The 142,689-nt window shown below is 47.4% G+C and overlaps 3 protein-coding genes and 1 non-coding gene across 5 annotated transcripts; 1 reads left to right on the top strand and 3 right to left on the bottom strand.

The window, feature by feature from the left end:
* Positions 1 to 26,488: 26,488 nt before the first annotated feature.
* On the top strand, positions 26,489 to 61,903 carry OTUD3 (OTU deubiquitinase 3). 2 transcript variants are annotated; one of them, XM_052661065.1, is made up of 8 exons: positions 26,489 to 26,709; positions 36,684 to 36,832; positions 42,029 to 42,141; positions 48,196 to 48,318; positions 52,999 to 53,130; positions 53,811 to 53,907; positions 55,906 to 56,090; positions 56,973 to 61,903. In XM_052661065.1, the coding sequence occupies exons 1-8, from the start codon at positions 26,489 to 26,491 to the stop codon at positions 57,144 to 57,146; spliced, it is 1,194 nt and encodes a 397-aa protein (XP_052517025.1). In that variant the 3' UTR covers positions 57,147 to 61,903. The 2 variants fall into 2 exon arrangements, with proteins under 2 accessions (XP_052517025.1, XP_052517018.1); XM_052661058.1 differs by having other exon boundaries at positions 56,960 to 61,903.
* Positions 61,904 to 68,043: 6,140 nt separating this feature from the next.
* PLA2G2E (phospholipase A2 group IIE) lies at positions 68,044 to 71,326 on the bottom strand. The gene is made up of 4 exons (XM_052636271.1): positions 71,287 to 71,326; positions 70,279 to 70,417; positions 69,979 to 70,085; positions 68,044 to 68,186 (listed from the first exon to the last, which is right to left on the bottom strand). The coding sequence occupies exons 1-4, from the start codon at positions 71,324 to 71,326 to the stop codon at positions 68,044 to 68,046; spliced, it is 429 nt and encodes a 142-aa protein (XP_052492231.1).
* Positions 71,327 to 106,062: 34,736 nt separating this feature from the next.
* LOC128044109 (U6 spliceosomal RNA) lies at positions 106,063 to 106,169 on the bottom strand. The gene has a single exon (XR_008199077.1). It is a non-coding gene; the product is annotated as a U6 spliceosomal RNA (small nuclear RNA).
* A 9,940-nt stretch (positions 106,170 to 116,109) lies between these two features.
* On the bottom strand, positions 116,110 to 119,066 carry LOC128064814 (phospholipase A2, membrane associated-like). Its single transcript, XM_052657775.1, has 4 exons — positions 119,027 to 119,066; positions 118,695 to 118,839; positions 118,342 to 118,448; positions 116,110 to 116,252 (listed from the first exon to the last, which is right to left on the bottom strand). Exons 1-4 carry the CDS (start codon positions 119,064 to 119,066, stop codon positions 116,110 to 116,112), a joined length of 435 nt encoding a protein of 144 aa, XP_052513735.1.
* Between the last annotated feature and the right edge of the window lie 23,623 nt (positions 119,067 to 142,689).

Genomic DNA, 142,689 nt, shown 5'->3' with positions numbered 1-142,689 from the left:
GCTTGTGAAATCAGGAGGTGGAGGTCACCAAGGGGGCCCCCACCGGGGGACTGTTAGGTAAAACTTGGTTTATGCATTCAATGAAATACCACGTAAAATGCAGAACTAATGATCCAGATGTATATATGGCAACATGGGTAGATCTCAAGAAGAAAGTGTTAAGGAAACAAGTAGGAACAGAATGAGATTTATAAACATTTCCATTTGTGTGGATTTAACACATTAATAGGATACAGCTTCAAATTTATGTATATATCCAAACAAAACAAATGGAAGGTAAATTATATGGACTTCTTAAATAAAATCAACATAGGTGCTTATAGTGGAAAGACTAGAAGAGGAAATAGAAGATGAAGGGGAAAAGAAAAAATAAACTTTGAAAGAAGAACTTTCATTAGTGTTGCCATATTTCACAAATAAAAATACAGAACATCCAGTTTAGGGACTTCCCTGGTGGCCTAGTGGCTGGGAATTTGCCTTCCAATGCAGGGGACGTGGGTTCAATCCCTAGTCAGAGAACTAAGATCCCACATGTTCCAGGGCAACTGAGCCCATGTGTGGCAACTACTGAGCCCTCGGGCTCTGAAGCCTGCAAGCCACAACTAGAAAGACGCTGCAACTAGAGAAACCCCTGTACCACAGCGAAAGGTCTCACATGCCAGAACCAAGACATGATTCACCCAAATAAATAAATATTAAAAAAAAGAGCATCCAGTTTAATCTGAATTTCAGACACATAATAATTTTCAGCATAAGTATGTTTCAAATATGCCCAGTTAAAACTTAATTTCAGATAAAGAATAGAAAATATTTTAACATAAGCATATCTCCATAATTAAATATATGAATATGTCTATAGTGCTGACAGTGGTTAAATAGATGGCTAAATTCGAGCTCAACAGAACATTCCTCGATTTCATCTGTCAATTCTAGATTCAGGACATCAGAAAGGTCTCTCCTGTACCTGGCTGAACTGTCCCCGCAGACATGAAAGTATGTTGATGAGATTAGAGCTCTTGGAATCTTGGTCTCTGCTTCCCACAGTGGAAACACCGGATGGGCCCTGGCACTACCCATAACTTGCTGGTTGGATCACTGGATATCACGAGGCTATCTCTTTGGCAGAAAGCTGGTATGAATCAAGGGTCTATTGAGCCATTTATGACAATAAACACAGCTTTCCCGTGTTTAGCCCTTATGCTATGTTGATAGCCTGCCTTAAGACCTCCTGGGGACATTCAGGTCACCACTCCCCAGTCACATCTTACAGTAAAGAAAGAGGGACAGAAACAGACAGAGAGAAAGCAAATGATGGATGATGTCATCGGCATTACTGCCAGCCCAACCTTGGTTCAAATCCTGGGCCTGACGTTTACCAGCCCTGTGATCTAAGGTAACGCACTTCTTAAGCCTCAGTGATTCCATCTGTAAAATGGGAGGGAAAAAACAGGTTATCTCACAAGTTTGCTGTGAGGATTGAAATAATAGTGGAAGGAGTGATCATAAGAAAACATATACAAAGGGCTTAGCACAACTGTTGGAAATACTTATGTTATCATGCGCAGAAAAAAATGTAGGAACTTCCCTGGTGATCCAGTTGTCAAGAATCTGCCTAACAGTGCAGGAAACTTGGGTTCATTCCCGGTTGGGGAACTAATATCCCATATGTTGTGGGGTAACTAAGCACCACACTGCAACTGCTGAGCCCATGCACAACTCGAGGGACTGTGCACTGCAACGAAAAATCCTGCATACCACGAGTCAGAGCCGGCACGGCCAAATGAATATTAAATATTTTAAGAAAGAAAAAAATGGAAGGAAATTGGACATGTGCACAGTGGTTAAGTAAATGACTAGATGAGGAAGATCCTGAAAGATGCTTATCACATAATAGTCACTCAGAGAAATATAGGTATCATTTTCTATTAGTGTTTATTGGTGATGATCTCATGAATGATGCTCATTTTTTCCTTTATACTCTTTGGTCTTTTCTCCCATATTTTATAAAGTGAAAGCATAATAATATTTGAGACAACAATTACTTCTCGGGCACCCACCAGATCCTGGGACTGTGTTGGTTGCTTGGCATGAATTCAGAACAGACGAGGTCTTTGTGGAAAATTCAGGCCGAGACGACAGTTTGGTATTTTTCCTGCTTTGGTGTGTTGTACTATCTGTAGACTAGATACCACGCGTGGGATATGCAGTCGTCATGTATGGATGTGAGAGCGGGACCACAAAGGAGGCTGAGCACCAAAGAATTGATGCTTTTTTTTTTTTTAGTTTTTTATTTTTTTAATTTTAAAATCTTTAATTCTTACATGTGTTCCCAAAGATGAAGAATTGATGCTTTTGAACTGTGGTGTTGGAGAAGAATCTTGAGAGTCCCTTGGACAGCAAGGAGATCAAACCAGTCGATCCTAAGGGAAATCAACTCTGAATACCATTGGAAGGACTGATGGTAAAGCTCCGCTACTTTGGCCACCTGCTGTGAAGAGCTGACTGCTTTGAAAAGACCCTGATGCTGGGAAAGATTGAAGGCAAAAGGAGAAGGGGGCATCAGAGGATGAGATGCTTAGATAGCATCACTGACTCAATGGACATGAATTTGAGCAAACTCAGGAGACAGTGGAGGACACGGGAGCCTGGCATGCCGCAATCCACGAGGTCACAAAGAGGTGGACATGACTTGGTGACTGAACAGTGGGATAAGCAACATAGCCCTCAAGGGCTCAGCACTATCTTTTAGGTTTTTGGATCATTCTTCACCATCACATACCCTCTTTCTGCTTCCCTCACCCTATCTTCACTACTTTCCCATCATAAAGTACTAGAAAGGGACATTAAAACTCATCCACATCGTCCATCAGCTTTACAGATGGAGCATCGACCTGCGGTTTCTCTCTTCTCCCACCACGTTTTCTATTTTTTCTGTTCTGTTTTCTTGTCTTCCCCTGACACCCCACTGCTGCTTTTCTCCTAATTGTCCACAGTCTTGATGAACCGGCGGTGGTAGGAGGTTTCTGGTTGATGCTTTTTCTCCTGCTGGCCTGCCGTGTGCCCTGTGTCCTCAGGCTGCAGGGAACATTTATACCCCTCCATCGGTGGAGGTGTTTACTACCTCTCTGTCAGTGTTCTTGACCTTTAAGAGACAGAGTTGGGTAATATTAAAATACTCTAGACTGGATGTTAAGAGTCTCTGAGTTCAAGTCCCCAAATACCAGTGATACCAGTTGTAATATAGTCTCGGCTTACTGTATCCCAGGCTCTGTACTGAGAACTTTTGACAGCTTTTCTTGCTGATGCTGAGATACCCAGAAAGATGATTGGTGAAAGACAGCTTCACAGGGTAGTGTATTCTAAAGAATGGATGAATGCTAGCAAGGCCAGTCAGCTGAATCCAGTGGTTTTAAAAATTTCTCAGGTGCTGAGAATCCCCTGATGACCCAGTAATTAGGATTTGGGGCTTTCACTGCTGTGGCTTGGCTACAATACCTGTTCGGGGAACTGAGATCCTACAAGTCCCATGATGCGGCCAAAAAAAAAAAAAACCTTAAAAAAAGAAAAATGGTTCAGTTGAATGTAAAGCATCTTTAGTTACAGTGGGCTTCCTAGGTGGCGCTGGTGGTAAAGAACCTGCCTGTCAATGCAGGAGATGCAGAGATGTGGGTTCAGCCCCTGGGTTGGGAAGATCGCCCGGAGGAGGGCATGGCAACCCACTCCAGTATTCTTGCCTGGAGAATCCCATGGACAGAGGAGCCTGGTGGGCTACGGTCTGTAGGGTAGCAAAGAGTTGGGCACGACTGAAGCGACTTGGCACACACACGCCTGCACTTTGTGCTCTTTGTGGAACATTATAAAACTTATATAGCTGTATCTCTATCTCTATCTTTATCTTTATATACTTCCCTCAAAGAACAAATTAATACAACTAAGCTATATGATCACTTCATTAAAAAAAAAGAAAAGAGAGAGTGGTTGAAACATGGCTTCCCTTGAGTTTTCTCTCTAACTTTAGACTGTGACTTCTTTATTTGAGTACTAATTTTTGATCACTTATCGGATCATAAACAAATACTATACTTATCGGGGGAGCCTTTACGGGTCAGATTCTCAGCAGATGGAAGTTTGGAGGGGAAAGCATTTTTATGTGAGAAAAAATTAAAATTGGCAAAATTTAGAACCCTCCTGGCAATGCTTACATTTTGAAAGAAGTTTCCCTTCTTTTTTACCCAAAAAGGACAGATTTAATTGTGGAATTTAAGCTAGTGGTGGTCCCAGTGGTTAAGAATCGCCTTCCAATGCTGGGTACATGGGTTCAATCCCTGGTCAGGGAACTAAGATCCAACATGCTGAGGGGAACCTGCTCAGCCCAAGCACTCTAAAGCCCTCCTACTGCAACTACAGAAGCCTGCGGGCCACCGTGAAGAACCACCGCAGCCAATTAAAAAAAAAAAGTTAATTAATTAATTAAAAAAACACTCAGCTAGTGTAACATGTCAGTACAGAAGGTCTTGTCTGGAGGCACAAACACCCTTCCAAAGTCATGCAATTGAGGTGGCACTTACCTTGTCCTGGAGAAGCCTTTCTAGTGCGTGGGCCTCAGTGGCTAAACATTCTCCAAGCTTCTTGCTCAGATAAGGTGGGAACAGGCATCCTCAGGAGCCCCCCCTCATGGGACGTGACCTTTGTACAACTCTGAAGAAATGAGAACACAATAACAGTTGAAAGAGCCTGACCCAAGTGGCATTGGCCCCATCTGGGTGGTGGAGCAGGCGTGTCCAGGTGTGTCCAGGTTGCCACTTGGACAAGCACACACCACCTGCTACTTTCAGGGACACCCTCTCCCCTTCCCAGTGCCATCTGCTCTGGGTTTTCGCTTCCTCAGATGACTGAGGGAGCCTGGGCCCCAGGGAAGCCGTCTGTCCCACTCTGTCTTTTAATATCTGGGAGCACATCTGTACGTGGGGAGGGAAAGGCAATGGAAGGTCACTGACTTCAGAGTGTTGGACCAAAGTCCTGCTGCTTCCTGACTAGATGGCTACGGCGAGGGCCTTAACCTCCCCAGGCCTCAGTTTTCCAATCTGAAAGTGAGGGTCATGATAGAATCCTCATTACAAGGTTATGTGAGAATTAAAGAAAAAATACATGAAGGGGTTTTTAACACAGCGGGGAATGCTCAGTTAATAGTAACTTGGAGAGTCACTGATGCCCTGAAAATTCAAGATGCGGGATCGCCCAATCCCTAGGGAGACTCATGGGCCTGGCGTGCATCTGTCTCCCATCACCCTCTTCCTGGCAGTCCAGTGTCTACTCTGCATGTTTCTTAGAAGACAAGTGGGTTTCTCTCCACTGGGGTAAAGACCCCCACTGCTGTAGGGAATTCAGGGGTGAGCGGAATGGAATGGGCGTTGGATTCTGATCTCTGTGAATGACTCACCTGCTTTGGCTTGAAACCTGCCTTTGCAAAATGGGGACAATAAAACATTTTCCCATGCACTGCCCCGCCCATGTCTCCCAATTTATGAGGCTGGCAGAGCACTGATTAGCCTGTAAACTGTCCCGGTCTCCCTTGGAGAACAACATCTAACAGAAGCGATGAGGATAGTTGCAGCTTAAGAACTGAAGATTTGTTTTCAGAGCCACACTTCCTGTTCCCTGCAACTGAAGACTTTGTTCTGTACAGACTCGGGCAGGTATAGGTGGAAATAGCGTGGCGCTCCGTCTTGGAGAACCAAGAGTCCTTGGATTGACATTTGTGCCTGAATCTTTGTGGTAAGATAAGCGACTCTGAGACCCTTGACGACACAAAAGTTCTGTTTAAAACTTTCTGTTTAGGAGCACAGACTCTAGAGTGGACTCTCAGGTCTGAATTCTCACAGCTCAACTCTTGCTGCTTGTGTGGCTTTGGGCTAATTTATTAATATCTCTGTGCCTGGATTTCCTCATCTGTAAAACAGGAATAATGCTAGTCCTTCAGGATTGTTGTGAAAATTGAATGAGTTAAAAAAATCTAGTTTTTAGAACAGAGTGCCTGACGTAGCAGGGTCTTGATACATGTTAAGTTTCTATCTGTCTGTATCTATCTGTCTATCCATCTATTGATCTATCTTTATCTAACTATCTATTATCTATCAGTCTTCTGTCAATTGATTTCATTATCTAGACTGAGCAGTGCAATGTAGAAGACAGAATCTAGGGTTTGAAACAGATATATCTCTTACCCCAATCCCGCCTGTACTATTTAAAAGTTTTGTGATCTCTGAGTGCACCTATTCTTAAGTTTTTGCATCCAGTAATAGCTAGAAGCTGGAGATGTTACCTGAGTCCAAGCTTGCTCTACTCATCATGTGACAGGCCAATAAATCCAAGAGACAACACATTGAGGGAAGGCATACAACTCTATTTGGAAAGCTGGCCCCAAGAAAATGGCAGACTAATGTCTCAAAATAACCATCTTGTCTGGGTCTGGAAGCCAGGTTCTTTCATAGCACAGGGGTGAGAAGCGAGAGGTGAGGAAGCAAAGTAAAAAGGCCATTAATCTTGCAAATACATCCTAGAATGGCAAGCTTCTGCGAGGGGTGTGTGTGTGTGTTAATTTCTTCCTTCCTGTAGCCATCCATAGGTGGACAGGGTCCTGAGCAAAGGAGCCTTAATATTCAGGCAGAGGGGTAGGGTTCCCCAAGGCAGGCCATTATGTATAAACAGTGTCCTTTCAGCGAACAACGCAACAGCAAGCAAAGGTTAATGTAAAAGAAACAGATCCAGAGTGGAGTCAGTTCTCCCTTGTAACAGAGATACTTAGCTGAGCTGTATAACATGCAAAAACATCCTAGAAGTGTCAAATAGCTAACAAGATAGTGAGCAGTATTGGTTGAGATCTGAGAAAAGACAGGACCCAAAAAAGCTGAGCCCTACACGCAGGGTCACTTGGATTGTTCCACACATTTGCTGATATCAATAAGTAGCTCTCTCAGAGCTAGTGGAACTAAGGTAGAATTTTGAACCCCATCAAGGGTAAGGATCCTGGCAAACCATTCCCACTTTTAGCTGAGACTCAAAAGGGCTATACTGTAGGAGATGGGGCAAGATAGAAATAAGCAAGCTTTAGCTCAGACTGTGGCCAGCCTTTGAGCCATCAGGGTGGTCCTGATGGAAAATGCATACAATAATACCAATATCATGCATTCTGTATAGGGTTGTAAGAATTAAATTTAGATAAAACATATACCAGGCCTTTAGTGATACAATAATGCTATACATTTGAACTCTTTGAGCCTCTGTTTTCACATTTGTCCAGTGGGGAAAATCACTCCAGAAGAGCTGTTTTTAGTTTTGGCTGAGACGACGATATGTCATTGCTGAATTCCTACCCTGTGCCATTTGCTGCGCTAGGAGCATGATATTAATTACCTCATTTTCAGGTGGATGGAAACATGAGACATATAGTTGTCTTCTTCCCTCTTAGATGTCTGAGAACCAAAAGCCTTGCAGGGGTCTCATCACAGGAGTGTCCTGAAGGAGGAGGAGGAGGAGGAAGAGAGAAGAGACATTTTAGATCTTGGGAGATGCTCTTGATCTTCAAGTTCTACTGCTAATTCTGAGCTCAAGGAGGAAAGAGATTACTCGGTTAAGCAAGCTTCTCTCCTCCTGTACCCCAAGAAATTTTAAAAAATTGACAACACAAGTCAGAAAGGGTCCCAGTATTTCTCACCCTATAGTCACTAACCTTTTAAGAAATAAGTATCTATTATAGTAAAATCCGTTTCCTTTGGGTAAGGTCAAGGGGGTTCAGTTCAGTTCAGTTCAGTTCAGTCGCTCAGTCGTGTCTGACTCTTTTCGACCCCATGAATCGCAGCACACCAGGCCTCCCTGTCCATCACCAACTCCTGGAGTTAGGGGGTCAAAAATCTCATGAGGCTGATTTCAGAGGATTCAAAGCCCTGTATTTATTTATTTAATTTCTATTTACTGGGGGTATAGTTGCTTTATAATGTTGTATTAGTTTCTGCTTTACAACAAAGACAATCAGCTTTACAACAAAGACAATCAGCTATATGGATCCATACATCTCCTCCCTATCGAGCCTCCCTTCCTACTCTCCCACCCCTCTGGGCCATCCCGGAACACTGCTCTGGGCGCCCAGTGCTATACGGCAGGTTCAACTCACGCGGTGTATGCATATCAATCCCAGTCTCCCGACTCTTCCTACCCCCAGCCCCAAGTGCTCACAGCCGCTCTCCACGTTTGTGTCTCTCTTCTTGTCCGGCAAATAGCTTCATCTGTACCATTTTTCTAGATTCCACATATATGCATTAATATACAATATTTGTTTTTCTCTCTCTGACTTTCTTCACTCTGTATGACGGACTCGAGATCCACTCACTTCTCTACAAATGACTCAACTCGTTCCTTTTTATGGCAAACCGCTGTATTTAGTTATGGCCATCCAGCAAGCACTTTGAGTAGGCACTGCATGACACACTCATTCAATTTTCACAGCTCTTTTAAGGTTGTATTAGTTAGTGTTATAATACTGGATGCTATATAACAAATACAACCTAACATTTCAGAGGTTTAACACAATCACCTTTAACAGTCCACTGCGGGTGTTCCTGCTCACTGGGTGGTGTTCCTCTTTGCGGCGGTTCAGGGACCCTGGTCTGGAAGTGACACATTTCTCAGTGGTAAAAATTTGTCTTTGCATCTGGATACAAAAGGGGCTGGAAAACAGAGACCATGGTCGGGCAGTTCACACTATGGAAGAGGAAGCATGGGCTTTTGGTGGACAGCTAGTTATCTATTTGTAAATATCATCATCACCATCATCATCCCCATTTCTGGATGGGGAAACGGAGGCTCCTGTACTTAAATAACTTACCTAAGGTCCATAGCTGATAAGTGATAGAGCCTGGCCTTGGACCTGGGTAGTCCATTTTCAAATCCCATGTGCTTGCCATTGTATCTGCTATGTCACAGTGATGAATAGCATGCAGTACCCACTGTGAAGAAAAAGGAAATATCAGACATGCTCTTGAAATTTTATTTTCACAAATAAAGCTTTTGGGACTTCCCTGACAATGCAGTGGTTAAGACTGCATTTCCACACCAGGGGGTGAGGGTTTGATCCATGATTGGGGAACTAAGATCCCGCATGCCCTGCAGCACTGCCAAAAAGCAAGAAGAAAGCTTTTGAAATGAGCTGAACAAGCACTTGAGAACAAGTGCCACACAGTCATCCAGAGCTCAAACGCCACCTTCTCGGGGAGGCCTTCCCCGCTCCCCTTACCTTCCAACACCTCTGCTCCCCCAGATACTCTGTCTCCTGTAAAACTGTGTATTTTCTCCATAGCACTCTCGTTATCTGAAATCAGGGACGTATTTGTTTCTTGTGGATGGACTATTTCCCTGATTAGAATAGAAGCTTCCTGTAAGCAGGGAGCTGGTCTGTCTTGCTCTCTTTGTACCCCAGTGCCCGTCATGGAGCCTGGCGCACAGGAAACCCTCCACAGATGTTTGTAAAATGGGCAGGTCTCTCTGCGAGGTACAGACGCACTCACTTATTCGTTCTCACATTCCCACCATCTATCAGTCATTCATTCATTCACTCATTCACCCTTTCTCAAATGCCTGGGCCTAATCTGAGGATTAGAATCTGATGCGTAGAGCCTGCTCATTGGAAAAGACCTTGCTGTTGGGAAATATTGAAGGCAAAAGGAGAAGGCAGCAGAGGATGAGATGGTTAGATATCATCGTTGGCTCAGTTGACGTAAATTTTAACAAACTCTGGGAAGCAGTGGAGGATAGGGAAGCCTGGTGGGCTACAGTTCACGGAGTCACAAACAGTCAGACATGACTTATTGACTGAACAACAGCCACAATAATCTGAGGATAGAGAGATGGTAGTCCTTGGTCTACGGCTAACTTGTGAAACCTTGGAAGGCTTCCTGTAGGAGGTGATATTAGAGCTGGAGGGAATATTTAATTGTGAATCAGAGAAAGGGCTGCGTCATATTACTTCTCTTGATGCTTTCACATCTTCACTTGGTCTGTAACCAAATACACTGCTCCCCTGGGCTTTGTAAATTACCACTGTTCAGCATGGAGACCAGCCTGGCTACCACTTTATGATGGCAAAGCTGAACCCCTTCTGAAAGGTCAGGGCAAGGCCAGGATGAAAGGTCAGGGCGAGGTCAGGACGAAAGGTCAGGGAAAGGTCAGGCGTGCTGAGGCATGCCCAGGCATGTCGGGACATGCCCCGGCAGAGGGCGCTGCAGACACACCCCGGAGACGGGCTGGCAACCAAGCCGACCAATCAGGAACCGACACGGAGCCCTTGAACACCAATCACCGCTGAGCCCGCGTTTTCTTCCTTATATGGGAGCCCCGGCCCGGGCTATAAAACCCCTTCCCCACCCCTCACACCTCGCAGACTCCACAGATTCCCTTTAGCCCGCAGACCCCCTTTGCTTCGCAGACTCCCCCTCCCCTCGCTTTCCTGCTTACCCGCCCCCGGGAGTTCTGCCCGAGAGAGAGCGACCGCCCAATAAAAGGCCCTGTTCAACGGTCCATAGGGGTGGTTCCTTCTTCCCGCGGCGTTTCTTACACCTTATACAATATAAAGGATAGAAAATGGACTCACAATGGGGCAAGGTGGGCTTGTCCTTTCTGTGCCTCATAGAGGGGACAGGGCAGGTTCTAGGTTGACAGCAAAGGGTTGGTAGCTTTCTTTAGCGTATAAATAAAAACGACCCAGTTATCCTTATGATGGCCTGCTGCTGCTGCTGCTGCTGCTGCTGCTAAGTTGCTTCAGTCATGTCCGACTCTGTGCGACCTCACAGACAGCAGCCCACCTTATGATGGCCAGCCCACCTCAAATCCCTGACGTCACGGCAATGCCAGCGTCACAGCTCTAAGCATGCGTCCCTAAGGAGAGGTCTTGTTTAGTCACTTCAATCTGCGGCTCCACGGATTATGGCGCACCAGGCTCCTCTGTCCATAGGATTTCCCAGGGATGAATACTGGAGCGGGTTGCCATTTCCTTCTCCAGGGGATCTTTCTTATTCAGGCATCAAAGCCATGTTTCTCGCGTCTTCTGCATTGGGATGCTGATTCTTTACCCCTGAGCCACCAGGGAAACCCAAGAACAGATACTCAATGCTTTTCTTAGAAATCCGAGTGGCTACTCCCCAATTTTCTTTTTGGGTAAATCAAGGCAGTGGATATGACAGCTACTCGTTATCTGATAAAATGAATATGGCTAGATAATGTCACAAGGGACACGCCTGCAGGAATCAAAGGGCCAGGGTCAGCTGCTGGAGAATGAACCATTTGACCTTTCCCAGTAAGAGGCTGCTCCATGGTGAGTTCTGAGGCTAGCAGGAAGCTTTAGAACAGGATAAGAGCAAGGAACCCGGTGTCCTAAAGACATGTTTTTGGGAATGTTTTTCTTATTACCGTTGTAATAAAGTTTCAATGTCTGAAACTCAGAAAGATACAAACATGCAGCAAGGCAAACAAAAGGAAAGTGAAAATCACCCCCATTTTCAAGAGCCCGGAGATAACCAGCTTAGCATTTTGGTATCTACTCTTTCATTCTTTGCGCACGTATATGTGTGTCTTCTTTGACAAACAGAGATGGGATCTTTGCGTGTGCTTGGTCACTCAGTCCCGTCCGACTCTGCAGCCCCATGGACTGTGGCCCACCAGGCTCCTCCTCTGCCCATGGGGATTCTCCAGGGAAGAATCCTGGAGTGGGTTGCCACGCCCTCCTCCAGGGGATCTTCCCAACCCAGGGACTGAACCCAGATCTCCCGCATTGCAGGCAGATTCTTTACTGTCTGAGCTACCAGGGGAGCTTTCTCTCTTTGCAAACTGCCTTTTTCATGTAATAACACACTACATATACACCATCCCATTCCATTTCATTTGATTGGTCGTCTTTGATGAGACTCTTTGGAACGTCTACAGATATTCTGTGGTCTGACAACATTACAGTTCATTTGACAGATCTACTCTTGGTGGACATTTAGGTTGTTTATCATTGTTTTCCCATGATAACAAAGGCTGTAATGATTATTTTCGAAGCTCAGCATCGGGTCAAGTGGTGTGCATATTTTAAAAGCATAACTTGTTCTTTACCAGCAAAGTGAAGTCCTAGCGGCTCTAGCTGAACAAATTAAAATAAAGGCTAATTTAAATAAAGTGTGTGTCTGCATATAATGGTAAATACAAAGATTAAATGCTCATTTCTTTGAATAGATCTACTCCATAGGGATCATTTTGACCCCGATTCCTTTTTCATCTAACTGGAAAAAAGGAGATGTTTGCCTGGGGAAGAGTAGGTAGGTGGAACCACCAGATTTTACCTCCTTTTGATATTGACTAGGGTTTTTGGCCTCCTTAATCGAGAGAAATTGACCAAAGGCCAGACAAGAAATTCAGGCAAGGCTTTATTGGGGCCCCTCCTGCAGCAGGGTGGACCGAGAACAGTTTCCCTTGCTGGCCCGCTCCCCAGGGAGGCGCAAGCTGGTTCCTTATGCGCGGCGTCCAGGGGTGGAGCCAGAGGCGGGGCTCGGGTGGTGTGCCCACCCCTTTGGTGACGTGTGTGCAGGGGGTGTGCTCAGCACCCTGCTGTTGTTCCCAGATTTTCAGGAGTGGCTGTTGGACTTTTTCGTCTCTTTGTTGTTTGAATTTGCCCCATCTGTGCCTGCACCTAGTTATTTTCAGTCGCTTATAGTTTCTTTCTATTTCGAGTTCCAGGTAGAGACGTTTATCCAGGTGCAAAGCATTGCAGGACTGCAGCAAAAGGTCGAAGGCCCCAACAAGTCTCATTTTCAGGAGGCTTTTGCACCTGGAGATTTCACATAGGATTCTTAGGTGAGCTTGGGCACATTCTTTTTCTTTCTTTTTTTTTTTTTTAAGATTCGCTGATACACACCCTTTCCCCCTTCCATCTTCTCTAAGAAGAGAAAGGGACGCAGACCAAAAGGCATCTTCCTGGGATGTCAGAGATGTACCTTCCTCAAGGGACAGACACGTTCTAGGAGAGGGTTGATGACAGCCGTTTCCAGGGCCAGCAGCTGGCAGCAGCTGGCACCATGAGATTCTGGGTTTCTGTAACTGTGAGGAGTTTTCTTTCTCTCTCAGTGAGCAGGTCCAGCTTCAAGTGTCAGAAATAGTTTCTTGCCAAACCAGCCTGCCAATAAAAGCGGCTCCCTTTTATAGGATAATCAGTATAGATTAGGCAGTTTACATCCATCAGCTTGCAAAGTGGGCATCGGTATTTATTTTGCAGATGAAGAGACAGAAATTAAATGGTTAGCTAACTTACCCAGCATCACATGTTCAAGAAGTGGAAAGTTCAGGATTCTAACTCTACTCTGATTCCAGAGCCCCTAAACTCTTGTCTCTATGCCTCGTTGCTACTCTGGTTTATTGTCATCCTTGCGTTTTTCAGTTCATTTTACAGATAATATAAGCTCCTCGGAGTTAAGAAGACTTTAGCTACTAAAGGAATTGAGTTTTTTTTTTTTTTTTTTTTGGTTGGTTGTGTTTGAAGGTTCCAGCAATGCCATTTCCTACCAATCATATATTTTAATTGTCAATAAAACTGGAGATAAATTCTCAGAGAATTCTGAGACATGTTGACATATTCTCAATGTGTCATATCTAAAAATGTGGGCTTTTGCTTGCCATGGTGAAAGGGACCCACCACCTTTCAGGAATGGCCTCAGGATCCTCTGGTAGCTTTTCCTGATGTTCCTGCTCTGCCCTTCTGGATGGCAGGTTCCAGCACCCTAAGTCTGGCACTAGAGATGTGATGTCACCATGAAATGTGCAGTCTTGATGTATACCTCTCCCAGACACGAGAGCCTTCTTATCACCAGTGCGCTCTGCCTTGGGTACCCAGCAGAGGAATCCAGGCTTAATTTTCTAGAACAGTGGTCCTTACTCATTCACTTCCTGCATTTGTCCATTCCACTCAACACCCATTAATGGGGCCTCTAAGGCCACAGATGGTTAATACAGAGTTCCAGCATGGAAGAGCCCAGTCTAGTGGAGAGCAGCTGATAGCAACCCTGAATATTTAATAGCAAAAATTTGAGAATGAATCAACAAAAGTGACAAGTATCAACATGGATAAAGTTAATAAAATATAACGTTCACACAGATAACAAATAGGCACATGAAAAGATGCTCAATATCGCTGTTAGAGAAATGCAAATCAGAGCTATCATGAGGTACCACCTCACACTGGTCAGAATGGCCATCATTAAAAAGTCTGCAAGTAACAAATGCTGGAGAGGGTGTGGAGCAAAGGGGCCTCTCCTACCCTGTTGGTGGGAGTGTAAATTGGTGTAGCCAATATGGAAAACATTAGGGTAGTTCCTTAAAAAACTGAAAATAGAGCTGCCGTGTGACCCAACAAACCCACTCCTGAGCTTGTCTATGGCGAGAACTGTAATTTGAAAAGAAACATGCGCCGCAGTGTTTGGTGCAGCACTGTTTACAGCAGTGAAGACGTGGAGACGGCCTAGCGTCCACTGACAGACGGACGGGCACAGATGCGGTGTGTGTGCGCATGGATACATATAACGAAATGCTACTCAGCCAAAAAAAGAACGAAATAGTGCTGTTTGCAGAACATGGATCAACCTAGAGTTTATCACACCGAGTTAAGTAAGTCAGAAAGAGAAAGCCAAATACCATACGATACCACTTATATGCGGAATCTAAAAATGGCACAAATGAACTTATTTACAAAACAGAAACAGACTCTCAGACGCAGAAAAGAAGCTTACGGTTACCAAAAGGAGAAGGAGACGGGGAGGGATAAATTGGGAGTTTGGGATTGGCAGATACAAACTAACAGATAAATAGATACATATTATATAAAATATATTAAATTACATATAAATTATTATATATAAACAAGGTCTTACTGCATAACACAGGAAACTATATTCAGCATCCTGTAATAAACCATAATAAAAAATAATGTGAAAAAGAATAAATATATGTATAACTGAATCACTTTGCTATACACTGGAAGCACAATGTTGTAAATCAACTACTTCAATAAAAATGATATATTGAAAGCATAAAGTTCAGTAAGCAAGTCATAGAATGATGCATTCACTTTGGTATCATTTATGTAGTTAAAAATGCTAAACCATTCTGCATATTGTGTAGTGACGTAAACTTATGCATGATAAACAACAAATTTATGAGTGTGGTTACCCCAAGGAACTGGGGAGGGAGCAGGTTTGGGGGAGCAGTGGGTGTGGGCTTCAGTTGTATGTGACATTTTATTTCCCAAGAGAGGAGGGTCAGGCATGTTAGTGTACATTGCATTATTCTTAATCCATGTTTGTAATCGTCAATATTTCATTTTAAAAGGCAGTTTTTAAAAATGCACACACCTGCACATACAGTCTCATCTCAATTTTGTATTTAAAAACGCATTTTGTTCATCATAGAGAAAAGATGGGAGGAAATGTTAGGTTAAACCACATGAAACTCTTATTTTTGCAGGTTATAAAATGGTCAATTGTCGGCGATTTCATATGAGTCAACCTAATACACTGAAACTGCAACAATCACTATCTCTGAGAGCGGGATTATGGATGAGTAAAAAAAATTCTTTAACGTCTTTTCAGGTTTTCTCCCATTATAGGTTATATTTTTCCTATCAGAAAAACATCCCCGCGGATTGTCTGGAAAGAGAGAGAAAGATGTCTCTCTGCTGCCCCCTTGTGGGCCCTGCAGCACAGGGCTCCTCTGCCCAGCGCCTGCCAGCGAGTTAATCGGCGCCGCAGGGTGAGGTCCTGGCACAGGCGGGGATGAGGTGGCTTCAGGTGGTTTGCCAAGGTGTCTGATGATAACCATGGACACTGCGGGCAATTAGGATCGTTGGCACAGGGACACCAAACAGAGAAATTGTTCTGGAGCCGTACAGATAAGTCCTGCAGCTCAAGGGCTTAGCAGAGTCATTTTGAAGGAGTATGAGCATCTCCTCCAGGAATGGGGGCTCCCATTCCCACACCCATCACCTTTCATCACCTTCAAGGGGCACTGATAAAATGGAGAAATCAAGTGAGGGGCGCGTGGAAATAAAAACTTTTCTCTGTTAAAATTCTTTATTTTTAGAATATCGCTTTATTATTAAGGGAATGTTCTTTTCAAAGAAATTGGGACAATTTGGTCTACATTATAATAGTGAAATACTGTTTAAGAGTCAGTATTACTTCCTCTAAAATTTTTTAAATTTTATATCAGAGTATAGCTGATTAACGGGCTTCCCTGGTGACTCAGACGGTAAAGAGTCTGCCTGCAGTGCGGGAGACCCGGGTTCGATGCCCGGGTTGGGAAGATCCCCTGGAGAAGGGGATGGCAACCCATTTCAGTATTCGTGCCTGGAGGATTCCATGGACAGAGGAGCCTGGTGGGATACAGTCCAGGGGGTCGCAAAGAGTCGGACATGACTGAGTGACTGACAATACACATAGCCAGTTAACAATGTGATAGTTTCAGGCGGACAGCAAAGGTGTTCAGTCATACATATACATATATCCGTTCTCACCCCAATTCCCCTCCCATTCAGGCTGAAAAACCTGTGTCCTTTAATCCCCTCGAGGCCCAGGCAAAATATTCTGTTTAGTTGCCAGAACAATTAACAATGTAGGATACTGAACTATTTACTTTTCATGTAAATGTAATTTGGTATTGCAGCCATGAAATTAAAAGACGCTTATTCCTTGGAAGGAAAGTTATGACCAAACTAGACAGCATATTAAAAAGCAGAGACATTACTTTGTCAACAAAGGTCTGTCTAGTCAAGGCTATGGTTTTTCCTGTGGTCATGTATGGATGTGAGAGTTGGACTGTGAAGAAAGCTGAGCGCCAAAGAATTGATGCTTTTGAACTGTGGTGTTGGAGAAGACTCTTGAGAGTCCCTTGGACAGCAAGGAGATCCAACCAGTCCACCCTAAAGGAGATCAGTCCTGGGTGTTCACTGGAAGGACTGATGTCGAAGCTGAAACTCCAATACTTTGGCCACCTGATGCGAAGAGCTGACTCATTTGAAAAGACCCTGATGCTGGGAAAGATCGAGGGCAGGAGGAGAAGGGGACGACAGAGGGTGTGATGGTTGATGGCATCACCGACTCAATGGACATAGGTTTGGGTGGACTCCGGCAGTTGGTGATGGACAGGGAGGCCTGGCGTGTTGCGGTTCATGGGGTGACAAAGAGTTGGACACGACTGAGCGACTGAACTGAACTGAATATATTTTTATATAAAAATTTATATATATAATTTATATATGTATTTATATATTTATATCAGTTTTATAGCCATTTAAGGGAAAGTGGAGAGAGTCAGCAGTGGTGAGGTGGAAAAAAAGGAGAAGTAAGGGAGAGAGGAGGCAGGAAGCTAATATTTAATTGATCGGGAACTTTCTTAGGGTTGTGATATTACCATCTCAGACAAACTCAGAGAAGGAGCCAGCACTGCCCTCATTTCTGGGATGAGGAAACCGCAGCTTGGGAAGATGATGGAAAGCAGGGCTGGTCACACAGGCAGCTGGCAGCAGACACGGGATCGGGACTTAATTCAGCCTGACCACTCTGAAAGTCTTTTCTTCTTCATCTACCCTGTGCTGAGGGAGTGAGACAAAGGAGGCGCTGGAGATTCAGAGGAAGATGACGAGAGAGGAAAACAAGAAGGGCTGGAGGCACCTAAGGGGAGCAGCCACCACCAAGAACAGGGGCCACAATGGAAAAGAGGCAGAGGGGTGACAAGGCTTCACGCATGTGTGCACACACGCTCACCACCACCACCACCAACAGACACAGAGGACGCCCAAAAGAGACAGAGAGAAAAAAAGACAAAACATTGATTTGACTGTATCATGCAGGCTCTTGGTTGTGGTGTGTGGGATCCAGTTCCCTGACCAGAGATCGAACCCAGGCCCCCTGCATTGGGAGCGCAGAGTCTTAGCCACGAGACTGTTGCTGCTGCTGCTAAGTCGCTTCAGTCATGTCCGACTCTGCGTGACCCATAGACGACAGCCCACCAGGCTCCCGTGTCCCTGGGATTCTCCAGGCAAGAACACTGGAGTGGGGCTGTTAGGGACGTTCTAAGACTTTTGCTGAATAACATTCTTCCCTGTGGCCTGCTAAGAGACGGAACAGAAGGCAGTCAAACCGTGCTGCATTGCGACATCAAGCACGAAGGATGAAATGAAAGACGTGGCCTTGGTGCTCCCTTCCCTGAACTTGTCCTCTGAGACTCTGCCAACCAGCCAACTGCACAGAGCAGCCACCTTGCCCAGGTGAACATGCAGAGTGGTTCCGGGGGGCGGGGCGAGGGGACGTTCTTTGTCTTGGGTATTCGATGTCTACATATCCGCTGCATGCCCATCAAGTGGAATGACGTGTCATTAAATTTAATGCTAAAAAAAATCTGTGATAGTCTGGACATGGCTGAGTTGACACGATTTTGCTTAGAAAGCCATGTCCTGGGACTTCCGTGGTGGTCCTCTGGTCAAGACTCTGCCCTTTCTACACAAGGGGCATGGCTTCTATCCCTGGTTGGGGAACTAAGATGCTGCACGCTATTGAGAGGCCAAAAATTAAAAACAAACAAACAAAAAAGCCAGGTCCTCACAGGAAGAGCAAATCAACAATACAATGAGATTGATCTGAGGGTGGTACAATGGGAAAGGCAAGAAACCAAGATGCTAAGAACGCTTAAAAGACTTAGGGAAACGCAATATGCTTATCACCAATTCATCTTACCTGATAGAGCAGGTCCCCCAAAACTCTACTGAGCTTCAATGTGAAGGAAAGAATAGATTCTATTAGTTCAGTAAAAACAATTTTGTTATATACAAAATATGCATCCATATTGCACTCATTAAAAAAATAACATATCAAGATAAGTACACTACCACTCTTTCCTCCCTCCTCATTCCTGTCAATTTGGTCTTTATCTTTCCAGACCTTTTTTTCACATATTTAAGAATAGCCAGCATGGACTTCCCTGGCGGTGCAGTGGTTAAGAATCCTCCTGCCAATGCAGGGACACGGGTTCCATCCCTGGTCGAGGAGCTAAGGTCCCACACATGTCATGGGGCGACTAAGCCTGTGCGCCTCACTCCCGAGCCCATGCTCTCGGGGCTGCGTGCAGTACCTACTGAAGCCTGTGTTCAGGCTTCTAGAGTAACTACGCTCGAGCCCACGTTCCGTATGAAGAGAAGCTACCACCAGGAGAAGCAACGAGGGACAGCCCAAGGACAGCAGTAAAGACCCAGCAGAGCCCAAAGTAAATAAATGTAAATAAATAAAATAAAGAAAGAACAGCCTCTGTATCTGGGAGTTTCCCACCCATGAATTCAGCCAACGGTGGATCCAAGGCTGGTTGAATCTGCGAGTGGGGAGTCCGCGGTTACACGGGAAGGACCGCGTTACCGTCACGTGATATGATGGATTCGAGCGCCTGTGGGTTTGGCGCCACGAGGGTCCTGGAGCTGTCCTCCCCATATTCTGAGGAGTGACGTACGCACGTAGAGTAGAAACCATTTAGTTCTTCTGTTTCATTGTTTTCCGCAAAGATTAGTGGAACGGATTGCTTTGCCACACGCCTTTTCGTTCTACCAACACTCAGGAAAGCCACCCATGTGAGCTCATCTAGACCTGCTTCATTTTCCCTTCGCTGTTCTTTTACATGGTTGCCTAGTATTTCACAAATGACTACTTCATAGCTGCAGAAGCTCTTTGCCTACTGATGGGTTTTACTCTATTTCTGATTACTTTCTTTTACTCACTGCTATGCAACCTCCTAGTGCTTGTGTGCGAGATTTGTTCTAGAACAGTTAACGAGACGGGATATTTCTTAGTCACCAGGCATTTAAATGTTACCAGAGACTGCCCAAATTGCCCTCCCAGTGGCCAGACTAGTTTACCTCCCAAGAGTAGTGTGTGAGATTTCTCATTTCCCCATACTCTCAGTGTATATTCTTGCAAGTCTTAAAACTGCATTTCTTCACTAAAATTCTACTTTCTTATTGTTAAGTCATTAAGTCATGTCTGACTCTCTGTGACCCCATGGACTGCAGTACACCAGGCTTCCCTGCCCTTCCCCATCTCATGGAGTTTGCTCAAACTCATGTCCATCGAGTCAGTGATGCCATCCAACCATCTCATCCTGTCGGCGCCTTCTCCTCTTGCCCTCAATCTTTCCTGGCATCAGGGGCTTTTCCTGTGAGTCAGCTCTTCGCATCAGGTGACCAAAGTATTGGCGCTTCAGCTTCAGCATCAGTCCTTCCAGTGAATATTCAGGGTTGATTTCCTTCAGGACGGACTAGTCACACTAAAATTTTTTTCACAATTAATTTTATTTCGCTGTGCTGGGTCTTAGTTGTAGCACATGGGTTCTTCAATCTTCCTTGTGGCATGAGGGATATTTTCAGTTGCAGGATATGGGATCTAGTTCCCTGACCAGGGATCAAACCTGGGGCCCCTGCATTGAGAGCATGGAGGCTTAGCCACAGGACCACCAGGGAAGTCCCTAGTCACACTTAAAAAAAAAACTAATTTGGACCAAATGCCAGTCAATGAGGTTCAATGATTCTTTTAATTAATTCTGGAGAAGCTAGAATTAGAACATTCATTTTAATTCACTAGTCCTCCCTTCTTTGGCCTTTAGATATAATTGATAAGCAGTATTGACTTTCACTCAAAGGGAGACATTGTTAAACACAGGCCTGTGATGACAGAGGAAAGACAAGCTCGTTCAAAATTCTAGGCATGGCCTGATAGGTCAAGGGCTTCTGCAAGAAAAGATTTTACAAGAAGGGCTGTAATAGGGAAGAACTAACCTGACTGCATATTAGATCTGCTTTTTACTTTAACCTTTGATTCAATTGCTTTTGCTTCCAGTTAAGAATATTGCCTATAGCCTGAAATACACAAGACAGCCCATTCTCAAGGCTCTGACATTTAAGGGTATAACACTTTTCTACTCATACAGAGAAAAAAAGTCGCAGAACAGAGAATAAGATTTGTCATATTGATGGTTTACAGGAATATTGTGACCTGACCTGTGTGGATAGCCGCAAGAACAAAGGATTTCTACACTAAGAAGTCTGGAAAAACCAACTAAGACCCTCTCTCACCTTGTCTTTGAAAATGGCTTGCTGAAACCCTTCTTAGGAGTTTGGAGTTTTGGGGGCTCAAATCACCCATCTCCTTGGGGCTTCCCAGGTGGCATTAGTGGCAAAGAACCTGCCTACCAAAGCAGGAGAGGCAAGAGACACTGGGAAGATCCCCTGGAATAGGAAGTGGCAATCTGCTCCAGCATTCTTGCCTGGACAATTCCGGGGACAGAAGAGCCTGGTGGGCTCTAGTCCATGGGGGTGCAGAGAGCGGGACACGACAGAGTGAGTGTACACGTGCGCGCACGCGCACTCGCATCTCCCTGCATGGCCCTCAATAAAGCTTTCTCTGCTCCAGACTCTGATGCCTTGGTTTGTTTGGCCTCACGATGCATTGGGCGCAGGAACTTGTGCTCGACGCGCAAGTCTTTGCAACTGCCAGTATTTCCATAGGTTCTGCCTTCCCGCGTGTTTGGTGGAACTCTTCATTTGTGGAAATTCTTCTTTCCTGGTTTCTGAGGTTTGCAGTGTCACTCTTTGCCTTGAGCCCAGGAGTTTTGCACAAACAGAGGGGCGATTCAAACAGCTTAACTATGCTGGTACCTACTGCTGACCTGGGGCTTTACATTTTTATGTCATTTTTACAGCGCTTCCTCCCATTCTAACGTTATCTTAGTCGTTTTGCAGAATAGAAAGCTGAGGTTCAGAAGTTAAATAACTCATCTAAAATGAAACCAGGATAGAAACCCAGGCCTACCAGGCCCTAAATCTTTATGCTGCATTTTAATGCAGAGAAAGTACAGATAGTAGCCATATCTGACAACAGATACAGTAGAAAGCCTGTATCGACAACAATTATGGGCGGGGTAAGGGAGTTAATAATGAAAGAAATTCAGGTGTTTTGTAGAGGGCTCTCCATAGTTCAAGAAAAAGTTATATGTGTGGTATAACACCGTGGTTAAGAGCATATACTCTGGAGCTAGGTGGCCTGGCTTCAAATCCTATCTCTGCCACTTCCTGGCTGTGTGACTTTGGGCAAGTTACTCGACCTCTCTGTGCCTCAGTTTTCTCACCTACAAGGTGGGGATTAAAAATAACACACGTTTCAGTAGGTCAGACAGAGAAAGATAAATATCAGATGATATCACTTACACGTGGAATCTAAAAAAAGGGTACGAATGAATTTCTCTACAAAACAGAAACAGAGTTACAGATGGAGAAAACACATTTATAGTATCAGGGAGTAAGGCAGGAGAGGGATAGACTGGAAGGCTGCGGTTGGCACATACGCACTATAAAATATAAAGTGGACAACACAAGGACGTATGGCACACCACATGGAACTCTACTCCACGCTAACGGCCTATACGGGCAAAGAACCTAAGAAAGAGTGCACATACAAATATGGGTAACAGACTCACTGTGCTGTGTACCTGAAACTAACACGACATCGTAAATCAGCTCTCAGTTCAGTTCACTTCAGTCGCTCAGTCCTGTTCTGACCTTATGAAACCCCATGGACTGCAGCCCGCCAGCCTGCTCTCTCCATGGGGATTCTCCAGGCAAGAATACTGGAGTGGGTTGCCATGCCCTCCTCCAGATGAGGAATATTCGGTCGGTTCAGTCTAGTCGCTCAGTTGTGTCTGACTCTTTGCGACCTTAGGGACTGCAGCACACCAGGCTTTACTGTCCATCACCAACTCTTGGAACTTCCTCAGACTCATGTCCATCGAGTCGCTGATGCCATCCGACCATCTCATCCTCTGTCGTCCCCTACTCTTCCTGCCTGCAGTCTTGCCCAGCATCGGGGTCTTTTCCAGTGAGTCAGTTCTTCACATCAGGTGGCCAAAGTATTGCTTTTTCAGCTTCAGCATCAGCCCTTCCAATGAATATTGGTGTATGTACTGCTTTCCCAATTTGGAACCAGTCTGTTGTTCCACATCCGGCTCTAACTGTTGCTTCTTGACCTGCATACAGATTTCTCAGGAGGCAGGTCAGGTGGTCTGGTATTCCCATCTCTTGATGAATTTTCCACAGTTTGCTGTGATCCACACAGTCAAAGACTTTAGTGTAATCAATGAAGCAGAAGTAGATGTTTTTCTGGAATTCTTTTGCTTTTTCTGTGATTCAGCAGATGTTGGCAATTGGATCTCTGGTTCCTCTGCTTTTCCTAAATCCAGCTTGAACATCTGGGAGTTCTTGGTTCATGTCCTGTTGAAGCCTAGCTTGGAGAATTTTGAGCATTAGATTGCTCGTGTGTGAAATTAGCTATACTCCAATAAAATTTTTTTTAAAAAGTCCAGTTTCAAAAAACCCTCCACAAATTTCACTGGGTTGTTGTCATGATTAAATAAGGTAGTATTTGGAAAGCAATAGAATAATGCCTTATATGTGGTAAACACTATAAAAGTTTATCATTACTATCATTATGATTTTATGTGGTCTTCACTGTTACTCCCGTTTTATAGGTGAGGAAAAGGGTAAGCAACTCACCCACTGTCATGGAGTGAGTCAGTGATAGACTTGGACCACAACCTGGGTCTCTACCATCCTGTCCAGGGGTTTCCAGCTCCTGGCACTGCCTCCCAACCTAACTAAATGTAAGCAGAGGGGTTGCTGCAGGCCTTGGAATGTCTGTTGCAATTAAAGACAGGGCCAGGCATAATTCACGTTCTCTCTGAGAATAAAAGGGGGATCCGTAGAGGAGGAATTTCAGGAACTTCAGAGAAGCATGTGAAACATCCCGCAACAGTTCAGTCCCACTCTGTTTCACGAGCTTTTTCCAGCACGTGAATCCGTCTTCCCAGGCTACCACTCCTCTTTCTCTCCATCCCAGGCTCAGCATCACATCACCACCACCTGTCTTTGCGCAGCCACAGGAACTTTCTGCCTGGCATCCTACCTTCAACACATTCTCCTAACTAAAGCCAAAGATGTATTTTAAAGGTAAGCCCGCTCATGTCAGTTCTGGATGAAGATGCTTCAGCGTCTCCCCACGGCTCTAAGGACTTGGACTAACCCCTTTCCTCTAGCCTGCAAGACTGGGCTCAGAACGGACCCTTCCTTTCATTTCCTATCTCATAACTCAAGTTCTGGGCTCCTTGGTCAAATTGAACTTCCCTCAGTTCCTCAAAATAGAGCTCTGGTGTTGGACACACAATCCTCTCTCTTTTAACCGTCTTAGTCTGGCCAAGTCCTACTGATCCTCTGAGCTTCAGCCCAGAACGCAGCTCTTCTGGGAAAACTTTTTGCATTTTTCACTCCACTTTTTGCACTCTTGATAACATATGTCATGCAGCATGGAAACTGCTGTATCCTTGCCTATATATCTCACTGGAATCTGGGCTCCTGGAGGACAATAGCCGTGCCTCTTTGATTCAATGCTATACCTGCATCTAACACAAGAGCTGAAGATAAATATGCTAGTTGAAACTGAGGAAATGGAGGCTATTCCCAAAGGGGAACTTGTAGGTAGAGTGCGAAAATAAAATTATTAAGGCCAGAAACTTTAGGAACATTTCCAGAAATGGTGAAAGAGGCTGTTTGGAGGGTCAAGAGGTAGACAACACCGTGGCAACACCTGTGGGAAGAGACAGCATTAAGAAAGAGAGCTCGGAACGATGCAGAAGAGGGGATCTGCAGAGGAGAGAGAGTGTTAAGAAAGAGGGCCCAGAATGAGGCAGAAGAGAGGTTCTGCAGGGGAGAGGCGATTACTGATGGAGTTAGCTTTTAGGGGAGCTTGGAAAATCCCATGGATGAGGGAGCCTGGTAGGCTGTAGTCCATGGTGTCGCTAAGAGTTGGACATGACTGAGCAACTTCACTTTTCACTTTCATGCATTGGAGAAGGAAATGGCAACCCACTCCAGTGTTCTTGCCTGGAGAATCCCAGGGACGGGGGAGCCTGGTGGGCTGCTGTCTATGGGGTTGCACAGAGTCGGACACGACTGAAGCGACTTAGCAGCAGCAGCAGCAGCAGATGTGGATTAGGGTTACCCAGCTATTTTGGTTTGCCTGGTGCTGTCCCCGTTTTAAAATCGAAAGTCCTGTGTCCAGTGAAAACCCTTGGTTCAGGCAAACCTAGGTTGGTGGTGTTAAGGTGGAATCCAGATTATTAGAGGAGCTAGTGGTTCTGGACAAAGGCTACTTCTCTCTGAGTTATGAGAGAAGGCAGAGAAGGAGAGAAGGGCAGGATTAAATCAAGGGTGTGGGCTGAGCCATCAGGCTTCCCTGGTGGCTCAGATAGCAAAGAGTTCAGTCGCTCAGTCGTGTCCAACTCTTTGGGACCCCATGGATTGCAGCATGCCAGGCCTCCCTGTCCATCACCAAATCCCAGAGTTTACGCAAACTCATGTCAATTGAGTCGGTGATGCCATCCAACCATCTCATCCTCTGTCGTCCCCTTCTCCTCCCTCCTTCGATCTTTCCCAGCATCAGGGTCTTTTCAAATGAGTCAGTTTTTCCCATCAGGTGGCCAAAGTATTGGAGTTCAGCTTCAACATCAGCCCTTTCAATGAACACCCAGGACTGATCTCCTTTAGGATGGACTGGTTGGATCTCCTTGCAGTCCAAGGGACTCTCAAGAGTCTTCTCCAACACCACAGCTCAAAAGCATCAATTCTTTGGCATTCAGCTTTAAGATGATAGTAAAAAAGCAAATATTCACTATAATTTCCAAGTCAGATTATGTGGTAGCAAATGTCTGTTTTTTTTTTTTGAGACATGAATTATGTTCACAGAAATAAAATATCATTAACGATGCAAAAAAAAAAAAAAAGTAAAGAATCTGCCTGCAATGTGGGAGACCCAGGTTCCCTCTCTGGGTTGGGAAGATCCCCCTGGAGAAAGGAACGGCAACCCACTCCAGTACTCTTGCCTGGAGAATCCCACGGACGGAGGAGCCGGGTAGACTACAGTCCATGAAGTCGCAAAGAGTCGGACACGGCTGAGCAACTCCTCATCGGCTTCGGAACCTTTCCCTGTTCTGTTCTCTCCGGTCCTAGCGGCGCCGCAGTTGGGAGGACCGCTCACCGCTAGGGGGAGGAGCGGCGCAAACGACACGGCTGCCCCTCTAGCTCTCCCCGACGAGCTCTCTATGGCGCTCGTCAGCCCGGCCAGGCCGAGGGGGGCGGGGTCCCGCCACGTGACCGAGGCGCCTCCCCCCCCCCCCCCCAGCCGCCCGCCCTCAGGCCGGCGCAGGCGCGGTGGCCGCGTCGCCGTCGCGGGGCTCCGTAGCCCGCGCCGCTTCGCCTCCTTCGGCCCCTGAGGCGGCCGCTCGGGCGGTCCTGCGGCTCTTCCTCCTGCGGCTGCGGGCCGCGAGGGCCGAGGCCATGTCCCGGAAGCAGGCCGCCAAGGGCCGGCCGGGCAGCGGCAGCCGCAAAGCCGAGGCCGAGCGCAAGCGGGACGAGCGGGCGGCGCGCCGGGCCCTGGCCAAGGAGCGGCGGAACCGGCCGGAGTCCGGCGGCGGCGGGGGCTGCGAGGAGGAGTTCGTCAGCTTCGCCAACCAGCTGCAGGCCCTGGGGCTGAAGCTGCGGGAGGTGCCGGGGGACGGGTGAGGCGCGCCCGGGAGCGCGGGGGCGGGGGCGGCGCCGCGGTTCGCGCCGGGGCTTGGCGGCCGTCTCCGGGCGCCGGCGGAGCGCGGGGCGACCGCGAGCCCGCCGGCGCCCCCTCTCGAGGCGCGCGCGGCCTCCCCCGTGGCCCTCGTCCTGGCGAACTGCAGGGGGTCCTGACGGAAGGTCTCCCTGAGATCGGTGCCCGGGAAGCACCTCCTCCCCGGGCCAAAGTAAGGTGACTCTTAAGCCGAGACCTGAGGGGATGAGACGGAGCCGGTCCCGCGCCCCCCCCCCCCCCCCCAAAAAAAAGGTGACTTTAAGCCAAGACCTGAGGGGATGAGATGGAGCCGGCCCCCCCCCAACAAAAGGTGACTTTAAGCCGAGACCTGAGGGGATGAGATGGAGCCGGCCCCCCCCCAACAAAAGGTGACTTTAAGCCAAGACCTGAGGGGATGAGATGGAGCCGGCCCCCCCCCAACAAAAGGTGACTTTAAGCCAAGACCTGAGGGGATGAGATGGAGCCGGCCCCCCCCCAACAAAAGGTGACTTTAAGCCAAGACCTGAGGGGATGAGATGGAGCCGGTCCCGCCCCGCCCCCCCCCCAAAAAGTGACTTTAAGCCAAGACCTGAGGGGATGAGATGGAGCCGCCCCCCCCCCGCAAAAAAAAGGTGACTTTAAGCCAAGACCTGAGGGAATGAGATGGAGCCGGCCCCCCCCCCCCAACAAAAGGTGACTTTAAGCCAAGACCTGAGGGGATGAGATGGAGCCGGCCCCCCCCCAACAAAAGGTGACTTTAAGCCAAGACCTGAGGGGATGAGATGGAGCCGGTCCCGCCCCCCCCCCCCAAAAAGTGACTTTAAGCCAAGACCTGAGGGGATGAGATGGAGCCGCCCCCCCCCCCGCAAAAAAGAGGTGACTTTAAGCCAAGACCTGAGGGAATGAGATGGAGCCGGCCCCCCCCCCCCCAACAAAAGGTGACTTTAAGCCAAGACCTGAGGGGATGAGATGGAGCCGGCCCCCCCCCCCCAACAAAAGGTGACTTTAAGCCAAGACCTGAGGGGATGAGATGGAGCCGGCCCCCCCCCAACAAAAGGTGACTTTAAGCCAAGACCTGAGGGGATGAGATGGAGCCGGTCCCGCCCCCCCCCCCCCAAAAAGTGACTTTAAGCCAAGACCTGAGGGGATGAGATGGAGCCGCCCCCCCCCCCGCAAAAAAAAGGTGACTTTAAGCCAAGACCTGAGGGAATGAGATGGAGCCGGCCCCCCCCCCCCCCAACAAAAGGTGACTTTAAGCCAAGACCTGAGGGGATGAGATGGAGCCGGCCCCCCCCCAACAAAAGGTGACTTTAAGCCAAGACCTGAGGGGATGAGATGGAGCCGGCCCCCCCCCAACAAAAGGTGACTTTAAGCCAAGACCTGAGGGGATGAGATGGAGCCGGTCCCGCCCCCCCCCCCCCCCCCCCCAAAAAGTGACTTTAAGCCAAGACCTGAGGGGATGAGATGGAGCCGCCCCCCCCCCGCAAAAAAAAGGTGACTTTAAGCCAAGACCTGAGGGAATGAGATGGAGCCGGCCCCCCCCCCCCCCAACAAAAGGTGACTTTAAGCCAAGACCTGAGGGGATGAGATGGAGCCGGCCCCCCCCCAACAAAAGGTGACTTTAAGCCAAGACCTGAGGGGATGAGATGGAGCCGGCCCCCCCCCAACAAAAGGTGACTTTAAGCCAAGACCTGAGGGGATGAGATGGAGCCGGTCCCGCCCCCCCCCCCCCAAAAAGTGACTTTAAGCCAAGACCTGAGGGGATGAGATGGAGCCGCCCCCCCCCCGCAAAAAAGAGGTGACTTTAAGCCAAGACCTGAGGGAATGAGATGGAGCCGGCCCCCCCCCCCCAACAAAAGGTGACTTTAAGCCAAGACCTGAGGGGATGAGATGGAGCCGGCCCCCCCCCCCCCAACAAAAGGTGACTTTAAGCCAAGACCTGAGGGGATGAGATGGAGCCGGCCCCCCCCCAACAAAAGGTGACTTTAAGCCAAGACCTGAGGGGATGAGATGGAGCCGGTCCCGCCCCCCCCCCCCCCAAAAAGTGACTTTAAGCCAAGACCTGAGGGGATGAGATGGAGCCGCCCCCCCCCCCCGCAAAAAAAAGGTGACTTTAAGCCAAGACCTGAGGGAATGAGATGGAGCCGGCCCCCCCCCCCCCAACAAAAGGTGACTTTAAGCCAAGACCTGAGGGGATGAGATGGAGCCGGCCCCCCCCCAACAAAAGGTGACTTTAAGCCAAGACCTGAGGGGATGAGATGGAGCCAGTCCCACCCCCCCCCCCCCCAAAAGATGACTAAGCCAAGACCTGAGGGGATGAGATGGAGCCAGTCCCGCCGCCCCCCCCCCCCAAAGGTGACTTTAAGCCAAGACCTGAGGGGATGAGATGGAGCCAGTCCCGCCCCCCCCCAAAAAAAAGGTGACTTTAAGCCAAGACCTGAGGGGATGAGATGGAGCCAGTCGCCCCCCCCCAAAAAAGGTGACTTTAAGCCAAGACCTGAGGGGATGAGATGGAGCCAGTCACCCCCCACCCCACCCCCCAAAAAAGAAAGGTGACTCTTAAGCCAAGACCTGAGGGAATGAGACGGAGCCAGTCACCCGCCCCCCCAAAAAAGGTGACTTTAAGCCAAGACCTGAAGGAATGAGATGGAGCCAGTCACCTCCCCCCCTCCCCCGAAAAAAAGGTGACTTTAAGCCAAGACCTGAGGAAATGAGATGGAGCCAGTCAGTCAGAGAGCAGGGCCATATGAAGAGCAGTCAGACAGGCGCAAGGAGGTGTAAGCCCCACTTGACAGGATGCTTGGACTCCTTTGATCCCTTACTGTTGGGTATTGCCCTCCTGCCACACTCGGGAAATTAGGCCTGCGAGGGCCTGTCGTTTGCTAAGTTGAAGGCAGTTTCTCTTTAATTCTTCCTTGCATGGACTTCAGTTTCTCCACTGTAAGCAGTGGCGCTTACCCAGCATTGCTTGGGGGGTTTAGACAGGAATCTAAGTCCAGCTTTGTAGGTCCAGCTTTTTGAAAGAACACGCGGTAAACACTTGGGATAGTAGGAGGGAGAGAGTGGATGATGGGAAGGAAAAATGACCCCAGGAAGAGGGATATGGATCCAGGAGTGTGGAGGAAAGAATAAAAAGGGTAGGGAGAGGCGAGGAGATCAGTTAGCATCCCCATTGTGGGGGTAGGTAAAAGGGAGTCTGGTTGCAAGAGTGTGGCACTGTGGAAGAGGCAGTATTAATAACAGCCTGGCTATTGTTTCTTCCTTCATTTGGGGGCTCAGCTAGGCAAAGAGGCAAGAATAAGATGAAGCTGAAGACCATACAGAATTGCCTTAGCCTTAACTGTGGAAGAGGGGCAAGAAAATGTTGTTTGGTTTCCATTATGTTGCGCCTTATTAATCAAGACTGTGTATGACCTGGCCTTGATTTACCTTTCCCCGTTTTCCTGCATATGTGCAGTGTTTTAGGCAGATTGGATTTAGAGCTTGATTGCAATTTGTCCGCCACCACCTAACACTGTGCCTGGTACATTAAAGGCATTCAGTGCATTTTTGTTGAATAAATGATGATAAGAATATCATAGAGGAAGGCTACCTAGGCCCTTAGCAGGTCCCCTCAAAGACGTGTTTTCTTAGTGGAGTCGCTACAGTTCAAAGGTTGCTTTGCTGGGTCTTGCTTTTAGCCTAATACTTGATTTTTTGTCAAATATAGTTTATTAAATATTCTGGGCATTAGCCACTCGTAAGCACAAGCCATTGGTTTATAAACCGAAGTATCAGTTGAATTTGGTGGGTCTGAGCTGGTGTCTGATTCTTCCTTGCAAATGATTGGATTGCTTCTGTCTGCTATACTGGGATTGGTATTCCCACTGTCAGTGTGTCCAGGAAACTGACATACTCAACAGAAGGTTGCTTATGCACAGGGAGCTGCGAAGTCTTGAGCGAGTTTTCATAATGCCCTGGGAAACTTTGGGAGTGCTGCTTCTGCTCCCCTGCCCCTGAAGAGAGCGTATTTCTTTAGTTAATTCAGGAAACATTGGTTGAGGAAGGTGCTGGAAATACATTGCCTAGTAAGAAAGAAACAGGACAGCAGGTCTCACACATTCTGGTCTTAGGATCCCTTTACCCTCTTAAAAATGAATGAGGGCTCCAAAGAGCTTTGGCTTATGTGGATTATGGTTATCAGTGTTTACTATATGAGAAAGTAAAGTAAAAACATGGTACGCAAACACATTATATTAGCTTTCAGAGTGATAACAGATATCGTATATCAAGTAGCCTCTAGAAAACTCCATTGTACACTTGTGAGAGAATTAGCGTGAAAAGGATAACTAACATTAGTTTCGGAGTCAGAACTCTGAAAAGGTCTCAGAGACACCCTCTTCCCAAACTGGGTCATACTCTAAGAATGAATGGTATAAATACTTAAAATACAAGTTGATAGATTCTTTACAGTGACTGATTATAGCATACTGTTGAGAAGAAAGCACTCCCTGAAGTGGCCAGGGAACCCGTGTTCATTCAGCACATGTTCATCGAAACCTACTCTGTGCTGGGTGCCTCTCAGAGAAGGTCATTCTCAGACTGGGCCATGAAGGGCCAATAAAAATATGCTAAGAGAGCATTCTGGACTGAGGAGTAATATGTGTAAAGGCACAGGAGCACTTTATTTTTGAGAGATCTGCAAATTGTTGAGTCTGACAAGGCCGGAGGCCAGCTTGACTGCAGTGCTTATGTCGCTCCCTTCTGACGTCCCTGTTCTTTGGACAGTGTTAGGTCAAATGGTAATGGTAATTCCTACTCTGTGGGCTCCATGAAGCGAACCCCTTTCTGTTCACAAGTTCTTCCCATGGGTGCCATGCAGTGGGCTGTTTAGTCCTCTTTAGTATTGTGTCACTTTCGGATATGGTGAAGACAGGCTTTATCACTGTGCAGTGGATGGTGCTTCCTGTTTGTTACGGGTTAGTAGATATCAATGGATTATTTTGTTTGTTGATATTTCTTGAGTACTCTTGGTGAAATGTGAAGTTAGGTAATGAAAAAATAATCAAGTCTCCACTCTTCTGACTTTCCATTCTGGTCTGATAAGAATATTGAATAGCCTGAGATAGCATCTCGCTATATAAATGTATTCATTGTTGGCAGTGTGGCATTTGTAGCATGCTAGAGCCTTTGGGTGCTTGGGAATAAACCAGCTGGTATTCTGTAACGTAGCCTTTATGTGAGCTGGATCAGTGTAGCAGGGGTTAATCAGGGAGCCGCTTATAGGGTGTTGTAATGCTTCATGGGCCACCTTCATATTTATTGTGTTGTCCGGAGGGTGAAAAGTGAAAGTGAAGTCGCTCAGTCGTGTTCGACTCTTTGCTACCCATGAACTGTAGCCCACCAAGCTCCTTCATCCATGGGATTCTCCAGGCAAGAATACTGGAGTGGGTTGCCATTTCCTTCTCCAGGGGATGGACCCACATAAATTGGATTCAGTTTCAAAACAGGAAATATTTTAACCTTGATGTGGTCCTTAAAAACATGATTGAATGTAGCATGATTAGAATCTCTAATTGGATTAGGCAGTACAATATTAACATTTCTCTGAACTCTATCCGGTTGTGTCTTCCAAATGTAGCCTCAAATTACAGGACTAACTAGTAGTGTTCTAATATTAAAGCATTGAAGAATCATTAATTTTAGCTACTTATTTCTGTCTCAGACAAGTTGTTTTTTTTTTTAAAGTTTTACCTTGTTTTTATAATTGTAGGATTTTAATGACAGAAGGGTATCTACAATATCCATTAGTTCCTGCATCACGTGTGTAGCAGCCTCATCTTTTGGGTCTTGCTCATTGGTTTTCCACCTTGGTGGCACAGTAGAATCACCTGGGGAGCTTTGGAAAAAAATACAGTGAATGGGCTCTGCCCCAGATCAGCCGCACCAGAACCTTGGGCCGTGGGGCTTGGTTGTGAATAATTGAAAAAAAAAAAAAAAGTCTGCATGGATTCTAAAGTGCAGTTTTGTTGAGTACTGCTGATTTAGAGTCTAGATCCTAGTGTTGCTCAAACTTTACCATAAAACAGAATCACCTGGAGGGCTAATTAAATCCTTAGTGAGACTAGATTGCTGGGTCCCAACCCCAGAGAGTTTGACTCAGCAGGCCTGGGGTGGAAGGCTCAGAATTTTCATTTTGAACAAGTTCTCAGGTGATGCTCAAGTTGCTAGTCAGAGATCACACTTTTGAGGGTCAGTGATTGAGCCCATCGCTGCCTGGTCGAAGTCAGAACCACATGTAGAATTTGAAAATTTTTCAGTAGCCATATTAAAAACGTAAAATGAAACAGATGAAATTAATTTTAGTATATACAGCAAGCCACTGTATCTAAAATGTCATTTCAGCATATAGTCAATGTAACAAATTTTAATAAGATACTTTACATTTAAAAAATACTGTTCAAAATCCAGTATTCAACACTTAAACACACATGAATTTGGATTAACCACATTTCAAGTGGTTAGTAATCACCTGTGGATAGTGGCAACCATATTGTATAGCACATAGGTGGACAGTTCCTGAGGCTTGACAATAGAAATGTACAGAATCCTTAGTCTGTGCAGTCTGTCTGTGTAAAACTAACACAAAGTTGCCTTTTGTTTGTCCTTGTCTCTGTAGCTTCCTTGTTTTGGTTTTAGTTTTATTGTACAAGGATAATGTCCCTTTCACCATAACAGTTGGAGGCAGCGTTCATGTCCCCTGGAGCCTTCTTCAGGCTGAAGGTCACCAGGTTTAAAGCCACATCACCTCACTTGAACATACCTTAAAATGTACTGATCAGAATTACATCTAGTACTCTAGCAGTGGTCTGACCTCAAAAGTGAAAGTCACTCAGTCGTGTCCAACTTTTTGCAACCTCATAGACTATAAAGTCCATGAAATTCTTCAGGCCGGAATACTGGAGTGGGTAGCCATTCCCTTTTCCAAGGGATCTTTCCAGACCAGGGATTGAACCCAGGTCTCCCACATTGCAGGCAGATTCTTTACCAGCTGAGCCACCATGGAAGCCCAAGAATACTGGAGTGGGTAGCCTATCCCTTCTCCAGCGGATCTTCCCGCCCCAGGAATTGGACCAGGGTTTCCTGCATTGGAGGTGGATTCTTTACCAGCTGAGCTACAAGGGAACAAAACCTGACCCGCTGCCCATTTTTCTGCGTATTGTACTATTACTGCCCCCTGTTTGTGTTTTAAGTCGCTTCAGTCATGTCCAACTCTTCGACCCTATAGACGGTAGCCCACCAGGCTCCTCTGTCCTTGGGATTCTCCAGGCAAGAACACTGGAGTGGGCTGCCATTGCCTCCTCCAGGGGCTCTTCCCAACCTGGGGAAGGAACCCAGGCCTCTTCTGTCTCCTGCATTGGCAGGCGGGTTCTTTGCCACTAGCGCCACTTGGGAAGCCCAACTGCACCCTAAGAGCCCGTCAATTATTTTCATGTCTGTGTTGCAGTATTGTCTCATGCTAAATTATTGAGCAGCCAAAGCCCCTTGGGTGCTACTTGTGTGATTGATGACTTTTGTATGTGCATCTGGGGGGATAGTGGCGTGGCTCTGCAGTGGGGAGGACAGCGGCTGGACATGTTTTTGGCCGTCACAGCTGGCAGGGAGAGCAGTGGCAGTGCTGCTACCGGCCTCTAGTCGGCCGAGGCCAGAGATGCTGCTGAACGCCATCCCGTGCGTGGGACAGAGGATTGTCCAGAGTTATCAGCAGTGTGAGGGTGGAGAGGCGCTGCTCTAGCGTAGTAGGCGAGGTGTGGGCCCAGAAAGCAGTGGGGGTGGGGGGGGGAGGGGTCTCCTCGAGGCCCTCGGGCACTGGCCGCACTGTTCTCATGAGGATGGTGAGCACTCTTCCTGGGCTCCCTGAGGGAACCCAGGTCATTTGCAGTGTTGTTCACATTTCCTGTGTCATTGCCTTATCACTGTTAGAAAAGGAAGCGATTCATCTATCTTGATTTTTCATTTTGACTATTTTTAGTGAGCTCAAGGAAGTTTTTTTTAAATATAGAAAAGTATATTTAACATTTTAAGTAAGTTTGACACATACTCCTAACTACCCAGGGATAACTTCACTAACATTTTGGTGCCTGACATTGAATCCTGGATGCACCACCTACTGATTTTGTGACCTTGGGCACTTTACCATAGAGGGATAGTAACTGTGTCTGTCTCATAGAGTTAACTGTAAGGACTAAATGCTTTTAATACGAATAAAGTGTTTGGAGCAGCCCCTGGCACATTGTCAGAGCTGCTTAAGTGACGCTTTCAGTGCTTTTTCTTTGCATACGTTTGTGTGTGTTTCTCCATCTGTGTACATAGTGTGCAGGTGAAGGTGGTGGAGCTTATGCAGTGTACAGAGTTTCATGCCTACTTTTTTGACTTGTGTGTGGAATATCTGCCCCTGTTACTGAAAGTTCTTAGAAAACATGTTACTTTCTGTAGAATACCATGAATTTTGAGATATCAAATGTAAAATAACTTAGTATGTAATTTTTTGCCAAATCGTACCTCTTAAATGGAATTTAGGAGTAAACTAGTGGTAGCAGTTGGTAAAGGTTTAAGAAAAGTTTGAGAGAGAAGCTTAAAATTGAGAACATGTTATCCATTGGCTTCCTGTCCCCCCCCCCCCCTCCCGCGTTGAAAAAAGACCGCCATTGTTACATTTTAGCAACAGACCCCTCATTCTAGTGTATAGAACTCTTCTGTTCTAGTTCCTTCTAGAATGTTGCCCTAGATAGATGCAGAGTTTCTTGGATTCTTTTGTTTATAGAATCTGTTGCCTTTTAAGTCACCCTTCTTACCTGCCAAAAAAAAGAAAAGTATAAATCCTTATACGTTTGAAGAGATTCCTGCCTCTCCAACTTTCTGTCGAAAATTCACTTTTCTAAGTTGAAAATAAAAAAAACCTCTGTCACCAAACACTTAGGTCTAAAGTCCTTTGAGAAGTGATGAGTTTATATTTTGGAATTAGAATGTCATAGATTTTCATTTGGAAGAGTGAACAGTCTGATGTGAAAGTGGGCAACTGTCTGGCTTCAGAAGGGCTCTTTCCTTAGTTTTGAGGATGCCAGGTTGTGTTTCAGTCTCTGTGTATCTGGGCTCTGTGTTTGTGATGTAGTTTGGAATTTTAGAAGCCGTTAAGGGGTGTGAAAGTAAACTCTTAAGATTTATTACCAGCATTTTAATTTTAGGAAGAAAACAAAAGGAAAGCTAGGAGAATTTTCATTTGGCAGAAGTAGAAACATCACTGTGGCTCCTTGAGTGAGAGGAGAGGCACCGGGAGGGAGAGTGAGCTGTGAGCTGCACCTGTGGGCGGCCCCAGTGCTTTCCTTCCCACGCCTTTCTCCACTGTGTCCTCAGGACTCAAAACAGGATGGGAAGTTTGATTGCTTCTATCGGGAGCTTGACAAATTGCTGTGTTTGTGATACTTGTTAGGTGAATGATTAGTTAGCTGTGCAGCCATAGTGGAAGGGCTTTCAGAAAAGAGATAGTAGATACGATTTACCATTTTGGAAGGAGATCTGGGCATCATAGAGAGCCCTTAGATGTGGAGTGGCCGTGGTGTCTGGGCCCTGTCTTCAGGTGGTTAGTAAATCACCAACTCCACTTGTTGAGGCAGTGGAGGCTCAGAGAAGTTCAGTATCTTTCCTGAGTCAGCCAGCTCGTAAATGGGGAGTAGGATTCTCGTTTGTTGCCTCTCGAAAAGGGAAGGTGGTTGAATATCTTCCCTGGTGCTCTCCTGCCCCTGGTATCTGGGAAGAATCCTGGACAGTCAGAGAGCTGAAGCTTTATCTCTTCTCTGTGTGAAAGATTACCTTGGATGGCCTGCCATGAAGCATCATTGTTTTAGATGAACTAAGTTCATTTTTAAAAGGTCTTGACCAGCATTTTTGTTTTGATAGCAACTGCTTATTCAGAGCTCTTGGTGATCAGTTGGAAGGACACTCACGAAATCATCTCAAGCACCGACAGGAGACAGTGGACTACATGATAAAGCAGCGAGAAGATTTTGAACCCTTTGTGGAAGATGACATTCCTTTTGAGAAACATGGTAGGTTCACCGTGGAACACTGGATCCTCCAGGAATGATGCATTGGGTAATCCGTTAGCATCCCCGACCCTCCCAGCTAGGGGTTTGATTACGTAAATCATGACATTTTTTTGTTCAAAAAATATTTGTTTGTCTGCTCTGTAACAGGCAGCATGTTAGGCTGTTAAGAATCAGTACGTTTAGATGTAGGTGCCATTAGTAAAAATCATGATAATTAACTTAAAAAGTGACTTTTTATTTGGGGTGGAGGGGAAGGGAGAAGGGGGGAAGCAGGTTATAAAACAGTGTGTTTAGATTGATTCTATTTTTTAAAAAGTTTTATTTTTGGCTGTGCCTTGTCTTCATTGCTGCACACAGGCTTTCTCTGGTTTCAGTGAGGGGGCTACTCCTCACTGCAGCACGTGGCTTTCTCACTGCAGGGCCTTCTCTTGTTGCGGAGAGCGGGCTCTGGACGCACAGGCTTCAGTGGCCGCAGCATGCAGGCTTGGTAGTTGCGGCTCGAGGGCTTTGGAGTGCAGGCTCAGTAGTTCGGATGCACGGACTTAGTTGCCCCGCAGTATGTGGGATCTTCCCAGAATAGGGATTGAACCTCTGTCCCCTGCATTGGCAGGTGGATTCCCATCTACTGTGCCACTGGCGCAGTCCAAGACTGACCCTATTTTTAAAAGGTGTCTTTATACAAAACAAATTAGGAAAGGTCTGTCGTTGTTGTCTGACTCTTTGCGACCCCATGGACTGCAGCATGCCAGGCTTCCCTGTCTTTCACTACCTCGCAGAACTTACTCAGCCTCATGTCCATTGAGTCGATGTTGCCCTCCAACCATCTCATCCCCTGTCGTCCCCTTCTCCTCCCACTTTCAGTCTTTCCCACCATCAGGGTCTTTTCCAGTGAGTTGGCTCTTCGTATCAGGTGGCCAAAATATTGGAGCTTCAGCATCAGTCCTTCCAATGAATATTCAGGGTTGATTTCCTTTAGGTTTGACTGGTTTGATTTTGTAGTCCAAGGGACTCTCAAGAGTCTTCTCCAGCATCACGGTTTGACAGCCTCAATTCTTTGGTGCTCAGCCTTCTTTATGGTCCACCTCTCACATCCATACATGACTACTGGAAAAACCATAGCTTTGACTATAAGGACCTTTGTCGGCAAAGGGATGTCTTTGCTTTTTAATACGCTGTCTACATTTGTCATAGTGTTTCTTCTAGGAAGCAAGTATCTTTGAATTTCATGGCTGCAGTTTCATGGCTTAATTTCATGGCTGCAGTCACCACCTGCAGTGATTTTGGAGCCCAGGAAAATACAATCTGTCACTATTTCCCCTTTCATACCCTTCTATTTGCCTCAAAATAATGGGACCGGTTGCCATGATCTTAGTTTTTTGAATGTTGAGTTTTAAGCAGGTTTTTCACTCTCCTCTTTCACCGTCATCAAGAGGTTCTTTAGTTTCTCTTTGCTTTCTGCCATTAGAGTGATATCATCTGCAAGTCTGGAAAGATGCTCACAGTTTATGGTTGTTCAGTTCAGTTCAGTTGCTCAGTCGTGTCCGACTCTTTGCGACCCCATGAATCGCAGCATGCCAGGCCTCCCTGTCCATCACCAACTCCCGGAGTTCACTCAGACTCATGTCCATCGAGTTAGTGATGCCATCCAGCCATCAGTTGTTAGTTATGGTTTATAACTCTTGGCTCCAGTTATTTTTCAGAAACCAGTCTCTGTCTTTCAAAAACTTCTATTAAGGGGAGATAATAGGACCTAATTTCTAGGGAGTTTTGGTAAAGAGTAAACTAGATTATGCAATTAAAATAAGTTCTTAGTGCCAGCCATCTGGGGATCCTGGGACTATTGAGTATTTAAATTATCTTCTGTAGATTTTCTGATTTTTAAGTGATCATGAATTACTTTTATAATCAGAAAAATCAATAAGGTCATTTCAGTTTCTCCCCCAAACCCAAACACAATCTGATTTCTTTGAGGCAAGTCAGGGATTTAAATTAGTACTTTAATAGGCTCAAATCTAGTAAGAAAATACTTATGAATTTTAAGCTTTGATTCTGACAATTATTTACTGAGACTGCTGTGCTAGGTGCTAATATATTTATGTTTTCATCACAGGGCTCAGTCTTATCTGTCTCAGGAAAGAGAATCATTCTGTGTTTTGGAGCACTGACTCTGGGAACCAGTCAGGAGTGGGTGGGGGAGAGACTGTGAAGGGGCTGAGGTGGAGGGCTCTGCACATTGGTGAAGGGATGAGCACGTTTCCACCAGGGCTGTTCTGGGGATGATGAGTGAGTCCAGACCAGCCCCCAGTTTGGTAGTGTAATTGACAGGCCTCACTGGAGGTGGTGGGGGCCGGGGCCAGTGTTGATAGAGACAAAGATGATTTTGAAGTTGTGCTTGAGGAATGGCTAGCATAGCTGTGCTTTAATAAAGTAAAAGGCAGCAGGAGGAATACATTGAGCAGGGAGCTTTTCCCATTCATCACTGAGAAAGCACTCATTCATTAGGCACAAGCAGCAAGAGAGACACAGCAGTGAGACTCCACTGAGTCGTTTAGTCTACTCACCGAGTTCTCACGGTCCTCTTCCCGGATCATTTTTTGTCCGGCAGGCACCAGTTAATTAGATGGTCACCAGTTTATAGATTAAATATGGATATATGGAGCGAGTTTTGTTGTTTAATGATATATAAAATGAGTTGAGTCATTGATTCAATAAATGTTTTATGTGAAGAGAATCTTTGGTTTGTGAGTAGGAATTCTGCTTTGACCCTCTTCAGTGAAGACCACGTGGTAGGTTTAGGGGTGTGGCAGGACCTTAGATGTGCAGGTGCTGTGTCACGGTTTGAGTGTCCCAGTGGGTAATGGCTCTGATTGCCACAGCAGACAGAAATGACACCTGGAATTCTGCACGTTCTCCTTGTGTGTCACTGGAAGCCTAGGCGTGTTACATTTCCTGCTCTTACAGTTATGTTTTTAATGTCTCCCTCGTTACACTGTGAGATTCTTGAGGGCAGGGACTGTGTCTGTTCCCCACTGTGGCAATGGCTGGCACATAGTCGACACGAATATTTGTTGATAGGATAGTTGAGTGCTCACTTAACTTTTCAGGACCTGGTTATCCTTGCCTCTGACTGTGTCTTTTCTTTGGTCTATGGCTTTGGAGAATCAGCATCATCTTTTCCCTAACTAAACAGATACCCGCCAGAAACCTCAATGTTCTCAATGCCTTCTCATACTACTTACTTGTGAAGTCTTGTCACTTTTCCTCCAGTGTATTTTTCCTCATTTCTACCGCCTCATAGAATCAGGCCTCTTTGACCGTTTGTCTAGATTTCTTCAGTACTTTGGATTGGTCTTATTGCCTCCTGACCCCTTCACTTTGCTTTCCGTGTGGAAGCCAGAGAGGTGATCTGAACATATATCAGATAGGTCTTCCCCTGTCTAACACTTGTAGGCAGCTCCCCATTGACCTCAAGAACGTTCCAACTCTTCAGCCTTTACGATCTGTGATTTTCTTGTTTGCCTGGCTTCTTGCTATTTCCCAGTATATTTTCTTGCTCCCCCGCCCTGCCATCTCAGCATTCTAAGTTCCTGCCAATACTCTGCAGTCTGTAAACTCACCGTGTTCTGTTTCTTGCTTCTGCTTGGAACATCATCCATTCCTCTTCTGTTTGTCTTTTACCTGCCCTTTGGGAAGCACTGTAGTTGTCTCAGCTGAGAAGCTTATCTGGTACATCTCCCCTCCCCTCCCCTCCCCATTGTTCAGACTGGCTTATGTTCCCCACCTGGAGTTAGCCAAGCTGCAAGGTTTGAAGACACAGTCTTACTTAAGACTCCCCTGACTTCTGACACGAGCTGCAAATTTGTGGTTTCTCAGAACCATTCTCAGGTTTGATAATTTGCTAAAAGGACTCACAGAGCTCATTGAAGTCTGTTATACTCACAGTTACATAGTGTATTACAAGGAAAAGATCCAGGTCAAGTTAGCCAAAGGGTAGAATCGTTGGAGAAGACTCTTGAGAGTCCCTTGGACTGCAAGGAGATCCAACCAGTCCATCCTAAAGGAGATCAGTCCTGGGTGTTCTTTGAAAGGACTGATATTGAAGCTGAAACTCCAAACTTTGGCCACCTGATGTGAAGAGCTGACTCATTTGAAAAGACCCTGATAACTGGGAAAGATTAAGGGCAGGAGGAGAAGGGGACGACAGGGGATGAAATGGTTGGATGGCATCACCGACTCAATGGACACGGGTTTGGGTGGACTCCGGGAGTTGGTGATGGACAGGGAGGCCTGGCGTGCTACGATTCATGGGGTCGGGAAGAGTCGGACATGACTGAGCGACTGCACTGAGAATCTTGGAAGGTTATACAATGGTAAAATATCGGAAGGTTACACAAAACACGGTATTGTCAACCAGGGAACCTCACCCAAACATCAGTGTCCAGAATTTTTATTAGGGTGTCATCATGTAGATGTTATTGATTGATGGCCTAAGTGGTTGAAGTCATTCTCTAGTCCCTGAGGTCTTTCTAGGGTCACTTGACCAGAGAGGTCCACCGAAAGTCACCTCATGCATAAACTTAGCATGAACAGTTAGATGTGGCTGAGGGGCCCACTGTGAATAAGAGAGACACCCCTGTCACTTGGGAAATGCCAGGGTTTTAGAGGTTCTCTCCCAGGAGCCAGGGGCAAAGGTCAGACTTCTCTATGTGTAAGGCCAGATGCTTTACTACGTGTTTCTTTCCTGAAGTGCCTGCATATCAGCAGTGTCTGTTTTCTTGTTGTTTGTCCCCCACTGGTTGTAAACTCCTTGAGGGCAAATTGTGACAGGCTGTATAATGGAGTGGCCAAGAGCCAAGATCTTGGAGTCAGGATGCCTGGGATAAAACTGAGCTCTGCTGTGTACTGACTTGTGACCTAGGACACAGTTACAAACTGCCCTCTGCTTTAGTTTCCTCATCTATAAGATGGTGTGTGTGATAATACCTCTTTCACTTCTTTCAGATGGCTGTTTTGAGGGTTAAAAGTGATTTATGAGATAGACTTAGAGAACGAGCTATGGACATGTACAGACTGCTAGACTCTGACAAAGCTATTGGACTTTTCCAGGCATATACCCTGATTTCTCATTTTTGGAACTAAATAAATACCAAAGCATTATAAAGACTTTGTTTTTCTTTCCTATTTCCTTCCCTACAGTGGCCAGTTTGGCAAAGCCTGGAACATTTGCTGGCAATGATGCAATTGTAGCATTTGCAAGAAATCATCAGTTGAATGTGGTGATTCATCAACTTAATGCCCCTTTGTGGCAGGTAGGTCATCTGCTGAGGAATTTATGTGAAGCCTTTATTTAAAAATTATCTTTGGGGATATCCTAAGATAATGGGGCTTGACTGATGATATTGAACTATGCAGGGTAGCTTGGACTGTGAACCTCACCAAGCTTGTGGTGGCTTGGAATTAAACCCTGCATTACAAATGGAGTCTGAAGTATAATTCAGAGACTTAAAATGCCAGAAATATTACTCAACAGTTAGTTAATTGGGTGATTTGGGGCCGAGAGCCTAATGTGGAAATAGCATAGAAAATTTTGTAAAAAATCTCTGAATGAGAATTCAGAGGATTTGCATATAGATTCTAGTTTGAATATACCTGTTCCATGTGTATATTTTTGTTTTTTAGATGGAGAGAAACAAAGACCAAATTAACTATAATAAACTGTTGCTAAAAAAGAACTTTTGAACAACAAAATTTCATGGCCTAGGGTGTCAAGCTCTATGTCTGTGCTCTCCCCAGCTAGCCATAGCATTCTGATGGTGTTTCTACAGCAAGTAAGACTTCTCAAGTGTTCAGTTTGTGCTGTGGGATGGCAGAGCATGATGTTGAGCCGCTTAGGCCTCCCTTCCCCTCCTCATACCCCTTCGCCCTTGCCTTTGGTATTCTAAGTTACCGTTGCTGTTCTAAATTAACCCGATCTCCCAAACAGTCCATCAAACCAAACATTCTGGAGCATGGAAGGTCAAAGGTCAGGATGAAAATGTACACAGACCACCCCTTGCTTGCCCTCCTTGCACTTTTCATCCTGTGGCTCAGCTCTTGGAGACTGGTCAGGTGGTTCCTATCAGACCTCCTCCTTCCCCTTCTCTCCTACTTCACCATTTCTAGCTTTTTTTACATTAGAAAGTAAAACATAATGATTATGGAACAATTTGAAAATTCAGAAAAGCCCATAAAGGCAAATAAAAATCACCCAGTCACACTTCCTAGAGATAATTGTTGTTAACACTTTAGTGTGTATCTGTTATTCACACACACTCTTCAATATAAAAACATTCGTATGTAACTGCAAAGAGACACATAACGGTGTCACATTTTAAGAACTGGTTCAGTGGTAAAGAATATGCCTGCAACATGGGAGCTACAGGAGACTCTGGTTCTATCCCTCGGTCACGAAGATCCCTTGGAGGAGGAAATGGCAGCGCACTCCAGTACTCTTACCTGGGAAATCCCATGGACAGAGGAGCCTGACGGCTACAGTCCATGGAGTTGGAAAGAGTCAGACACGCCTGAGCGACTGAGCATGCACACACACATAGATAGATACATCGTACATATATACCTACACACACTACATATCCCTGTATATCATATTATTACACAGGTAACAGTGACCTTTTTTCCTTCATTGTTTTCCTGTGAAAAGTGAAAGTTTTAGTTGCTCAGTCATGGCCGACTCTTTGGGACCCCATGGACTATAGCCCGTCAGGCTTCTCTGTCCAAGGGATTCTCCAGGCAAGAATAGTGGAGTGGGTTGCCATTTCCTTCTCCAAGGGTACTTCCCAACCCAGGGATCAAACCTGTGTCTCCTGCATTGCAGGCAAATTCTTTTTTGCCTGAGCCACCAGGGAACCCCATTTTCCTGTACCACCTGCATATATATGCCTTTGTAAATTGCTTATTCCTTTGCTTAGCTGTTGCTCTTTAAAAATAAAGTCAATTATAGAGATATAACTTACATATATCAAAATTCACCCTTCTCTGGTATATAGTTTGTTTTTTGGACATAGTCATGTGAATGTTACACTACCTCAGTTCAGTTCAGTTCAGTCGCTCAGTTGTGTCCGACTCTTTGCGACCCCATGAACCACAGCACACCAGGCCTCCCTGTTGATTACCAACGCCTGGAGTTCACCCAAACTCATGTCCATTGAGTTGGTGATGCCACCCAACCATCTAATCCTCTTGTCATCCCTTTCTCCTCCCACCTTCAATCTTTCCCAGCATCAGGGTCTTTTCAAATGAGTCAGCTCTTCACATCAGGTGGCCAAAGTATTGGAGTTTCAGCTTCAACATCAGTCCTTCCAATGAACACCCAGGACTGATCTACTTTAGGATGGACTAGTTGGATCTCCTTGCAGTCCATGGGACTCTCAAGAGCCTTCTCCAACACCATAGTTCAAAAGCATCAATTCTTTGGCGCTCAGCTTTCTTCACAGTCCAACTCTCACATCCATACATGACTACTGGAAAAACCATAGCCTTGACTAGATGGACCTTTGTCAACAAAGTAACAGCTCTGCTTTTTAATATGCTATCTAGGTTGGTCGTAACTTTCCTTCCAAGGAGTAAGCGTCTTTTAATTTCATGGCTGCAATCACCATCTGCAGTGATTCTGGAGCCCCCAAAAATAAAGTCAGCCACTGTTTCCCCATCTATTTGCCATGAAGTGTTGGGACCAGATGCCATGATCTTAGTTTTCTGAATGTTGAGCTTTAAGCCAACTTTGTCACTGTCCTCTTTCACTTTCATCAAGAGGCTTTTTAGTTCCTCTTCACTTTCTGCCATAAGGGTGGTGTCATCTGCACATCTGAGGTTATTGATATTTCTCCCAGCAATCTTGATTCCAGCTTGTGCTTCTTCCAGCCCAGTATTTCTCATGATGTACTCTGCATATAAGTTAAATAAGCACAGTGACAATATACAGCCTTGACGTACTCCTTTTCCTATTTGGAACCAGTCTGTTGTTCCATGTCCAGTTTTAACTGTTGCTTCCTGACCTGCATATAGGTTTCTCAAGAGGCAGGTCAGGTGGTCTGGTATTCCCATCTCTTGCAGAATTTTCCACAGTTTATTTTGATCCACACAGTCAAAGGCTTTGGCATAGTCAATAAAGCAGAAATAGATGTTTTTCTGGAACTCTATTGCTTTTTCGATGATCCAGCAGATGTTGATCTCTGGTTCCTCTGCCTTTTCTAAAACCAACTTGAACATCTGGAAATTCACAGTTCATATATTGCTGAAGCCTGGCTTGGAGAATTTTGAGCATTAGTTTACTAGTGTGTGAGATGAGTGCAATTGTGCGGTAGTTTGAGCATTTTTTGGCATTGCCTTTCTTTGGGATTGGAATGAAAACTGACCTTTTCCAGTCCTGTGGCCACTGCTGAGTTTTGCAAATTTGCTGGCATATTGAGTGCAGTACTTTCATAGCATCATCTTTTAGGATTTGAAATAGCTCCACTGGAATTCCATCACCTCCACTAGCTTTGTTCATAGTGATGCTTCCTAAGGCCCACTTGACTTCGCATTCCAGGATGTCTGCTACCTACATATAGAATATACCACTACTTATATATTGAATATTTCCACTGCCCCATGAAGTTGCCTCATGCCTCTTTGTAGTCACTGGTCCCTTCTCTTCTTCCCCAGATTCTTATAACCACTAATCTCATTTGTCTCTTGTAGTTTTGCCTCTGGGTTTTCCCTGGTAGCTCAGCTAGTAAAGAATCCGCCTGTAATTCAGGAGACCCTGGTTTGATTCCTGGGTCTGGAAGATCCCCTGGAGAACGGGTAGGCTACCCACTCCAGTCTTCTTGGGCTTCCCTGGTGGCTTGGACAGTAAAGAATCCACCTGCAATGCGGGAGTCCTGGGTTCGATCCCTGGGTTGGGAAGATCTGCTGGAGGAGGGAATGGCAGCCCACTCCAGTATTCTTGTCTGGAGAATCCCCAGGAGAAAGGAACCTGGCGGGCTAACGTCCATGGTGTTGCAGAGCTGGACACGACTGAGCAGCTAAGCACAGCATGGCACGGTTTTGCCTTTTCAGAATGCCATATAAGCAGAAATATATCACTGCTTGTGTCTGGCCTAGTGTCCTTCTGACAGTCGCACTATAACAGGGTAAAGTAGCTACTGCCTGACAGGTGAGGACTCTCACTTCCCAGGGACGCAGCGAGCCGGAGGGGACGGGATCTGCGCGTGCTGCTTGCTCCCTGGGGCGGTGTCGTCGCGCGCCCTCCCGGAGAGCCATCGTGTTTACTGAGGCGCGCTCTTCCTCCGGATGCCTTTGAGTGAGGAAGACTGGTTACCTCCTTCATTGTCCCAGTTTTTTGTCCTTAAATCTTTGCTGCTTAGCAGAAGTCATCAAAATCATTTGAATATACAGCATAACGATCCTGTTCTTGAAGGAGTATACTCTGTGCCGACTTAGTAGCTACAGCTTGCCTATTGCTCCATCAGTAGCTTTTTTAAAGTTTCTTAATTTTCTAGGTAGTTGTGGAAGATATTCTTCATAGTTAGACTTTTTTTTCTCTTAAATCCATGTATTTCTATAGTATTCCCTGTTATGAATTGCTTAATAGTCAAAGTATGTGTTTTCAAAATAAATACATTTTCTGTATACTGGAACTATCCACTAGGTTTCCCCCATCACCCCATACCCCTGTGAAGCATCTTATAAAATTTGAGAGTTAAAACTGAATTGGTTGCTACTCTCATGAGTAGGCAGCTTCCCTGATGGCCCAGAGGGTAAAGCGTCTGCCTGCAATGCGGGAGACGGGGGTTCGATTCCTGGATCAGGAAGATCCCCTGGAGAAGGAAATGGCACCCCACTCCAGTACTCTTGCCTGGAAAATGCCATAGACTGAGCAGCCTGGTAGGCTACAGTCCATGGGGTGGCAAAGAGTTGGACATGACTGAGCGACTTCACCTCATAAAGTCATGAGTAGGAGCTCTTATATCAATAATGAGGAGGTTTATACTCAGCCTACTTTTTCCTTTTTTTGGCTGCAGATAGAATATATGCTTCTGTAAACAGTATAGACACGTGTAAGGTAGAAAATGAAAGTCCTCTGTGATCTTCCGCACCTTGAGCAGCACAGTTAACAATTTGGTGACTGGTGCTCAAGTTATTTTTTCCTCTGGATAGTACATAGTGTGTTGTTATTATTTAAATATGTAAGTGCTGTAGGGATGATGTCACTCACAGATTCTGTTGGCTAATTTCCTTTCCAGTAGTCTTCCCGGGAGATGAGCAGTGCTCTCTATTTTGTATGTGTCAAAACCAGACACTCTGCACTTTGAGACCTAGATACTCTACCTGGAGAAAACTTCTGTGATTCTGACTTCTAGACCTGTGTGGTTCCTGTTTGTTCCATGGTTTTGCTCTGTTTTTAGACCACAGATACTATTTAGTAATAATGTCTTAACTGCCTATGACTTTGCACAAAGATAAGGAGGTGCTGATATTTGGGGGATTTAACAGACAGTCTCAGCTTTCTGTCCTCACTCAGGACAGAGTGAGGATTACTGTGGAGTTTCTGTGGAGGTGGTGGTCTGGGGGAAGTGCCCAGGCTCCATCGCTGGGCGTGTGTTTCGCATGACTCCTGGGAGCACTGTTCCGGCCAGGTTGTGCTCCAGGGGCACGGTCACACAGCACTCTGTGAGCAGTACCTCTGGGGTGTGCAGTGCAGTAGTGCTGCTCGACTGTACGTAGTTTTGTTTTGAAATTGATCCAGATGGGACGTTTGTGTGTTTCTCAGTATGTGTTTGGTGAAAAATCCTGTTTTTGTTTTAAAGACAGGGTGGATTTTCTGTGAAGCCTAAGTATCAGGTCCTTCAATTTTATGGCCCCCTTTCAAGGTCTTGGGAAGGGTGATAGCAGTTTTACGTTTGTAATTTTTTATTTTTTTTCCCTCAAAGAGGCCCCCAGTTGTCTGAGATGCAAGGCTCACACATCTGCATCTGCCTTTGGGCCTTCCTTCTTGGAAGGAACCTGAGCATTTGAGGGGCTGAGGGGTCCTGACGCTCCTGAAACTTACACTTAACTTTGTGGTGAATTTGCCCCTGGTGTTTGAACATGCCTTTTCAAATGGCTTTATTTCCATTTAGTTGCATATTAAGTACATGCAGTCATACACACATGAGTGGGAGAAAGATAATTCAGAACTGGCTTAGGATGCATCACAGTGATGCTCCCAGTCGCTGTTACAGAGAGCCTGTGGACTGGGCGTCCTGGGAGCCAGGTGGCCTTGCTCTTCCAACGTGGACACTGCAGATCCTCGCTGGCATCTCCTCTCCCTCTGCCTGCAGATCCGAGGAACAGACAAAAGCAACGGGCGGGAGCTGCACATCGCTTACCGACACGGCGAGCACTACGACAGCGTGCGCAGGATCAACGACGACTCGGAGGCGCCCGCACGCCTGCGCACGGAGGTGGGCGGGGCCGGCGCCCTCTGCTCCCAGCCCCGCAGGGACCCGGCCGGGGCTCTGCCCTGGAGCCAGAGCCAGTCAGGTTTCCATAGAAAGTGGCCGCTAAGAATCTGTGGGCTTGGTTTTTATTTTTAAACTTTGTTCATTTGGGGGAAGGCAGCGGATAAAATTGTCATTCTTCTGCTTTCCCTCACAGTGATGGCTGTGATTGCATGAATATAATTTATATAAACATTTAAAGTAACTTCATGTTTTGAAATTGATTCATGCTTCATATCTAAAATTTGGAAACTATAGAAAAAGTAAAGAAGAAAATAAACCATAACACAGAATCAACATTTTGTTACTGTTTTCGTATTTGTATAGCTTTTTGCTATTGTCTCATGTGTCTTTCCTCACATGATTAGACACTTTCTTTGTAATTTAAAAAAGTAAAGTGAAAGTCACTCTGTCACCCTTGTTTTCCTCTCTGGTAAACTGGATGCACCCACTGTTATTAGTCTATCATAAAACTACCTAGAGATGTTTACGTATCAAGCATTGTGTGGGTTTGTGCGTGTAGTCTAGCTTTGCTGGAATGCACTCTCCTCATCCGCAGTTGCAGCATCCTCTGCATAGCATTCTGCACTGCAACAGTGGAACATATCTCAAGAGTTTAATTCATAGCAGGACATAAGAAACTTCCTACATCTTTTTAAACGGCTCCATAGTTATTTAGTGTGTGGATGCATTATAATGTGCTTAAACAGGCCCTTCGATGGACTTTTAAATGACTTTCAAACTTTGTTTTTACAAGCAACATACAGTGCCTTACATGCATGTCTTTTTCACACATGCGCGGGTGTATTTGTGGAATAAGTTCCTGGAAGAGTCTTGCCGCATCAGGGGCTGTGTGCATCTGTAACTTGGTAGGTGTCGCCAGGTTGTTCTCTGTAGCAGTCTTGCCAGTTCACACTCCCACTTGCAATGTGTCTCTTCTGTACCTTTGCCAGCACAGTGTGTTATCAAGTTTTTAAATCTGTGTCACTTAGGGAAAAAATCTTAACATAATTTTAATTTCTATGTTTCTTATTAATGAGCTTATATATCTTTTCTTGTGTTTAAAACCAGTTTGTACTTTGTTGTGTGTGAACTGTATGCATGTTCTTTATTTTTTTTCTGTTCAGTCTTCTTAATGATTTTTGGGAAATCCTTTATGTACTAGGGAAATTAGCCTCTATTTGTGGTATGAGTTGCAAAATTTTTTCAGTCTGTTATCTGTCTTTTTATTCTTTCTCATATTGTCTTTCCTATGAAGGAATTTTAGATTTTTATGTGGTTAAATTTATCTCATTTTCAAGACATCAGGTAAATATCTTCTGGGTTTTGGGTCATAATTAGGAAGCTCTTTCCCATTCTGAGTTTAAAAGAATTCTCGCATAGTTTATTTTAGTACTTCTGTATGTTCATTTTTTAAAAGAAAATTAGGTCATGTCTCTATTTGGTACTTAAATTGATATACAGATGTGAGTGTATGGATTCAACTATATTTTTCCTTGTTACTTGAACCGAAACTGTTTATTTTTATAATTATACATCTTTTTCTCATTGATTTAGCTTGCTGCTTTTTTCATATACTAAATTCCTGTATGTAGTTGGGTCTATTTCTAGACATTGATTCTAGTCCACTGTTTTTTTCTGTTCAGATGTTCATGTGTTCATTGTTTTAATTAAGAAAGTATATTTTAAAAAATCTAGTAGAATTTTTCACCCATCATTACTTTCTTTTTTTATGGTTGCCTGTATATTTTTGCTTTTTTGTTTTATATATGAATGTTAGAATAAGTTTGCGTAGCTAAAAAGTCCTGGTAATATTTCCTTTTATTGTAATCTCATTAAATTAATAAGCAAAAATTGACATCTGTATGATGTTGAATCTTGCTAGCCAGGAACCTGCTAATCTTTTTGTTTGTTTAATTGACTGTTTTCGGTCATCTGCAGGAGCGTTTTTTCATATAGTTCTATCCCATTGTTTGCTGACTTTATTCTTAGATGTTTTGTGTTTTCTGTTCCTTTTGTAAGGAAAGGGTCTTTTTTTCCCTTTACATTTGTATGTATGAAATTTGATCACAAAATTATGTTATGTGTATTCTCAGCTATCCTACAGAGTTTTCTTTCTTTTTAATTGAGGTAAAGTTCACATAATGTAAAATTCACCATTTTCAAGTGTACGATTCAGTGGCACTGAATACACCCGCAAAGCTGAGTAAACACTTCCTCCATCCAGTTCCAAATAATTTTCAACACCCTGAAAGAAAGCCGGGTGCCCATTAAGCAGTTACTGCCCATTCCTCTTCAGCCCCAGCCCCAACCAGTCTACTTTCTGTCTCTCTGGATTTACTTTCTCTGGACTTTTTTTATAAAGGGAGTCACACACTGTGTGGCTTTTCATGTCTGGCTTTCCTTAGCGTGATGTTTTTAGGTGCATCCACGTTGTAGCACATACCATTTCTTAGTTCCTTTGCGGGGTCGAGCAGTACTCCATTTTACTGATACACCGCATTTTGTTTATCCTTTCATTTGGTGGGCCTTTGAATTGTTTCTATTCTTTGGCTGTTGTGAATAGTGCTGCTGTGATTATTTGGGTGTAGTATTTGTTTGAGTACCTGTTCTCAACGTTTTGGGTGTACAGTTGACCTGTGAGCAAGGGGTCAGGGGTACCAGTGATGCACAGCTGAAACTCTGCGTGTAACTTACAGTCCACTTGCAGATCTGAGCTCCTGTATCTACAGTTCTGTGTCCTTAGGTTTGGCCAGTCGTGAATCATGTAGTGCTAAGGCATTACTCCCGGGAGCGTCTGTGTCAGTGGGCCTGCGCAGTCCCGGTCTGTCAGCTGTGTATGGGAGGTGCTGGGTCCTGTGGTGACTCTGTCTTTAGCTTTTTGAGAAACTACGGCACTGTTTTCCACAGTGTGTAGCTGTTTGGTTTCATGTTCCCACTAACGGTGTATGGAGGACTTCACTTTCTCTCCATCCTCACCAGCACTTGTTATTTTTCCTTCTTTCTTTTTAAAATCACAGCCAACCTACAAGATGTGAAGTGGCATCTTGTAGTTTTGATTTTCATTCCATAATGATTAATGATGTTTAGCATCTTTTCATGTGCTCATTTGCCATTTGTTTATCTTAGAAGAGATGTCTATTCAAGTCCTTTGCACGTGTTTTAATTGGACTTTTTGTGATTTGGTTATTGAGTTCTAAAAAGCTCTTTATTCTGGACACTAGATTCTTACATGGGTTTCCAGAATTATTCTTGTTTGAAGTAGTTTTTTTTTTGTTTTCTCTCTCTCTTAAAGGTGTAGAATTATCTGCAAATAGTGATAACTTTTCTTCCTTTCCAGTTTTGTACTTCTAATTTTTCTTTATTGGCGGGCTAATTGCATTGCTGTTCTCCAAGACATTGTTAAATAATCATGGTGGTAGTGAAAATCCTTGTTGTGTTCCTTACTTGAGTGGGAATGAAGCTCTGTTCTGTAGGTAATTTAACTACACCCACACTCAGAAACCTGTAGTTGTTTCCAGTTATTCACCACCCTTCATGGCAGTAGAATGAGCACTTTTACATAAATTCTTTCTATCTGTGACATTATTTCCTTTGGATAAATTTCAAAGAATCTTGATACACATAGCCAAACTGTTAGGGTAAAATTTTAGAATAGGTTTTGCTTTTTATTACACGTTCTATGGAATATACTGCACGTTGCTGGCTTCCACTTGCTCTTTTATAGACAGAAAGCAAAAGTGTCCTTGCTTATGTTCCACTCGCTGCATTAATAATAGCAAGCAGAGGGAGAAAGTGATTGGAAGCCATGGACGGATGACTTTAGCTTTTCTGAAATGGGCTTACGTCATACAGTCCTGTGGATACCAAGTGAGCAGCTCTTGGTGGCTTTAGAATTGGGCCTACAGGCTCCCGGGAGTGTGGTGGTAGCATGGGAAGTTTCCGGAGTCATGCTCATCTGTGATGATCTGGTCCGGACGGGAGCTCCAGCACGCCACAGCTTGCTGGTGAACAGACAGGGCCTCGGGAATCAGGTGAGAGTCGGGCGTGTGTCTCTGCAAGGTGAGCTGTCCTGCTGGAAGAGCTCTTTGGGTGCTCCTGTAGGAGACTGATTCTGTTACTAGGCTCACAGCTCTGGAATCCAGCTGAGACAGGTGTGTGCTGCCCGAGTCAGCACTCATTGCCAAAATGTTGGTCTTTAATGCCATACTGAACAGTTTATCCCATATCCTGGGCCTTCTTTTAAAAAAACAGATTTATTTGTGCAGGTCTTCGCTGTGGCACGTGGGATGTTTGATCTTCACCGCGCCTTGCAGGATCTTCAGTTGTGGCTGTGAACTCTTGAGCTGTGGCATGTGGGATCTAGTTCTCTGACCAGGGGTCAGACCTGGGCCTGCTGCATTTAGAGTGCGGGGTCTTAGCCACAGGACCAATAAGGAAGTCCCTGGGCCTTTCTTCTTAAATACTTGAAGTTGTGGCCTGGAGTCTCTGTGTGAATGAAATTTAGCTGTTCCTTTAAGATTGTTTCTGAATGTGTTTTCGTATATCTGCATGTTTTGAGATGATGGAGTGTTTCCCTGTATTCAAGATTCTGAAGATAGTGTGCCAGAGTTCCATGATTATCACTCTTTCTGCGTCCTTCAGTTTCAGATGCTTCATCAAGATGAATCAAATAAGAGAGAGAAGAGCAAGGCAAAGGGAGTCGACTTTGAAGATGACCTGCGAGATGAAGTAGAAGATGCTGTCCAGAAAGTTTGCAACGCAACTGGGTGTTCCGTTAGTATTTGTCGTGTGGTAACCGTGCTTTAGCAGCGGTCCCTGACCTTTTTGGCACCAGGAAGTGGTTTCGTGGAAGACGGTTTTTCCACAGATCCAGGGGACCTGGGGGATGGTGGTTTTGGGATGATTCAAGTTCATTACATTTATTGTGCACTTTACTTCTAATCTGACACCACCGCCGATCTGATAGGAGGGACTGGTCCGTGGCCTGGAGGTTGGGGATCCCAGGTTTATAGACAGACATTGTTGAAAACCCGTCTGTACAGGTTTAACTTTTTGAGAAACTGCCACACTATCATGGCCTCACTCTAGCATGCCAACACCCGCTGAACCAAAGCAGGCCCATGATATTTGTAGTTTGATTTAGTTATGTAGTGTAACTTACTGAGAGCTGTTTATTCATTTCTCTCTTGTTTTCTCCACTTTACCCAGTATTGTTCAAAATCCTAAGAAAGTGTGTGGATTTATTATTTTCTGACTAGTGCAGTTTTGTATGAATTCACTTTATTAAACAATTATTTCAGGTGTTCACCTTACTGAGAATATTAAGACATTTTCTAGATGGAAAGTCTTGAAACCTTGCCTCAGTTACATTGTTTTGTGTATCAAATTGTTGATGTAGAGATGGACAGGAAAGTATACCCAGATTCTGATGTGTTCCTTTGTTTCCTTCATAGGATTTTAATTTGATAGTTCAGAACCTGGAAGCTGAAAATTATAATATTGAATCTGCGATAATTGCCATGCTGCAGATGAACCAGGGGAGAAGAAATAGTAAGTCTGTGATGGATATTCTTAAGCTTTCAAGATGATTATGTTGGTGATTTTTCAAATATTTAATTTTAATATTTTTATCAATAATTGGAGAATAACTGCCTTACAGTGTTGTGCTGGTTTCTGCTGCCCAGCAGCACGACTAAACTGCGAGTATGCATATGTCCTTCCCTTGTGGGGCCTCTCCTCCGCAGCCCCACCCCTCTAGGCCATGGGCCACCATAGGCCACCAGGCCGAGCTCGCTGTGCTGTGCGGCAGCTTCCCGCTAGCCGTCTCTTTACACAGCTAGTGTGTACATATCAGTGTCACTCTCTGTTTGCCCCACCGCCCTTCCACAAGTCGATTCTCTGTGTCTGTGTCTCGATTCCTGCCCTGCAACTAGGTCGTCAGTGCCATTTTTCTAGATTCCATGCACATGCATTAATAGATGGTATCGAGTTTTCATCTTTAATCAGCTGGCAGGGAGTTAACTGTATTGTCATTTACTCATTTAGCAGTTGCTTACTGAGCACCTTGTGTTTGCAGGTGGGTTTTACTGGGTGCCAGCTCTGCATCAGGGAGCGTGTAGTCTGGGGGTGGAGGGGCATGGTGGAGGCAGGTGAGTAGATTGGCGTAATCATATGTGATGAAGTTGGGGTACAGGGTGCTAGGGGGTGCATGGGAAGGCCACTTAGCCAGTTTTGGAGGAGTGGACAGTGTCAGGGAAGACCTATCCTTCTAGAAAGAAGATTCCATTATAATGCCAAAATGATAACTGAAATGGAGAGAAAAATTACTTTTCTAGTGGAAATATTTACATTACTAGCATCAGTCAACTGGTGATAATTCAGAATTTTTCTTTGCTTAGTTCAGTTCAGTTCAGTCACTCAGTCGTGTCCCACTCTTTTGACCCCATGAATCGCAGCACGCCAGGCCTCCCTGTCCATCACCAACTCCCGGACTTCACTCAGACTCGCGTCCATCGAGTCCGTGATGCTATCCTGCCATCTCATCCTCTGTTGTCCCCTTCTCCTCCTGCCCCGATTCCCTCCCAACATCAGAGTCTTTTCCAATGAGTCAGCTCTTTTCATGAGGTGGCCAAAGTACTGGAGTTTCAGCTTTAGCATCATTCCTTCCAAAGAACACCTAAGGCTGATCTCCTTTAGAATGGACTGGTTGGATCTCCTTGCAGTCCAAGGGACTCTCAAGAGTCTTCTCCAACACCACAGTTCAAAAGCATCAATTCTTCGGCGCTCAGCTTTCTTCACAGTCCAACTCTCGCATCCATACATGATCTTAAACTGAGTTTTAATTCTGTGATTCAGAGGAAGGAAAAAAAAAATGTTAATATCTGTTTTTGCAAGTTATTTATTTTGAATGATTTCAGTACTCATTGCCAGACATTTTATGCCAGATACTGTTCCTGGCATTATATTAATAGTTTTCTGATTGGGTATTTTATTATCTTCCTTATATGTATGTTGTACCTTCTTAGAAAGCTAATCCATGTGATTTTAAAGCTGTGCTATATAGAGTCTGTGCTATTCTGTATGGAATATACTTGACAGGTGGCTAAGTGAGACTGAGGAACTAAATTTAAAATTTTATTTAACTTTATTTTTAATTTAAACAGCCACATGTGGCTAGTAGCCACTGTATTGGAGAGCACAGTTTTAGAGCTTATTTCCTTTCTGTTTTAGGGGCACAAATGAAAGATTTCCCCCTGAAAATTAATGTTAAAAAGTGGCTTAAACTGATGAATCAAAGCACTCAGCTGGTAGGAAGCTGATGAGAGGACTGGTCAACGGGTTATTTTAAAATTTATCTTCCAAATTTTACCAGTAATTTTTTCCTTATGTTCCCCACTGTATTGACTTGATACTGGAATTTTGCCTCAAGGAAACTTGCTCTCTGAATGACAATGATACAGGGAGCCAGGTACTTTGAGTCTTTTAACACTTGTCACAGTGTGTAACTATCTTAGGTTTCCAGTTTAACAAACCGTCTTTCTTTGAAAGGTGCAGAGGAGAACCTTGAGTCCAGTGGTGGAGTGCTGACGCAGTGTGGTCCTTTATGGGAAGAGGGTGGCAGTGGCACCAGAATCTTCGGAAATCAGGGTGTAAATGAAGGCAGGACTGAGAACAGTAAGGCGCGGGCCAGCCCTACTGAGGAAAACAGAGCAAATAAAAACCAGCTCCCAAAGGTAGGCATGATGGGATTGCCAGGGTAAAGGGGGAACGAGTGAGTGAGTGAGTGAGTGAGTGAAGTGGGGGCTCTGTGATTTGGCAGCAGTGGCGGGAACTTGGAGCTCGTGTTCGTATGTGACTTTATTTTGATTTTATAAAGTGGTTATTGTAGGAAATATGGGGAGTGGATGGGAGTATATGATGAAGTGGAATGAAGACCCCACTTGTCCCGTTTGGACTTTGCAGTGACCCTTGGAAGGAAGTATACTCAGTCCCTGCTCTGTACACACAGATCGGCTCCTCCTCCTGCCTGATGTCGGAGCATGTGGGTGGCTTTCTTGGCTGACCGTGTGACTGCGTCCCATTTGTTGTAAATGCCGTCACCTTCAGTGAACACCTTGTGTATAAATCTTTGTCTTGCATTATTTGCTTGGCTAGAGTCCCAGAAGGAGAATTAACAGGGTAAAGGGCATGGGTATGTGGATCTTTTTAAGATCTTCTGGAAAGTTGTAAGATGCTTCCAAGAAAGGTTGTGCTTCTCCCTTCCCAGCCCAACTCTCACAAGCAATATATGACACCATGACTTTTACTGAACTTGGGACTTCTTGCTAAGATTTTTACCAGGAAGTTCTGAGCTCAGAATGTAACGTAATGTAAAAAGTCACAGGCAGAGGGTGAGATGCAGTAAGCTTGTAAGGATTCTGTTAGGATTCCCTGGGGCATTACGCACAGAAAGGCATCCTGTGGCATTTTTGAGCATTATATCCAGCTGGCCTAGGGTTCATGTTTCTTTAGGTTATTTTGAATTACTTTATGAGGAGAATGGAATTGACTTTATTTGCTAGCCTAGCACGGGGATATACATTTTTACTGACTCACACGGCAGTCTCCTTTCTCAGGTCACAAACAAACAGAGGCGAGAACAGCAGCGACTAGAGAAGAAGAAACGACAGGAGGAGAGGCACCGGCACAAAGCCCTGGAGAGCAGGGGCCACAGGGACAGCAGCAGGAGCGATGCGGACGCGAGCGCCCAGGTCACCTTGGTGAAGACCTTCGCGGCTCTCAGCATCTGAGTCTGGCCTCCTGGGAGCTGCGAGCAGCGAATGGGAAGTGCAGGGCTGTGTGCCAGGCTTCCCAGTGAGGCCGTCCTTTACAGAACAGAACCCAACCCACAGAGTCACTCACTGAGTTAGTTTCCTTCGGCTGCCTCTTTTTTGTTCAAAGTTTTGTCCAGTGATGTGTTTTATTTAATGAAAGTGCAGTGAAGCCGTTCATGTTCTGTGTTTAAAATACCGAGTTTGAGGGGTGGATAGTTAGGTAAAAAACAAAAACCTTTTAAGTGTGGTTTTATTTGCCCTGAAAATTTAGAGTTTGGTGACCCTGGGATCTTTCCTTAACACTTGGGGTGAGTTTTGCTATAATTGCAGATGAGATAGTTTAGATTAATTGCTAGACAGTCAGAGGACAAGTTTCCTTTGTTTCTGTTTCATTTTCAAACAGACATTAATATGCAGGATAGTTTATAAATGATCTCCAACTCAGGTACATGTTTAGAATTAACTTTCTTCTACTCCAGGTTAATCAGAGAATAATTCAGGAATTGTTTTTCCAAAGTAATGTGATAGGGAGGTTGTGGCCTGTAGTCAGGGTGGCAATTAAACAACCACATTTCTCTTCCTGATCATGATGTTCAGATGGGATTGCAGGCACTGCTGGTTCATTTGTCCTCAAGCCATATGATAAGTAGGCCTGACTGTTAATTAGGCCTGGGCCTTGCTGGAAAATTGGTAGTGTTGCTGAGTGTTTGACACTTGTTTCTTGATGGCAAGAAGGTGTTGCCTGACTGCTTATGATTCAGGTCTGGGATTCTGAAAGCATGCAGTCCAGAATCCGTAGTTGTGAAGGGAAAGATCACGAGAGTCTGAGGTTTTGCACAGGAGGAGTCTGAAGAGTTCTTCTGTTTTGTACGGAGAGAGTGGAAGACTTGCTAAGGTTTTTCATGTTCACATTTTAAGTGAGTGTCTTTCTTTCTTGCTATTCTAGATTTAGAGAGATTCCTTCAGAGGAAAAGTATCTTGAGCTGTTGCTTAATTTGTTAGTATTTTGAAAATGAAATCCCATAAAATGCTGCACTTTCTTCTTTCTAGTTAAGCCCTGTTTGGGATTTTGCTCTTGGAAAAACTCTCCAGCACCCTCTAGAAGTCGTCAGGGACTTAGGTTAGACCAGCTGGGCCGAGAAAGCACTGTGGCTGAGGTCCTGCAGTGGCTGCACAGTGCTGAAATAGTCAGGTTTGGGCAGTGGGAGGCATCATTCCTCAGACTGAGTTAGATGGATGTGAACTTTAAAGTTAACCCTCGAAGTGGCCAATCTTGGACCGTTTTTGCCTTTTGAGGACCTAATATTGGAAGAAATAATATATGCTGAACTGAAAGGTGAACTACTGGTTTTCTCCTCCATCTCAGATTTCAAAATTACAAGAGTTCCAAGGCATAAAGAAAACAATAAGAAGGTTTTGACATGTGTAGACACAGCATTGTGTGGGCTGCCTTTGGATTCAGTGGGTTGTCTTTATCAGCAGGTGGTTTGCTTTCTTCGGTTTTGATTATGTATTTTAATTCTCTGTCTGTTGGCTTTGGTAACTTTTCGTGCTTGGAGCCTCAGTAGCCTCTTGGAGATGCCCCCAGAACATGCTGGTATAGTACATCAACGAAGCAGGTTTAGAAACGGCATAGCATTTTTTCTTTGCATGCCGCAGGGTCCTGAGTTAGAGCTTCTGGCGCTCGGTATGAGAAGGTGAGCCGTCTCTGTTGCCTCGCTGTCTCCAAGGGAGCGCGGGCCAATGCTTCAGGCTCTGTTCTCCTGGCTTTCCACTGTGGCCGAGCATCTGAGTGAGCACTGTTTCTTGAATGTTTGTACTGTGAGGATTCAGGAGACCAGATCCTCTCACACGATTAAGCAGTTAGGAGTCTGAAATAGCTGAGGGAGACCCATGGTCAGGAGTGGTAGGATTGCTTTAGTTCACATGGTTAAAGAACGTGGCCTTGGGCTCTGTTGGGTTTTAGAAGTTGCTAAAGAGTTACTATAGAATATTGGGTGCATTTATTTATGAATTACATAATTCTGAGAATGGGCTTCACCTTTTCTTGGGTAAAGTAACTGGTTTTAAAAACTAATCTAGTGGCTTCAGTAATTTTCTTTTATTACTATTTCACAGTTTTTCAGTTACAATTGGTCTGTGTTCAGTATGTTAATTATTAGGGATGGGGTACATGTATCCAGCTTTAGTGATATCTTCTAAGGGTTTAAATTTAAACTTCACTGCCTCCATCCCACCAAAGTATGAGGTAGATGGAATCCATGTGTTAGTTGGTTCCGTGAGAGGCTCTGGAGAACCACATTATTGGCAGCCAGGTGGGGGCCTGGCGTGTTGATTGGTCCTGGCCGCCTGGTTGGTGGTTACCTGGTGCCGTTGCTCAGGGCACTGCATAGTAAGGAGTGAAGCGTTCTTAGCCTCTGCGGCTGTTAGGTGTTTGTTCTGTGGGATTATCTCGGTAGCTTTGGTCAGGAGAAAGGGGATGGGGTGGTGGTCCATAGCTGCTTACTTGTCTTAGAAGCTGTACATAAAAGTTGTATGGACTTTTTTTAAAGGTCAAAATAAGAAATAAAATTTTAGTGGCAACAGCTTTGTACTCGAGAGGTAGATGTATTCGAACAGCATAGAGCCACAACTTCTAAATTAGCACAGTTGCCACCAGGAGATGTTAGAAGTTGTGTGTGTATATTTGATTTTTCAATAATAGCATATGCTTTTAGGAGTGAAGTCTGGCTGAAGAATTGTGGCAGAAAGGAGTCTCAAGGGTCGAGCTTGTCTGTGGTTCCCCCTATAAGCTCTGAACACACTTCCACACCCCGTGTGATTCCGAGGGCTGGTGAAGTGGGAGCTCTGCTGTGGGGCAGCTGGGGCCGGGCTCCGAGGGGGTGCTTTCTGATGCGGCGCCGCCTCGCCCAGGGAGCTCTGCTGGCAGGAGATGCTGACTGGGGGAGCCGCGCCTGTGTTCCATAGGTGGGGATCAGGCAGACTTGGCGTGAGGCCGTGCTCGCCTCGTAGGAGTCCCTGTCGTCAGTGTGCAGTTTCTCTCTTTTTGAGAAACTCTCAGACCGCCTGGGTTTTACCGGGTCCACGTGGAACGCTGTCAGTTTACCTCTGAGACGTTCGGCCCAGAACGCGCAGTCGGTTGACGGAAACTCGGCTTCCTCGTCAGGGCTGACTCACTCAGCCTGCCAGAAGGGCCGGTGTGGGCAGCGTGACGGTGGAGCTTGGTTTCGGTGCCGTGGCCGTGGGCCTCTGACTCCGCTTGGGGTAGACGCGTAGCTCTTCACCTTTTTACCTCAAGGCTCTGTCTCTCTGTGGCAAACCTTTAGACTCAGAGTCTGATGCAGTTTGTTTATTTTTGTTTGTTTTGATGTTTTCATTGTTCACTGTTTCGTTCATCTCAGCTTTCAGAACAAGTGTTGCTCAAACTCTGGGGCCTTCTGACAGTTGTTCTGAGGTGATTTGATAATGGCACTTTCTACAAGGTGTGTCTTTCTGACTCTAAAGCAAATTGTATGTTTCGTTAAGTTGAAGATCTCGATTTTAAATGATAGCCAGTCTTCTGCCGTCACCTACGAGAGAGGGGACGGACAGTTGGTTTGCAGCAGAGACACTGACACCAGTCACAAAGTGCGTGCCCAGTACTGAACTCAGAAGGTGCCCCAGAACCCGGCCCTGGGCAGGATTGGGGCCCTGTCCACTGCCTGGCCCCGTGTGTCCAGGGTAACGTGCCCTGTGAAAACCTCAGGCTCTTACCATTTCCTCGGAGGGATTACCTTCTAGAGTCCTGCTCTCGTAGTGCAGACTACTTTGTAACTCGATTAAAGTGTTCAGCATCCTTGCAAAGTTACTCAAGACGGAGCTGATACCAGTGAAGAATAATTTCTGTGAAAGCATGAACGGGTGTGTGGTGACCTTGCTGTAAGCAGGGCGTCCCCCGGTCCAGAACCGCTGGTGCTCACTGTGCCGCAGCGCTGGGCGGTCATGACCGCTGGGCGAAAGCTCGGCGGCCCACCCTGCCCCTCCCAGCTCGGCATCCACCGGGGCACCGTTGCCGGTCGTCTGTGATGGGGTTTGCGTGTGGCCCCAGACCTCGGCCTGCGTGCCGACCCCTCGGCCGCAGTGGAGGAGTGCGGCTGTGGGCTCCTCCCGTGGTTCATCTTCTGGGGGGAACGGCGCTCGGCCTCCCCGGAGCGACCCTTCCAGCATCCACCAGCAGCGAGCTCCGTGAGGAGGAGGGAGGGGCTGGGAGCCTAACAGCAGACCTCTGTGCTCCCCGTGCCAACGGGGAGGCGCTGGTGGGCGTTAGTCCCTTGACGAGGGAGGGCAGGTGGGTCTGTGGAGAATACTGGAGCCCCTGTGGCTCAGCCACCTTCCCTTTTCCCCCTAATTGCACTATACTTGCTCTCGCTGCAGTCCGGAGATACCCAAGACCTCCGTGGGGTCATGACCCAGAGACTTAGCAAGTCTCGCCTTATCCGTGGAGCTTGACAGGGAGAAGTGTGACCGTTGTCTGGCGTCCGTAGTTCATTTCTTCCTTCTTTCCTCGCGTTGTGTTACTCTGAACCGTTCTGTTTTTTATTTACCAAAGTACTGTACGTGGCTATTTGCAGTGTTTCCAAAACCAAATGTTTTCTTTTGTTGTGTCTTTAACCTTCAATACTTGGTGCAATAGAAGCTGCAGAGATGTGCCACTTTATCTATGAACTGGAGTTTTGTATACCAATAAATTCTAGTTTAAAGACAGTTTCGAGTCGTCTTTGTCACTGTCTGACTGCCGTTTGATGGCATGAGATGGAGAGCCTGCCCGTCCTTCTCAGAGACTTTGCAGGAAACTGGGCCTGTTCTGCCCAGGGACAGTTGTTTGGGGTCTCACTGAGCTCCAGTAGCTGATTGCAGCTTCTGTCCAGGTGAGTGTCGCCGCACACCCGGGAGGCCTCCTCCACTTTCTACCTGGTGTCTTAAGAACATCTCTCGTAGTTAGCAGTTGTCTAAATACAGAGCAGCTGTCTTTTGGCAGCCCTGAGGGTTTCTCTAGAGCTCTGGGGCTTGGTTTGACCCCATTCCAGGAGGGATTGCCTTCCCGCAGACACACGTGGGCAGCAGTGACTGCACAGGTTACCTGGAAGAGGTGCTCGGGACGGGGAGGGGCAGATGGCCACAGAGCGCCAGAGGGATGGGCCCTGGGCGAGACCAGCAGGGCTGGTCCCGAGGCCAAGGCTGCGGCCGTGTGGCCAGTGGTTTTGGCCTCTGGGTTCCCGCCTGATCTTGTCCTGTGTGCTCATCCAGCAGCCTGTGGATGGGCCCCACGGTACTTTGACTCCGAAAGGGCTCTGCTGCCACCCTGGGTGGGTGAAGACTGCAGCAGCTGGCGAACCGTCCCTTCCCTCTCGGTCACTGTCCTCCCTGTGTGATGTTTGCCTCATCCCATGACCCGGGGACCTTGGGGTACACAGATGCTATCCAGTTCCTGAGCCCGCGAGGCCCAGACGCCGGACCCTGCTCACCCGACTGAGAATCTCTCTGAAAGATCTAGGACTGGAGTGCTGCCCCAGTGTAGGGTTCTGCCCCCCCAACCCTGGGCGGAGAACGTCCATGGCCTCCTTGGTGTTGTCCTGTGGTTCTCCGGGGGCCGGGGGCCGCCTGCTGGGCTGCATGGTGGTCCTGGGGCTTCCTGCCTGGGTCTTGGTGACCTGTGAGGTCGGGTGAGTCTGCAAGGGCGGAAGTGTCCTCAGGCCTCAGAGGGGACAATTAAAGGGATACAGTTTGCTGTTTGTGTTTTCCTCCAGGCTATTGCTTACTCCGCATGAGGGACAGTGTATGGTGCCAAAGGCTGAGATGCCATAAGGGGAAAGTGGCTGTTCCCCTGTCCCCTCTTGGCAACTGGTCATGGTTGTCTAGAGGAGAGCAGGGTTGAAAAACCCAGCATTAAAGTTACCTGTTCCCCAGATAGGCAGAAAGTGTGTGTCAACCTTGAGATACAGCTGCAATTTGTCATAAATGCTCTGCTCCAGTATGGGTTTAGCTAGACTGCTGGACAGAGCGGGCACTCAGACCGCAGTGTTGCAGTGATTTAGAACTTTGTACATTAAATAGGATCGAGACCAATCCTGCTGATTCATGGATTCTGGTTTGGCAGCAGAAAAACTTTTCTGTCTTGGCGAAACTTGTCTGAAATTCCCTATGTAGAGGGACTTAGATATATCAAGATATTCGGTTTTTGTTCAATTTATTCACCAATCCAAACATCCAGGAATTTATCGTTTACTGAACCTGTGCTGTGTTGGAATCTTTATTTCTGGGCATTGAATCAGACATAGACCTTGTCCTCAAAAACCTTTCAGCCCAGCAGTGAAAGTGGACACAACTATGACCCAAGAGAAGACAGGCCATAACAGGAGGTACTGATAGGAAAAGGCTGCAAGTTCAGAAGGGATGGGAGGAAGTGTCATTTAGATGAGGGATGAAAAGGGAAATAGGAGGTATAAATGGGGAGTGAGGTTTTTGGGATCGAAGGGCCAGCATCATCAAAGCCCTCGAGTGGGAGAGTGGGATGTCCCATGAGTTTGGGACAGAGTTTACTAAGGAGGGACAATTCATCTGGAGGCAGACTGGGGACTCCTTTCTTCAAACGCTTGTCACATGTCTTTTGCTACCAGAAAACTATTGCTGCGCTTGCTGAATGACTTCCAAACATCAGGCATTCCCAATGCCTCCTGACCACGTGCAATCGGTGTTCCAAGTCCGCCTCCGTGTGCGTTTTTGACCTTGGCACACATCATAGGTAGCGGCCCTCCAGGAAGAGGCTGCGCACCACCTCTCGAGCCAATTTTGCCTCACTGCCTCTGTAGGACATACGTTCAGGGCACGAAAGGTTAATGATTTCTAAACACATGTCCACTGAAGATAAATGAGCACTCAAGAGTAGTGAGCCAAGGGGCTGTTCAAATAAATTAGTACAGTGTTTATCTTGTGTATGACGCCACTTCTGTAAAATCACCGTGATCATGTATCTGTGGATTCAGTTGAACAGATACTTACTTAGCATCCGTCGTGTGATGGATTAAATAGGGGAGAAAAAAATGCAAAGTGACCTAGCACAGATGGCACTCTCTGAGGCTCCAGGCACTTCGGATAAGTTGTCTCATTTGAACCTTAAGACCACCCGGTGAGGTTGATGGTCACGTCCCCGTCTTACACAGGAGGGAATAAATGATGGGTCCAAGATCACAGATTTGAATTCAGGGCAGTCTGCCCGCAGCATGGAGGAACCCAAAGTGAGAGCCCAAATAACGGGTGAGTATCCCTAGGAAAGGTAAGAATGCATTGCTTGGTCCTTCAGAGGAGGGCGAGACCTCCTCCAAGTGGAAAAAGATGGAAGAGGCAGCATTTGAGATGTGCCTACAAGCATGCGGATGTGAACGTGGCAATAAGGAATCTGTGAAGAGGGAGCCTTCTAGGTTGAAGGAAGCTATTGCGGAGCCGCAGAGGGAGGTGGGCCTGTTCTGGCAGTGGTGAGGAGCATAGAGAAATACATGTGGCTGGATAAAGCTCCTGAAACCAAGCTTGAATGCCAGAGGTTGGTGGACAATGGGGAGCCATAGATGGTTCAGGGCGGAAGAGTGATGTGATAGAAATCAAACCGGGAAATGAAGCTGGGGTTGGTGGACTGGATGGGAAATGAAGGGCTGAGGAACATGGGGTTCTGAGAGCCCGATTTTGGCTCCACTGCAACACTCGCCAGTGAAGAGTGACTGGTGGTGTCTGTCTGGAGGTTGGCCACGGCAGACTTGTCTCTGCCTCCGGCATTCAGTGCGGGGCCAGGGGCATAGTTTGTATGAAAGTGTATTGAGGGAGAGAATGAAATTTAATACAGTATTCAGTTCTCCAGACACTACAAGGAACCCTAAGGAAGCAGACAAATGTCCATGAAGTCATAATTGGACTCTTAACTCAGAAATTCCAATGTGATTTGATTTCTAACCACTTATTCAGCAAGTTATTTGATTGAACACTTGGTTCATAGCTTATGCTAGGGGCTCCCTTACGGCAGAAAGTGAAGAGGAACTAAAAAGCCTCTTGATGAAAGTGAAAGAAGAGAGTGAAAAAGTTGGCTTAAAGCTCAACATTCAGAAAACTAAGATCATGGCATCTGGTCCTATCACTTCATGGCAAATAGATGGGGAAACAGTGGAAACAGTGTCAGACTTTATTTTTTTGGGCTCCAAAATCACTGCAGATGGTGATTGCAGCCATGAAATTAAAAGACGCTTACTCCTTGGAAGGAAAGTTATGACCAACCTAGATAGCATATTCAAAAGCAGAGACATTACTTTGCCAACAAAGGTCTGTCTAGTCGAGGCTATGGTTTTTCCAGTGGTCATGTATGGATGTGAGAGTTGGGCTGTGAAGAAAGCTGAGAGCCGAAGAATTGATGCTTTTGAACTGTGGTGTTGGAAAAGACACTTGAGAGTCCCTTGGACTGCAAGGAGATCCAACCAGTCCATTCTGAAGGAGACCAGTCCTGGGTGTTCATTGGAAGGACTGATGCTGAGGCTGAAACTCCAGTACTTTGGCCACCTCACGTGAAGAGTTGACTCATTGGAAAAGGCTCTGATGCTGGGAGGGATTGGGGGCAGGAGGAGAAGGGGACGACAGAGGATGAGATGGCTGGATGGCATCACTGATGCTATGGATGTGAGTCTGAGTGAACTCCGGGAGTTGGTGATGGACAGGCAGGCCTGGCGTGCTGCGATTCATGGGGTCGCCAAGAGTCAGACACGACTGAGGGACTGAACTGAACTGAACTGATGAACCACCTGGGGGTCTTGTTAACCAGCAGGTCTGGGATCAGGTCCACGATTCTGCATTTCTAATAAGCTTCCTGAGCGGTGAGGTCTTGAATGACACGCTGCTGCTAACTGGCAAAGCAGAGGGCTCTACCTAGAACCTCCAACAACATCAAGTTCAGGGTTCTGCTTTCCTCTTTTCAGTCCTTCCTACCAAGTCCAAACCTGGAAATCAAGGGTATGGGCTATAGAGGCACACGAACAGGATTTAGATGGAATCATCGACTTGTTCACCAAGTAGTTATTGATTCCTGGGAAAACGGGCTGCGCCGAGGCTAGTTCTCAAGTTCTAATTTCCACCCCGTCAGATGGTTAAACAACTGTGACGTCACCGGGGCCTCCTGCCAGCGATACGTCCCGCCCAGAGCACCGCCTTGTCTTCATCTCTCCCGAGTCAGATCCTGCTTCCTGCGCTCGTGTGTGCAGTGGCACCGTCATTCTGAGATGTCTTTAAGGGCTTAGTATTTCTCAGCTTGTTTATTACTGAAAATATGGGAGGACTGATTTCACCAGCCCTGAAGCACACTTTGCCCTCCCTGACAAAGGGAAATCCAGGTTTAAACCAAATTTGTTTCCTCCCGGCAGCCTGAACCAAATGGACACCAGAGGGCGCCTCAGGACCACGCTGCCTAACAAACGCGGTCCTCTCTTCCCCACCCACCCGCGTTGCACTTGAAGACCTCATCTCCTGGTGGTTTTTCACACAGGGTTTGAGTCAGTCACAGCAGCAAAGCACAGACATCTGGTCCTCTCTTGTTTGGCCAGCTCAGAACTTCTTCACCTTTTAAAATTTATGATGATCATCCTTTCGATGGCATCAGGCTCTTTCCTGCCCTCAAAGCCCTGGGTGTTGCACACACGCCAAGAAATGGAGAGAGGGAGTGAACGTATATTCCCTGTCCGCCGTGAGCTTTGCCTGTGCAGTGCATTTTTACATGCTTTATCTCATTGAGTAGGCTTATCCCAACCCTGGAAGATTTTATCAGCATCTTACAGTGGAGTATCATGTCTATATTTAGCAGTAGAATCTGCTGAAGTTTATTTCTTCCCAGGGAGGCTGCATTCCAATTTGATGGGAATCCTTTGGTGCATTGAATTGGCTCCAAAGTCAGCCTCAGGATGCCAGATGTAGGATGTAGAAATCTTTCCTCTTCCCCTCCCCGTATCTGGAGCCGAGCCTGGCATGGGTATCCTCACAGCTGACCTTCCCTGGGCACTCTGGGTTGTTCATGCTGACAAGCAGAGGGGCAGAGGGGCAGTGACTGATACCGACTCTTGAAGAAGAAGGTCCACTGGCTTGGGAGTGAGGACACCCCTCCAGGTAGAACCTTCCCTCTCTGACCTCTGGGGTGCCCCTCTGCCAAGGGAGGGCTTTGAATAAGCTAATTTGAAAGCCTCTTTTCCCCCTAAGCCAGAATTCTAATGGGAGGGATTTGAAGCCTGATGACATGGTGGGGACAATATTTTTAGGCTGGTATTTTGCGTGCTTTTCACATTACGCCATATGGCCAGAAATATTTCTGCTAGAGACTGCCATTATTATCTTGGATAAGACAGTAACACGTTAGAAAAAAAGAGAATCACAGAAACTCACTGTAATGGAAAACTCAAAGGACAGAGTGTTGGAACTGCCTGCAGGGGCCACCCGAGCCAGACCCATGCTGTGTCCCTCAGGAAACACCGGCGCCAATGAAGCTGGAGACTGGTGAAACCCTAGGACAGAATCTGAGGGCCAGTGTTAGGATCCTGGGCAAACATTATCCACATGTTCAGAAGAGGGGACTGAGATCCCAGGGGATGGGTTGTAGAATCTTCTGGGTGTTCCAGGGGCCTCTCTGCCCCCGGTGTGGCTCTTTTTGAGGGCACTGTGGCCAGGAAGGCCAGGGATGGTCCAGGGCTGAGTCTTGGGCCTCTCAGGGAAGGATGGGCTTACGGGAAAGGAGTTTTCTGGTGGGGAGAGCCTTTGGTGCTACCCCTCCCGAGGCCTGAGGGCCCTGGCAGGCTTCAGTGGGAGGCAGACCGCACCCTTAGCAGGGGGGGGTGGGCCCGGTGCACAGCTTGTTGGGGTAATGGGCGTATTTGCGGTCGTAGGTGCCCAGGTTGCGGCGAAAGCAGAGCGCAGCCTTCTTGTCACACTCGCAGGTCCATCGCTGGCAGCTGGTTCTGCCGGCTGGATGGGATGTGGGCAGTCAGGGCCCGGGAACTTTGGGCCCGCCACTCCCAGCCACGTGCAGGGGAGCGCGCTGGGGTCCACATTCTCCACCTGGAAGCCCACGCTCCCTGGGGGGATGCTCCAGGGTTGGGTGAGGGAACGGGCAGGGTGCTGAGGCCCTTCTGGGGCCAGGGACGCTAGAAGCCTGGAGATTTATCTTTGCTGTTCCTTTCCCAAACCCACTCCACTGCCCTAAGCCCCTTCCGCACGGGGAGACCACCTGTCCCAGCCCCGGGACGGCTGTGTTTCTGGGCCACCCTTCTCCCACGTAATGGACTGCGTATGGTACCGGCAGCCGTGAACCAGAGAGGAAAACTACTGAACGGCAGCAGCCCGATCCCAGGTGACCTGGGCGTGCCCAGAGGGCCTGGAGCTGGGGCCTGCACCTGCTGCCCTCAGTGGGGACGGAGCCCGCTTTCCCAGCATGTATCTCAGGGCGCCCCCTCCACGCGCGCCCACACCCAGCCTGGGGAGTGGCGCGGACATCAGCTCTGTGGGCTCCAGGGGCCCCAAAGCCTCCTCTTGCCTCTACCACCTCTGTCTGCCCTCAGGGGCTCTGGTTCCTTTTTGTCCCCACGAAGACGTCCCCCAGCTCAGACATGTCCAGCTTCCTCAGGGTCTCTCGCGAAGGTCAGCCTCATTTCCCATCCAGGTTCTCCTCTCACCTGCTCTTTCAGCAGAACTCAGATTTGGCAGGGGCTTAACAGCTATGTCAGCTCCCAGGAGCTGGGCTAAGCTGGCAAGTGCGAGGTTAGGTCTCCCTTTTACAGATGAAGAAATAGGAGCTTTTGAGGGGCTCTATCGCTTGCCCAGAGCCACACGGCGGGAGGGGGCTCCCCAAACCTGTGTCCCATTCACCTGACCCCTCCCTTCACTCACCCTCTCAGTGCGGTCCCTAACAGGTGGCTTCCCAGCCTTGCATGAGCTCCCTGTGACTGGGAGCTCATTACCTACCAAAGCCGCTTTGCTGAGTGGACGGCGGTGGGAACAGGAAACTGGGAGCCCCGCCTGCCTCCCGCAGCTCTGCTTCTGGTCCCGCCCCGCCCCCAGGACAGACCCCAGAGATCTGAGTCCTCGCTGGCCCTCCCAGCCCCCTGTGCTGTGTGCCCCCAGCTCCGGGCCTGCCCTCTGCCTTCCAGGCTACTCCTGGCTTTGCGGCAGGAAGAAGGAGGTTTGGTTCTCCGATGTGAGTTCTCTCCATGGGGCTGGGCTGCGTGGAGCCCTTGACACTCTGATTCGGGTCCAGCTGTTTCCCCAGGCCAGGGAGCAGAGGAGAAGGCTAACTGGTCCAAGTGGGCATGGGGTCTGGCAAGGAGGCGCCCTGGTGCGGTGGGTCAGCCTTTGGGAGCGGGGTCTGTGGCCCCGCGTCCGAGCACCAGCCTCTGAGTCTGGGGACCTGTCCCTAGCGGCTGCCCAGGCCCTGGGGAGGGCTGTCTGGGCACAGCTTCTCTGGGTGGGGCTCAGTGCTGGCCCTTTGCTCCTCCCCTCAGAGGCTGAAGCTGGCGGGGGTGGGGCGCCTCTGAATGGGGGGGTTGTTCCTGGGGTCCCAGGGCAGGAGCTGATGGGTCCCGGGCTCTCCAGACCGGGTGCCATGGGAGCAGGGACACGCCTCTCCCTAGCGCGGTGATGATGGAAGACCCGCCTCTCCCGCCCAGGTGACCAGGCTCAAGGGTCTCCGTCAGGAGAGGGGTTCCTGGCTGATCCCTTCCCTCTCCAGGGGCCTGGGGGAGCCCCAGGTCCGCTCACTCACCGCAGAAGATGCTGTGCCTGGTGGCGGAGAAGAGGTACCTTTCCATTTTGGGTTCGCAGCCAAGCTTCTCCAGGCGCCCGTAGCAGCAGTCGTGGGCGTGGCAGCACCTGTGAAGATCGAGGTCGGCCTGAAGGGGCCAGCTGGGCTGGACGGGGGGCCGCTTGGAGGGGCTCAGGGCCCAAAGGGGCTCGCAAGTGTGGTGGTCACGCCTCAGCTTCCTAGGTACCCCCAGCTCCCCGCAGGATGCTCCCCCGGCGCCTCCATCCTCCAGGCAGGACCCCAGCTGGGCCGCCTGCTCACCAGTCTGTCTCGTCCACCGGCCAGTGGGCGCCGCCGACCCCGCAGTAGCAGCCGTAGTCATTGTACTGCAGCGCGGGCTTCCCCGTCATCCTCTCAATCATCACCCCGAACTGGACCAGGTTCCCGCCAGCCAGGGCCACTGCGGGGACCGAGCGGGAGGGCATCAGCTCCCTCAGGGCCCCACCCTCTGCGGCCAACTGCAGTCCCCACATCTGAGCGCAAGCGTCTCTCGGATCGTCTCGGGAACCTCCACCTCCCCGAGCACCTCACTGCCGATGGTAACAGTGCTAATGGGTAATACGACAGACGACAGAGATGGGTGGATGGCATCACACACTCAACGGACATGAGTGTGAGCGAGCTCCGGGAGTTGGTGATGGACAGGGAGGCCTGGCGCGCTGCGGTCCACGGGGTCGCAAAGACTGAGCGACTGAGTGCCAGCGCCAGTCAGTAGTGACGTCCCCGTGACGCCGCTGCACCTGGGTCTCCTGGTCCTCACCCGCATCGTGTCCCCACCTGACCTTCCACCCCGCTCTCCTTCCAAACCACCCCCTCACTCATCCTCTAGGCTCCCATCCCGGTTTCCTGATCCTCTCCCCTGGTGTCAGCCCCCACCTCCGCCCCCAGGAGCACTCTGTCCCCATCGAGTCCCATCAGATGTCGCTGGATAAACCTCCTGACCACCCGGACTTCCCCGAGTTCCTCCAGGTCCTGCTGCTGCAGCAGTGGGGGCCCGCCCGCCTGGCAGGTTAAAGGCAGAAATGGACACTCAGGTGGGCGGTGGAGCGCGGGCGGCAGCAGCTGTTGGGGGGCCCCTGCCGCTTCCTCCCCCCCTGCCCCCCAGGCCGTCCAGGCTGCAGCCGTGCCCCCTTTCCACTGGCCAGTTCTTCCTGGGCCAGTGCTGGTCTCAGGGTGACCGATGACACCCTCCCTGGGGGCTGGCTCAGGAGCCCCCCGGAGTGTTCCCAGCTGGGGCAGAGCAGGAGCGCAGGCATGAAGGTCACTTACCCAGGAGGCATAGGAAGGTCAGAAGAGGGGGCCGCTTCATCCTGGGGGGCGGGGAGGGGAGCAGGGGGCAGAGAAACTGGGCTGCAGGAGACGGAAGCCAGCAGGGGCACCTCTGATCTCCAGACACCTCCCCGATTAGTTAAATACCCGGGTACTGTCCACTCCCCATCATTAACCCCCGAGCACCCAGTGATGCAACGATGCTTCCAGCTCTGACACTCTGGCCAAGTCCCCAGGGGAGGGGCCAGGCTGGGGCCCGCGGCTCTGCTTCCAGAGCCAGGTGGTGGGGCCAGCCTCTGGGCCTTCTCCTCCCCGCCCTTCCCATCACTGCCCTCTGCCCCAGAATCCCTGCGCTCGCCCCCAGCGCAGAGCTGGGAGCCTGGGGCATGCCAGGGGCTTTTCCTTCGTGGGGTCTTTTTCTCACCCTCATTTTATGGACGCTGCTCCTGAGACTCAGAGAGGCTGAACTCAGACGTCCTGGGAGCAGCAAGGGCGAGCCTGTCCTGTGTCCACGCCACTGGCTAGTTCAGCTTGGCTCGGGCTCCCCGCCCTGCCCCTCAACCAGCCCCCGTTGGACCCAGACAGGGACTGTAGCTTGGCTAAATGACAAGGCTCTGGGCACCTGGGGGCCATGTGTCCAAGAACCTAGAGTCCAAAGGCTGGGAGCTGAGCCAGCTGGGCTCGGGGATTTATCTTTATTGTTCTTTCTTAGGACTACTCCTGCTTGCTTGATGGGTAGTGAAAATCCTCCCAGTTGTGAACTCTGTCTCCCCAAAACCCTTGAGCGGTGGTGTAGCGTGGCTCCTGTAGAAACAGGCTCCGTCTGAGTCAGCTGGAAAACCCACATTCCAGCAGGGACTGGAAGCTTCCATCCTTTTGATGTCATCTTGGGGCCCGCATGGCGGAGACAGCAGCTTCCTACTGTGGCTTGGCTCTGAGAGAGACTGCTGTCCCTGGAGTCAGGTCAGCACATGGAGGCTGGGCTTCAGAGCGTGGCTGGAAGTCAGCAGGACAGAGGAGGGGACCCGGCTCTGCTGTGATCAGAAATGTCGGAGTCCCACCAGCCTCAGCCTCACCATGGGCTCGTTTGCTGGCTGGAGTCCACTCAGGCAGAACCGGAAGCAAGATGCCGGGACCTGGCCTGCGACATCCCCCTGCCTTCCGTGTTCCTGGTCTGCTGGGATAACCAGATCGGCCACTTCCATCAACGTCTGGGGCCTGGGAGTTGCTTGGTCTGTGCCCCTGGAGTCCCGCTTCCACTATTTGTTACGTTTCCTTGTGAGGAATCTCGGTTTTTCCTGTTTCTATTATGGGGATAGAAGCCATCTCCTTCATGGGAAAGAAGGAAGGCTCACAGCCAGCTCAGCAGTCCCCGCACCACTGTTTACTCTGCGGCAGGACCATGCCAAGCTCTTCTCCAGCAGGATCTCCAGGAACCTTCAAACAGCCTCATAACTCGATCACAGTGATCATCCCCATTTTACAGAGGAGCAAACTGAGACCCACGCCTAAGTAGCTGGCGAGCCAGAATGGGGGCCCCAGACAGTTCAAAGGGCTTACAGGAGGCAATACCAACAGCAGGCAGGCCGCCGGGCACCCGTGATATCTTTGAAAAAAATGAAAGTGTTAGTTGCTCAGTCGTGTCCAACTCCTTCATGACCCCATGGACTGTAGCCCACCAGGCTCCTCTGTCCACGGAATTCTCCAGGCAAAAATAATAGAATGTGTTGCCCTTTCCTTCTCCAGGGGATCTTCCCCATCCAGGGACTGAACCCGGCTTTCCTGCATTGCAAGCGGATTCTTTACCATCTGAACCACCAGGGAAAGGGGCCCTCAAAATCTTCTCCCTTCTTAAAAGTCAGAGTGACTATAATCCAGGTTGGGTTATATTTAGCTTCATACCATTGTAGTTGCAGCATTTACTTTCCAATTTTTTTTTTTTTTAGTGAGGAGAGGGTCCATGAAAGGGAGAGTAGCCAGGGTCCACAGTAAAAATCGTCCTGTAGCCTCAAGCTGAGCCACCTGGTGTAGGGCCTCCTCTTCAGGAGCTGATTGGGGGTCTGGCTTCAGCATCCTTTCCAGGGGAGGAGGCTGGGCCTCAGCCCGCAGATGAGGAGGACTCCCAACTCGAATTCCCTGGCCCAACTCGATATTCCCTATCCTGTCAGGGATAGAGTCCCTGGGGAGGTGTCACCTTGGGGTAGGGTGGGGAGGGCTGGTAGCAGGGATCTCAGGCAGTGATTTGGGATTAAAGGTTTTTTGACCCTGGACAGTAAAGCTGGGTAAACACTGACATACATTCTGCTGCGGCCCTGCCTCCGGCCCCTCCCATTTCCTGCTCAGGACTTCTCCTGGAACCCTTTCCATGCTGGGCTGTGCTCACCCCCTGGGAGACTTGGGGGGAAAGAAGCCAGAGAGGTGAGTGCCCTTGGCCAGTGTCACCTAGCTGTGCTGAGTCGCTGTCTCCGGGGGGAGGGGGCATCCCCTTCTCACTTTTGCCTTTTGATTTTAACGAGGGTGCTCCTGGCAGCCCCGGGCTCCTGGCCTGGGTCATTATATCCCAAACAGTGACTCACAGGGGAGCTACCTCCTAAATAACTGAAAATTAGCTTTGATTCCTGGGGAGGTTTGCCCCACAGCCCTTCCTCCAGCAGCATAAAGGGTGTTTCTCAGGAAGGGCTGGGTTTCTGAGACAGTCCCTTTATTGAGCCATTTTGAGTCCTGGCCTGACCAGGACTGGGGCCCCTGGGAGCTCTGCCAGAGTGCACCTGCGGCAGAAACCTAAGGACTGTGGGGCCAGAGTCAGGCAGGGAAATCTAGGCAGGCTTCCAGGAGGCAGTGTCCCCAGTTGAGGTGTGAAGTGGGGACATTTGGGAGGAGACGTTTAGGCATCCAGGAAATGTGATTGGTTTTATGGTTTTCTCACTAGTAGCGCAAAGTAGTTGAAAGCTCTGCATCACAAAGACAGGGACTTGAGTGTTCACCTAAGCCCCACCGCTTACAGGCTGCGTGACCTTGGCCGGTTCCATCACCACCCGAGCTCAGTTTCATCATCTGTGTTGTTGTTCAGTCGCCAAATTGTGTCCAGCTCTGTGCGGCCCCATGGACTGCAGCACGCCAGGCTTCTCTGCTTTTCACTGTCTTCCGGGGTTCGCTCAGATTCATGTCCACTGAGTCGGTGATACTATCTAACCATCCCATCCTCCGCTGCATCATCACTAATGGGGGATAATTAGGCCTCCTTTTCAGAGTTTGGGGCCAGATGAAAAGGAAATGAAATGTGGCAAGCTCTTTGCAGGGTGCCATGCCCACTGGAGGAATCCATAAACACTGGGTCCCTCCTTAACCTGGTCACAGGGGAGGCAGCTACTGGCCTAGGAGCTCAAAGCCCTCATCCCGGCTGGAGGCCAGCATGCAGCTGGGCCGGGTCTCCCCGCATTTCAGTGGGGTTATTGCCCTCACTTGCAGATCCTAACTTCCATGATGGGGGAACAGGAAACAGTCCCATCTCTCAGCAATGGCTTCTTTCTTTTGGTGTAAAGCTGTCCCTGTAGTGAGAAGTCACCATCCTCCTCCTTCTTGACATTGTCATCCTCATCGCAATAAAAAAAGGCAAAACAACCGCCATTTACTAAGTTCCTCCAGTGCTGCAAGCACTTTGCAGAGAGCTCGCCATCTGCTCAATCTCTTCACTTCCATGCTTACCCCGGAGCCCGAAGGATCCTACAGCCTCTCCCAGCAAAGTGCAGTCCCCTTCATCCGAAAGAATTCATTGCTCTTCAGTCAATAAACTAGACTGAGGATCTCCTAGGTGCTGGGGCTCCATGGGAGAGCAAAGCCAGACCTGGTCTCTGCCCCCATGGGGCTGGCAGTGCAGCAGGGAGACTGACATTATTCATCATGTACTGAATGGAAGCTTTCAAATAGGAATAAGCAGCCCAACCAAATGTTCCTTGGGTTTATGAGAGCATTTAGTGGGGATGTCTGATCTGGGCAGGGCTCCCTGTGGAAGAAATGATTTAGCAGGGATCTCAAGATGTTCATAAGGAAGTGGGGAGAGTTTAAATGGAAGGATAGTCTGTGCAAAGGCCCTGTAGTCTGAAGGACGTGGCCCCTGGGGGGCTGAAAGGAGCCTGGGGAGTTGGGCTGGTGGTGCGTGGGTCTTGAAGGGCATGATTCACTGGGAAGCTGATCCCGGGATCTTGACCTCCCGTTCACCTCACAGCTTGAGTCTGATGGACACGCTGCCTAGAGCTTGCGTGATGCAGGAGAAGGCCTGAGGTCCCCCGTGAGAATAAGGCCCCTCTCTGCAAGACCTCAGCCTGGACAATCCCGTGGGTGGAGAAGCCTGGTAGGCTTCAATCCATGGGGTCACAAAGAGGCGGACGCTACTGAGCGACTTCACTTTATTTCTTTCTGAAAGACCTGGTGATATTTTCATCCCAACGAGAAACCTCCCTCTGGTGGGAACGGGCTTTGTACAACTGTCATCACAGAGTTGGGTCCTCCCATTTGTGATGGAGGGTAAAAAACAAGAATCCTTGGCCTGGGCCGGTTGTCTATAAGGTCGCCAGCATCCTTGTAAAGTGGCTCTGCTGAGCCTTGCTGAGCTCTGTCCAGGGAACGGTGGAATGGCATAAGGGTTTGAAACAAGTGACTTGCTTGTGTGTTTGCACAAGGTGACTTTGGCTGCTGAGAAGTGAATGAATGGGAGAGACAGCAGCCAGGAAGAGAAGCAGGCAGGAGAGCGGGGTACCGTGGACTCCAGGGCGGGCCCACGCTTCAGGGGACACCTGGTTCAGCGCAGGTGGGTCGTGGAGCCAAGGAGGAAGGGTGATGAATGCGCCGAGCGCCACCCCTTGCCGGACAGGTGCAGGGCCACGGGAGGGAGCGGAGGCCGAGAATCTCCGTCCCAGACGGCTTTACTGCCCCCGCTGGTCCAAGAAGGGCACAGGGAGCAGGGACGCCCACACAGGAACGGGCCGGGGTGCTGCATGAGCTCCTGTGTGATGCTGGCGGAGGGTGTCTGTAAGTGCCTGTACATGGTGGTGGGGGGTGGGGACGTTCAGGCCCGCCCGCTGGGAGGGGCCCCTTTGCTCCAGGTGCCATAGGGTCCTGGTTCAGATGATGCTGTGGGCTTCGCGGTCAGGCTGCCTGGTGTTACCGCTGGCTGACTGGGTGTCCTCGGGCAAATGACCTCACTTCCCACACTGTTCCTCATCTGCACAGTAAGGACGTGAGTAGCGTCCATCTCATAGCATTGTTGGGAGAGTTAACGAAATAGTACCTGCAGGGGCGTCCCTGGTGGCCGAGTGGTTAAGAATCCGCCTAGCAATGCAAGGGTCACCAGTTCAATCTGTGGTCCAGGAAGATCCGACTAAGCCTGGGGGCCTCACCTACTGAGCCCAGGCGCTGCAAATACTGAAGCCGTGTGCCCAGAGCCTGCGCTGCAGAACAAGAGGAGCCACCTAATTGAGAAGCCCTCACACCAAAATGGAGAGCAGCCCCTGCTCGCTGACTCCCACCCCGTCCTGGTTGGTGGTGGTCAGTCTTACTCCTAAAATTTTAACATTTTTTGGGACTGATGAGTCCTTATACCGTGTGTGTAAATATTTAAAAGTTATCAATCAAGCCAACAGACTGGGAAATAAAGCATGTTTTATGTTTCCATCTAAATATACTTTCCCAACAATAAATTGAAGAAACTATGGAAAGCCACAGTTTTTATAATATTGAAAATCAGAAATATGTCCAAATCGATTGAGTTTGATTATTCTCGTGTGCTCTGTTGATGGGCTGGTGATGTTTGAATGACTTATAAAGACAGACACACTTCACAAATTATTATACATTTATTCCATAAAATATATTTCTCTTGCTTTCATTTCAGTGAAATCAACTATGCTATATTCAAAATGTTCTCTAGTTTGTGTTCCTCTGACAGTGATGATCTAAAAGATTTTTTAAAGATGTAATTATATTCAAAGTGTATGAAATCGAACTATGTTTCCTAAAAAAGTAAATCTAAAGACAAAAAAATATCAAATATGCAGGTGACACCACCCTTATGGCAGACAGTGAAGAGGAACTAAAAAGCCTCTGAAAGATGAGAGTGAAAAGCCTAAGATCATGGCATCTGGTCCTGTCACTTCATGGCAAATAGATGGGGAAACAGTGGAAATATAGATAGATTTTATTTTCTTGGGCTCCAAAAATCACTGCAGAAGGTGACTGCAGCCATGAAATTAAAAAAGACACTTGCTCCTTGGAAGAAAGGCTATGACAAACCTAGACAGCATATTAAAAAGCTAAGACATTGCTGCCAAAGGTCTGTATAGTTGAAGCTACGGTTTTTCCAGTGGTCATGTATGAATGTGAGAGTTGGACCATAAAGAAGGCTGAGCACCAAAGAACTAATGCTTTTGAACTGTGGTGTTGGAGAAGACTCTTGAGAGTCCCTTGGACTACAAGGAGATCCAACCAGTCCATCCTAAAGGAAATCAGTGCTTAATATTCATTGGAAGGACTGATGCTGAAGCTGAAGCTCCAATACTTTGGCCACCTGCTGTGAAGAGCTGACTCATTGGAAAAGACCCTGATGCTGGGAAAGATGGAGGGCAAGAGGAGAAGCGAGCAGCAAAGAATGAGATGGTTAGATAGCATCACCAACTCAATGAATATGAATTTGAGTAAACTCTGGGAGACAGTGAAGGACAGAGGAGCCTGGTGTGCTGCAGTCCATGGTATCACAAAGAATCAGACATGACTTAGCAACGGAACAACAAAACAATTTTTTAAACAGGCTTTTCCTCTAAAGTACTCTGAATTCTCTATGAAAATTAAAATGCACAATATCAGTTATAGCACATGGTACACAAAATTTTCAATGAAATTATTTGAATAAGTTGACTTTCTGAAAGTTTTTGGTGAAAATTTAATCACACATGCCAAATATTTTAATAAGAATAAAACCATTCCCAGTTCTAGCGTTCAATGTCATTCAGTTGCCAATATAAGAAGCTGCTCTCACGACACAGTGATATGCCCTGCTGGTGCTCAGTTGTGTCTGACTCTTTGCGACCCCACGGACTGCAGTAAGCCAGGCTTCCCTGTCTTTCACCATCTCTCAGAGTTTGCTCAAACTCATGTCCATTGAGTCGGTGATGCCATCCAACAATCACCTCCATTTATATAAATGTACAAGTAGTACGTATTGTTTGATCTCATCAAACAGTCCTTGGAGGGTACCTCACTAGTTCATGAGCACCTCCAGACCTGTGGTTTGAACAGACACCGGCAAAGGGTATTTGGAACTCATGGGAGGTGGCACTTTGTTAGGCAAGAACTTCCCAGGTAGGCCAGTGGTTAAGACTCTGTGCTTCTGACGCAGGGGGTGTGAGTTCGATCCCTCGTCTGGAGGATCCCACATGCCATGGGGCATCTAAGCCCGTGAACTGCACCTCCCGAAGCCCGCATGCCTACAGCCCATGCTCGGCAATGAAGAGCAGCCCCTGGTCGCTGCAACTAGAGAACACCCTCGGGCAGCCATGAAGACCCCGTGAAGCCAAAAATTAAAAAAAGAAAGAGGAAGAAGAACTAGTGCTTCCGTCCCCTCCGAGAGGAGAGTCTGATGAGGTCGTTCAGCCCCCAGCTCCTGCAGCTCGTGGCCTCCCTGGGAAGAAGTGTCCATTGATGACGTGGCTGCAGCACCGCCCACAGGGCAGAGGATGCTTGCTGGGGCCGGAATGATGCTGGATGTGAGGAGGATGCTGAGGGCTGGGTGCTTGTCAGGGTGCAGACACCCCTGGGCCTCCCAACACATTCAGCATGTGTGTCTGTGTGCCCCTCTGCCAGCGTGCATGCAGGCATGGACACGTGTGTCTGTGTGCCTATGTGTCTCTGTGTGTGTCCCTCTGTGTCCATGAGTTTGTGTACATCTGATCACATGTGTGTGTGTGACACGTGGAGCCCTCTAGAGTGTGGGGCCCTGGGCAGGGCCTCCTTGGTCTGTCTGTCCGGGTAGTCAGGGCTGATGGTGATGCCACGTCCGTTCAGCACCTCCTATGTCATTCCAGGGGCTTTACATTTGACCTTCACCACAGCCCTGTGGCATGGGTCTTGGGCTTCCTGTTTCACAGATGGTGGAACTTAGGCTCAGTCTCCTGCCAAGGTAGTAATCAGCCAAGGCTACCCGTTCACAGGCTGGCTCAGATGACAGGCAGCTCTGACATTGTTGCTCCATGCTGCCTCCCCATGGTGAGTTTAGGAACAGGGCTGATGTCCCCAAGGCTCAGGGTCTCAGGAGTCGGTGGGAGCAATGCACTGAAGCTGACCTCAGCGGCTTCCTCTGACCCTTTGTGCGTTGGTCTTCCAGAGCCTGCTATTCTGCCCTCCTTGGAGATACCCAGGTACCCAAAACCTAACACTTGGGGCTTCTTGGTTTGTGATCTGCAGAAACACAGAGCCTGTTGCGTTCACCACTATGCTTCCATGGGTATTTCCAGAACCACACAGAGTAAATTCAGAAATCCTGTTTAATTGGAAGTGGGTAGAGAGAAGGGCCCATTATCGTGCGGGTGGGGGAAAATACTAAATCCAAACTGATTCAATAAAATTGTGGAGCTGAAACTACTCTTAGAGAAAAATCCAGAAGAACCCCAGCTGGATTTGGGTAATTCTGGAGATATCTGCCCTAAGCCCTAGAGTCTAAATGTAAAGATATAAATTCTGCTGTTCTAATTGGTTGGGAAGATGCACAAGTTCTATCCAGGAAGTCAGCATCCTAAGGACCACCCAGGTGCCTCCCTGTCAGCCAGAAGACAAAACAATTCGATGCCCTTAGACAAAGAGAAATTACAACCTTAGGAAGAAAAACTGGAAAGGTAAGACGCAGGAACAAAGCACATCTCAAAGGCAAAGCAAAGCGGCTCTGATGTGCTCAGCAAGTCTCAAGACCCAGATGAAGGAGCTGCCAGAAGTCAGACAGAAGCTGCCAGAGCAGCAGAACACGCCCCATCTTGCCTGGAGATACTCAAAATAGGCGCAAATGAATGGTTCCCAAGTCCCTACAAAGAGAGAGAAGGAATCCAACACATTCAGTTTAGCAAACATTTAGGTTCTAACACTGTTGATTGCCATGATGAAAAGATTCATGCTGATCCCACGGGACAGGTAAGCAGATGTGTGAGCGGCTGTAACAGTGTGGAATGGAGCCGAGGAGTCACAGGGGACGATCCATTCTGCCAGCCTGGCCTTTAAGCAGAGCTGCAGAGAGGGGCTGGCTGCTGAGCTGGGGCCTTAAAGAGTGAGCAGGGCTCTGCTGGGAGAGCCCGGAGGAGCTGCGGCTACAGAGGCTCGGAGGCTCGGAAGTCCGGTGGGCATCTTTGCTTCCTTCTGCTCAGAATCCCCTCTCCTCTCCTTTCCCTTCTCTCATTCAACACGCTCCTGGTGGAACTGCCAATCACAATGAGGCTCCACCCCCAAAGGCAAGCACATGACACAAGCCAGCCAATCAGACCCTCTCCTGAGATGCTATATCTTCCGCAGAACAGGGCACTGGCTTAAAGCTGATGGAGCAGAGCCGTGCTGTCTTTAGTGTCCAAAAGAGACCGTTCATGAGGTCTTGGTAGTAGGCGTTCTGTGTGTTTATGTGACCAGGTGTGTGTATATATATATATACACATACATACTTACATACATACATATGTAATACTTTGGCCACCTGATGGGAAGAACTGACTCCTTGGAAAAGACCCTGATGCTGGGAGGGATTGGGGGCAGGAGGATGAGATGGCTGGATGGCATCACCGACTCAATGGACGTGAGTTTGAGGGAACTCCGGGAGTTGGGGATGGACAGGGAGGCCTGGCGTGCTGCAGTCCATGGGGTCACAGAGAGTCGGACACGACCCTGAGTCAGTGGAACTGAGCAGGGTGTAGTGGGGAGCGTTTGTGTTAACATGTCTCCATTTGGTAATAAACACTTTCCACTTTGAAAAACCATCTCCCCTCCATTCCAATGGCCCTGTACAATCGTTTGCCATGGTGTCCTGCGTTTTCTACCACTAAAGTGGACTTATGACCCAGGACGTCCAAACACAGCAATGTTTCCAGGAGTAGGCACCCAAACTGGACCAATCAGAATCTTTCCTTAGGTTTGATTTATGGGTCTCCCCTTTCTCTGGGGCCTTGAGCTATAAAGACCTGGCAGTGACCTTGTTTCTTGACTTCGCGGGAGAAGCTGTGTGTAGAATTAAGCCAGTATGCTTAATGGTGGCTGGTGGAGGAAGTGGAGAGAGACAGAGAGTGATTGAAAGAGACAGAGAGAGCTATGCTGAGATTCTTGTATCCAACATTCTTTGATTTCCGGTCTGAACCTTCAAATTATGTGAGTCAACCAATTCTCTTTAAGACTTATGCTGCTTTGACTTCAGTTTCTCATTTGAAACTGAGAAACATCTAGACTAACCCAGAAAGTTCCCATGGGTAGCAGAAATCTGGCCCTACTTGTACTCAGGAGACACCAGGGTGAGTATCTGGGTGGTACATGGAGGTGACATTGAACACCAGGTGCAGAGGTTAGAAACCTCAAGAAAGATGTGTGGGCTCAACCATGGCTTGGAGAGCCAAGCCTCAGCTTTTCATATGGGCCAAGTGACCACGAAGAAGTACAGCTGTGGTGTACCAAGGTTCTTTCCCAAATGTTCTGGCCTGAATAAATCCTGAGGACTATGGGACAAATCCAAGGGAGGTGGAAGAGATTCCTCCAATACATGACTTAAATTGCCCACCAACCTGGCTCAGGTGAGCTGTATTGATTTGATTTGGAAAGTTAAAGCAATGTGACATTTCATGGACTTAAGTGCCACGGGAAAGATCGTGTTAATGACCTGCCTCCTTCCTCCTTATCTTCATCATCGTCATCATCCATCTTTACCATCCCCATCATCACACCTCCTGAGTGTATGCCGCTCCATGTTAAATGACACCACGTGGGAAACACCAACAGCCAAGCTCAGGCCCATCCCTTTCTCATTTGTCCTCACTAAGGGTTAAAACATCTTCAAGTCTTTTCCTACCCAGGATCACCTTGTTACACTTTGATGTTAGACCCAAAACATCTTCAGATTGAGATCTGAAAATAATTTGTCCATCAAGACCTTAACTGCTGAGATAACAGAACAAAGGTGATCTAAGAACAGATGAAAGCAGATAAGATAAGTGTATTCAGATAGTAACGAAAGGCCAGAACGAGACAAGGAAAAGTCTGTCACTGAATTAGACCACATAACATAACATAAAATGTGCCAGACATAGTGTCGGAGAAGGCGATGGCGCCCCACTCCAGTCCTCTTGCCTGGAGAATCCCAGGGATGGGGGAGCCTGGTGGGCTGCAGTCCATGGGGTCGCTAGGAGTCGGACACGACTGAGTGACTTCACTTTCACTTTTCACTTTCATGCATTGGAGAAGGCGATGGCACCCCACTCCAGCACTCTTGCCTGGAGAATCCCAGGGATGGGGGAGCCTGGTGGGCTGCAGTCCATGGGGTCACACAGAGTCAGACACGATTGAAGCGACTTAGCAGACATAGTTTCAGAGTTCTGTATGTGGAAGAGGGTCTGATCAGGGTAGTATACCCCATAGAAGCAGGCTCTATGTCATGTCCAGAAGGAGCTGAATAATTACTGAACTCATAAAAAACAGACTAAGGGGGCACAACAGTCATGATCACCCATTAAATAAGTGTTTATTGAGCATCTTTTATGTGCAAGGTTATAGCCAGAGGAAGAACAAATCAGATCTGTAGTCTATCCTGCAGGTCCGTCATCCCAAAGAGGAGACAACTAGGTGCAGAAATATCTTTGACCCAGTAGAAAGTAATACATGGCATCAGTTCAGTTCATTTCAGTCCTTCAGTCATGTCTGACTCTTTGCGACCCCATGAATTGCAGCACGCAAGGCCTCCCTGTCCATCACCAACTCCCGGAGTTCACTCAGACTCATGTCCATAGAATACGTGGCATAGAAACCATAAATTTAGAGATAAAATTCTACAGTATTTGTGTTAAAATGTTTCAAAATGTTAAAAAAAAATGAGTCAGGTGAAATAAGATGTTCATCTGGATCTGGGTTAATAAGAGATAGAATTTAAAGTTCACTACAAAAACCACCTACATGGGAAGGGAAAAATACTGTTTAATGACCTTCCTTCAAAATCCATATCTGATCTTCATTAGGAACATAAGAAATAAAGAATAGAACTAGGAAGCAAAGTACAGATGGCATTTGAGGCAAGCTCCTGTTCACTTTCTGGTGGAGCTTCAGGTGACAGAAACGGGCAGGTACATGAGAAGGGACTTAGCAAAAGCGTGAACCACATAACTTACCTTGACCTTGAATTTGGAGCCAGCCTTAGCACAGGCACTTGGGATAGCAGAGGTCTTTAGCAGGTGCTGGAGAGCTGTGGAATCTTTAGGCTGTATTCACAACTGAAACAAGGATTCATGATGATTCACGGTGAGAGAATGAGGCTTCCTGTAGGCACGTCCTAAAGTCCCTAGGGGTGGGACTTGCGTTTCCTGTGTTTCTTCAGCCAGCTCTGCAGAGCAGCACTTAAGCTTCAGCTAAATTTGCGTGTGTTTTTACAGGTAGTCCTTCTCGAACTTAACATGCATATGAGTCCTCTGGGGATTTTCTTAAAAGGCAGATTCTGATCCACTGAGTTGGGCTGGACTTCAAGTACGCAGGTAGGTTCCACCCCAGAATCAGGATCTGCATTTTAAAAAATTAAAACTGATTTTGTACTTTAAATCAAAGTATAGTTGACTTACAGTACTATGTGAGTTTCAGGTGTACACATAGTGATTCAATATTTTTATAGATTATATTCCATTTAAAGTTTTAAAAAAATATTCGCTGTCTCCCCTGTGCTGCGCAGTATGTGCGCGTGGCTTGGGTACTTTATGCAGAGTAGTCTGCAGCTCTTAATCTCCCACCCCACCTTTCCCTCTTTCCTCTGCTGACTAGTAACTGTGAGTTTATTGTATATCTGTGAGTCTGTTTCTTTTTTGCTATAGTCACTGGTTGGTTCTATTTTTTAGATTCCACCTGTAAGTGAAATCACGCGGTATTTGTTTCTGTCTGACGCGTCTCACGAAGCCTAACGCCCTCCAAGTATGTCCATGTTGCTGCAAACGGCTCGGCTGTCATCCTCTTCTATGGTTGAGCAGTAGGCCAGTGTACGTGTCTGTCTCCACTGTGTGTATACATCTCACATCTTCTTTGTCCTCCCTCTGTTGATAGACACTCAGGTTATTTCCGTATCTTGGCTATTATAAACAATGTTGCTACGAACATCGAGGTGTAGGTATCTTTTTGAATTATTTTTGTTTTCTGCAGATTTTTACCCAGTTTGGGGATTGCTGGATTATATGGTAGTTCTCTTTTTAGTGTTTTGAGGAGCCTCCACACTATTTTCCACAGGGGCCCTAAATGTGAGACCAGAAACCAGAGTCTGCCTTTTAACAAGAGTCCCTGGGAGACTCTCACACACAGCGCATTGTGAGCATTGTGGCTTTAGCTTTTAGCATTAAAGGGTGAAGTGGTCAGTATAGGTGGATCATCAAAATTCCTTCCCTCTAGGTTACTTTGAATGGCCTCAAAGCCAAGGCACTAAACTGTAGAGGACTGTTCTCAGCGTCCCCCGGGGGACACCTGGAGGGGTATTTGGGTGGCAACTGGCAGGATGCTACTGGAATCCAGTGGGTGCGGGTCAGGGACACTGCTAAGCATCCTACGCTACCCAGGACAGCCCCCACACCAGAGGAGTATCCAGTCCCAAATGCCAATAGTGTTGAGGTTAAAAACCCTGCTGTGGAGGGACCAGCCTTGAATTTGCAGGGCTCGTCTAGTGTGGTCAGTCCTACATAAAGTCTCAGGTTAGCTCTGGATTTATCCATGCCAGAAGTCAGGCCACAGTCAGATTCTAGATCCACCCATGAAAAGGTGGTAGGTTTTATAACAGGAAAAATAAAAAAGGAAAGAACAATTTTACTCTAAATACAACACGCCATCTGCCTGTAGTAAGGTACAGAAACGATGCAATTGAATTATCGTCAACTTGAAGGTTAAGGCAGGTAAGCTGGGCTGCACTTGCGACGCTCTGTCTCCACGGGTCCAGTTGCTTGGGAAATTAAAAGAGGAGCCAGAATAATTTGAGAAGTATGCCTCAGGGTTTGAGTTGGTTTGTTTTTTGTTTTTAGTCTGAACAGAAGCAGTAGAAGAAGGAGAACAGAATCAAGGAAGTCAGGCAGGTGCATTTAGGGGAGAGAGTTCCTGAGAATAGGGATTCGCAGACTGTGGTCTCTCTTGTGGACACAGTGGGGGGAAGGGTGGGATGGATGGAGAGACGATGGAAGCAAATACACTGTCACATGTGAAATAGATAGCCAGTGGGAATTTGCCTTGTGACTCAGGGAGCTCAAACTGGTGCTCTGTGACCCCCTAGAGGCGTGGGGTGGGAGGGAGGGAACGTGTGGGTATCTGTGGCTGACTCATGTTGATGTATGGCGGAAACAAGCACAGCGCTGTAAAGCAATTATCCTTCAATTAAAATAAATAACTTTAAAAAAAATGTGGTCTCTTGACCATCCCTGGTGGCCTAGTGGTTAAGAACCCGCGCCTGGTCTGGGAAGACTGCATGTGTCTCGGAGCAAAGTCCATGCATCACAGCTCCTGAGCACACACTCCTGAGCCCACGCTCCGCCCAGCAAGAAGCCAGGGCAGGGAGAAGCCCGCTTACTGCAGTGAAGAGCAGCCCCGACTCGCCGCAACTATAAAGTCCACGTGCAGCAGTGAAGACCCAGCACAGCCACTAAATAAACAGGTAGATACATCTGAAAAGAAAAAAAATAAAAACGAGATACCAGCAGCATCAGCAGCATCCGGGACCTTGCTAGAAAGGCGAATTCCCAGACCCCACTGCGGGCCTTCTAAGCCAGAAACCCTAGGGGTCGGGCTCTGGAACTTGTTTTTACAAGCTCTGCAGGTAATTCTGATGCTCACTGCGGTTGCAGAACCGCTGCTTTGAGAGAAAGCCTGAGATATTGGGAGATGGCCTAGAAACATAAAAGGGAAAATGAGATCCGGAAGCCTCTAGCTGAGACTGAGCCAGCGAAAAATAATAGCCACAATCCCCTTAGAGTTTAGCTTGCAAGGTGAGTCTTCTGTCTAATCTAATATGCTTTCATGCTGGTTCTTCTTATCTGAGTGGTCAATGGAAAGTTTTACACAACTAGGTCAAGGATCCCACCTGTCAGAGAATTGTAAAATGCTGCTGATTTTAAGATGTATCTCGTTATTGTTGTTCAGTCCATGGGGTCGTGAAGAGTCGGACACGACTGAGCGACTGAACTGACTGAAAAAATATCTGGAAGCTTTTTTTAAAGTAATTATATAGTATGTTAGAAGGTGACAAATGCTACGAAAATAGAAAAAGTGTACTGCAGGTTAAGAGGAATGGGATGGGGAGAGACATTGGAATTGTAATTAGGTTTGCAGGGGGCGCTCACTGAGAAAGTGACATTTGAGGCAAATTGAAGGACAAGAGAGCATCAACCACACGGACATCTGGGAGAGGAGCCTAGCAGGCGGGGGGAACAGCCAGGGCAGAAGCCCCAAGCTGAGGGGTGCCTGGCCTGTGGGAGGGCCAGTCAGGAGAGCAGGGTGTTTGGAGCAGACTGAGCAAGAGAGCATTGCACGTGGGACTGTGTGGGACCCTGTCGCCCGCGGTGAGACTTTGTCTTTTATTCCGAGGCCAAGAGAGATGATGTGACTCGCACATGAAGCGATTGCTCCAACCAAAGTGCTGAGAAGCGGCTGTAGGAGGCAAAGCCGGAAGCAGGTGAGGGATGGCGGAGGTTCAGACAAGGCAGGCACCATGGAGGCAGTGGGCAGGGCTCAGTTTCTGAACATAATTTGAAAGGAGAAACAATCGGATGAAGGATAGGAGGAGCCAAGGACGACTCCAGGGTTTTCCGCCTGAGCCCCTGGAAGTGGAAATTGCCATCTACTGAGATAGAAAGATCAGTCCTGGGTATTCATGGGCAGGACTGATGTTGAAGCTGAAACTCCAATACTTTGGCCACCTGATGCGAAGAGCTGACTCATTTGAAAAGATCCTGATGCTGGGAAAGATTCAAGGCGGGAAGAGAAGGGGACGACAGAGGATGAGATGGTTGGATGGCATCACTGACTCAATGGACATGGGTTTGGGTGAACTCTGGGAGTTGGTGATGGACAGGGAGGCCTGGCGTGCTGCAGTCTATGAGGCTGCAAAGAGTCGGACACGACAGAGCGACTGAACTGAACTGAACTGAACTGAGATGGGAAGATGGAGTGAAGCAGTTCTCTGGGGGCAGGTCAGGAGTTCACTCTTGGCTGTGTTGACTTTGAAATGCCTACTAGACATCCACGTGCTGAGTAGGCAGCTGAATAAAGGCATCTCCGTTTATAGAAATGCAGGCATGAACTTGAGAGTCGTTAGTCAACAGACGATACTGAAAAGCCGAGGGAGCTGATGGCGTCACCGACGGAGTGAGTACGGAGGCGGAGAGAGGTCCAAAGTTACCCTGGGGCAGCCGTGGAGGAGGCTGGGAGGAAGATGAGAAGGCGTCCCTGGGAGGGAAGCCAGGAGCGAGTGGCAGGAGCCAAGTAAAGAAAGCGGGCCGGGGAGACTAAGGGTTAGCGTGTGAAACGCTGTGATAAGCCCCCTAAAATGAGCCCTGGGGATTCACCATCGGACCAGCAACATGGTCATTGCTGGTGACCTCAGGAAGAGCTGTGTGGTGAAGCTCTGGGAGTGAGGCTGGGTGATCGGAATGTGTATCACAGTCCCAGTGGAAAAGAGGTGGCCCCGTCAAATTGTAACCCAAGGAGACTTTAATAAAGGGACTTTGGGCAAACAAGTGGGCAGGTGTAGGGAAATTTGGTATGGTGGGGTAATTGTTACCATGGCCGCATCTGAAAAGTCAAAGTCAAAGTTACTGGGCCACCAGAGAGGGTGACGGTCAGAGCAGGGGGTGTGGGCTTCAGTGGCGGGGCACACCCAGCCCACAGAGAGGGCCCCAGGGGAGTAGACACCTTGACCTCACTCTCCTCCCCCCTCTGATTCTCCTGCTGGGCCTCCCAGGGGCCAAATCCAACAGGAAGCAAGCCATAGAGTTCAGCCTCCCAGGATGCAGGCAGGACAGGGACCAGAACTGGAAAGGCAAACAGAACATTTCCAGGACTGAGCAGTTTTGAGGAAACAAGATTTGCTGTGTTTGTGTTTTCCCAGCATTTTTAATTCCCTCGTGCCTGATATTTTCAATAGCTGTTAAGAGAAAGAATACACTATGATTTAAATTAAAGGGAAGAGCTTTTCAACGATGACCACCAAGTCTGTGGCGCTGCCCCAGGAATCAGACCTGCGGTATTCCCTCTTCCACTTCCTGTTGCAAACAATAAAGCTATTGGTACCATAAAAAATAAATAAATGAAAGGAAAGAGACTTTTTAAAGTTAAAAGTGATGAAATCATGAGAAATGTTACATGTTTCTGTAGAGTAAATCTTTCAACAGAATGTTTTTTGAGAACAGAAAGCGAATCAGGCAACAAGAGAAGGACACAGCAGCCCTGAACAGAAACAGATTATCATCTTCCTTGAAACTCTTTCCTCCCGTTTCTGTCCTGGTTTTTCCTCATCTCACTGGCCATTCCTCCATATCCATTGCAGGCCTCCTCCTCGACTTGATAAGAGTTCCCCCAGGCTTGGTCTTAGGCTCTGTACATGGAACCTGGACACAATGGCTGGCACTCAAGCAACCATATTTAACCATGAGATACTAAAGTTAGAATACCGGAGCAGCAAGACATAGGAGGCCCAGTGCCCCATGACTGTGGGCTCACTTTTACACTGAGGACTGCTTACTTCTGAACTTCTTTTCTGTGAGAGAAAAGTAAACTTCCATCTTGTTTAAGACACCATTATTTCACAGCTGAACCTGGTTCTGATACATCACCCCAAAACCAAAGCTGAAAATCCATTTCACATTCTGCTTCCCATTCCATGTTTAGCTTCTTTATCTAGCATAGACTATGAGAGGTTCTGAAGTGAGCTCAAATGACATCAGAAAGATATTCCAATAACAAATTCCAACCATAAGATGCTCCTCATTTGAATATAAATCCTCTCCCATGATCAAATTACCAAGAAGAAAGTAAAATCTGAAAACTACCTAATTCTAAATTTATTCTAAAATGCACATTTCCCCCTTCATTTAAATGCATCTGGATTCAAGGCAATTCAGATACACCTTAAGCACAAGCTGGAATCAAGATTGCCAGGAGAAATATCAGTAACCTCAGATATGCAGATGACACCATCCTTTTGGGAGAAAGAAAAGAACTAAACAGCCTCTTGATGAAGGTGAAAGAGAAGAGTGGAAAAGCTGGCTTAAAACTCAACATTCAAGAATGAAAGTCATGGCATTCAGTTCCATCACTTCATGCAAATAGATGGGGGTGGGGGCAATGGAGACAATGACAGACTTGGTTTACTTGGGCTTCCGAATCTCATGACCACGGGAAAAACCATCGCTTTGACCATATGACCTTTGTCGGTAAAGTAACGTCTCTGCTTTTTAACATGCTGTCTAGGTTGGTCATAGCTTTCCTTCCAAGGAGAAGCATCTTTTAATTTCATGGCTGCAGTCACCATCTGCAGTGATTTTAGAGCCCCCCTAAATAAAGTCTGTCACTGTTTCCATCGTTTCCCCATCTATTTGCCATGGAGTGATGGGACCAGATGCCATGGTCTTAGTTTTTTGAGTGTTGAGTTTTCAGCCAGCTTTTTCACTCTCCTCTTTCACTTTCATCAAGAGGCTCTTTAGTTCCTCTTTGATTTCTGCCATAAGGGTGGTGTCATCTGCATATTAGTGGTAAAAACTTCCAACTGCATAGCTCTTATTTATCATCAGCATCTTTTCCATCTTCTCTTCCTTCTATATAATTTACTTTTAATTATATTTATTCATTCACTGTCTCCTCCCTCCTACCCATCCCCTCATCCCAGAGCAGGAAGCTTGGCCAGACATCTCTTTTATCGGTGTGAGCTGAGCACGCGAACAGTGCTGGAACATAGCAAATGCTTAAGAAATGTTCACTGAATGACTGTCTCAAGAATCTAATAGATCTAATTCTATGCCCAATAAACAGAGGTTATTCTTCCTAGTCCAGCATGTGTGGAACGCAAACAAAAACTGATCATATGTTGGGTGCCAAAGAAAACATCAATTAGGGACTTCCCTGGTGGTGCAGTGGATAAAAATCCACCTGCTGCTGCCGGGGGCAGGGTCTGATGTCTGGTCCAGGAAGACTCCACAGGCTGTGGAGCAACGAAGCCTGTGTGCCGCAGCTACTGAGCTTACCCGTGCTGTAACTACTGAAGCCCATGGGCCCAGAGCCCGTGCTCCACAGCAAGAGACGTCACTACAATGAGAAGCCCATGCACCGCAGCAAAGAGCAGCCCCTGCTCGCCAACTAGAGAGAGCCCTTGCAAAGCAAGGAAGACCCAGCACAGCCATAAATAAATGGACAAAGTTTAAAGAATCAATCATTTTTTTTAAAAAAAGTAGAAATAGCCTAGACTTAGTCTACAACACAATAGGAAGCAGAAAAACTAACAAAAGAAGAAAGAAAAGCCTCCAGTCACTGGAAAAGGGAATTCTTCTAAATAACTCTCATATATATGAAGATATTCGTAATATTGCAGAATACTGGAAATAATAATGAAAACAGCATTTCACAGCTACAGGTTACAGATTAAACTGTACACAGAAAATTGATAGCCTTAAATGCATTCATAAGTGAGGAAGAATGAAATGAATAAATTAAGCATTCTGTGCAAGAAGTTAGAAAAAGACAAATGGAAAGACGTGTAGGAAGGATACAACAGAGATAGACTGTAATAAGTGAAAAGGAAAAACAGTAGAACTGACAGGTCAAAGAGCTGATTTAAGAGGGGGAAATATCTAATAATAAAATCTGTGCATTTAATAAAGACAAAGGGTGTGTGGGCTTAGTCACTCAGTTGTGTCCAACTCTGTGTGACCCCGTGGGCTGTAGCCCCCCAGGCTCCTCTGTCCATGGGATTCTCCAGGCAAGAATACTTGAGTGGGTAGCCATCCCCTTCTCCAGGGGATCTTCCCAACCCAGGGATTAGACCGAGGTCTCCTGCGTGGCAGGCAGATCCTTTACCACTGAGCCACCAGGGAAGCCCAAGGGGACAAAGACAAAGCAGGGCAGAACAAATGTACAAAATCCGAAGCGCAAAGAAGGAGTAACCATGGGCAGAGCAGCGAGAGGCCACCTTTCCTTCCCTTCTCCTAGTGCTGGAGGCTGGGCACCATTGGCCCAAAGACCAGTCACCACTGACCCACGGCTGAACCACTGAGATGAGGTTGTCCAGCTTCTCAGGGGTCACTTGCAACACTCCTCCCAGGAAATCCTGGGAGGATTCCCCGTTGTCCCCTGCAGGCAGCTGCGCGTGGCTTCCCCACGTTGAACAGCAAACCCACGCCCTGCTTTGTCGTTTCTTCAATGATCAGCCGCGGTCTCATTCTGGTCTTAAACAAGGGCTCGGGCCTGAAGTCTTCTCTTTAAGGTCTGAGGGAGGCTTCCTGATTCCCAGGACAACGAGCAGATGCCACTGGGTTTCTACCGTGGGTGTTGCCTCTCCCTTATGACCAGACAGGATCCGTCCACCCACCACTGCCTCCTGTCCTTGAGTCGGGGGCAGGTAGGGGTCCTCTCTAGCCTGGCTGGGGGTTTGCCTGCTGCCCAGCCCTGGCTGTTTCTGTCTTGGGACTGGGTAGATTCTCCTTAGTTCTTTGGCTGGGTGATGGAGGATGCTGAATTGGTCTGTGTGGCGGGGAGGAGATGTAACAGCTAGGGTGCAGAATGCGGCAAAATTCACCGCCGCCAGCCTTGGGTGTTGTGGAGTCTGCTTAGTAGCCCTGGGAGTCAGGAAGTCCTTCCCCAGCCATTAAGGCAGAGGAGTCAGAATTTGAGCCCATCCAAGACCTGAAGCCAGTGGTGACAGAGGAAGAGGAGGCAGGGCAGAGGTGGGGTCAGCGTCCAGGTGAACCTAGAACAGTGGCAAGAGGATTGGTCAGTCTACCACCAGCCATGGTGATGCTGTTTCCCCAGTTCTCTGCAAGGCCCAGTCTCTGGACTGCCCATCCAGGAAGCTGCCCAGGTGCCAAGAGCACCTCCTCTCATGCCTGCCCTTCTGGGTGGCAGTCAGCAGGCTCTGAACCATTGGGAACTGGCCTTCTGTTCAACCGTCCAAGGCCTGCCATAACACCAGCTGCCAGACAAGCACAGGGACCTCCCATCTCCTTCTCGCTCCTTGGGAGCTCTCTGCTATCTGCCTCCGTTTATCACTCTCTGTATTTGCTTTCATTTCCTATGCCTGCTTGAATATTACCACAAACTTGGTGGCTTGAAGACGCCACTTTTTGTGGCCTAAGATGGCGGATAAGGAGGACGTGCACTCATCTTCTCCTGCGAGAACTCTAAAACCACAACTACTGCTGAGCAACCGTCCACTGGAGAATGTTGGATCCCACGAATAAGGATACCCCATGTCCAAGGGCAAAGGAGAAGCCCCAGCAAGATGGTAGGAGGGGCAAAATTGCATTTAGAACAAACCCCATACCCACCAGAGACGCTTAGAGGGCTCAAACAAACCTTGTGTGCACCAGGACCCCACAGAGACTGAGCCAGAACTGAGTGTGAGTGTCTCCTGAGGAGGTGCGGGTCAGCAGTGGCCTGCTGCAGGGGCAGGGGCCCTGGGCACAGCAGACCTGGGCGTGGCATAAGCCCTCTTGGAGGAGGTCGCCAGTAACCCCACCATAGAGCTGCCAGAACATACCCAGGACTGGGAAATAGACTCTTGGAGAGCTCAAACAGAACCTTGTGTGCACTAGGACCTAAGAGAAAGGAGCAGTGACCCCACAAGTGACCCAGACTTGCCCAGGAGTGTCCAGGAGTCCCCGGCGGAGGCATGGGTCGATGGTGGTTGCTGCAGGCTGGGGGCACTGAGCGCAGCAGTGCATGCGTGGGACCTTCTGAAGGAGTCGCCTTTATCTTCATTACCTCCCCCGTAGTTTGGCTTCAAATCAAACAACAGGGAGGGAAACAGCCCTGCCCATCAACAGAAAATTGGTTTAAAGATTTACTAAGCATGGCCCCACCCATCAGAACAAGACCCAGTTTCCTCCTCAGTCAGTCTTTCCCATCAGGAAGCTTCCATGAGCCTCTTATCCTTCTCCATCAGAGGGCAGACAGACTGAAAACCACAATCACAGAAAACTAACCAAACTGATCACATGGACCACAGCCATGACTAACTCAGTGAAACTACGAGCCATGCCGTGAATACTTCAGTATTCGTGCCTCAAGAACCCCATGAACAGTTGAAAAGGCGAACAGATAGGACACTGAAAGATGAACTCCCCAGGTCAGTAGGTGCCCAATATACTATGGGAGATCAGTGGAGAAGTAACTTCAGAAAGAATGAAGAGACAGAGCAAAAGCAAAAACACCATCCAGTTGTGGATGTGATTGGTGATGGAAGTAAAGTCCGATGCTGTAAAGAGCAATGTTGCATAGGAATCTGGAATGTCAGGTCCATGAATCAAGGCAAACTGGAAGTGGTCAAACAGGAGATGGAAAGAGTAAACGTCAACATTCTAGGAATCAGCTAACTAAAATGGACTGGAATGGGTGAATTTAACTCAGATGACCATTACATCTACTACTGTGGGCAGAAATCCCTCAGAAGAAGTTGAGTAGCCATCATGGTCAACAAAAGAGTCTGAAATGTGGTACTCGGATGCAATCTCAAAAACGACAGAATGATCTCTGTTCATTTCCAAGATAAACCATTCAACATCATGGTAATCCAAGCCTATGCCCCAGCCAGTAATCCTGAAGGAGCTAAAGTTGAACGGATCTATGAAGACCTACAAGACCTTTTAGAACTAACACCAGAAAAAGATGTCTTTTTCATTATAGGGGACTAAAATGCAAAAGTAAGGAGTCGAGAGATACCTGGAGTAACAGGCAAATTTGGCCCTGAAGTACAAAATGAAGCAGGTCAAAGGCTAACAGAGTTTTGCCAAGAGAACACGCTGGTCATAGCAAACACCCTCTTCCAACAACACAAGAGAAGACTCTACACATGGACATCACCAGGTGGTCAACACCAAAATCAGACCTAATATTCTTTGCAGCCAAAGATGGAGAAGCTCTATACAGTCAGCAAGAACAAGACTGGGAGCTGACTGTGGCTCAGATCATGAACTCCTTATTACCAAATTCAGACTTAAATGGAAGAAAGTAGGGAAAACCACTAGACAATTCAGATGTGACCTAAATCAAATCCCTTATGATTATATAGTGGAAGTGAGAAATAAATTTAAGGGCCTAGATCTGATAGATAGAGTGCCTGATGAACTATGGAATGAGGTTCGTGACATTTTACAGGAGACAGGGATCAAGACCATCCCCATGGAAAAGGAATGTAAAAAAGCAAAATGGCTGTCTGGGGAGGCCTTATTAATAGCTGTGAAAAGAAGAGAAGTGAAAAGCAAAGGAGAAAAGGAAAGATATAAGCATCTGAATGCAGAGTTCCAAAGAAAAGCAAGAAGAGATAAGAAAGCCTTCTTCAGTGATCAATGCAAAGAAATAGAGGAAAAGAACAGAATGGGAAAGACTAGAGATCTCTTCAAGAAAATTAGAGATACCAAGGGAACATTTGATGCAAAGATGGGCTCGATAAAGGACAGAAATGGTATGGACCTAACAGAAGCAGAAGATATTAAGAAGAGGTGGCAAGAATACATGGAAGAACTGTACGAAAAAGATCTTCACGACCCAGATAATCATGATGATGTGATCACTAATCTAGAGCCAGACATCTTGGAAAGTGAAGTCAAGTGGGCCTTAGGAAGCATCACTATGAACAAAGCTAGTGGAGGTGATGGCATTCCAGTTGAGCTGTTTCAAATTCTGAAAGATGATGCTGTGAAGGTGCTGCACTCAATATGCCAGCAAATTTGGAAAACTCAGCAGTGGCCACAGGACTGGAAAAGGTCAGTTTTCATTCCAATTCCAAAAAAAGGCAATGCCAAAGAATGCTCAAACTACCGCACAATTGCACTCATCTCACACGCTAGTAAAGTAATGCTCAAAATTATCCAAGCCAGACTTCAGCAATACGTGAACCGTGAACTCCCTGATGTTCAATCTGGTTTTAGAAAAGGCAGAGGAACCAGAGATCAAATTGCCAATATCTGCTGGATCATGGAAAAATCAAGAGAGCTCCAGAAAAACATCTACTTCTGCTTTATTGACTATGCCAAAGCCTTTGACTTTGTGGATCACAATAAACTGTGGAAAATTCTGAAAGAGAAGGGAATACCAGACCACCTAACCTGTCTCTTGAGAAATCTGTATGCAGGTCAGGAAGCAACAGTTAAAACTGGACATGGAACAACAGACTGGTTCCAAATAGGAAAAGGAGTACGTCAAGGCTGTATATTGTCACCCTGCTTATTTAACTTATATGCAGTGTACATCATGAAAAACGCTGGACTGGAAGAAACACAAGCTGGAATCAAGTTTGCCAGGAGAAATATCAATAACCTCAGATATGCAGATGACACCACCCTTATGGCAGAAAGTGAAGAGCAACTAAAAAGCCTCTTGATGAAAGTGAAAGAGGAGAGTGAAAAAGTTGGCTTAAAGCTCAACATTCAGAAAACAAAGATCATGGCATCCGGTCCCATCACTTCATGGGAAATAGATGGGGAAACAATGGAAACAGTGTCAGACTTTTTTTTTTTTGGGCTCCAAAATCATTGCAGATGGTGATTGCAGCCATGAAATTAAAAGACACTTACTCCTTGGAAGAAAAGTTATGACCAACCTAGATAGCATATTCAAAAGCAGAGACATTACTTTGCCGACTAAGGTCCGTCTAGTCAAGGCTATGGTTTTTCCTGTGGTCATGTATGGATGTGAGAGTTGGACTGTGAAGAAGGCTGAGCACCAAAGAATTGCTGCTTTTGAACTGTGGTGTTGGAGAAGACTCTTGAGAGTCCCTTGGACTGCAAGGAGATCCAACCAGTCCATTCTAAAGGAGATCAACCCTGGGATTTCTTTGGAAGGAATGATGCTAAAGCTGAAACTCCAGTACTTTGGCCACCTCATGCGAAGAGTTGACTCATTGGAAAAGACTCCATTGCTGGGAGGGATTGGGGGCAGGAGGAGAAGGGGATGACCGAGGATGAGATGGCTGGATGGCATCACTGACTCGATGGACGCAAGTCTGAGTGAACTCCGGGAGATGGTGATGGACAGGGAGGCCTGGCGTCCTGCGATTCATGGGGTCGCAAAGAGTCGGACACGACTAAGCGACTGAACTGAACTGAACTGAATTGAACTGAACTGAGTTTTCTGCCTGAGTATTGAAGGAATGTCCTTGTGTGGGAGAGTCCGTCTGCAGTCTGTGTGTGCCCGGTGGCTTTGGTGGGGTCTCAATAGGGCATGGGCAGTGTCTTCTCATGGGGGGCACTGGTGGCCAGCACCCTGGTGGGAGGTGGGGCTGGTGCTGGAGAGACTAGAGGTGTAACTTAGTGCGAGACGCGGGAGCTTCTCTCAGGCTCAGAGACAGCTCCTGCCCTGTTGGGGGTGTGTTTGACTGGTCCCTGAGGGCCTAGAGGAGGAGCCCCAGGGAGATGACCCTCTCCCTGGAAAGATGGAGATTTCTGCTTTGCCTGCAGCTGGGGTGGGGGCGGGGCCCTGGGGCTAGAGCAGCAGTTCTGAGCTGCACCCCTTCTCCCTGGGCATGTGACGGCAGTCTCTGCCTTGGCTGAGAGGGCGGGGGTAGCACCAGCCTGGGGGGCTAGAGCTGTACTTCTGAGCTGGCTCTCCATCTCTCTGGTAAGTGTGATGATGGTTATTGCCTGGATGGGGCGCAGGGCTGGCGTAGGAGGCTTGTGTGGGCTGGGGAGTGCACTGGCCTGGTCCTGGAAGGCTGGCCGCAGCACCAACAGTTCCAACCTGCTGCCTCTGTGCTGGGCCTGGGAACAAGCAGATCTGTGTGCCCAATATTTAAAAGCAGGGTCTCAGCTTCTTGTAACCCTCGGGTAAGCCCCACTGATTTTCAGGCCAGCCGAAAGAAGGTTCATCTTCCCAGGGCCAGACCCCAGGGCTAGGGTGCCTAATACGGGGCTTGAGGGCCTCAGTCCTTAGGGAGGGTCCCCAAGCCTCTGACACCTCCCTCCTGTTCTGGGGTGCTCACTAGGGGTGTAGATCCTGACCAGATTATCTTCTCCCTTCCTACAAGACTCTGTGTGGTTCTGAATTTATAACCTTGACTGTGGAAGAGCCATTCTGCCAGTCTTCAGATCGTTCTCAGAAAGAGTTTATGTGTAGATGTGGTTTTGATGCGCTCTTGGGGGGAGGTGAACTCAGGGTTTTCCTACTCTGCCGTCCTGATCCTTCCTTTGTGATTGTTATTCAGTGGCTAAGTTGTGTCTGACTCTCTGTGACCCCATGAACTGCAGCACGCCGGGCTTCCCTGTCCTTCACTGTGTCCTGGAGTTTATTCAAACTTGTATCCATTGAGTCAGTGATGCCATCCAACCATCTCATCCTCTGTCACCCGCTTCTCCTCTTGCTGAGCCTCAGTCTTCCTCCACAATTAAAAAGCATGAATTCTTCGGCGCTCAGCCTTCTTTATGGTCCAAGTCTCACATGACTACTGGAAACACCATAGCTTTGACTATACACCTTTATTGGCGTTTCTGCTTTTTAATACGCTGTCTAGGTTTGTCATGTTAGGACCAAACTGAAGCCAGGACAGGCTCTAAAGGGGCAGGATAGGCCTGAGGTTTAGTCTCTAGGAAAGCTGAGGCACTGGGAACTCCTGCAGGCAGCGTAGCTCGACCAATCAGAAAAAATCCCCGTAGCCCCCACCCGCGCCAGACCTGAGCCAATCCGGATAGGGATGCGAGGTGTAATAGTCCCGCATGCGCTTCGGTTTAACTAATCAGCTATGCTGTTACAGGAACAAAGAACCGTCTGTATAAAAGTAGATGTGATTCAGAGCTCGGGGCTCTTGTCGGATTCCGCTGTGCTGGATGAGACCTGGGCCCTAACTCGAGCTAGCAATAAACCCCTTTATGCTTTTGCATTGCTGTGGACATCTTATTCTCTCAGTTTTGGGGACTCGGACTCTGGGCATAACAGTCATAGCTGTTCTTCCAAGGAGCAAGCATTTTTTGATTTCGTAGCTGCAGTCACTATCCGCATTGATTTTAGAGCCCAAGGAAAGAAAATACGTCACTGTTTTCACTTTTTCCCCTTCTGGTTGCCATGAGAGCCTGATTGGCTTTTGTTAAATCCTTAGTGCCCGGTTCTATGCCTGGAACATTGAACGCTCAATAAATGTCTTATTGAATAAATGGATGGAAAGTGGAAATAACAATATAATCTACCTCATAAGGTTGCTAAGAGGACTAAATGAGAAAATGCAGTTAAAACGCTTGGCCAAGGATGTGACTCAAAGTAAAAGCCAGGAGGTGGGAGTAGTTGAGACGCGTAGTTTTCGCTGCAGTTGTCGGCATCCTGGCTTCTGAGCACCTTCCTTCTCATCACGCCCTCACTTGAATGGAAACTACTTCCAGGCCGTGACCCAGCTGCAAAGTGGGAAAGCCCCTCTGTCGGTCAGCTGGCTCTTTCACCTGCGCCAGGCCGCATAGTGCGGTTAATGTGATTTCTTTCCCTTGGGGAATGGAATTCATCACGGAATGAAGCTTCGCCCTTGAAAAGTTTCCTGGGCTAGGCTTGAACTAAATGTGGGAAGCTCAGATAGTCTAGATTTGATTTTCCAGGTCCTCAGAGGCCAGCAGAGTCACCTCTTCATTGGCAGAAAAACAAACAAACAAACAAACGTGGAAATAAAGTAAAGACCTGCTTTGGGGAAGGTGACTAGAAAAGGGGCTGATTTTTCCCCTAAATGTTCAGCCTCTCCTGAAAGAGCCTCTCCTTTGAGACAAATCCTTTTCTCTGAGTCCCTTCTCAGAGTTTCATGAGCCAGGTCAGGTAGCAGTCCCATTATCAGTCCTGTGTAGACCAAGCCCCTCTCTTTGGGGTGAGGACTCGGCAGCCACGCCAAGTGCCTGCCCGGAGGCTAGGGTCGTCCTTCTAGACTATGACTCTGGATTTCCTTGCCCAGATGGCCCTGAGTCGCCTCTAGGATCAGCGGATTGCTCGCCCAGGGTTAGCCTTCTGAGTAAAGGTGACATCTGCCACATGAGCAAAAATAAGCCAAAGAGAAAGAGGAAAATCTGAAATGGGCGTGGGAGGAAGGGCATGCTGGGTATCTGCTAAGATTTTAGAAGTGCCTGCAGCAGGGGCGACTTCACTGGCCTTTGGGAAACGTTAAGGGATCATGGCTTCCTTGGGTGTTTGTCGCTGCACTGGGCTGTCGTCAGCTGCGGTGACGGCGTGCTCCTCTCTGTTGCCGTGCGCTGGCTGCTCACTGTGGCGGCGTCTCCCGTTTCAGATCACAGCGGGCTTCTGTAGTTGGGGGCACACGATTTTAGCTGCTCTTCGGCTTGTTGCATCTACTCAGAGCGGTGAGTGATGGAACCCAGGACCCCTGCACCGGCAAGTGGGTTCTTAACCACTGGACCACCAGGAACGCCCTTTCCCTAACCTTCTTAATGAAAATGTTTTAGGAGATTTGGATTTGAAGGACTCTGAGCCACTGGCCTTGTGCCTCCCTTTCAGTGTAGAAGTGGGGCATCTTGTTATCACAAGAAAACAGAGGCCGCATGCTGCGGTGGGAAAGCTGGACATAGAGGAAGGGCTCAAGTGGATCCGAGTGGCCCAAGGGGGTGACTGTGGTCGGCACATTTTATGTGTCTCCCTGAATTCTTGCAGCCCCACCTGTATCCTGGACCCTCCACGGTTGCTGCATCCAGGCCAGGCCCCTAGCTAACAGTGAACCAGGTGAGGTTTCTATTACCATGCACTCACTTATTCACCTAATTAATTACTTTGCCAATAAAGATCCATCTAGTCAAGGCTATGGCTTTTCCAGTAGTCATGTATGGATATGAGAGTTGGACTGTGAAGAAACCTGAGTGCCGATGAATTGATGCTTTTGAACTGTGGTGTTGGAGAAGACTGTTGAGTGTCCCTTGGACTGCAAGGAGATCCAACCAGTCCATTCTAAAGGAGATCAGCCCTGGGTGTTCTTTGGAAGGAATAATGCTAAAGCTGAAACTCCAGTACTTTGGCCACCTCATGTGAAGAGTTGACTCATTGGAAAAGACTCTGATGCTGGGAGGGATTGAGGGCAGGAGGAGAAGGGGATGACAGAGGATGAGATGGCTGGATGGCATCACAGACTCGATGGACGTGAGTCTGAGTGAACTCCGGGAGATGGTGATGGACAGGGAGGCCTGGCATGCTGTGATTCACGGGGTTGCAAAGAGTCGGACACGACTGAGCAATGGAACTGAAATGAATGGCCTGTTATGTCATGCTTAGAGTATTTTAAGTCTCAGATGGCCACTTTTCAGCCACTCAGCATGAACCTGACTTTATCCTACTTACTACCCGACAGGGTGTGCCCATTTAATTCCATCTTAAAACTGAAGACAGATGTCAAGAGCAGTCTTTTGGACTCTGTGGGAGAAGGCGAGGGTGGGATGATTTGAGAGAATAGCATTGAAACACATATATTACTGTATGTGAAACAGATTGCCAGTCCAGGTTCGATGCATGAGACAGGGCGCTCAGGGCTGGTGCACTGGGAAGACCCTGAGGGATGAGGGAGGTGGGAGGGGGGTTCAGGATGGGGGACACATGTACAGCCATGGCTGATTCATGTCAGTGTATGGCAAAACCCACCACAATATTGTAAAGTAATTAGCCTCCAATTAAAATAAATAAATTAAAAAAAACCACCAAACTGAAGACAGAATCAAAAGAAGGAGTTTTGAATTAGGTACAATCTCTGTTAATATAGCCAAGAGATAGCAATACTTGAGAAATGGGTATTGAGATGATATAAACTAGGACCCAGGGGCCCAGCTGACTTGTGTGTCAGCAGGCACTCACACCGACACCCCAGGAAAGATTAAATTATCATGGACAGAGGACAGAACAGACTTTGGATCAAGATAGCTCTGGGCTCGAATTCTCACTCTGTCCCTTACATGCTGCTCAGGCATCACTCTGTGTGTGTGTGTAGGTGTGTGTGTGTGTGTTTATGGGGGAGATTTCTAGAAGCTGTTTTGCTGATCAAAGGAGTAATGCTTTTATAATTGACCATGGTTTCTCCTCATGGAGCATTGGTTTGTGTAAGACACCCGTTTTGTTTTAGTTGATTCCTTTCCCCCATTTCTTCTTCCAACTCCGCCACCAAGTGTCCTTCATATATTTTCTTTGTTTTTAGATCCATGGTTCCGTGAAAAGTATTTAGTGTCTCTGCGCGTGTGCTTTTCAATTATACATAAGACAGTGCGCTGTATATTCCCCCTTTCTTCTGCCGAGATTGAAAAATGGCGTAGGCTGCTGGCTTCCTTTGCCAACAACACCAGTCTGGCAAAACTACAAATCTGAGGAGAAACGTGGATCTGAAGAACTAACAGAAGAACTGACTCGCTCCTGCGAGGAGGCATGAAGCTGACCTCGGCTACTCAGCGTGGGTGTGTGGAACAGGCCAGCTCTGCCCTGGAGCAGGGGACGACTGGTTCCGGCGAGGACTGGGTAGGTTCCTGAGTTCTCCTTTTCCTCTCCTTTTGCCTTTTTACCCCAGAAGCCAGAGATGAGGTGCTCATGATCTGGAGGTAATAGTACATGCATGCTCAGTTGCTCAGTCCAACTCTTTGTGACCCCGTAGACTGTAGCCTGCCAGGCTCCTCTGGCCGTGGGATTTCCCAAGCAGTAATACTGGAGTAGGTTGCATTTCCTTCTCCAGGGGATCTTCCCGACCCAGGGAGGTAATAGGAGGGCTGTCCAAAAGCCCTGCTGGGGTGCGAAACTGTTGACAACAATACAGGCTGCTCAGCGACCAGAGAGCTTTCATCCTTTCATCTCATCTTTGACTACGTCCTCCTCCTCTGCATCCCCCAATCCCAGGGACGGTTGATTTCAACCTCAGGACGTGACTTCCTGCCACGGCTGCTTTTCCCCAGGTGTTTAATGAGGAAAGCACCTGAGCGGAGCCCCTTCCTGGGGTGGTGGCAAATGGCGATCGTCAAAACTAGGACTCATCCCCTCCCCTTGCCCTAAATTCTCCTTGAGGCACACAAGCCACGCCCACTAAAGAAAGGGAGGCATTCTTGACAACGCAGACCATCTGAGCAGAATTATGAGGATGGATGAGCAGAACATTAAAATGAGCATGGTAGACACACGTATGTAGATAAGGGAAGATATTCGCACTGTAAGTCAAGAGCAAGAGATCACTCAAGCAAAATCTAAGTGTAAACGTTAGCTTTGAAGAATATTGTGGTTAAAATGGGAGAACCAGATGACAAATGACACAGGGGTTTTTATTTACTGATTTTTAAAGTGTTTATTAAATTTGTTACAATATTGTTTCTGTTTTATGTTTTGTTTTTAGCCACAAGGCATGTGGGATCTTAGCCCCCTAACCAGGGATTGAACCCCAGTGAAGTCTTAACCACTGAACTGCCCGGGAAATCCCCGACGCAGGGGTTATAGACTGAGAAATCCTCCTAGGAAGAAATGCGAAGAGAAAATGTTGAAAATAGAAAATAAAATCTAAGAGATGTGGAGGATAGATGTGTCAATATTCAGATAATAGAAGTCTCAGAAGAAAAGAGGAAAAATGGAGGAAAGGAAATATTCAAAGAAGCAACGTAAAATTCTTGTACTTACAGGTGAAAGGACCTAAGAATGCATACAGGAAAGATAAGGGAGAACTGATAAACAGGCATATTGCAATGAAAACTAAGACCGTCAAAGATGAAAAGGAAAGTTCTTTTTTTTGTTAGTTGAAGTACACTGTGTTCGCTCCGGGGGCACAGCCTGCGGACTTGATGTCACTGTGCATTGCTGGATGAGCGCCATGCCACGGCTACTCATCATCTGTCCCCGCAGTCATCGCAACATTACTGACTGTATTCTTCATGCTGTATGTGTCATCTGAATGACACTTATTTTGTAACGGGAAGTTAGTTTGCACCTCTTGGTCCCTGTTCTATTTCACTCCTCTCCTATTGAATCACACTCCTGCCCTTTCCCTGTCTGCTTCACTCCTCTCCTATTGAAACACACTCCTGCCCTTGGCAATCTTCGTATATACTCCTCTCCTATTGAATCACACTCCTGCCCTTGGCAATCTTCGTATATAAATCTGTTTCTCTTTCTATTGTGTTTGTTCACCTGTTTTGTTTTTAGATTCCACTTTCAAGTGAAATCACATGGTATTTGTTTTTCTCTGTCAAAATTATTTCACTTAGCATAATACCCTCTAGGTTCATCGATGGTGTCAGAAATAGGAGGATTCTTTCTTAAGGCCAAATAATATTCCATTCTGCAAGTAAACTGTACCCTTTTTATCCATTCAACTCTTGATGGGTACTTGGTTGCTTCCGTCTCTTGGCTATTGTAAGCAGTGCTGCAATAAACATAGGGATGCAAATATCTTTTCAAATTAGTCATTTTGTTTTCTTCAGAAAAATACCCAGAAGTGAAATTGCTGGATTGTATGGTAGTTCTATTTTTAATATTTTGAAGAACCTCCATACTATTTTCCACAGTGGCTGCAGCAAGGTACATGCCCATCAGCAGTGTACAGATGTTTCCTTTTCACTACATTCTCACCAACACCTGTTCTTTGTTGTCTGTCTGATAACAGTCATTTTGCAGATGTAAAGCAATATCTCATTGTGGTTTTGCTTTGCATTTTTGTGATGAGTAGTGATGTTGGCTGTCTGTATGTTTTCTTTGGAAAACTGTCTATTCATGTTATCTGCCCATGTTTAAATCAGCTTGTTTTTTATGATGTTGAATTTTATGGGTTCTTGGTATATTTTGGATATTAACTCCCTATCCGATATGTCATCTGCAAATATCTTCTCCCATTCAGCTGGCTGCGTTTTAATCTTATTGACAGTTTCCTTTGCAGGGTAAGAGCATTTCAGTTTGATATTTATTTATTTTTGCTTTTGTTTTCCTCCCCCGAGGAGACAGATCCAAAAAAGTTGCTAAGACTTCTATCAAACAGCACACTGCCTATGTTTCTTTCTAGGAATTGTATGGTTTCAGGGCTTACATTTAAGTCTTTAATTCATTTTGAGTTTACTTTTGTATATGGTATCAGAGAGTAGTCCAGTTTGATTATTCTGCACACAACTGTCCAGTTTTCCCAGCACCATTTATTGAAGAGTCTTCTCCCCCGTTATATGTTCTTGTTATCTCCATTGTAGATTAATTGCACATATAAGTGGAAGTTTACTCCTAGGCTCTCTGTTTCGTTCCACTGACATATGAATCTGTAACGTATGAATCATACATTTTGGAAACATACAGTGTTTACCCTCTGTAACTTTGTAGTGTATTTTGAAATCAGTGAACCTGATTTCTCTAGCTTTGTTCTTCCTTCTCAAGATTGTTTTGACCATTCAAAGTCTTTGTGTTTTTCATAAATTTTAAAATTATTTGTTCTAGTTTTGCAAAAAATTCTATTGGTGTTCTGATAGGAATTGAATTGATTCTCTGCGTTGCCTTGAGTAGTATGGTCATTTTAGTAATATTAATTCTTCCAATCCAGTGGACACCATATATTTTCCCCTTTTTTGTGTCATCTTCAATTTCTTTCATCAATATCTTATAGCTTTATGACTACAGGTCTTTTACCTCACTGGTTAGCTTTGTTCCTAAGTATTTTATTCTTTTGATGCAATTGTAAATGGGATTGGTTTTCATAATTTCTCTTTCTGATAGTTCATTGCTAGTGTATAGAAATGCAACATATTTCTGCACATTAATTTGTATTTTGCAACATCACTGAATTCATTTCTTAGTTTTGATGTTTCTTTTTGTGGGATCTTTTCTACATATAGTATCATGCCACCTGCAAACAGTAACCATTTTACTTTTTCCTTTCCAGTTTGAATTCCTTTTATTTCTTTTTCTTGTCTGATTGTTGTGGCTAGAACTTCCAATACTGTTTTGAACAAAAGTAGTGAGAGTGAGCATCCTTGTCTCATTCTTGATCTAAGAGGAAACACTTCCAGCTTTTCTCTGTTGAGTGTGATGTTAGCTACAGGTTTGCCGTTGTGCTTGTTGTTTAGTTGCTAAGTCCTGCTGACTTGTTTGCGACCCCATGGACTGTAGCCCGCCAGTCTCCTCTGTCCATGAGATTTCCCAGACAAGAATACTGGAGTGAGTTGCCATTTCCTTCTCCAGGGGAATCTTCCCAACCCAGGGACTGAACTTGCAGATTCTTTACCACTGAGCCACACCAGGGAAGCCCTGTAGGTTTGGCCATTATTATGTTGAGGTTCAGTTAAGTTCTGTCACTCAGTCATGCTTGACTTTTTTTTTTTTTTGCCAATGAGAAATAAGATGGTTTATTCCTATAGCATAAAAATTTGTGCCTTCAGATTCTACAAACTCAAAAATATGGAACGCTTCACGAATTTGCATGTCATCCTTGCACAGGGGCCATGCTAATCTTCTCTGTATCGTTCCAATTTTAGTATATGTGCTGCTGAAGCGAGCACCATGCTCGACTTTTTGAGAGCCCATGGACTGCAGTACACCAGGCTTCCCTGTCCATCAACAACTCCTGGAGCTTGCTTAAACTCATGTCCATTGGGTCAGTGTTGCCATCCAACCATCTCATTGAGAAGGTAACAGGCAGGAAGGCTTGCTTTGCTATGCTGTTGCTAAGTCGCTTCAGTCGTGTCTGACTCTCTGCGACCCCATAGACAGCAGCCCACCAGGCTCCCCCGTCCCTGGGATTCTCCAGGCAAGAACACTGGAGTGAACTGCCATTTCCTTCTCCAGTGCATGAAAGTGAAAAGTGAAAGTGAAGTCACTCAGTTCAGTTCAGTTCAGTCGCTCAGTCGTGTCCGACTCTTCGCGACCCCATGAATCGCAGCACACCAGGCCTCCCTGTCCATCACCATCTCCCGGAGTTCACTCAGACTCACATCCATCGAGTCCGTGATGCCATCCAGCCATCTCATCCCCTGTTGTCCCCTTCTCCTCCTGCCCCCAATCCCTCCCAGCATCAGAGTCTTTTCCAATGAGTCAACTCTTCGCATGAGGTGGCCAAAGGACTGGAGTTTCAGCTTTAGCATCATTCCTTCCAAAGAAATCCCAGGGTTGATCTCCTTCAGAATGGACTGGTTGGATCTCCTTGCAGTCCAAGGGACTCTCAAGAGTCTTCTCCAACACCACAGTTCAAAAGCATCAATTCTTCGGCACTCAGCCTTCTTCACAGTCCAACTCTCACATCCATACATGACCACTGGAAAAACCATAGCCTTGACTAGACAGACCTTAGTCAGCAAAGTATTGACTCTGCTTTTGAATATGCTGTCTAGGTTGGTCATAACTTTTCTTCCAAGGAGTAAGGATCTTTTAATTTCATGGCTGCAGTCACCATCTGCAGTGATTTTGGAGCCCCCCAAAATAAAGTCTGACACTGTTTCCACTGTTTCCCCATCTATTTCCCATGAAGTGGTGGAACCGGATGCCATGATCTTTGTTTTCTGAATGTTGAGCTTTAAGCCAACTTTTTCACTCTCCTCTTTCACTTTCATCAAGAGGCTCTTTAGTTCTTCTTCACTTTCTGCCATAAGGGTGGTGTCATCTGCATATCTGAGGTTATTGATATTTCTCCTGGCAAACTTGATTCCAGCCTGTGTTTCTTCCAGCCCAGCGTTTCTCATGATGTACTCTGCATATACGTTAAATAAGCAGGGTGACAATATACAGCCTTGACGTACTCCTTTTCCTATTTGGAACCAGTCTGTTGTTCCATGTCCAGTATTAACTGTTGCTTCCTGACCTGCATACAGATTTCTCAGGAGGCAGGTCAGGTGGTCTGGTATTCCCTTCTCTTTCAGAATTTCCCACAGTTTGTTGTGATCCACACAAAGGCTTTGGCATAGTCAATAAAGCACAAGTAGATGTTTTTCTGGAACTCTCTTGCTTTTTTGATGATCCAGCAGATGTTGGCAATTTGATCTCTGGTTCCTCTGCCTTTTCTAAAACCAGATTGAACATCAGGGAGTTCACGGTTCACATATTGCTGAAGCCTGGCTTGGAGAATTTTGAGCATTACTTTACTAGCATGTGAGATGAGTGCAACTGTGTGGTAGTTTGCTCATTCTTCGGCGTTGCCTTTCTTTGGAATAGGAGTCGTGTCCAATTCTTAGCGACCCCATGGACTGCAGCCCACCAGGCTCCTCTGTCCATGGGATTTTCCAGGCAAGAGTACTGGAGTGGGGTGCCATTGCCTTCTCCAGGCAGGAAGGCTGGGGGGGCTCCAAATGGAGAAAATAGGCTACAAGTGTCAGATTTTTTTCCATTCTCTATACAAAATTAAAAGGCAGTTTCCTTTAAAAGTCTGTGTTGCCGTGATGACAGTTGGTTCCACCTGAGCTTAACTTTCCTCAAACCTTGAGCTAACCAATACGTTTTTCTTATGAAAATGTTTTTCTCAAGCGATGTTAGTGAACTATGTATTTACCTTAGATTCTTTCTTCAAGCTGGTTCCACCTAAGACTCAGAACTGTATGTTTTACTCAACAAACTAGCATGTTTTACTCTTGCAAATATTGTCTTAAGCTATGTTAATAACACCACGTATTTGCTTAGAAACCTGCCTTTCTTCAAGATTCATGTCAATCGTTTAATGGCCCGGGATGACTCACCTTGTGCCAATGTTATCTCAAAATGCATGTTGTAGGTGAGGGGCCTGGTGCCACTCTCTGAGTTTTGAGACATTTCCTTTCTCTAATTAGCAGTCTGCTAGTGGATATATAACTTCCTGCTAAAGACTAGCAGGGGGCACTCTTTCTGCCCCCTTCTGGTGTAGACGTCAGGAGCTTTCTCTATCTCTTTTATACTTAAATAAAACTTTATCACACAAAAGCTCTGAGTGATCAAGCCTTGTCACTGGCTCCAGATTGAATTCCTCTCCTCTGGAGGCCAAGAATCCCAGCGTCTTTCACAGCTCAGCATCAATCTTTCATCATCCCCTGTCGTCCCCTTCTCCTCCTGCCTTCAATCTTTCCCAGCATCAGGGTCTTTTCTAGTGAGTCACTTCTTTGCTTCAGGTGACCAAAGAATGGGAGCATCAGTCCTTCCAGTGAATATTCAGGACTGATTTCCTTTAGGATGGACTGGTTAGCTCTCCTTGCAGTCCACGGGACTCTCAAGAGTCTTCTCCAACACCACAGTTCAAATGCATCAACTGTTCACAGTCGAAAGCATCAATATGGTGAGGTATGTATGTTCCCTCTATGCCCACTTTGTGGAGAGTTTTTTTTGTTAATCATAAATCAATGCTGACTTTTGTCAATAGGTTTCAATGCATCTATTGAGATAATCATATGAGTTATTCTTCAATTTGTTAAAATGGATATCACCTCGACTGAATTTCAAATATTGAACTATCCTGGCATCCCTGTGATAAATTCCACTTGATCATTGTGTATAATCTTTTAAACGTTTTATTGAATTCAGCTTGCTAGTATTTTGTTCAGGATTTTTGCATCTATGTTCATCAGTGATATTTGCCTGTGATTTTCTCTTTCTGTGTTATCGTTGTTGGGTTTTGATATCAGGATGATGTTGCTGGTCTCATAGAATGTGTTTAGAAGTATACTTTCATCTTCAATTTTTTGGAATAGTTTAAGAAGGATAAGTACTAACTCTTCTATAAATGTTTGTTAGGATTCACCTGTAAAACTATCTGGTCTTGGCAATTTGACAGAGGAATTTTATATTCATTGAGTCAAATAGTAGAACATTTGGGTTTATATTTTGTAAGTGTTTTATTTTGTGAAAGTAGTAATCTGAGCAGATCAAAGACCAAAAGGTCTGGTCTTTCACCAAAGATAGTTTGGGAAGCACCAGATTTGACTAAGGATTGGCATGTTTTTCCTGCAGAAGGCCACACATTCTCCGTTGCAGCTCTTCAACTATGCTGTTGTAACATCTTAAGCAGCCATATGAAATGGATTTTGGACAACATGAAACCAAAGGAGACTATTTAATTCCACTAAAATTTAAATTTTATATCATTTTAATGTACCACAAATGTTATTCTTCTTTTGATGTTTTTTCAACCATTTAAAAATGGAAAAACTATTCTTTGCTTGCAAGCTGCACAAAAACAGGCAGTAGATATATTTGGCCAGGCTGTTTTCCAATCCCTGGATTAGACTATATTGTCTCTAATAATTGGTGTTTGTCTTAGGGAGAGAAATGTTTGATGATGCTAATTTTTAAATGGGAAATACATTCATACCGCTGAAAAACAGAACAATATGAAAAATTATAGATTGAGAGGTCTCTCCCCTCTGTGACCACCACATTTCCCTCCCTGACAGAGCTACTCTTTACAGGCAAGCATTGAAATTAACTTCTGGTCTTTTCTTTAAATGTTTATGTCAGTATTAGCAAACACATATTCATATTCCCACCCTTTCCTACATAAATGTGGCACACCATTTATATTCCCCCACTCTGCTCTTTTTGCTTGCCACCATAAGCTGGAGATTTTCTGTATTGTAACAGAGGAAATGTCCCTCATTAAACAGGTATATTGTATTCCATTTGAAGTGGTACCCTTGTTTATCTAACTCTTTCTATCTACATGGACACTTGGGGGTATTTCCAACCCAATTAAGAACACTGTAGAAATGGTGAAAGTTGCTCACAAATTACTGTGCTTGTGTACCTTCATAAGGTATATTTCCAGAAGTTCTTTGCTGAACCAGAGAATAACTGCATATCTAATTTTGATAGATATTGGCAATTTAATCTCCGTGGGCATTTCACTCTCCCACCAGCCATCCATGAGAGGGCTGATTCCCCACACAGCCTTGCCAATAGAGCATTGTCATACTTTTGGACTTTTATCCATTCTAATAAATGAAAGTAGACCCGGGAATGGCATAAGCCCTCTTGGAGGAGGTTGCCATTAACCCCACCATAGAGCCGCCAGAACTTACACAGGCCTGGGGGAACAGGCTCTTGGAGGGCACAAGCAAAAGCTTCTGCGCACCAGGACCCAGAAGAAAGGAGCAGCAATCCCATAAGAGACTGCCCAGACTTGCCTGTGAGTGTCCAGGAGTCTCTGGTGGAGGCGTGGGTTGGCGGTGGCCTGCTGCAGGGCTGGGGGCTGAGTGCAGCAGTGCATCATGGGACCTTTTGAAGGAGTCACCATTATCTTCATTATCTCCACCATAGTTTAGTCTCAGGTCAAACAACAGGGAGGGAACACAGCTCCGCCCATCAACAGAAAATTGGATTAAAGATTTACTGAGCATGGCCCCACCCATCAGAACAAGACCCTATTTTCCCCTCAGTCTCTGCCATCAGGAAGCTTCCATGAGCCTCTCATCTTTCTCCAACAGAGGGCAGACAGACTGAAAACCACAGTCACAGAAAACTAACCAAACTGATCACATGGACCACAGCCTTGTCTAACTCAATGAAACTATGAGCCATGCCGTGTACGGCCACCCAAGATGGGCGGGTCATGGTGGAGACTTCTGACAAAACGTGGTCCACTGGAGAAGGCACTGGCAAGCCACTTCAGTATTCTTGCCTTGAGAACCCCATGAACAGTTAAAAAGGCAAAAAGATAGGTTACTGAAAGATGAACTACCCAGGTCAGTGAAGTGAAGTCCCTCAGTCGTGCCTGACTCTTTATGACCCCATGGACTGTAGCCTGCACCAAGCTCCTCCGTCCATGGGATTTTCCAGGCAAGAGTACTAGAGTGGGTTGCCATTTCCTTCTCCAGGGAATCTTCCTGACCCAGGGATCGAATCCAGGTCTCCCGCATTGTAGGCAGACACTTTACTATCTGAGCCACCAGGGAAGTCCCCAGGTCAGTAGGTGCCCAATATGTTACAGGAGATCAGTGGAGAAAGAACTCCAGAAAGAATAAAGAGACAGAGCCAAAGCAAAAACAACACCAGATTGTGGATGTGCCTGGTGATGGAAGTAAAGTCCGATGCTGCGAAGAGCAGTATTGCATAGAATGTCAGGTCCATGAATCAAGGCAAATTGGAAGTGGTCAAATAGGAGATGGCAAGAATGAACGTCGACATTCTAGGAATCAGAGAACTGAAATGAACTGGAATGGGTGATTAACTCAGATGACCATTGTATCTACTATTGTGGGCAGGAATCCCTTAGAAGAAATGGAATAGCCATCATAATCAACAAAAGTCTGAAATGCAGTACTTGGATGCCATCTCATAAACAACAGAATGATCTCTGTTCGTCTCCAAGGTAAACCATTCAATATCACAGAAATCCAAGCCTGTGCCCTGACCCGGAATGCTGAAGACGCTGAAGTTGAATGGTTCTTTGAAGACCCACAAGACCTTCTAGAACTAACATAAAAAAAAAATGTCCTTTTCATTATAGGGGACTGGAATGCAAAAGTAGGAAGTCAAGAGCTACCTGGAGTAACAAGCAAATTTGATCTTGGAGTACAGAATGAAGCAGGGCAAAGGCTAATAGGGTTTTGCCAAGAGAACGCACTGGTCATAGAAACACCCTCTTCCAACAACACAAGAGAAGACTCTACACATGGACATCACCAGATGGTCAAAACTGAAATCAGATTGATTATATTCTTTGCAGCCAAAGATGGAGAAGCTCTATATAGTCAGCAAAAACAAGACCGGGAGTGGACTGTGGCTCAGATCATGAATTCCTAATTGCCAAATTCAGACTGAAATTAAAGAAAGTAGGGGAAAACCACTAAACCATTCAGGTATGACCTTAATCAAGTCCCTTACAGTTATATAGTAGAAGTGAGAAATAGATTTAAAGGATTAGATCTGATAGACAGAGTGCCTGATGAACTATGGATGGAGGTTCATGACATTGTACAGGAGGCAGGGATTAAGACCATCCCCAAGAAAAAGAAATGCAAAAAAGCAAAATGGTTGTCTGAGGAGGCCTTACAAATGGCCGAGAAAAGAAGATAAACTAAAGGCAAAGGATAAAAGGAAAGATCCATTTGAATGCAGAGTTCCAAAGAATAGCAAGGAGAGATAAGAAAGCTTTCCTCAGTGATCAATGCAAATAAATAGAGGAAAACAATAGAATGGGAAAGACTAGTGATCTCTTCAAGAAAATTAGAGATACCAAGGGAAAATTTCATGCAAAGATGGACACAATAAAAGACAGAAATGATATGGACCTAACAGAAGCAGAAGATATTAAGAAGAAGTGGCAAGAACACACAGAAGAACTACATAAAAAAGATCTTCATGACCCAGATAACCACGATGGTGTGATCACTCACCTAGAGCCAGACATCCTGAAGTGCGATGTCAGAGGGCTTTAGGAAGCATCATTATGAACAAAGCTAGTGGAGGTGATGGGATTCCAGTTGAGCTATTTCAAATGCTAAAAGATGATGCTGTGAAAATGCTTCCCTCAAGATGCCAGCAAATTTGGAGAACTCAGCAGTGGCCACAGGACTGGAAAAGGTCAGTTTTCATTCCAATCACAAAGAAAGGCAATGCCAAAGAATGCTCAAACTACCTCACAATTGCAGTCATCTTGCATGCTAGCAAAGTAATGCTCAAAATTCTCCAAGCCAGGCTTCAACAGTACATGAACCGTGAAACTCCAGATGTTCAAGCTGGATTGAGAAAAAGCAGAGGAACCAGAGATCAAATTGCCAACATCCTCTGGATCATTGAAAAATTATGAGAGTTCCAGAAAAACATCTACTTCTGCTTTGTTGACTATGCCAAAGCCTTTGACTGTGTGGATCACAAGAAACTGTGGAAAATTCTGAAAGAGATGGGAATACCAGACCACCTGACCTGCCTCCTGAGAAATCTGTATGCAGGTCAGGAAGCAACAGTTAGAACTGGACTTGGAACAACAGACTTGTTCCAAACAGAGAAAGGAGTACGTCAAGGCTGTATATTGTCACCCTGCTTATTTAACTTCTATGCAGAGTACATCATGGGAAATGCTGGGCTGGATGAAGCACAAGCTGGAATCAAATTGCCAGGAGAAATATCAGTAACCTCAGATATGCAGATGACACCACCCTTATGGCAGAAAGTGAAGAAGAACTAAAAAGCCTCTTGATGAAGGTGAAAGAGCAGAGTGAAAAGTTGGCTTAAAGCTCAACATTCAGAAAACGAAGATCATGGCATCTGGTCCCCTCACTTCATGGGAAATAGATGGGGAAACAATGGATACAGGGAGAGACTTTATTTTTGGGGAGGGCTCCAAAATCACTGCACTTCTTGTCTGCAGCCATGAAATTAAAAGACGCTTCCTCCTTAGAAGAAAAACTATGACCAATCTAGACAGCATATTAAAAAGCAGAGACATTACTTTGCCAGACTTCCCTGGTGGCTCAGACTGTAAAGCGTCTTCCTACAATGCAGGAGACCCGGGTTCGATCCCTGGGTTGGGAAGATCCCCTGGAGAAGGAAATGCCAACCCACTCCGGTACTCTTGTCTGGAAATTCCCATGGATGGAGGAGCCTGGTGGGCTACAGTCCATGGGATTGCAAAGAGTCAGACACAACTGAGCAACTTCACTTTCACTTTACTTTGCCAAAAAAGGTCTGTCTAGTCAAAGCTATGGTTTTTTCGGTAGTCATGTATGGGTGTGAGAGTTGGACCATAAAGAAAGCTGAGCACTGAAGAACTGATGCTTTTGAACTGTGGTGTTGGAGAAGATTCTTGAGTTCCTTGGACTGCAGTAGATCCAACCAGTCCATCCTAAAGGAAATCAGTCCTGAATATTCATTGGAAGGATGGATGCTGAGGCTGAAACCTCAATACTGTGGCCATCTGATGAGAAGAACTGACTCATTGGAAAAGACCCTGATGCTGGCAAAGACTGAAAGCGGGAGAAGGGGATGACAGAGGATGAGATGGTTGGATGGCATCACTGACTTGATGGACATGACTTTGAGTAAGCTCTGGGAGTTGGTGATGGACAGGGAGGCCTGGTGTGCTGCAGTCCATGGGGTCGCAAAGAGTCAGACACGACTGAGCGACTGAACTGAACAAATAAAAATGGTGTCTCAGTGGAGACTTCATTTGCCAGTCTCTTATTATGAGTGAGAGTAAACATGAGTTGGTGATAGACAGGGAGGCCTGGTGTGCTGTGATTCATGGGGTTACAAAGAGTTGGACACGACTGAGTGACTGAACAGAACTGAACTGAAACATGATCAGGGCTACCACTAGCAAAGTTAGCCTCTTTCTTCAGAATTACAAAAAGGCTCCCACTCTTTGAAGTTGAATTACAGAAGGCACTCTCTGGGTGAATGCAGAACTTGTTGAAGTTCAGCTCCTATCCAGGCCCCATAAGCCCGGTGCCTTTGTGGGACCCGCAGCCAGCAACTCTGATGATGAAAAGAATTAGATGTGCCTGGGCCCAGGTGGGAATATCTCAGAGGAGCCTTGGATGGCAAGAGGGCACGTAGCATCCAGGTAAGGGCAGGACCAGCTATGTAATTTGCAGATCCCCGTACAGAATAAAATGCTGGATTCTATATCATTGACAATTTTGTGATGGCTGGGGCAGAGCTATAAACTAGGTGCAGTGCCCACTGGGGCTCTGCCTGGGTCACAAGCTCAGGAAGCCAGCCCTGGGTGAGGAGATAAGTGCCCTGAGAGTCCCACTGGTGGCCAGTGTTACAGTGACCCACCTCTGGGCCACCAACATAGGAGAAGAACGTATCTCACAGGAGGCTTGGACTATAGACCCCCAGATGCCAGGAACAACACTTCTGTTCTTTCCCAACAGGCCAGCAGGAGCTGCTCTTATCCAAGGTGGGAGAGGTGGAAGGCTGGGTTTTACTTGTAATAATAAGGACAAATGGAGACAAGCTAGACTCGATACTTTACATCCCTTTTGCTTTTCCCTCAAGCCCATGAACTTGGGATGAAAGTGATCTCCATTTAGATGAGGGTGTTAAGGCTTAGGGAAGTGGCGGTGGTGGGGATTTGGCTCAGCCTGTCTGGTACAAAGTCTGTATTTCTAACCCCGTATACTCTACCGCCTTGTACTAGTTTGTTCTTACACTAGAAGTGCCTGTGAGCACCCCGACCTCCCCCCACAGCCCCCGCACACACACACAGTTTGCCAAATGAATTGCTTTATTCAGAAGAGCCAACCAGGAATGTAGCCACTACAGGTAAACATGACGTTGGTCTTGATTCAAGAGTAGGAGTTGGGAAACCGTCTCTGGCTGCCCAAGGAAGCAGGGGGAAGGAGACAGCATACATGCCAGAACTTTGAGCTTCTCATTCTGGACAGAAAGCTTCAGTCTTGGGAGGAGAAGCGCTCCTGGCTGGTCTCTAGGGTGGGCGAGGGGTTTTCCGTCATTTGCTGGCGAATGTGGTTAGGGTAGGAAGTGGGGTGCTAGAGAAGGAAACTCGGCATTGGTTGGCAGGGTTTCCAGGATGAAGGCTTTTCAGCACTTGGGGGCACTCCCAAAGCACAGAAGGTTGCTGTAGTATTGGAGTTTTTTATTGTAGGTCCTCCGGTTTCTATCGAAACAATCGGCAGCTCTTTTATCACATTGACACAGATGGCGCTTACAGTAGTCCTGATCGCCTGAAATCACAATAAACTAAATGTAGGGTGGGGGTTTGTTAAAATTCTATGGATTCTTGTGTGAGTTCTAGGGGAGAAGACACAGTCCCTGTTTTCCCAGTTTCTAGTCTGAGACAAGCACCGATGTCCAGGTATTTCTGACTGATGGGGAGACAGAACTCCTGCCCTCAGGAAGCCCACACCCGGTCTCATGGGGTACCAGCAGTCATGCCCTGGGATGCTGTGAAAAGCCTTGCTGTTAGACGCTGTCTCTTTCTTCTCCCCAGCAGGTGTGTTCAGCTCCATAGCCCCTGGCCCCTGGGCTCTGGGAATGGGTCTTGATGGGTGAAAGCCAGCCATGGTCATCCCTGCTTCCTTAGTTATGATTAGTGTCCGGGGAGCACGTGCTCTTGCCCTGACCAGTGAGCCCCAAGGGAAAGTCTGCGGGGCACTTCCAGGAAGGATGAATTTCCTCTCTCAGAGAGAGAGATGTGCAAAGGGAAAGCCTCTCCTGTAGAGCGACCCATAACTCTCGGAGTCCTGGACTGTGCCTTGGAATCACACTGCCAACGTGGCAGCGCAGAGGCTGGGGAAGGACTGGACCCCTGGCACCACAGTGGAGGAGCGGCCTCCTCCCTGGCACTGCCCTCTCCCAGCTCTCTTACAAGAGTCAGACTTCCTCACTCTCTGCGCCTGTTAGGTGGGCATCCAGAGCCTGCTAAAGCCACAGAGCCCTCTGGCAGGTCATGATGGGAAGGCATGATTTCTGATCTTAGAGACCTCAGGTTGTTGAGGAATAGCCTGTCATTTCTCAGAATCTCACTCATGGGTCAGTAGGTCTGGGGCACTAGGCAATTCCTTCCAGCCATCACCCATCTCTCTCCTCCCCTCCATAGCCAAACTTGCTCCAGAACTTTGTCTACACTCACGACCTCTCTTTACTTCCCACCCACCTTCCAACCCACTCTAATCTGGCTTTGCCCTCACAGATCCATGGAAGCAACTCCCACTGAGGTCCTCAGTGGTCGTTCTGCCTCTGAACCCCAGGAGCCCGGTCAGCCCTTATCCTGGAGGACCCCTCTGTGAAACCGGCAGCTGTTAACCCTCTCCTCCTGGCCCACCCCTCGGCCTTCTTCTCTCCTCCCTTCCTTCTCTGACTGTCCCTCCTCTGTCTCCTTTCTGGGCCTTTAAACACCAGATGGGTGGGTACCTCCTCTCTCTGCAGCCGCCTCCTGCATCTGTGTCCAGACTTTCCCTTGAGCTGCCAGTTCCTTCATCCAGCTGCCTTCTGCCCATCTCTCTGGGTGTTCTGGAAGCTTCCAAACTCAACACACTCCAAATGGAATGCCTCCTGCCCTCTCCTACCAGGCCCTCCTTGGTAGAACCATCCACACAATGGTATAGCCAACCCAGCAGCTCCCAGGCACCATAACCAATCCACCACGAAGCTCTACCAATCCGATCTCAAATGCATCTCGATGGCACTCTCCACCGCTTGCATCCTGACCCACCATTGCTAAAGCTCAAGGGCTTCCTGTCTCTCATCTGCATCATGACAATGGCCCCCCAGTTTCATCTGTCAGCATCTACCCTCAGACAGAGCAAGTGTGAAATTCAAGTATGATTATACCACTCCTTTGGTTAAGAGCTCCCTAAACTGGAGACTTGACCTAGCCCCTTCCTGTCTCTCCAGCATCATCACTCACCACCCTGTCTCATCCTCACCTTTTCCTTCAGTAGCACAGAATTGTTGCAGTTCCCTCTGGCCCCTTGTCCCTGATGTATCCTCTTGTAGGGATGCTCTCAATGCTCCTTCCCCTGACCCCTCTCAGCCTTGAAGACTCAGCTTGGAGATCACCACTTTCAGGAAGCTTCCAGGCTTCCATGACCCTCAGGCTGTGTTCAGAGCCCTGACCTTTTTCTTACTTCCCATCTGAGACTGTCATGTTAGATTTTGATTTTCTTTTCTTCTCAGTCCCCTATGAACTCCTTGTGGCAGGGACACGGTCCCTTTTTTCTAGCTCGGATGCCCAGCGCAGTGCCTGGCCCAGCGGACAGTCAGTAAAATGAACAGGCGAGGCTGGGTGGTGTTGTGGGTCTCTTTTCTTACCACAAACGATTTGGCCCCATTGGAAAATAAAGTTGTAGCTCTGGAAGCTGGTGCGACATCCGCGTTTTCTTAGGTTTTCGTAGCAGCAGTCACGTGCCCTGCAGCACCTGTGCCAAGACGGAGCTATTGGGGCTGCCTTCCAGAAGCTCCTGGGAGCCCAGTGCCCTGTGGGCTCAGCCCCTTGGCTCTGGGACACTGGAATAGTTTACAGCAGAGCTTCCAACAAGCTGGCTGCTTTTTAGGCCGGGACTTCTGGGTTCTGTGTGGATGGGACTAAAGCAGGAGGCTTCAGCTCCCACCCACATTGGGGCCACAAGTGGGCAGAGGGCAGGGAGGGCTGGGGGTGGCCTCACCAATCTGTTGCGTCCTTGGGGGTTCCTCTGTTACCCGCACCACAGTGGCAACCATAGAAGCCGTAAGTGGTCAGAGGGTCCTTTCCTGTCGTGAACTTGATCATTTTCTGGAAATCTGCCAAACGTCCATGGACCTGCAGCAGGCCTGGAAGGACAGCAGCTGGTGATGGGGCCTGGGACCCTGTGACCTCCTCCGTCTGCCTCTCCCTGCCACCCCCTTGCCCCCACTTCTGAGAGAGGGCCAGATGCGGTGGGAAGGGAAGCCGGGGGCTGAGGGTGCCTCCCTCCCTGGGCTGTGCCCCTTGTGGCCAGAGGTCAGGTTCAACTCTTACCGATGGCCATGATCACTGCCAGCAGCAGGAGGGTCTTCATGCTGAGGGTTCTGTGGGGGAGAAATACAGACAGACCAGCCTAGATCCTCTAACAGGCGGTCCAGCTTCTGCCCCGGCCCCTGCTGTCCTGCTCACATTCAACGATCTTGATGGAGGGAGTCTTTCAAGGAGACCACAGACATGCTCTTCCATCCCAGGCGGGGTCCAGCGTGACTGCCTTCATCGGGCACACAGGACACGTGCAGGGGGCGCCTCCCAGCTTTGTTACATGACTCACTGGTCGAGACCACCTCCCCCCATGATACACTGCTGAGACCGCCATGCTCCTCACCCTCCTGAGAGTTCCTGGGGGGCTGTGACCAGGTCACCCCGCTAAACTGGGAGATCCCAGAGGTCCCCCAGCATACGTAGCTTACTCACCCCCACACTGGAGTCAGGCTTGGGAATTCCGCCCATGGGGTCGGATCTGCAGTGGTTTTCTCCAGAACCAAAGCAGCACCACCTCTTTCCCCCTTACACTTGTATATGCATAAATGCACACTCACACACACTTCATGCACACACACACACACATACATTCTTTGTGCTCATCTACTAGTGTGGGCATCCTTTAAAGAATATATTCAAGTTCTAACACAACACACCTGTGCTCACCTGCCCTCTGGTCTCACCAAATCAGGCATGTGCAGGCCTGTGCTCACACCTGTACACACACACACACACGCACACACACACACACACTATAGCCACTCTTGAAGTCAGCCAGTGATCAGGGACTGGGTATTCATTTCTGGCTCTTTACTTCTCAGAGGATCCCAAGTTAAAATCTCCAAGTGACAGCCTTGTTTATTCTGAGCTCCAGTTAAATAGCTGATCCCTCTGGAAGCTTGGGGGTTGTTGGTCTCAGAGTTTGGCATCTCCCTCCCTCTAGGCGACCCTCTCTTTTGCCTCTCAGCTGGTCTTACTGAGCTGAGGTTTTTCCATCCTTACATGCCATTAGCTAATGCCAAAATTGTGGATTACTTTGTCATCTTTCCTGTGGGCCTCCCTCCTGAGTGAATAAATTCCCATAACCAGGTCCGGGTGTGGCCCTCCTGAACCCACTTCCAGGAGAGGGCAAGAACCATCTGCTGCTGACCAAGGAGTTTTCCTTTCTGCTGCTAAGCAGGCCGTCTGGGGATAAGAAGCACGCTATGTACTGGTATTCATTCATTCCATAAACCAGTCATTCACAGGAAGTACGTACTAAGGCTCTTCAAAGTGGCAGGAATCATGTAAGCCTCTCAGGAGGCAATGAGAACTTGTCCTGTGACCTGGGACCCTGGGGGAGCCAGCAGGGAACACACTGCAGGGGAGCAGGTGGTCCCTTCCTTCGACTGGGACCAGCGCCTCCACCCTCTCCTCGCGCTTCTCTGTATCTCCTCCCCGCCCCCCGGCCCCGCCCACCTGGAGAAAGCCGGAGGCTGCCCTGGGATTTCCCCTCCACCCACAGCTGCCGCCTTGTCTCCTGTCTGTTTGGAGATGGAGCTGGTTGAGTCTCCTTGCATGTAATGCTGCTTCTTTTTTCAGTCTCAGGGAGACAGTGACTCTAGTTTTCATTTCTGAAACTCTTTTCCAGCCCTTTAATAGTGCTCGAATTCAGCTCCCAAGGCCTTCAGTTAACACTTTCCAACACCCATCTCCCCAAAAGCCAGTGTGGCATGGCTATGTTGCCCATCACCATTCTGCCTGCTCCCCCCACCCCACATTCCCCAAGCCCCTTTTCAGGTTAGACCCAGGAGACTGAATCTGGCTTAGAAGATACGGGCATCAGTGCTGAGGTCCACTGCCAGGCTGCAGTGAGGCAAATATGGGTGCCATGCCCCAGTCTTTCTGTGACCCCCAGAATGGGACCGGAAGCTGGAGGCAGCTTGGGTCCCTGAGTCACAGCATGGGGGACACCCGTCAGAGAAAGGCCCACAGACCCTCAGTGGTCTTTGTCTGTGTGAGAAATACAAGTTTCTTGTGTTAAACCACTGATTCTTGAGATCAGTGACTAGGAAAAACGGTTCCATGGTGATCTCAACCGCTCAATAGCCAGGGCTGTGGCTGGACAAGACTGTATGGTTGTTACTACTGCCAGAGGCCCTTCAGCAATAATCAGCAGAAAACTTTGAAAGAGTAAAGGTTTATTACTTACAGGACCTGGGAGTCACACGGCGCACCTGGGACCCCACAGGGAGGTCAGAGTCGAGAGAGAGCTGGAGATCTCGGGTCTGGGGTTCTGTTTTTATTGGGGTCGAAGGTGGGGCCTAGGGTTTTGTGTGCTCACCCTTTATTGGTGAAGCTAAACCATGTGAGCGTCAGTGTAAAGCATGGAAAGAGGAACGGCAGGTGGCCCCAAAATAGTCAAATTAACCAAAATCTCCAATACAAAGGCGCCTTAGTGAGGGGAGGCATGTGGCCCTTTATGTAGTCATGTGGCTGGCAAGGTGTTTATTCTAGACAGTGGTCTTTGAAGTGGGTGGCAGGCAATCAGAGGGTATCAATCCCTAATCTGAGGTTATCAGGAATTTACTTTACCCAAAAACTAAACAAACCCCCAAACAACTGTCAGGATGTTGTGGAACCAAGGTCCGGCTGCTCAGCACTTGAAAGGCAATAAAGAAGAGAGGTTGGTGGAAAGGAAAGTTTGTTTTATGTTGGATGCTGGGAAATGGGTGGGACAGGGTTGTGGAGGACAGCTGCCTGTCCAAAGCCTGAGAACAATCAGATGTAGGCTTTTATAGAGAGGAAAAGCGTTATATGTATAAACATGTATGTCAGCTCTCAGAATCATCTTGAAATTGGTCATCAGTGGTTTAACCAGCACTGTTTTAGGAGCCCACAAAGCCTTCCCTTGTGGCTCAGCTGGTAAAGAGTCTGCCTGCAATATGGGAGACCTGGGTTCGATCCCTGGGTTGGGAAGATGCCCTGGAGAAGGGAAAGGCTCCCCACTCCAGTATTCTGGCCTGGAGAATTCTATGGACTGTATAGTCCATGGGGTCTCAAAGAGTCGGACACGACTGAGTGGCTTTCTTCTTCTTTATTTTCTATAGTCAAAGCTATGGGTTTTCCAGTAGTCATATACAGATGTGAGAGCTGGACCATAAAGAAGGCTGAAAGCTGAAGAATTGATACTTCAAATTGTAGTGCTGAGACTCCCTTGGAATGCAAGGAGATCAGATCAGTCAATCCTAAAGGAAATCAACCCTGAATATTCATTGAAAACACTGATGCTGAAGCTGAAGCTCCAATACTTTGAGCAACTGATGCCAAGAGCTGACTCATTGGAAAAGATCCTGATACTGGGAAAGATTGAGAGCAGGAGAAGGGGATGACAGAGGATGAGATGGTTCGATAGCATCACTCACTGAATGGACATGAATTTGAGCAAACTCCAGGAGACAGTGAAGGACAGGGAATCCTGGCATGCTGTAGTCCACAGAATCACAGAGTTGGACGTGACTTAGTGGCTGAACAACAACAAGGCATTCATCTTTAGTTCCGTGGTTGGTTTGTTTCCCTTTCTGTGAAGCCAGATCTTGGAACTGTGGAGGCTTATGTCATAGGTACAGTCTGGTCACCACGCGGCTAACTTCTTCCACCTGGAGAGAGCTTCAGTTTCTATAAGACAGCTCTCAGGAGACGGCTCAGGATGTCTACTGCGGCCCTTGAGGAGGAACTAAAGATGCTTGTCTTGCTTAATGACTACGTTCTTATTATTTGGTCTCCTTTGCCTGGAGAAGGCGATGGCACCCCACTCCAGTACTCTTGCCTGGAAAACCCCCTGGACGGAGGAGCCTGGCAGGCTGCGGTCCATGGAGCCGTAGAGTCGGACACGACGGAGCAACCTCACCTTCTTTCTTTCTTTGGCTGCTCTCCTTTGTTTCTGCACGTTCTCACTTATCTGATTAAACTTACTCTTTGGCTCAGATTTTTCCACAGACAAAAAGCAGATAGGGGATGTAGAGGGGGCCAGGACCGCAGGGCCCAAGGCTTTCCCCATCGCAGTCCACCCACACTGACTCACAGCCGCCTCGGGCAGTGTTCGTCTTGAAGATACAGTTTTCCTGAAGAGCTAGGCCTGTATCGAGCACTGACTTGTGTCTCCACCAAATTCCTGTGTTGAAGGAATTTGTTTACTGGGTTTACTCTCCTCTGTCACTTTCATCAAGAGGCTCTTTAGTTCCTCTTCATTTTCTGCCATAAGGGTGGCGTCATCTGCATATCTGAGGTTATTGATATTTCTCCCGGCAATCTTGATTCCAGCTTGTGCTTCATCCAGCCTGGCATTTCGCATGATGTACTCTGCATACAAGTTAAACAAGCAGGGTGACAATATACAGCTTTGACGGACTCCTTTCTCAATTTGGAACCAGTCCGTTGGTCCATGTCTGATTCTAATTGTTGCTTATTGACCTGTATACAGGTTTCTCAGGAGGCTGGTCAGGTGGTCTGGTATTCCCATCTCTTTAAGAATTTTCCACAGTTTGTTGTAATCCACAAAGTCAAACCCATCTGGGTGGTGGTCAAAACCGACCCCAGGAAAAAGAAATGCAAAAGGCTAAATGGCAGTCTGAGGCAGTCTTACGAATTGCTGAGAAAAGAAGAGAAGCTTTACAACAGCCAGGACATGGAAGCAACCTAGATGTCCATTGGCAGACAATGGATAAGAAAGTTGTGGTACATATACACGATGGAATATTACTTGCTATTAAAAAGAATGCATTTGAATCAGTTCTAATGAGGTGGATGAAACTGGAGCCTATTATACAGAGTGAAGTAAGTCAGAAAGAAAAATACCAGTACAGTATATTAACACATATATATGGAATTTAAAAAGATGGTAACGATGACCCTGTATGCGAGACAGCAAAAGAGACACAGTTGTAAAGAACAGTCTTTTGGACTCTGTGGGAGCAGGCGAGGCTGGGATGATCTGAGAGAATAGCATTGAAACTTGGATATTATTGTATGTGAAACAGATCGCCAGTCCAGGTTCGATGCATGAGACAGGGCGCTCAGGGCTGGTGCACTGGGATGACCCTGAGGGATGGGGTGGGGAGGGAGGGGGGAGGGGGGTTCAGGATGGGGGACACGTGTACACCCATGGCGGATTCATGTCAGTGTATGGCAAAACCCACCGCTATACTGTAAAGTAACTAGCCTCCAATTAAAATAAATTAATTAATTTTTTTAAAAAAGAAGAGAAGTGAAAGGCAAAGGAGACAAGGACAAGATTTCATGGTGGGCCTAATGCGGTATGCCCTTCATGGGTCACTGCCTTGTTGTGGCGAAGCGGCTTGCATAACTCAATGAAGCTGTGAGCCATGTCATGCAGGGTCATCCAAGATGGACCGGTCACAGTGGGGATTCTGATAGCACGCCATCCACTGGAGGAGGGAATGGCAAACCACCCCAGTGTACTTGCTGTGGAAACCTCGTGAACGGACACCGCCCCAGTGTACTTGCTGTGGGAACCTCATGAATGGACAGAAAGATCTGTCTGAACAAAAGACGAGTTCCCCAGGTTGGAAGGTGTCCAATGTGCTGCTGGGCAAGAGTGGAGGATAACTGCTAATGGCCCCGGAGAGAATGAAGCAGCTGGGCCAAAGCGGAAGCGATGCCCAGCGGTGGGTGAGGCTGGTGATGAAAGTAAAACCCGATGCTGCAAGGAACAGTATCTCATAGGAACCTGGATTGTTAGGAACATGAATCAAGGTAAGGTGGACATAGTCAAGCAGGGGATGGTAAGAATAAACATTGATATCTTAGGAATCAGTGAACTAAAATGGATGGGAATGAGTGAACTTAATTCAGATCACCATTATATATAATACTGTGGGCAAGAGTCCCATAGAAGAAATGGAGTAGCCCTTATAATAAAAAAAAAGAGTCCAAAATGTGGTACTTGGGTGCAACTTCAAAAATGACAGAATGATCTTGGTTCGTTTTCAAGGCAAGCCGTTCAACACCACGGTAATCCAAATCTATGCCCCTACTACCAACGCCAAAGAAGCTGAAGTTGATCCGTTCTTTGAAGACCTAGAAGACCTCCCAGAACTAATACCAGAAAAAAGATTTTTTATTCATCACTGAGGATTGGTATGCAAAAGTAGGAAATCAAGAGATGCCGGGAGTAACAGGCAAGTTTGGCCTTGGAGAGCAAAATGAAGCAGAACAAAAGCTAACTGAATTCTGCCAAGAGGAAACATTGTCAGAGAAAATACCTTTTTTCAACAACACGAGAGATGACTTTATACATGGACATCACCAAATGGCCTATACCAAACTCAAATTGACTACATTCTTTGTAGCTGAAGATGAAGAAGCTGTATACAGTCAGCAAAAACAAGACTTGGAGCTGACTATGGCTCAGATCATCAACTTCTCATAGCAAAGTTCAGACTTAAAGAAAGTGAGGAAAACCAGTAGGCCAGCCAGGTGTGACTTAAATCAGATCCTCTATGAACGTGCAGCAGAGGTAATGGATAGATGCAAGGGATTAGGTCTGGTAGACAGAGTGCCTGAAGGACTATGGATGGAGGTCTGTAGTATCGTACAGGAGGCAGCAAGCAAGGCCACCCCAAAGAAAAAGGAAAGCAAGAAGGCAAACTGGTTATCAGAGGCTCCTCTGTCCGTGGGATTCTCCAGGCAAGAGTACTGAGTGCATTGCCATGCCCTTCTCCAGAGGATTGCCCTGACCCAGGGACTGAACCCAGGTCTCCTGCATTGCAGGCAGATTCTTAACCAACTGAGCTGCAGGGAAGTCCTAGCTAAAGAAAGAAGAGAATTGAAATGCAAGGGAGAAAGGGAAAGAACTAATTTATGCAACTAAAGCACTAGTTTATGCAACTAAACGCAGATTTCTGAAGAACAGTACGGAGAGAAAAGAAGGCCTTCAATGAACGGGGTATAAAACTAGAAGAAAACACCAGAAGGGGAAAGACCAGAGATCTCTTGGGGAAAACTGGAGATATCAAGGGAAAATTTTTCCCAAAGATGGGCACAATCAAGGGCATAACCGGTAGGGACCTAGTAGACACTGAAGTGATCAAGAAGTGATGGAAAGAATACTTGGAAGAACTGTATAAGGAAGATCCTAATGAACCAGACGACTGCGATGGGGCGTTCAGCCGCCCAGAGCCAGACATTCTGCAGAGCAGAGTCAAGCGGGCCTTGGGAAGTACTGCTGTTAATGAAGTCAGAGGATGCTACGGAATCCCAGTAGAACTATTCAAAGCCCTAAGGGATGATGCCATCGGGTGCTGCATTCACAATGTCAGCAAATCTGGAAGACCCAGCAGTGGCCACAGAACCGGAAAAGGTCAGGCCTCATCCCAGTCCCCAAGAAGGGTAGTGCTGAAGGGTGTGCTAACCATTGGACAGTTGCACTCCTCTCCCATGCTAATAAGGTCATGCTTAAAATCTTGCATGCTAGGCTTCAGCCTTACGTAAACCAAGAACTTCCAGATGTCCAAGCTGGCTTTAGAAAAGGAAGAGGAACCAGATATCACATTGCCAACCTTCGCTGGATCACTAGGGAATTCTAGAGAGACATCCACCTGTTTCCTGACTACGCCAAAGCCTTTGACTGTGTGGATCACAATAAACTGTGGAAAGCTCTTATAGAGATGGCAATAGCAGACTCTCTTACCTTCTCCTGATAAACCTGTATGCAGGCCAAGATGCAACAGCCAACCCTGCTGGAACAGCTGATTGACTCAAGATCAAGAAAGGAGTACGACAAGGCTGTCTGCTGTCACCCTGTTTCTTTAACCTGTACGCTGAGCACATTGTGAGAAATGCCAGTCTGGATGAGTTACAAGCTGGAATCAAGACAGGTGAGAGAAGCATCAACAACCTCAGATATGAGTGTGATATCACCCTAATGGCAGAAAGTGATGAGCAACTAAAGAGCATCTTGATTAGGGTGAAGGAGGAGAGGGAAAGAGCTGCCTTAAAACCAAATATTGTAAAGTAATAAACCTCCAGTTAAAATAAATTTATATTAAAAAAACCCCTAAGATCATGGCATTTGGTCCCATTGGTTCATGGCAAATAGAGGGGGAAAAGGTAGAAACAGCGTCAGATTTCCTGTGTTTTGGGCTCTAAAATCACTGCAGGTGGTGACTGCAGCCACAAAGTCAGAAGATGTTTGCTTCTTGGCAGGAAAGCTACGACAGTGTGTTGAAAAGCAGAGACATTTTTCTGCCAGCAAAGGTCTGTACAGTCCTTTGTTGTGAGAGCCGAACTGTAAGGAAGGCGGAGCACCGAAGAATTGATGCCTTCGAACTGTGGTGCTGGAGAAGACTCCTGAGAGTCCCATGGAGACTCAAGGAGATCAAACCAGTCAAACTTAAGGGGCATCAACCCTGAATGGGTTGGAAAGACTGATGCTGAAACTCCAGTACCCTGGTCATCTGATGCTGACAGCTGACTCACTGGAACAGTTCCCCATGCTGGGAAAGATTGAGGGCAGAAGGAGAAGAGGGCGTCAGAGGATGAGATGGCTGGATGGCATCACCGATGCAATGGACGTGAACTTGGACAAACTTTGGGAGATGGTGAGAGACAGAGAGGCCTGGCAGAGACCGAGGTGGGGATGATTTATAAACCAAGGAATCCTAAAGATGGACAGGACACCACCAGAGCCTGGGGCGAGGAAGGGACAGACCCTCCCCACAGTCCTCAGAAGACACCAGCCTCGCTGGCACCTTGATCTGAGACTCCTGGCCGCCAGAACTGAGAGAGCAGAAATTTCTATTGTAGCTTTCTATTAAGCTACTCAGGTTGTGGTACCTGGTACAAATTCCTACCAAATAAACCCTCAGGTCATCTCCGGGTCTCTGCAACCTGGGATTTGGTTGCGGCCATCAAACCGTCAGCCACCCCGACAGGGCACCCCGAGGGGGTTCAGGATGGAGAAGAAAGAGGGCACGGGCTCTGCCAGGCAAGGGGCTGACCATAGGCGTGAGTGCGGCAGGCCCAGACTCTTGCCTCTTCCCACACTTAGAAAAGTGACGAATTCATTAATTTGCGATATCTGATCTTCCTTTAGTTGGCAGTAATCTTTCGATGTTTGACTCCCTGGGCATTTTTGTTTGCTTGCTTGTTTTGCAAAAGCACCTACATATCCTGGCTCCTCCCTTACCCTTGAGGACAGTCCTCAGACCTACCCGAGAGGCTGTATCCAGGCTGAAGTCCTCAGTAATGCCCCAAATAAAACATAATTCTCAACATTTAGGTTCTACAGTTTTTTTCCCATCAACAGAATTTTGCTTCTCATGCCCATTTGTTTTAGGCCTAAATGAAGTTCAGAGGTGACGGGCTAGAACGTGGCCTTTTGATAAGCACCCCGGCTCCAGAATACTGTTGCTTCTGTGGCAGGCAGACCGCCCCACCCCGTACATCCTGGGGGCCCTGGTACCATGTCTAGGTCCCCGCACTCAAGGACTCTGATGATGTCACACTGCCTCTCCTCGTCCATCTCTTCAGGATTTTCCCTAAGAATTCAAAGTCCATGGTTTAGCTTCTTGTTCTGCCACCTTTATCCAAGGACCAATTTAGCAATGGATTCCAAAATCCATTACTGTGAAAAGAAATACTCTCACAGGGCTTGCATTTTAGTGGAGAGAGACAGACAAGAAAACAAAAGATACAGTTAGTGAATGATATACAATTGGTCCTTGAAGGGCTTGGGGGTTAGGGGCACGGACCCTCGGCACAGTCAGAAATGTGAGTGGGCCCTCAGTATCCACGATTCCCCATATACATGGATTCAACCAACCTTGGGTTACGTATCACAGTAGTGCCTATGATTAAAAAAAATTCTATGCGTAAATGGACCTGTACGATTCAAATCCTTGTTGTTCAAGAGTCAACTGTGCATTCGAGAGCGAGCTTATGGCTGCTGGGGAAGGTTGGGGAGAAGGAATAGTTAATTTAAACTATTAGTTATATTTAAAATGGATAACCAATGAGGGCTTTCTGTATAGCCCATGGAACTCAGCTAAATGTTATGTGGCAGGCTGGATGGGAGGGGAGTTTGGGGGAGAATGGATACATGTATATGCATGGCTGAGACCCTTCGCTGTTCCCCTGAAACTGCCACAATATTGTTTGTTAGTCTGCAAACCCCTATAGAAAATAGAAAGTTAAAAAAATAAGAGAGTCAACTGTGGACTGTTTGGTGAAGCTGAGAGAAAGGGGCGTCTGTGCTGGGGCAGCGGAAGCGTCATGGGGGAAGAAGGCTGCTTACTTCATATGGGATGGACGAGCTCCAATGGAATAGTGAGTGCTCAGAAAAGTTTTCCTAAGTTTTAATAATTAGAAGAGTCAGCCTATTATCAGCAGTCACTTCCAACGGCAGTATTATGGATGAATCTCTTCTGTACTCTGTTTCCTAATCTTCCCTTTGTGAGGAAAAATTACTCATGACTCTTCTTTTTAGAAAAATCTTCTAATTTGAAAATACATTTACAAGAAAGTAAAGAAACTCGGCTTCCCTGGTGGCTCAGCTAGTAAAGAATCCACCTGCAATGTGGGAGACCTGGGTTCGATCCCTGCGTTGGGAAGATCCCCTGGAGAAGGGAAAGGCTCCCCACTCTAGTATTCTGGCCTGGAGAATCCCATGGACTGTATAATCCGTGGGATCACAAAGCGTCGGACACTGAGTGACTCTCACTCTGTAAGAAAACAAGAACCAGAAGCCTCATTGAAATGCAGCCAGGGGACCAGAAGGGGGAGCTCTCACGCCCTGTAAGGACCGAAGAGCCCAAGAAGGAAGGAAAGAAAGACTCTCTCAGAGAAGACTCCGCCATGGAAAGACGCGGACTCTGCTTCCTAGAGCCCTTCCCCACTGTGCACAGCCAGCGGCTCTGATGACAATTATTAAAGAATACAGGTCCACGTGGGAATATCTCAGAGGAACCCAGGATGACAAGAAGGGAATTAGCACCCCAGTGAGGGCAGGACCAGCTATCTACTTTGTGGGTCCCAGTGCGGAATTAAATGCAGGATTCCACGTCCTGAACAACACTGCGATGGCTGGGACAGAGCCGTGAACTGGGCGCAGTGCCCACTGGGACTCTGCCTGGGTCACAAGCCCAGGAAACCAGCCCTGGGCGAGGGGGTAAATGCCCAGAGAGTGCCGGTGGTGGTCTGAATTCCCAATACATTGACCCACCTTCAGCAGGCTGGCAACGTGGGAGAAGAACATACCTTACAGAAGACGGGCCTGTGCCTCCCCAGATCAAGAGCAGTCCTGCTGTTTGCCCCCAGCTGGCCAGCAGGAGCTGCTCTTGCCCAGGGAAGGAGGCTGGAAGGCTGGGTTTTACTCACAGTGAGAAGCACAGATGTGGGCACGCCAGGCCCAGTGCTTCACACCCGGTATCCCTTTTCCATCTTTAACAAGCCGGTGCGCTTGGTACCAAAAAGTGTGATCTACTTAGATAAGGGCACTAGGCTTATGGAAGTGGTGGTGGGGCTCTGACTCAGCCGTTCTCACTCTAAGGTTAGTATTTTTAACCCTTTACACTTGATTGCCTTGTACTAATTTGTTCTTGCACTAGAAGAGCCAGGGAGCACAACACACATACACACACACTCATACACACACACTCACACACACACACACTCACTCACACACACATACTCAAACACTCACACACACACTCACACACCCACTCACACACACTCACACACACTCACACACATTCACACACACACTCACACACACTCACACACACACTCTCACACACACTCTCACACCCCCCACACTCACATACTCACACACACACACACACTCACACACTCACATACTCACACACACACTCACTCACACACACACACTCACACACACTCACACATGTGCACAATTTGCCAAATGAATTGCTTTATTCAGAAGAGTCAACCAGGAGTGTGGCTGCCACAGCAAAACGTGACATTGGAGTTGACGAGGAGTGGACGGGTGGAAAAATTGCCTGCTTCCCAAGGAAGCTGGGGAAGGGGCTGGGCATCCACGCCCAGACTTGAGCGTCTCCTCCTGGACAGAGGCTTCTGTTTGGGGCGAGAAGACCTCCTGACTTGTGTCTAGGATGGGAGAGGGGGTTTCCTTCATTTGCCAGGGCATGTGGCTAGGCTAGGGTGTGGGGAGCTAAGTGGAAACTCAGCTTTAGGAGGCAAGATGTCCAGGCTCAGGGGCTTCTCTTGGGCGTACTCCACTGACGGTTGCTGTAGTATTGGAGCTTTTTATTATAGGTCTTCATGTTTCTTGCAAAACAAATGATAGCTATTTGATCACATTTGCACCATTGACATTTAAAGTAGGTCCGATCCTCTAAAATCACAAGAAAATAAGCACGGGATGAGTGTGTGTGTGCCAAGTCACCTCAGTTGGGTCCAACTCTTTGTGACCCTGTGGACTGTAGCCCAGCAGGCTGCTCTGTCCAGGGGATTCTCTAGGAAAGATACTGTCCTCCAGGGGATCTTCCAGACCCAGAGATGGAAGCTGAATCTCTTATGTCTCCTCTGTTGACAGGAAGATTCTTTACCACTTGTGCCACCCAGGAAGACCAAACACCAGATGGGGCTTCGTTAATATTCTAGGGTTTCTTGTGGGAAACCTGGGGGATAGACACAACCTGTGTTCTCCCAGGGCTTCTAGTCTGGGAAAAGCACCGATGTCCAGATATTTCTGACTGATGAGGAGACAAAATTGCTGCCCGCAGGAAGCCCACACCCCGTCTGATGGGGACAGCAGCAGCTGAGCACTGGGATTCTGTGAAAAACCTCTCTGTTAGCCCTTGTCTTTTCATCTCCATAGCTGTGTTTTCAGATGCAAAGCCCCTGGCCCCTGCATCGGGGAATGGTCGATAGGTGTAAACCAGTCACGGTCGTTCCGGTTTCCTCTGTAGAGATTAGTGTAAGGGAAGCATGTGACCTTGCCCTGGCCAGTGAGCCACAAGGGAGAACCTGCTGGGGCTTCCAGGGACGGTTAATTTCCTCTCTCAGAGAGAGAGACGTGTAAAGGGAAGGCCTCTTCCACAGGGTGAAGCCGCAACTCTTGGCACTCTGAGCGTGCCTTAGCGTCACATTGCCAACGTGGCAGAGAGGCAAGGAAAGACTGGGCTCTTGTCGACACAGCTGGGAAAGCTGCCCCAGTCCTGACACTGTGCTCTCCATTCTTCTGCTACAGCAAAGTCAGACTTCCTCATTGTCGGAGCCTCTGTTGGTTGGGAATTTTGATACTTGCTAGCTAGATCCTTCTAAGGGCACATAACTCAATGGAAAGGTCATGACGGGGAGATAAAATTCCTGATTTTAGGGAACTCAGGCTGTTGGGGAATAGTCCATGGTGTCTGAAAACCGCACTCATGGGTCAGCTGTCTGGGGCCCTGGGAAACCCCTTGCAGCCACCATCCCATCGCCCTGCTCTCCTTCAGGCAAACTTGCTCTCGATGGCGGTCTGCATTTGTCAGCTCTGCTTCACTTCCCACCCACCTTCCAACCCGCTCTAATCTGGCTTTGCCCTCACAGTCTCATGAAGCAGCCCCCACCGAGTCCTCAGCGGTCTTCGTGCCTCTAAATCCAAGGAGCCTGCTCAGCCCTTATCCTGGATGACCCCTCTGTTAAACTGGCTGCTGTTAATCCTCTCCTCCTGGCCAACTCCTTGACCTTCTTGGCTCATCTCCTCTCTCTCTGACTGTCTTCTCTCTCTTCTTTCTGGGCCTTTAAGCATCAAATGAAGCATCAAATCGGGGGTGGGGGGGGGGGGGCGGTACGTCCAACTCTCTTGTCTCTGCAGCTGCTTCCTGAATCTGTGTCCAGACCTTGAGCTGCCAGTTCCTTTATCCAGCTGCCTGCTTCCCATCTCCCTGGGTGTTCTGGAAGCTTCCAAACTCAACATGCTCCCTATGGAACTCCTCTTGCGCTCTCCTACCAGGCCCTCCTCAGTTCTATGACTGACACAGTCGTATAACCGACCAGCAATCCCACTCCACCACCAAGCTCTGTTGATTCTGTCTCAAAGATATCTTGATAGTACTTTCCACCTCTTGCATCCTGACCACCATTGCTATAGGTCAAGCTCTTCCTGTCTCTTTTCTGCATCATGACAATGTCTCCCTCCTGTTCTGTTTCCATCCACACTCAGCCAGAGCAAGTCCTCGGAAATGCACGTCTGGTCATGTCGCTCCTTCCCCCAAGAGCTCGCTAATTCTTTAGGACAGAACGTAAACAGAACCCGACACCTTTCTCTCCAGCATTATTGCTCACCACTCTTCCTCACGTTTCCCTCCCACAGCACAGAACTGCTACAGCCCCCTCTGGCCCCCTGGACCCTGCTGTGTCGTCTTGGTGGGATGCCCCAGCCCTCCTTCCCCTTGACTCCTCTCCACCTTGAGGCTGCAGCTTGGAGGTCACCATTCTGAGGAGGCTTCCTCGACCCTCAGGCTGTGCTCAGAGCCCCGCCCTCGTCCTGACTGCGTATCAGTCTACTGTGTTGATTTTCCTTTTCCTTACTTCCCACTCAACCGTGAGCCCTTGAGGCAGAGACCTTTGTATCTAGCTCTGGTGCCCGGCACAGCGAACACACAGGAAAATGAACAAAGGAGGCTGGGAACTATGGAAATGAACAAGCGAAATATAGCAAATGAACAAAGGAGCCTGGGTGCAGTTGTGGAGCTCGTTCTCACCACAGATGATTTGGCCATGCCAACAACTTTATATTTCAGGAACGTGGTGCCTTACCCGTGACTCTGCAGCTTTCTGTGCCACCAGCCATGCGTCCAGCAGCACCTGCGACAAGACTGAGCTATCGGGGCTGCCTCCCCACGCTCCAGGGAGCCCGGTGCCCCGTGGTCTCTGCCCCCATTGGGAGAGACCCAGGGACATGGGAATAGTTTAGAGCACCGTTTCCACCAGGTTGGCTGGTTTTTCAGCCGGAACTCCCTGGAGTTCTTTGACGATGGCACGAGCCTTCAGCTCCCACCCCAGCTGGGGCCACAGGTGGGCAGAGGGCTGGTCTCACCATCTGGGGCGTGGTCTCACCAATCTGTTGCGTCCTCGGGGGATTCTCTGCCACCCACTCCACAGTAGCAGCCGTGGGCACCGTAACTGAACAGGGCTCCCTTTCCTGCTGTGTGCTTGATCGTTGTCCCCAGATCCACCGTATCTCCATGGACCTACAGGAGGACTGGGAGGAGAGTGGCTGGTGATGGGGCCTGGGACGGTGCGCACTGCTCTGCTTCTCTCTGCCAACCCCTTTCCCCTCCCCACAGAGAGGGCCCGGATGCAGTGGGAAGAGAGCCTTGGGACTGAAAGTGCCTCCCTCCCGGGGCTGCTCCCCTTCTGGGAGTAGGGTCAACTCTGACCAAAGGCCGTGATCACTGCCAGCAGCAGGAGGGTCTTCATGTTGAGGGTTCTGTGGGGGAGAAATACAGATAGAACGGCCTAGACGCCTCTTCCAGGGGAACACTAACTTCTGCCCAGAATACTACTGTCCTGCTCACATTTGGCAGTTCGGATCAGGGGAATACTAACTTCTGCCCGGAATACTAGGGTCCTGCTCACATTCGGCAGTTCGGATGAAGCGAGTATTTAAAGAACTCGCAGACTTGCTTCTCAATCCGGGCAGGTCCAGCGTGACAGCCTTCATCAGATGCAGAGTACACGTGGAGGGGGCGCTTCCCAGATTTGGTAAACATTTCACTGCTCAAGACCACCCCTCACCCCATGAAACCCGGAGACCTTCATGATTCTCATTTGAATAAGTGTTCCTGGAAGGTCGTGACCAGGCCATCAGAAGAAACTTGGAGATCTCTGAGGTCTAAGCTGTGTGTCCCCCATTAGATATATCTTACTCACCCTCCACACTGGAGTCAAGGCTTGGGAATTCCACTCATGGCGTCGGATCCGTAGTGTTTTTCTCCAGAAATAAAGCACCATCCTCTCTTTGAACCCTTACACTGGGACATGCACACACACACACACATGTGTGCACACACACACAGTCTTGAGCTCATCTACTAGTGCAGACATTCTTTAACATAACTTATTCATGTATGCACACAACACGCTTGTGCACACCACACCCTCTCGTCTCACCAAATCAAGCATGTGCAGTCTTGCACTCACGTGGACACACATGGGCACCACAGCCACTCTGGAAGGCGGCCAGTGATCAGGGACTGGGTCTTCATTTCCGGCTATTTACTAATCAGAGGATCCTGAGTTGACGGCTCCAAGTGACTGCCTTTTTTATGCCTAACTCCAGTTAAATAGCTGATCCTTCCTGGAGCTTGGGATTGGTGGGGTAGGGGACAGGTGGGGATACCACCAGTTCCTGGACTCAGACTTTGAAATGCCACTGCCCCTAGGCAATCCTCTTTTTTCCTGTCTCATCAACAATACAGAACTGAGGGTTTTCCTTCTTTATGTGCCATTAGCTGATGCCAAAACTGAAGATTATTTTGTCATCTTTCCTGTGGTTCTCTCTCTGAGTGAATAAATTCCCATAACCAGGTCTGGGTGTGACCCTCCTGAACCCACTTCCAGGGAAGGGCTAGGGCCATCTGCTGCTGACCAAGGGTTTTTCCTTTCTGCTGCTAAATATGCCAGTTGGGAATAAGAAGCAGGTCAGTTAGTGTTATTCATTCATTCCATAAACCAGTCATTCAAGAAGTACATACTAAGCCTCCACAAAGTGCCAGGACCCCCCGTGAACCTCTCAGAAGGTGATGAGAACTTGTCCTGCCCCCAGGGACCCCAGCAGGGAAAGAACTGCAGTGGGGTAGGTGGTCCCTTTCCTATGACTTGACCAAGCACTTCCACCTTCTTGCTCCTCTTTCTTCTCCTCTCCTCCCCCTGCCCAATCTAGAAAAAGCCAGAGAATGTTTCGGAATTTCCCCTTCAAGTATTGCCACCCCCACATCTCCAGTCCTTACCCATTTGGAGTTGAGGCTGATAGACATTCCTGGGATCTATTGCTCTTTCTTCTTCAGCCTCAGACAGACAGTGACTCTATTTCCAGAACAGATGCCTTTTTCAAGCCCTTCACCACTGCTAAGAATTTAGCTGCGATGGCTTTCAGTTAATACATCCCAACACCAATCCCTCAAAAGGCAGAGAGCAGAGCCTGTGATGCCCATCCCCTTTCTGGCTGGTTCCCCACCTTCTCCAGCCCCCGCTCCAGGTTAGGCCCTGGAGACTGAACCTGGTCAGGAAAATGTGGGCATCCCTGCTGATGACCACGCCAGGCTGCAGTGAGGTAAATGTGTGTGCGATGCCCCAGGCTTTCTCTGCCCCCTCATGTTGGAACCAGAAACTGCAGGCAGCTTGGATCCCTCTGTCACAGCCTGGGGGACACCCATCAGAGAAAGGCCCACAGACCTTCAGTGATCTTTGCCTGGGTGAGAAATACAAGTTTCTTATGTTAAACAATGGATCTTTGAGATCAGTGACGAGGAAAAGTGTTGCACAGAACTCTTAACCCCTTAAAAAGCAATGTGGTGGCCGGACCAGACTGTACGGTTATTACTACTGCAAGACACCCTTCAGCCATGATCATCAGAAAAATGAGAGAATAAGGTTTTATTACTTACAGGACCTGGAAGTTACACGGTGCACCTGGGACCCCACAGGGAGGTTGGGGTAGAGAGAGAGCTGGAGCTCTCGGGTCTGGGGTTCTGCTTTTATGGGGGTTGAGGGTGGGGGCCTAAGGTTTTGTGTGCCCACTCTTTGCTGGTGAATTTAAACCGTGTGAGTCACACTGTAAAGTGCTGAAAGAAGAGAAACAAGTGGCCCCGAAGAGTCAAATTAACCAAAATCTCCAATGCAAAGGAGCCTTAGAGGGGAAGCAATATGGCCCTTTATGCAGTCATGTGGCTGGCAAGGTGTTTATTCTAGATAGCCATCTTTGAAGCAGGTGCCTGGCAATCAGAAGATATCAGGCACTAATCAAAGGTTGTCAGGCCCCACGCAAAGGTCACCAGGCACTTAATTTACAAAAAACCAAACAAATCCCGAAACAACTGTCAGGATGTTACGGAACCGAGGTCCGGTTGCTTGCCACTTAAAAGGCCATGAAGAGGAGAGGTTGGTGGAGAGCTTGCTTTCTGTTGGATGCTGACAACGGGGTGGGGGTAGGGTGCAGAGGGCAGACACCTGTCCAACAGACAATCAGGTGTCCGCTTTTACAGAGAGAGGGAGAGGGCTACATGCAGAAACTGCACAGTCAGCTCTCAGAGTCATCTTGAAATTGGTCATTGGTGGTCTTACCAGCATCACCTGGATTGTTTTAGGTACAGTTTATCTTTTGTAGTCAAGAGATAGTTTTTCCAGTAATCATGTGTGGATGTGAGAGTTGTACCATGGAGAAAGCTTGAGTGCCAAAGAATTGATGCTTTTGAAGTGTGGTGCTGGAGAAGATTCTTGAGAGTCCCTTAGACCGCAGGGAGATCAAACCAAGTCAATCCTAAAGGAAATCAACCCTGAAGGTTCATTGAAAGGACTGATGCAGAGGTTGAAGCTACAATACTTGGGTCACCTGGTGCCAAAAGCTGTTCAGTTCAGTTTAGTAGCTCATTTGTGTCCGACTCTGCGACCCCATGGACTGCAGCATGCCAGGCTTCCCTGTCTATCACCAACTCTCATAGCTTACTCAAACTCAAGTCCATTGAGTCGGTGATGCCATCTAACCATCTCATCCTCTGTCATCCCCTTCTTTCCTGCCTTCAATCTTTCCCAGCATCAGGGTCTTTTCAAATGAGTCAGTTCTCCGCATCAGATGGCCAAACTATTGGAGTTTCAGCTTCAGCATCCATCCTTCCAATGAATATTCAGGACTGATCTCCTTTAGGATGGACTGGTTGGATCTCCTTGCAGTCCAAGGGACTCTCAAGAGTCTTTTCCAACACCACAGTTCAAAAGGATCAATTCTTCAGCACTCAGCTTTCTTCACAGTCCAACTCTCACATCCATACATGACCACTGGAAAAACCATAGTTTTGACTAGATGCACCTTTTTTTTTGGCAAAGTAATGTCTCTGCTTTTGAATATGCTGTCTAGGTTGGTCATAAATTTTCTTCCAAGGAGCAAGCCTCTTTTAATTTCATGGCTGCAGTCACCATCTGCAGTGATTTTGGAGCCCCCCCAAAAAATAAAGTCTGTCACTGTTTCCATTGTTTTCCCATCTATTTGCCACTAAGTTATGGGACCACATGCCATGATCTTAGTTTTCTGAATCATGAGTTTTAAGCCAACTTTTTCACTCTCCTCTTTCACTTTCATCAAGAGGCTTTTTAGTTCCTCTTCACTTTCTGCCATAAGGGTGGTGTCATCTGCATATCTGAGGTTATTGATATTTCTCCTGGAGATCTTGATTCCAGCTTATGCTTCTTCCAGCCCAGTGTTTCTCATGATGTACTCTGCATATAAGTTAAAGAAGCAGGATGACAATATACAGCCGTGATGTACTTCTTTCCCAGTTTGGAACCAATCTGTTGTTTCATGTCCAGTTCTAACTGTTGCTTCTTGACCTGAATACAGATTTCTCAGGAGGCAGGTCAGATGGTCTGGTATTCCCATCTCTTTCAGAATTTTCCAGTTTGTTGTGATCCACACAGTCAAAGGCTTTGGCATAGTCATTAAAGCAGAAATAGATGTTTTTCTGGAACTCCCTTGCTTTTTCAATGATCCAGCAGATGTTAGCAATTTGATCTCTGGTTCCTCTGCCTTTTCTAAATCCAGCTTGAATATCTGGATGGTCACGGTTCACATACTCTTGAAGCGTGGCTTGGAGAATTTTGAGTATTACTTTGCTAGCATGTGAGATGAGTGCAATTGTGTGGTAGTTTGAGCATTCTTTGGCATTGCCTTTCTTTGGGATTGGAATGAAAACAGACCTTTTCCAGTCCTGGGGCCACTGCTGAGTTTTCCAAATTTGCTGGCATATTGAGTGAAGCACTTTCACAGCATCATTTTTTAGGATTTGAAACAGCTCAACTGGAATTCCATCACCTCCACTAGCTTTGTTCGTAGTGATGCCTCCTAAGGCCTACTTGACTTCACATTCCAGGATGTCTGGCTGTAGGTGAGTGATCACACCATCATGATTACCTGGGTCGTGAAGATCTTTTTTGTATAGTTCTTCTGTGTATTCTTGCCATCTTCAGTGCTGAATATTCATTGGAAGGACTGATGTTGAAGCTGAAGCTCCAATACTTTGGCCATCTGGTGGGAAGAGTTGACTCATTTGAAAAGACCCTGACGCTGGGAAAGACTGAGGGCAGGAGGAGAAGGGGACAACAGAGGATGAGGTGGTTGGATGGCATCACCGACTCAGTGGACATGAGTTTGAGTAAGCTCCAGGAGCTGGTGATGGACAGGGAGGCCTGGGGTCGGAAAGAGTCGGACACGACAGAGCGACGGCACTGAACCGTTATATACTGACTCAGAACCATTTCAGGCAACATCCATCTTGAAGATACTAGACCTTGAAGAGCTAGACCAGTGTGAAGTGCTGACCACCAGATTTGTCCCCACCAAATTCCTACATTGAATCCTGACCTTCGTTAAGACCTCAGGATGGCTTTGGGAACCCAGTCTTTATGGAGGTGATGAGTTAGGATAAGGTCATTAGGGTGGGCCTAATGCAGGATGACTGGTGTCTTCAGAAGAAGCAGAAGTTCGACAAAGACACACATCTTCACTGGGGGAATTCCACACGAAGGCAGAGCTCGAGGTGGGGATGCTTCTATACACCAAGGAAGCCTAAAGATGGCCAGTATCCCCAGACACTGGGGAGAGTAAGGAACAGACCCTCCCCCACAGACCGCAGAAAGAAACCAACCTCGCTGGCACCTTGATCTTAGAGTTCGGGTCTCCAAAATAAGAGCCCAGAAATTTCTATTGCTTAAGCTACTCAGGTTGTGGTACCTGGTACAAATTCCTAGGAAATGAAAAAACCTCCAGGGATCTCTGTGGGTCCTTGCAATCTGGGGTTTGAAGACAAAGAATGCCCCCTGCCATGTCAGTAAACAGAGGATGGCGTGGCCATCAAGCCAGCAGCCGCCCCTGACAGTGCCCCCGAGGGGGTTTGGGTCGGAGGGAAACAGGATACCGGCCCCAGGTAGGTAAGGTGTATATCACAGGAATGATTGCATTAAGCCCAGATTCTTGCCTCTTTTAATACATAGAAAAGTGCCAAATTCATTAACTTGAGATATCTGGTTCTCCTCTAGTTGGCAGATATCTTTTGATGTTAACTACATGAGCTCTTTTGGGGTTGTTGTTGTTTGCCTTTTCTGCAGAAATTCCTGTGTATCCTGGTTCCTCCCTTGCCCCTGAGGACAGTCTTCAGACCTGTCTGAGAGACTGTATCCAGGCTGAAGTCCTCAGGAAAGCCCCAAATAAAGCATAATTCTGAATGTTTAGGTTCTGCATTTGTTTCCTCTCTATATTTTTGCTCCCATTGCCATTGGTTTTAGGCCTAAGTGAAGTTCAGAGGTGATGGGCTAGACCTTCGGCTTTTATTAAGCACTTCAATTTCGGAATACTGTTGTTTCAGTGGCAGGCAAACTGCCCCACCCCCGTGCATCCTGGGGGCCCCTGGTATCATGTCCAGGTCCCCGCACTCAAGGACTCTGGTGATGTCACAGACTGCCTCTCCTTTTCCATCTTTCAGGATTTTCCCTAAGAATTCAAGATTCATTGTCTGGGTTCTTGTTCAGCCTCCTTCATCCAAGGACTAATTTTAGCACTTGGAGTACATTAGTGGAAAACAAAAATACTCTCACGGGGCTTACGTTTTGGTGGAGAGAGACGGACAATAAAACAAAAGGCACAATAGGTGAGCGATACGCAGCTGGCCCTTGAGAGACACGGCGGTCAGAGGCGCCGACCCTCTACACCGTCACAAATGTGCACCCGACTTTACAGTTTGCTCTAGGTGTCAGCGATTGCCCGTATATGTCAGCTCAACTAACCTTGGATTGCGTGTTACTGTAGTGCCTGTTTATTGAAAAAAAACCCTAGTATAAGTGGAATCCAAATCCTCGTTGTTCAAGAGTCAACTGTGATTTTGAGAATGAGCTTATGGTTGCCAGGGGATGGATGAGGGGCAGGGATAGTCAGGGAGCTTGGGATGAACAGGTACACACTGCTATATTTAAAGTGGGCAATCGACAGGGACCTCCTCTGTAGCACATGAAACTCACCTCACTGTTATGTGGCAGGCTGGATGGTGGGGGAGTTTTGGGGGAGAATGGATACATGTATATGTAGGGCCGTTCCCCTGAAACTCTCACATTATTTATTAATCAGTTATACACCAATAGAAAATAAAAAGTTAAAAAAAGAGTCAACTGTGGAATATTAGGTGGTGATAAAGCAAGAGGGAACGAGCAGCAGTGATGGGTGGGGATGGCGGGAGTGTCACGGGGAAGAAGGCTGCTGCTTTACACGGGATCGACTTGCTCACACGGGACAGTCAGCGCTCAGAAAAGTTTTCTGAAGCTGTTGATAATTAGAAGTGTCAGCCTATTATCAGTGGTTGCTTCCAATATCAGGATCATGGTTGAAATTTTTCTATACTCTCTGTTTCTTAATTTTTTCTTTACTCTGTTTTTTAAAGAAACTAATTTGAAAATACATTTACAAAAGGAAGTGTCAGTCACTTAATCATGTCCAACTCTTTGCAACCCATGAACTCCAGCCCATCAGGCTCCTCTGTCCATGGAATTCTCTAGGTAAGAATACTGGAGTGGGTAGCCTTTCCCTTCTCCAGGGGATCTTTCCAACCCAGGGATCAAACCCAGGTCTCTTGCAGTGAAGGCAGATTCTTTACTATCTGAGGCACCAGGGAAGCCCCAAAGTGAAAGTATTAGTCACTCAGTCGTGTCTGATTCTTTGCGACCCCATGGACTGTAGCCCATCAGGCTCCTCTGTCCATGGGATTCTCCAGGCAAGAGTGCTGGAGTGGGTAGTCATTTCCTTCTCCAGGGGATCTTCCAAACCCAGGGATTGAACTCGGTTCTTCTGCATTGCAGAAAGATTCTTTACAGTCTGAGGCACCAGGGAAGCCTACAAAAAGAAAGTTATGTAATAAATGAATTCACAGAAACCTCAATCAAATACTGCCAGGGGACCAAAAAGGGGGCGTTATCACATCCTGTAAGGATAGAAGACCCCCAGTGGGAAGAAGGGAAGACTCCTCATCCTTCCTGGTAAGGACTCAGCCCATGAAAAGCCATGGACTCTTTGCTTCCTAGAGCGCTTCCACGCTGTACACAGCCAGTGGCTCTGATGATGATTATTAAAGACTTCTGGTCCAGGTTGGAATATCCGAGAGATACCATAGATTAGAAAAGCGGAAGTAGCTGTGAGGGCGGGACCAGCTACCAAATCTGTGGGTCCCCGTGCAGAGTAAAATGCTGGATTCCATGTCATCAACAAGTTGGGACAGCTGGACAGAGCCGGAGACTAGGCGCAGCGTCCGCTGGGACTCTGCCGGGGTCACAAGCCCAGGAAGCCAGCCCTGGGTGAGGGGACAAATGCCCTGAGAGTCCCACTGGTGGCCAGCGTTACACTGGCCCACCCCTGGGCCGGCAACATAGGAGAAGAATGTATCTCACAGGAGGCT

This window comes from Budorcas taxicolor, chromosome 2 (genome assembly GCF_023091745.1).
Source record: "Budorcas taxicolor isolate Tak-1 chromosome 2, Takin1.1, whole genome shotgun sequence".
In the NCBI taxonomy this organism is placed as follows: domain Eukaryota; kingdom Metazoa; phylum Chordata; class Mammalia; order Artiodactyla; family Bovidae; genus Budorcas; species Budorcas taxicolor.
This window is presented reverse-complemented; position numbering and strand designations above follow the sequence as displayed.

Bases quoted from the DNA above. Each gene is read 5' to 3' on its own strand.
- PLA2G2E (XM_052636271.1), bottom strand. From the start codon at position 71,326: ATGAAGCGGCCCCCTCTTCTGACCTTCCTATGCCTCCTGG. The intron at 70,418-71,286 runs GTAAGTGACCTT...CGGTCCCCGCAG, and splicing joins GACCTTCCTATGCCTCCTGG to TGGCCCTGGCTGGCGGGAAC. The intron at 68,187-69,978 runs GTGAGTGAGCGG...CATCCCATCCAG, and splicing joins CAGGCACAGCATCTTCTGCG to CCGGCAGAACCAGCTGCCAG.
- LOC128064814 (XM_052657775.1), bottom strand. From the start codon at position 119,066: ATGAAGACCCTCCTGCTGCTGGCAGTGATCATGGCCATCG. The intron at 118,840-119,026 runs GTAAGAGTTGAA...CTGTCCTTCCAG, and splicing joins GGCAGTGATCATGGCCATCG to GCCTGCTGCAGGTCCATGGA. The intron at 118,449-118,694 runs GTGAGGCCACCC...GTCTTGGCACAG, and splicing joins CCCAAGGACGCAACAGATTG to GTGCTGCAGGGCACGTGACT.
- OTUD3 (XM_052661058.1), top strand. From the start codon at position 26,489: ATGTCCCGGAAGCAGGCCGCCAAGGGCCGGCCGGGCAGCGGCAGCCGC. The intron at 26,710-36,683 runs GTGAGGCGCGCC...TTGTTTTGATAG, and splicing joins CGGGAGGTGCCGGGGGACGG to CAACTGCTTATTCAGAGCTC. The intron at 42,142-48,195 runs GTAGGTCATCTG...CTCTGCCTGCAG, and splicing joins TTAATGCCCCTTTGTGGCAG to ATCCGAGGAACAGACAAAAG.